The sequence below is a fragment of the Eucalyptus grandis genome, chromosome 5 (assembly GCF_016545825.1).
Source record: "Eucalyptus grandis isolate ANBG69807.140 chromosome 5, ASM1654582v1, whole genome shotgun sequence".
Lineage (NCBI taxonomy): Eukaryota > Viridiplantae > Streptophyta > Magnoliopsida > Myrtales > Myrtaceae > Eucalyptus > Eucalyptus grandis.
The window spans coordinates 4,245,248-4,369,643 of record NC_052616.1 but is presented as its reverse complement, the minus strand read 5'-3'; the positions used below and the strand labels follow the sequence as shown (position 1 = coordinate 4,369,643).

The window sequence follows — 124,396 nt, the reverse complement described above, 5'->3', positions numbered from 1 at the left end:
ACATTCTGACCCATTTTCGACCAATTTTCAAAACCTTAAAAACATAGAATTTCCTCAGCGACAGCTGTCGTCACCCACATCCTCCGCCGCCTCCGAGCCACTCCCTCCCTCTCGCCATCTCCGCCGTGGCTTGCCTTGAGCCGCCCGCCTCTAAGCTCGCCTCCGCCGCTCCCGCACCATAACCCACCTCCGCCGCCGCCTCCGCGGCCTCGCCTCTCGAGCCGCCTCCGCCACTCACCACTATTGCTCCCTCCGAGTCGCCTCCGCCACCCTCCAACGAGGCTCGCCTCCACCACTGTCACCTCCGAGCCGCCGCTGCAGCGGCTCACCTCCGAGTCACCTCCGCCGCCGCCTCTGAGGCTCACCTCCGCCATTCCTTGAAGGTCGACGAGCTTCAGCCTCACGCCGTGAAAGTCTAGCTTGCGGGTGTCGATTTTTGCCTCAATAGCACAACTTGAGCCATTTCAGGCTCTTCGATCCCTCCAACCCTTCCGTGAGTTCCCCGTCTTTCTCTTGGCCCGTCACCTTGTCCTTTTATATCTGTTGCGTGGAGCGTGCTTCGTTTAGTTTCCTCAATTTCTGCTGCTGCTATCAATGCGTGTGATTCTTTTTCTTATCTTTGTTTTTTCTGGTGGTGAAAGATGATGAAGAATTTGCATAGGAGAAATGACGTTTCCTCAGCTTCCGCGTCCGAACTGAGGGGTTTTTAGCAGTAGAGGTTGTTTGATTTGGGTTGGTTTTGCGGCTTAAATGGGGCACAATCACAACTTTGTTCCAGCTGAATGAGTTCTTGGCTTATATCTATATCATCATATTTGGGATTTGGTCATGTTCTGCACTTGGTTGATATGAAGTCGACTTAGTTTGGAAGGAGGGAAGGGTGATAACTGTACGTGAAGAAGTTTCACTACATTTTTTGTCTGTCTTTCCAGGATTTCCAAGAGAGTGGACAGTTTTGTTTGAATTACAAATGTAGCTATAAAATTATTTTGTTTGAACAAGCAAATGAGATTCTTATTAGAGAAGCGTTTACTTTCAATTCAGATTTGATGAAGCGCGTAAATCCGAATTGTGAAAGACCATTTTCTTTCTTGCATTCATGATGTTTCATTAGATAGTGTTTAGATAGTCAATACTTAGTTTCAATTTCAAGTTGTAGTTTTCAATTGCTCAATAGTATGCTCACTTTAAATAAGAGAAGCATGTTCATAGTCTAATTTTTCATAAATATTTCAATTTATAGGTTTTTTAACAATTTTATTTTGTTTATTATTTTTTTAATTTAATTTGAGGTTTTATCCAATTAAAATGAGCGGGTTTTTCTAGAATATTTGGATTTTAGCAAATAAAGGAATGGATATGGATCGGGTTGTATATGGGCCATTAGATTTACACTATAAGAATATGGATCAAACGGATTAAATAAATCAAATATGAGTCGACCCATTGATCGACCCATACCTAATCCAGTCCACTCATTTACCACCTCAATATGCAAGGAAAAGTAACCGGTCTTGATGGTGCTTAGACAAAACGCAAGGAATTTACCATTACGACTTCTCGCGAACATCAGAAAATATCCACACCACGTTTCAACCGCTTCGACTGGATTACGTTTTCCACTCGTGATTGAGAATACCATACCAGTTAGTGCGACGAAGATAATCCATCCACAATCAGGGAATACGACAAAGGGGAACGTGCCACGTACTTGTCTTCGAAATGAGCTTCGAGCGCTGAGTCGGCCGAGAGAAGACGAGGTCCGCGAGAGGAGGATCGCCAGTCCACGAGCTCTGCAAATCCGGAAGAGAGAGAGGGAATGAGAAGAGGAAAGATTCGAGAGTTCCTCAGCATCGACGATCGAAGCAAAAAGAGGAGGGAATTACTCGATGGAGAGAGAGAGAGCGACCGAGAGATGGAATGAAGATGATCCGAGGAGAAGCGCATGAAAGATGCCGCCGACGTCGCGGGAGGGCTAGGGTTCTGCTGCAACTGCACCGAACTCCATTGATGACTCCACGGAAAATACGAACACAGAGAGAGAGAGTGTCGAAGAGAATGAAGCGAAGCACCGGAGCTTCTACGCGGAAAATTGCGCAAGTACGACTTTGATCCGACCAACCCGATCCGACCTAACCTAACAACTCGAGTATTTTTATAATGAAAAGTGCCATGATAAATTATTTGATATTGTTATTAAATACGCCCCACTTATCAAAACACGCATCCACGTGTCATAATAATTAGTATGTTGATTTTAATTTTAGTTTATTCGGTATAGTTCAATTACTCAATCATTCTTTCGATGCATTTCAACTGTTAAAAGTAATACTTTTGCATTATAAAATTGTCTTTATTAGTACATCATAACATTAGTTGCATTTGTAATCAATAATTTATTGCTATGGACAATAATTTGTCCAAAGATTTCGTGATATGAGAATGCCAAACAATAGTTTAACTTCATATTATTGGAACTATCCTCAAACGTAATAATTTTGCTGTGAGTTCTTCTAAATAGCAACTAGTAGCCCCTACTGGAATTCTTTTTGCTCAAAATAGTAATTCCCTTTATATGAAGTAATTTACCTTCAAAGTATGTTTTGCTACATGGGTAATTAATTTACTTTGACTGGTCATAATATACCTGAATTTTCTATAATTTCAAGAAATCTTTAACATATTTGGCCATAAATTTTGGTAACCTAAAAAGCTATGACCTAGTAATTAATCGCAATTGTGTAATTATTATCAACAATTGCAATAGTGATTTGTCCCGCAGGTTCTTGAAAATGACAATTGGTAACATGTCTTTTGAGGCAAATAATTTTGCTAAAGTGTAGTTATTTACCTAATTTGAAAGTAGTATAGTTTGCTTATTGGATTGGTAAGCTTTCTTTGCGGGCCGTAATTTTCTTGAATTCATCCTAATTTGAGTGTACCTATAGCTGGTAATTGGATAAGGACAATTGTTCTGGTGAGGAATGCTGTCATATAATTAACCTGAAAAGTATAGTGGACTCCTTCTGGACAGCCTGAGTGCTGGATGGACCTTTTATAGCAGGCAAAAAGCGAGTTTATCCACCAAAGGAACACCAATCTCATTTATTATAGCCAGTCATACCAACAGAAAGATAAGATTACAATCCCACATCCCACTGATAAAATGGTACAGAGACCACCTATTTAGCCAAGGCAGGCAGAAAGCCTGCCCTTTTCTAGCTTATTAGCTAAGCCTGTTTCTATCAGCAACACTAATGCCCCATGGCATTGGCCATATCTGAGCTATTCCTATCTAGCTATAATGAAAAGGCAAGCACGCACTTTCCCAATCAACATAAAGAAAGGGACTGGTTTTGGCATTTCTAGTCCAGCTGCACTTGGGAATCATAAACAGCACCAGCTTTCCAGTCAGCAGGGAGGGCGTACTTTGGATGCACCCAAGACCCACCCACTTGGAACCTCAGGTACAACTCGCCTATTGGCGGAGTTTGCGTGTCGAACACTGCTCCGTACACTCGGCGCATCGGCTTCCACTCTGGCAGTCCTCCTGAATCGAAATTACGAGAAAGCAAAGGTCATTATTGTCTTGTCGACTAGTGGTCTCTAGAACGTGTTTATGTCGATTTATGGTTCAATTTGATTCTACTTGAAACCAAATTGTAGCAAACTCATGGGATAATGGATGACTGAATACCTGCCAATACTCCGCAGCTATGACGTCATCTTTGCCGGCGACGTATAAAAGCATGACAGCTAAGTAAGAAGGGTTTCTGCTGTGTTCACTGACGCTGACAAGGAGGTTTTGGCCGGGGTATCGGCACGGAACCCTTCTGAATTCGACCTCAACCACGCCGTAGGCGAACAGCTGCTTGGTTTGGTAGTCGTCCGGTTTTGCCATCTTCGCATAGGCTCTGGTGCTCAGGATGAAGTCCGTCCTGTCTCCCTCGCCATAGTCCGTCACCGCCACGTACGCTCCTTCGCCCGTGCACTGCGGTTTCGTGCACCTCACCTATACTTTAAAAGTAAAATTAGACTGATGAAAAAGTTAAAAGAGTCATCATCTATTTATGTGTAGTCTATATGAAGTTAAACCTGATAGCAAGCACCACATCCAGATCCATTTCTGTATAGCCTCGAAACTCCAGTCACATAGCCATCGTAGACGGTCCTGCCATACTCGCCGTACCCACAAGCTCCAGCTGCCATAAACATTGCACTCATTAGATCTTCTCTAGCAACAATTGTTCTGTTTCAAATGTTTGGTTTGGGCATAAAGAAATGGAGCGGTTCAAAGAGTGCATGTGAACAACCAAGCCTTCAAGTACCGAGCGAGACATGCTACTACATAGATCTTCTCATGTTATATTGCGCTCTGCTGAGTATCAAGGGAAAGAGCGCATACCCACGAAAAGTTATTCATGATGTAACAGAGCATGCCACATGACCATAGACGAAGTTAAAAAGTTACTTAAAAAGACAAGAAATGTTGTTTTGTGTACTTTTCATGACACGATACTATTTTAGCGGCTAGTGCTCTACTAGCTTCACACTAATGTGTGAACATAATTTATGTGCGTGTGTGGTGCGGTGGCTGATGCAAGCTTGGTTTCTATCACAGGAGACGGAGCGTGCACATACTTGGAGTCCCATAGCAGTCAGGGCTGCCATAGTAAGTGGCTCTCGAGGGCGTAAATGAATTTTCAGAGTGACAAAGTGCTGGCAAGAGCACCAGGATACAGAGAAGACAACTATAGCTCATTGCAGATTTCATGTCTCACTCAATGTACTGATCCTAATGCAAGACAAGTAAACTCAAGCCTAGAGGACTCGACTAGAGAGAAATGGACAAGAAGGTTTTGGGATGAGAAACATTCATAACCAAGATCCCATATTTATAGCTGAGATCCTGAGGGTCAGGTTCTTGAGGACCACTCACTATTTTTCCCTCCACTTGTGAGCAGATAGTACAGAACCCAAGGGAGACTTGAGCTTGTAGAATTAGAATACATTGGATAAGTACGTGTGGACCTTCCGTGGACCCTTTCACTAAGATATTTCATCATTACATAAACTACAATTGGAAGGCTTATTATATTAATAACCTTTTGCTTCTCTTTCTCATTTGGTCAGCTCACTGCATCTGCAATTAATCCGGCGTGCTATGACTCATAACACATTGTGCTTCGACATTCATAGAAAATTGACCTTCTAGTTAAACGAAGAAATCCCAAACTTATGCGTAGTACTAGCATTTCGCAATCTCTTCATCTCATGATAGATTTTGATATATATTCATTCGCTTCCCGTGTGAGTATGAAGCTATTCTCAGAATGCGACGTTCATTTATAATTATTCGATCTTGTAATATTACATATTGAGTAGTAAGTTTACAATTGTCTTTATGGTGACAAATGTTTATCAGGGCCAAATTCCTATTGGAAGTATCCAAGAAATTCAGTTGAGTTCACTGCAAACAGTAATACCATTGAGACATGAGGGTTTTGATCTTAGGAAAGATTTTCATCTCTTTTCATTAGCTTGAAATACTTCTCTTCGCTTCCCCTATAAATATGAAGCTATTATCAAAATGGGGCATTCATTTATAATTCTTTGATCACGTAATATTACATATTGAGTAGTAAGTTGTTTGCAATCGTCTTTGTAGTGACAAATGTATATTAGCGCCAAATTGCTATTGGAAGTATCCAAAAATTCAGTCGAGTTCATCGCAAATAGTAACACTATTGAGACATGAGGATCATGAGACTACAAAACAGCTTTCTAGATATAATTTAATGAAACCTAATAGCTAGAAGCACTCACAACAGTAAAAACCCACTTAGTTGCTGAGCAAGACTCTCTTGCTACTTAAATCTGAATTGAATTGATTTGCTGAAGTCAAAGCAAAACTATGAACTATCAACAACTGGACATTGCCGACAAGTCATCATTTGGTTGAGTCATCGTTTGGTCCCAGCGCACAAGAACTCTAGAATACTAGGTAACCTGCAGCTCCTTTTTCCCCTGTCGAAGTCAGTAAAAACAAATGGCAAATTAGGCTTAAAAGCACCCGAATGATTGTCACTACGGATAGTTAAAGCAAATTGGTTTTGACACCTCAAAGACCTTTCCCTATTCTGAGCAGCATTCCGAGTGACGCAATATGCAAGGAAAAAGGTAGAAATTTTAGCGGAGCATGATGTGGAGACACGATTGAGGTACAGAGTGGGGTAGGTGACTACGGATCCTTGCCGCCCATGTGGCAACATCACTTCAAATACGAGTACACCGGGCTCTAGGTTGAATCTGGTCGTGTGCGCGCGTGAGAGAAATTTCGAAGGCCAGGCACAGAAAAAGTGACATTAGCAGAACCGAGAAAATGCAGCACTATTTACGTGTTCAGCTCCCATGTTCAGGCATATATAAGATTAGATGCTTCTCCTCCTTCCACAAAGTTCGATCGAGAGACAGAGAGACAGAGAGAGTATTGAACATCTGTTCCGTTTCATTTTCGTCAGACATGCGGTGTTTATTATAGGAGGCATAAAAATTAATTCACGCTATAGATGTGGAACACACTGAGATTCAGTAGTTGATGATTTACGGTAGGAAAACCATGCCAAGAATCACGCTAGTGTAGGCTAACTTTTTTTACATTGGAACCGAGTCACCGTGCAACCTGTAAATTCGGATTTGCTAATTGGAAACGTGGCTTGGATTCCTATATAGTCATGAACGGAAGCATCAACCGATTAAAAACCACATCATTATTCAAATAGTACATTAACAAGCTCTTCCTACTTATTGTTTCAACTGTTGACAAATCAAATTAAAAAAGAGACAATGATGCTGCCTATGCAACTACACGAGATAGACCTTACAGATGTGAAAATACATGTATAATGGCATCTAGCAATAAATCCAATACTGTGAGCTTTGAAGTCTCATCCCTACTTCATAGCTGACACCTAGGCTTTCTGATGTTGATGGGAATTGCGCGTCAGAACCGTTATTGACAATGTCACCTGCATGTTTTCAAACCGGAACAGCTCAGCGGATTTTGTAGGTGACCTCTTGAGCTAAAAAGCCAATTCTTTTGAGTCATTTCATTTCAATCATATATTTACTTGCTAATGCAAATATCTACTGAAAAGCAATGGATGCATTATGCCGACTATCTGTAATATTCCAAAAGATACCACTCCTAGATGGGGCGGGTCTCCCAGCACTTCCAAAATGCAACAGGGGACACCCGGCTAATGTCCCATCAGCCTAGATGCAAGATCTACCAACCAGCAAAGGCCTTTCCCCAGCTCTCTAATTTCAGAAGAACAATCATGACAACAAAATCAGATGAGGGAAAGCAATGTCATCGTCGAACCAGAAGGTTGTGCCACCACTCTTTCCAGATGTCAAGTCACTAGAGTTTGCAAAAGCAAAAAGAGCAAAAATGCAGGGCAACACTAAGGTGATGTCCATAAAAAGGATTAGCATATCCTTCTCCCTTGCTAGAACCTCCTTGACACTGAACTAAGAGGAACGACCCATTGACAAAATTTGGATAACAGAAGAAGACTTAAGAGAAAATGTTCAATAGGAGCATATGATCCCAAAGTTGAAGCTTTGCTCATACCAATTCTCGTTAGCTGCTGTCTTCATTTTGTATTGCACATTTTCTCTTCATTCTTATTATAACAAGCATACTCTCTAACAACAAATTAGTTGTGCAATCTGCTGAATATACAAAGTGGGTATATGTAAAATTTTGACAGAAAATTTACACGTTGAAGAATATCTTACTCATTCTTTACCTGAATCCCCTGTATAAATAGCAATTTCATTTTACAGCATCTTTATCATATAAGTTGCGCTTTTTTCAGGTCAGATACAACTCCATGATCTTCACTGCTCCTCTCATTGTATAGCACCTGTGAGGTAACCATACTAAGCACACCATGAAATCAAGCAAAATCAAGTAGAGCAACACAGTGGGCATACCTTGTCTATGATACCATACTCAACCGCTTCACTAGGACTAAAATATTTAGGTCATCGGATGTCAGCTTCGATTTCCTCTGGTGTTTTTCCAATATGCTTCGTATAGAGTTTAACCTTCACAAATTGTCAGCAGGAAGTTGTTCCCACTTCAGTGTCTCGAAGAAGCATCACAAGACCCCAAAAGTAAATTCTTTCGTTTGCTCAATTCACTCCCTTTATATGTACATAGTTGCCAGTTTCTACAAGATAGGCCCCCACCCTCTAGATGGTAATTAAAACAGGCTCTTCTATCTGTATTGGAATTGGAACTTATTGAGAACATCATTCCAACACAACGATCTAATGAGAAAACACTAAACACGCATTCGTAGAACCCTGCAAAGAACCGACCCTCTACTAGTACCACATTTCAGTTTAACATGATGAAGCAAAGAGGCAAACCAAAAAGAGCCAGGATGACAAAGAAACGAGTAACAATATTCTCTTGATCTGTAAAGTTTTCAATTTTTAAACAAACACTGGAAGACTTTCTCTGAAGCTTTGCAGATCATTTTCAATTTAGTGGAGTAGCTTTGGACCTAACTTGGACTTTTAGAATGCGGCACGAAGTAGGTGGTCTATGATGTTCTATAAGTAGAAAGAAGCTCAGACAGATGTAATATGACCTCTACTTATCCACATAATAAAGCAAAAGATCATCACTTTCCGGTTATAAATAGGCCTTATTATTTAAAATGAGTAAGCTATCTGCTTCAGTTGTGGGCTAACATAGAGGGCAGAGCTTGTTAGCAAGCATTAATCAACTACAATTAAGCTGCAAAATAGTTCAACCAATTTAAGCATTCCTTTAATTTATTTGTAGTAGTAGTGTTGACTTTAAAGGACATCGCCCAAGGTAGAAAGGGTGAATCCAATCCGAAGGACCCCTTGCTTTGATTAACTTAAACTGATGGACATGAAAGCTTCAAAGAGCAAATGGCCATGATTTGCTAACGCGCTTATGCAAGCTCAGCTCACTCTGATTTTGAATTAAAGTGCATTGATTAGATCGTGTCATCCACCAGAATAGTAATCTCATGCCTGTAGAAGACAAATCTCACAGATATCTCAAACCAACAAAGTGATTTATCTTACCAACTCTGCCTTGACATTCTTCACTTCTTCCTGGCAAGATCGATATCTGTTGCTTGACCTGAAATCTTGCAATTGGCTAGCAATTCACAGACAGAAGATACACAAGAATTATTAGAATTCAAGCAGGCTGCCTAAGTTGATCCCTGACAGAATGTAGACTCTGAAAAGGCCACGAAATAAAAGGTTAAATAACTTAGGAACTTTCAAAGGTGCAGGAAAAAACCTGCTTCATCATGATTGTCGAAGATGGCAAAGCAGAACGGTTCCCCCTTGCACCAGCTGCTAAAGTAAGGCAGCCTCCCATGCATTAATGATACACAGAGAGTAAAAATTGGTGGCTTGACATACCTGCATTGGATAACCACTATGTCATGAAAGAAAAACACAACGATAACATTTGGAGAGCAGATTGTGGAACATAGAGAGCTGCAAGCTTAAGCTAATAAGATACATGCATAAATAAGATCAGATAGCCTAGGAAGTTTTGAAAATACTCATAGTTTGCAGTCATCATTGTTAACTGGAAAGATCAGATAGCCTAGGAAGTGCTCCATGCAGATTTTTCTACATGACATGTCAAACTGCTTTATGTCTTTAAACTTACAATAATCACCTTGCATCCGAACATATTTACACTCCATTCATGTTGGAAAGGTTATTTTGTCTATTTGCCGGTGTTGCTGGTCCCTCTGTTTTGCAATTTTCAATGACTAGAAGCTATCATGTCGTGACAATGTTTTGATTAATTTTTTTTTGTCCTTTTCATGAAAAATCATCTTTATGCTTCACTCAGTAGCTATTTGTGATGTGTCAGAGCCAAAAAAGGTTCATTGATTAGATATCCACGAAAATTCTAATACGTGTTTGTGGTATTGTTGCCATGGATTTAAATAATGCGTGCATTCATCATCTTGGTGCAAAGCCTTTGTTAAATTAGTTCTTCTCATCAGAATCATTTTTTGCTTAACTATGGAGCTAGTCGCGGCATGTCATTTGCAAAAAGTGCAGCTGAAAAATTTGATGCATATATATTGTGTTCCATTTAAAAGTGTGTAGATTAAGCTTCCTTCTTGGCATCCTTACCTTTATATTCTTGAAGTTTATAGAAAGGCAAATTCAAAACATAAAACACTATAGTTCTAGAAGTGAATCCACGTAGATGGTATTGTTATGATTATGATTAACTTGTATGATGATCTTCTCAGTTAGTTTAACCTCACCAGTCTCAAAATAGGTGTGAAGCAGCAAGGTCTGGAATTCTTCATCTGACAACGAGAAGTTTATTGTCTTTCAAGATTTTAGCACCGCATTATGGGAATATGAGTTATTATTGAGTATACACTACATTGTGCGACTTGCTCTTTGCTTATCTTTAGGCAGCTTGAGCACTTTGTTGTTGTTTACTGTAGAGAACTGAAAGAGGTAGTGTATGGAACCTGGCTTACAGTTAACTGCATATATCCATTTTTGGTTTTCTTTGTTTTTTCACATGGAGATGATCTTTTTCCAATGGGTAGCAAGAAAATTTTTGCTGAACCAAACGGGTTGCATGTTTGGTGAAATTGAGGTTTCTGCTGAAACTTTTAACTAATACATCAATGCAATGTGCGACTCCTGCTCACACTCCTGCAAATGTTCCATTTTCATTGCCTGCAGCAATAGATTAGCATGCAGTGAGGCAAGAGAATGTGATTGTTGTAAAATGCCATCTACGGCTTCTAATATTGGACCAGAATATGAAGGGGTCTTTAATCACATCTGCCAAAATTGTTATATAGATCCAGTTAGATTCCTTTGTTGGTGGATGTGATAAGTGCAAGTTGAAGAATGTCACAAGTTCAAACGAACACAACTGCTGACTTTGATATTGGAAGACTGAAAGAGGCTTCTAAATTCACAATGTTCGATTACCCATATGTTTGAGGTGCAGCACTTCAATACTTGCTAAAGGACGAGGTCTCATGGTGGCTGGTTTGCAAACTTCATGAAGCAGGCAGAGGGCCAAATAATTGGATACCCAAGGTCAAGGAGTTATTCATTTGGCTGCAGGCTTCAGTTGTGAGTGGGCGAGGGGCTCTATAATAACTGCAGGTGTTAATCCCAACTTTTGTGATGCCTGCAGAAGAACAGCTATGCATTGGGCATCAAATTTTGGAAGATAAGACCGTCAAGATCTCGAAATTATTTATATACACCAGCACATATTAAACCCTGTTATATTTTTGCCCTGGAAGCTAGCCAGATCATGGGGCTTGTTCTGGTCGGGACTGACTGAATGGTGACAGCTATCAGTGTTCGGTGAATCATGCGATTCTGTTTGTGCGATATCCACTCCATGACCAGTTGCATTTACAGTCTCTGCTTTTCACAACTCTCAGTCTTGTTCAACAACACTGCTGATAATCTGTTTGTTCATCAGTTTGAATATACATGGCTGACTTTGAGGAACATGCTTTGTCGAAATTGCCTTAAGCTTATAAAATACTAGAAATACAAGCTTTTTAGTAGTCTTGACTGCTAAATTAAAAGTAGGATAATTGCTGGATGAATTGATGGTGATGCCTTCAGTTTTCTCTCTCAGATTGAAAACTCTCTCTAATAATTTGTCCTTTTACAGGGAGGAGACTGATTGAATTCGTTGGACTTGGAGCAGCTCCAGAGCTGTTGATAATCCAAGGCCCCAGCATGTCTCGGAGGTCAAACAGCGCTCATTCGGCTTCAAGCACGGGGCATTATGGAATTGCTGCATATGTGGCTGAAGCAACTTTTATTGTATTTCTTAATATTGGACTCTTTTCTGGACCATACTCGTAATTTGAGCTTATTGACTCGAGATATTTCTGGCCCGTTATTTACTTTTTCATTGGATTTCTCGATATTCTGGAAGTTGGCTCGGGTGAGGCCTAAGGTGCCCTAGCCGACGGCCGTGCTCAAAAGAGGTCTATGGCGAGGCTCAATCTATTGGCCTATAGGACCAACAGCCGGGGCCCGCAGTTGGGTTCCATACAGCTGGCTAAATATTGGGTGTGAATTGAGGTTCTATCGGGCCCATATTAGGTCTGAGCTGGCTAGGGTCTTTAAAGATTAGTGAATATTGGGCCTATTGAGCTCCAAGAGGTCAGTAGTCGGGCCCAAATTAGGTCCAACATACCGGGCCTTGTGCCCCAAATAAATGGCCATTATTTTGAGTGCAGGCTCATTAGACATTGGGCCTAAAGGGCATAATGAGGCCCATCACACATTGGGACTTAGACCCACAGTCAGGCCCAATTATTTCAGCAGGCTGAGCCCAATGGGATTTGTGTAGGCCCATTGTACGCTTATTGGGCCAAGCCCCAATGGGCTTCAAGCAGTTAGGCATAATGAGGCCCATCACACATTGGGACTTAGACCCACAGTCAGGCCCAATTATTTCAACAGGCCGAGCCCAATGGGATTTGTGTAGGCCCATTGTACGCTTATTGGGCCAAGCCCCAATGGGCTTCGAGCAGTTAATTATTCTAGGCCCATTGGGCCAATGTGTTCGGCCTATATTAACTGGCCCAGTGGGCATACCTAAGGCCTCTTTTTGGGCCGGCGTGCACGTTGCATGAGTACTGGGCCGAGACTAAATGGGCCAGCTTTATCCGCAGTCTACCTATTGTCGGGCCAGGTCCGAATGGGCTTTGACACATGAGATCAGTATTGGGCCTTCAATGGGCAGACGAGGCCCATTAGTGGGCCCACTAGAGGGGCTCTTAAACCAAGTCTGGACCCAATTTGAGACCAATGCATTATGCTTTAAGGGCCCAGAATTAGGCCAATTACATTTCTTCCGTCCACCCTAGTTAGGCCTAACGTTCATCTCCTTTCGTGGCCCAACGGGCTCGTGGTTGGGCCATCAAGCCCAATATTGGGCCGTAAAGATTCCGTTACGTTATTCAATTTTGGGATATGTTTAACTAATCTATTTCATCATTTTCATAGTCTTTTCTTCCCAGAAGCAAGAGGAATTGTTACGGTGCCCACAAGCAGGTTAAAGACCAAGAAATGGGCTCGACGATTCTCATTAAAATAGTTCTCTACCCAGCCATAGCTTTTCATTGTCAAAATAATGAAGCAGCCCCTTTACCAGCTTTAGCAACCTCTTCTTACACGACAGCATAGTTACTAGACATGCAGCAGTTATACTAACCCAAACCTTAATAAGCAGTTAAGCGTCCATAATCTTATCAATTTGACATCTCGGCAAGTTCGGTCCCCGGTACACAATAGGAAAGAAAAAAAAGGAAGAGGATAGAGATCAGTGGAGGGTCCTATTTTCACGTGCCTACCATCCTGTGCATCTCGCGAAAGCTTTCTGAATACTACTGAAAGACACTCAGGTGATCCCTCTTTTCATGCTCCCCCTTCCAAGGAAAACATGGACTGGCTCTGTTGGGTGACCCATGGCGGTAAACTTATGAGAGGTTGGCCACGGACTAGCCGTTCTGTCAAAGAGGTCTTACCATTCTCAATGTCTAGGGCAGCTTGTCACTCAATACCGTTGCTGTGGTAGTCCATTGTTATGTCTACAAGTGCTCCAATATTTTGCATGAAAATAACTGGAGCTTCTAATAAAACTGATGCCGATTAAATATTACATCCATGTTGCGATGAAAAGTTCCAGAATAGAACCAACATTTGACAAAATAAATCAAATATATAAGCAAAAAAATAACATAGTTCTACCGGGGTCCTTCCACCGAAAATTGTGTCTTCAAATCATCTTGAACTAAAAGTGGGTAGCATAAGTGACTCTAATCTTGAATCAACAAATACAACTGGCAAATGATTATCGTTGTCTTGAAAGCTCATTCACAACTATGTTTTACAGAATTACCCAACTTAGATGCAAAACTCATCAAATATAGAAAAGCTATTAACTTTCTCGATCTTACCGCTGGTTAGTTCTTTTTGTGGGTAACGAAAGTTCTGCTAAGTCACAAATCTAGGAAAGCCAACACAAAAACATGGACACACGCTTGTAGTTAAAGGAGCTGACATATGCATAAAAATAAGTACAACGATTGAGTTTGTGCATGGATGAATGACAATAGGACTAGGAACAGACAAGGATTTCATGATCAACATTTTCACCAAAAATGGCGTGAAGAGCATTTCAAATGCTGTCCACAATGGCTAATGGATACAATTGGATCAAGATAGGTAACTTCATTTCTGAATATTAATCTTGCATGTGAAACTTCATTTCTGAACATTAATCTTGCATGTGATATAATCGGCCTTGGAACATTTTTTAGCGGCACAAAATAGTATATACTTTAAGAACATGGCCATATATTGATGGTATCATACTTTCAGCTAGGTGAATCAAACTTTCCAAAATGCGCACAGTTGTCCTTGCTGGATTGTCATGAAATGCACAACAATCAACGAACAAAAGAAAAGGTAGACCTAGACAAGTAGAAGAGATAAAAGAAAAAATTAAGCAAGGGAGTTTATATAATCTGCATTCTGAGTAGCAGAAGTACACTGAGGTTGACAATAGCTTGATGAATTTTTTCAGCCTCCTTATTAAGGACCATTCTAAGACATCCTTTACAAAGAGAATGTACCTACAGGAAATGCACAGATCAATGCATCAATATTTTCCAAGGAAAAGTTGTGTCGATGAGAATGAATTGCATGTAAAAACCACATGCGTTAATAGAATTATTGAGAATAGAAAGATCAATAGTCACATTCTAGCTGATTTCACAACGCACATAATAGATGGCTGAAGTATAAAGTAGAATCATCTCGAATTTCAGAAGCCTCTCCAGGACCTCAGACGTAAATTATATCTATGACAATACAAATCATGGTTTACTGATGATCTAGATAGACCTAGATGCCAGAACTCAGTCGGCTCACCTAGAGCAACTTGAAAAGCGGCTATTTGCCCTGATAACCTCGGGTGCCTCAATCCTGGAGTATGGTGACCGAGAATGTCTAAGTTAAGAAGTGGAACAGGGCATTTTGAATTTGAAGCCTCTCCAGACCTTGGATGTAAGTTATATCTATGACAATATGAGTCATGGTTTACCAATAATCAAAATAGACCCGGAAGCGGAACTCGGGCGGTTCCCTAGAGCAACTTGAAAGACTGGGATACTTGCCTCAGTATGAAATAGATGCCTACGAAGCTCATATAAAAATGCGTCCGATTTCAAGCTTTGTCATCAATGTTAGCCTTTCTACAGCACAAATAGGCAAATATCATGCTTCAACCAATTATTCCAGAAAGGATGTTGCTAATGTTCTTCTACTTTGAACTAACCATGAACCATTTAATGAGAAAATTAAATGCGCCATGCTACCCATTTTGGAATGGTAAGAGAAGAATGCTAAAGAAACCCATCAGAACACGGATATTGACCTCCGCCATTGTCCTTTTTTTTTTTTTTTTTTTTTTCGAAGCCACTTTGTCCCGAGTTAGCTCAACTATTTCTCGGTGACCTTAAATTACACTAGGCTACTTAAACTTCCTGGAACAAGATTGTTGACTAGGTTCGGAGTTGTATTGAAACAAACCTTCTTATTGTTAGCCATAATTTTGAGATTATTTTTGTGTTTGGCATGTGTTTTGAATGCCCATTTGCCCAATGCCAGCATCCCCAATGCTAAAAGCCTAATGCTGGGGTGGGGCTGCTTGAGCATTCCTATTCTCGGGAGATGCGATTCCGAGTCACTATTCATCGTCTTCTTCACCGCCCATCTTCTTCGCCGTTCGTCTTCTTCTTCGCGGTGGGCGACGCTTGGCCGCCAGAGGGCCAGATCTGGCCACCGGGCTCAGCCGAGGTGGCCTGAGGTCGGGCGACCTAGGGCGTCGCCTGAGTCGCGCGACCCAAGCGCTGCTGCCTGAGGTCGAGCGACCCAGGTGACGCCGCCTGAGGCCGCGCAACCTCGGGTGGTGTCGACGCCACCACCACCAGCGCCACCACCACCACCAATGCCGCCACCACCACCCACTCCCCACGATCACGCAGCGCATCTCCTCCATTTTCTTTTCTTTTTTTTTTTTCCTTTTTATTTTCACCTGAAAATTACTTTGCAAAATATACAATTCCAAACAGGTTTGCTTTCAGAGAATGCCCATCCACCCAAGGATACTTGGGGAAATGCAAAGTCATTTCCCCAAAATTGAACCAAACAAGCCCATGTATAGATCTACGTCCAATCCAAAATAATTTACTACCTCGACGTTTCATATGGCTAAATATTTGCTAGATTTTCATCACAACCAACTTTAGTTGACTCTCCCTATTTATTAGCTACACAAAAATTTTCCGTCAGTTCAATTACACTGAAAAAAAGAATAAATTAGTTAATTTGATGACTCATCTCACCAAGAATGCGACAAGAAACAACTATATTCCACTCAGGATAATTTGTATCAAAGCACTAGAACTACGTCAAATCTGTAATAAGGCACTGGCGAGTGTCGTACTGACAGATAGAGCTAAACTAATCATTACAACAGCAATAGCAATTCCAGCAATGGAATTACTGTCTCAGTTGGCAAACCTTTAAAAGTGCCGTTTATTGGTAAAGTCAGATCTAATTCTTTCTCTGATGTAGAGATTGTGTGATTAGCTTGTGCAATCTTATGTGAAACAGAATTTTGCATTTTTCATCTTGTGACCGCAACTTGCAGTCTAAGACCGTGATGCAGAGAAACGGAATATAGGGAAACACAATTCAAGTAAGGCTTCATCTAACCAAAAAAAAAAGGAAAAAAAAGTAAGGCCTCGGATTTGTTTCACCAAATATGATTGTTTTTATGCTAAGAGTAGTTACAAGGCTTCATCTAACCAAAAAAAAAAGTAAAAAAAAGTAAGGCCTCGGATTTGTTTCACCAAATATGATTGTTTTTATGCTAAGAGTAGTTACAAGACCAGCCTAAAAAAGAATGAAAGTTCATTTTAGTAGTGATTTCTTGCAGTGCACCATGATTTAGAAATTACAGAAAAAAGAATCGATTGCCCCGCTTTTACAATAAAATGAAAACACGGTGACATAAGCATACTAACATCCGTCAGTAAACTAGCTGGGAGAAGATTAAAATGGCTATTTCAGCATTTCAATGTGAGGACTCCGCAAACAAGCCTTTTAAACTTCTAATTCGATGTCATGGGAAATTTCCTTTTTTTTTTTTTTTTTTTACAATAAACATAACTCAATATATTCCCACATTGCTCCATTACAAAGGGTCATTAACATCTTCTGATAAATGAGCAGGATCAAGTTTCGATTATTTGTTAGTTCTTCGTGGTATGGCTAGTCCAATGTTCAATTCCAAGTATAGCTTTTGAAATAATATAAGAAAGCGATAACAAGGAGAAAATTCACCTTAACAACCCCATCATCTGCTAATCCCTGGCCTCTTGTTTGGTAGCGCTGTCATGTTTCCTCATGCTGTTTGCAAAAAAGTTTAGTTGTCAGCAAGAAAACCTCCTCACCAGCAAAAGCCTTATAAATGCAGCTAAAAGTTGATCAACTCATAAATAGCATATCCAAATGTACTGTAAAAAATTGAAGCTTATTACGTCATAGTATTAACAACCTGTTTCCTAAGAGCGACAGACTACACTATGCTTTGCATGTTCCAGAGGAAAGTTCCCATAACTATGACATTAAGCCCTTAGATAAGATACAAGAACACATTTAGTAGATCGCCTCCAAGCGAAAAAAACTGAAGAGCTTTGAACTAGTTATTGTTGCAGTGATGGCAGTGTCATGAAAGAACTGCAATTAAAGCTCCGTTAAGCCTCTATGCAGGTAGAGGTGGCAAAATGACCCATTTCTGAACTCATATTTTTCATTAATGGGTCGTATATGGGTTAGGAAGATGTAATGGCCCAGCTAAAATGGGTCAAAGTGTTTTAAGTTCAATTCTATATGAGTCAAAAATGGGTTGTTCTGACCCATTTTCAAAACCTTAAAAACATAGAATTTCCTCAGCGACAGCTGCCCTTCGTCACCCACCTCCGCCGCTCGCCTCCGAGCCACCTCCGCCACTCTCCGCCGTGGCTTGCCTTTGAGTCGCCTTCGCCGCCCGCCTCTAAGGCTTGCCTCCGCCGCTCCCTCGAATTCATAACCCACCTCCGCCGCTCGCCTCCGAGTTGCCTCCGCCACTCACCGCTATTGCTCCCCTCCGAGTCGCCTCCGCCACCCTCCTCTGAGGCTCGCCTCCACCACTCGCCTCCGCGGCTCGCCTCCGCGGCTTGCCTCCGAGTCGCCTCCGCCGCTCGCTGCAGCGGCTCACCTCCGAGTCGCCTCCGCCGCCGGCCTCTGAGGCTCACCTCCACCGCTCCCTCGAAGGTCGACGAGCTTCAGCCTCACGCCATGAAAGTCTAGCTTGCGGGTGTCGATTTTGCCTCAATAGCACAACTTGAGCCATTTCAGGCTCTTCGATCCCTCCAACCCTTCCGTGAGTTCCCCGTCTTTCTCTTGGCCCGTCACCTTGTCCTTTTTATATCTGTTGCGTGGAGCGTGCTTCGTTTAGTTTCCTCAATTTCTGCTGCTGCTATCAATGCGTGTGATTCTTTTTCTTATCTTTGTTCTTAGTCTATTTTCTGGCGGTGAAAGATGATGAAGAATTTGCATAGGAGAAATGACGTTTCCTCAGCTTCCGCGTCCGAACTGAGGGTTTTTAGCAGTAGAGGTTGTTTGATTTGGGTTGGGTTTTGCGGCTTAAATGGGGCACAATCACAACCTTGTTCCAGCTGAATGAGTTCTTGGCTTATATCTACCTCCAGATATCATCATATTTGGATTTGGTCATGTTCTGCACTTGGTTGACCTAAAGTCGACTTAGTTTGGAAGGAGGGAAGGGTGATAACTGTACGTGGAGAAGTTTCACTGCATCTTTTTTGTCTGTCTTTCCAGGATTTCCAAGAGAGTGGACAGTTTTGTTTGAATTACAAATGTAGCTATAAAATTATTTTCTTTGAACGAGCAAATGAGATTCTTATTGAGAGAAGCATTTACTTTCAATTCCAGATTTGATGAATCTCGCGTAAATCCGACTTGTGAAAGACCGTTTGCAAAGACTATTTTCATTCTTGCATTCGCAGATGTTTCATTAGATAGTGTTCAAATAGCTAATACTCAGTTTCAATTTCAAGTTGCAGTTTTCAATTGCTTAATAGTATGCTCACTTTAAATAAGAGAAGCATGTCCATAGTCTAATTCTTCATAAATATTTCAATTTATAGGTTTTTTTAACAATTATTATTTTGTTTACTATTTTTTTAAATTTAATTTGAGGTTCTTGTCCAATTAAAGTGAGCGTGGGTTTTTCTAGATATTAGTGGGTTTTAGCAATATAAGTCGGGTCGGATATGGATCGGGTTGAAGTATGGGAATAATTAGATTTACACTATAAGAATATGAGTCAAACGGGTTAAATGAATCAACTATGAATCGAACCATTTTCGACTCGACCCATACCTAACACGATCCACTCATTTGCCACCTCTATATGCAAGGAAAAGTAACCGGTCTAATATGTAATGATGGTGCTTAGACAAAACGCAAGGAATTTACCATTACGACTTCCTCGCGAACATCAGAAAATATCCACACCACGTTTCAACCGCTTCGACTCGATTACGTTTTCCACTCGTGATTGAGAATACCACACCAGTTAGTGCGACGAAGATAATCCATCCACAATCAGGGAATACGACAAAGGGGAACGCGCCACGTACTTGAGCCCTAGCGGCCGCGTCTTCGAAATGAGCTTCGAGCGCTGAGTCGGCCGAGAGAAGACGAGGTCCGCGAGAGGAGGATCGCCAGTCCACGAGCTCTGCAAATCCGGAAGAGAGAGAGGGGATGAGAAGAGGAAAGATTCGAGAGTTCCTCAGCATCGACGATCGAAGCAAAAAGAGGAGGGAATTACTCGATGGAGAGAGAGAGAGAGAGAGAGAGAGGGACCGAAATGGAATGAATATGATCCGAGGAGAAGCGCATGAAAGATGCCGCCGTCGACGTCGCGGGAGGGCTAGGGTTCTGCTGCAACTGCATCGAACTCCATTGATGACTCCACAGAAAATACGAACGCAGAGAGAGAGAGAGAGAGAGAGAGAGAGTCGGAGCGAAGAGAATGAAGCGAAGCACCGGAGCTTCTACGCGGGAAATTGTGCAAAGTAGGACTTTGACCCGACCCGACCGACCTAACCTAACAACTCGAGTTTTTTATAATGAAAAGTGCCATGATAAATTATTTGATTTCGTTATTAAATACGCCCCACTTATCAAAACATGCATCCACATGTCATAATAATTAGTATGTTGATTTTAATTTTAGCTTTTTCAGTATAGTTCAATTACTCAATTATTCTTTCGATGCATTTCAAACCTGTTAAAAGTAATACTTTTGCATTATAAAATTTTCTTTATTAGTACGTTGTAATATTAGTTGCATCTGTAATCAATAATTTATTGTTATGGACAATAATCTGTCCAAAGATTTGGTGATATGAGAATGCCAACCCGTAATTTAACTTCATATTATTGGAACTATCCTCAAACGTAATGATTTTGCTGTGAGTTCTTCTAAATAGCAACTAGTAGCCCTACTTGCAGAATTCTTTTTGCTCAAAATAGTAATTCCCTTTATATGAAGTAATTTACCTTCAAAGTATGTTTTGCTACATGGGTAATTAATTTACCTTGACTGGTCATAATATACCTGAATTTTCTATAATTTCAAGAAATCTTTGACATATTTGGCCATAAATTTTGGTAACCTAAAAATGCTAAAACCTAGTAATTAATCGAAAATGGTCGTAATTATTATCAACAATTGCAATAGTGATTTGCCTGCGGGTTCTGGAAAATGACAATTGGTAACATGTCCTTTGAGGCAAATAATTTTTCTGAAGTGTAGTTATTTACCTAATTTGAAAGTAGTATAGTTTGCTTATTTGGTTGGTAAGCTTCCTTTGCGGGCCGTAATTTTCTAGAATTCATCCTAATTTGAGTGTACCTATAGCTGGTAATTGGATAAAGACAATTGTTCTGGTGAGGAATGCTGTCATATAATTAACCTGAAAATATATAGGGGACTCCTTCTGGACAGCCTGAGTGCTGGATGGACCTTTTATAGCAGGCAAAAGTGCAACTTTATCCGCCTAAGGGAACACCAATCTCATTTATTATAGCCAGTCACACCAACAGAAAGAGAAGACTACAATCCCACATCCCATTGATAAAATGGTACAGAGACTACCTTTATTAGGCAAGGCAGGCAGAAAGCCTGCCCTTACCTAGCTTATTAGCTAAGCCTATTTCTATCAGCAACACTAATGCCGCCATGTCTTTGGCCATATCTGAGCTATTCCTACCTAGCTGTAATGAAAAAGGCAAGCAAGCACTTTCCCAATCAACAGAAAGAAAGGGACTGGTTTTTGGCTTTTCTAGTTCAGCTGCACTTGGGAGTCATAAACAGCACCAGCTTTCCAGTCAGCAGGGAGGGCGCGCTTTGGCTGCACCCAAGACCCACCCACTCGGAACCTCAGGTACAAATCGCCTCTTGGCGGAGTTTGCGTGTCGAACACTGCTCCGTACACTCGGCGCATCCGGTTCCACCCTTGATAGTCATCCTGAATCGAAATTACGAGAAAGCAAGGTCATTGTCTTGTTGAGTAGTGGTCTCTTGTTCGTGTTTATGTCGATTTATGGTTTAATTTGATTCTACTTGAAACCAAATTGTAGCAAACTCATGGGATAATGGATGACTGAATACCTGCCAATACTCCGCAGCTGTGACGTCATTTGTGCCGCCGACGTATAAAAGGATGATAGCTAAGTAAGAAGGGTTTCTGCTGTGTTCATTGACGCTGACAAGGAGGTTTTGGCCGGGGTATCGGCACGGAACCCTTCTGAATTCGACCTCAACCACGCCGTAGGCAAACAGCTGCTTGGTTTGGTAGTCGTCCGGTTTTGCCATCTTCGCATAAGATCTGGTGCTCAGGATGAAGTCCGTCCTGTCTCCTTCTCCATAGTCCGTCACCACCACGTACGCTCCTTCGCCCGTGCACTGCGGTTCCGTGCACCTCACCTATACTTAAAACAAACAAAATTAGACTAATGAAAAAGTTAAAAAGAGTCATCATCTATATATGTGCAGTCTATATGAAGTTAAAACCTGATAGCAGGCACCACATCCAGATCCATTTCTGTATAGCCTCGAAACTCCAGTCACATAGCCATCGATGGTCCTGCCATACTCACCGTACCCACAAGCTCCAGCTGCCATGAACATTGCACTCATTAGATCTTCTCTAGCAAAAATTGTTCTGTTTCAAGTGTTTGGTTTGGGCGTAATGAAATGGAGCGGTTCAAAGAGTGCATGTGAACAACCAAGCCTTCAAGTACCGAGTGAGATATGCTACTACACAGATCTTCTCATGTTATATTGCGCTCTACCGAGTATCAAGGGAAAGAGTGCATACCCGCAAAAAGTTATTCATGATGTAATGGAGCATGCCACATGACCATAAACATAGTTAAAGAAGTTAATTGAAAGACAAGAAACGTTGTTTTGTGTACTTTTCATGACACGATACTATTTTAGCGACTAGTGCTCTACTAGCTTCACACTAATGTGTGAACATAATTTATGTGCAGCGCTTGTGTGGTGCGGTGGCTGATGCAAGTTTTGTTTCTATCACAAGAGACGGAGCGTGCACATACTTGGAGTCCCATAGCAGTAAGGACTGCCATAGTAAGTAGCTCTCGATGGTGTAAATGGATCTTGACAGTGACAAAGTGCTGGCAAGAGCACCAGGATACAAAGAAGACAACTATAGTTCATTGCAGATTTCATGTCTCACTCAATGTACTGATCCTAATGCAAGACAAGTAAACTCAAGCCTAGAGGACTCGACTAGAGAGAGAGGGAAATGGACAAGGTGGTCTTGAGATGAGAAACATTCATAGCCAAGATCCCATATTTATAGCTGAGATCCTGAGGGTCAGGTTCTTGAGGAACCCCCACCATTTTCCCTCCACTTGTGAGCAGATAGTACAGAACCCAAGGAGACTTGAGCTTGTAGAATTAGAATACATTGGATAAGTACGTGCCGACCTTCCGTGGACCCATTCACTAAGATATTTCATCATCACATAAGCTATAATTGCAAGGCTTATTAATTTTTTTTTGGTAAAAGTAAAAAAAAAATTGGACCATTTCTCGATTTGTGCGTGTCATCCTTGCGCAGGGCCATGCTAATCTTCTCTGTATTGTTCCAATTTTATTGGAATTAGTCTAGCATGCTATGACTCACAACGCATTGCGCTTTGACATTCACAGAAAATTGACCTTCTAGTTAAACGAAGAAATCCTGAACTTATCCGTAATACTAGTATTTCGCAATCTCTTCATCTCAGGATAGATTTTGATCGCTTTTCATTCGCTTCTCATGTGAGTATGAAGCTATTCTCAGAATGGGGCACTCATTTATAGTTCTTCGATCTCGTAATATTACATATTGAGTAGTAAGTTTGTAATCGTCTTTATAATGAAAAATGTTTATTGGGGGCCAAATTCCTATTGGAAGTATCCAAGAAATTCAGTTGAGTTCATTGCAAACAGTAACTCCACTGAGACATGAGGGTTTTGATCTCAAGAAAGATTTTCATCTCTTTTCATTAGCTTGAAATACTTCTCTTTGTCATGCAGTGATTTCGCTTCCCCTGTAAGTATGAAGCTATTATCAAAACGGGGCATTCATTTATAATTCTTTGATCTCGTAATATTACATATTGAGTAGTAAGTTGTTTACAATCATCTTTATAGTGACAAATGTTTATCGGACGCCAAATTGCTATTGGAAGTATCCAAGAAATTCAGTCGGGTTCATCACAAATAGTAATGCTTTTGAGACATAAGGATCATGCAACTACAAAACAGCTTTCTAGATATCTAATTTAAATTAAAACCTAATAGCTAGAAGCACTCACAACATAAAAAAACCACTTAGTTGCTGAGCAAGACTCTCTTGCTACTTAAATCTGAATTGATTTGCTGAAGTGGAAGCAAAACTTTGAACTATCAACGACTGGGCATTGCCGACAAGTCATCACTTGGTTGAGTCATCGTTTGGTTGCAGCGCACTTAAAAAGTCTAGAATACTAGGTAACCTCCGGTTCCTTTTTCACTACGGATCAATAAAGCAAATTGGTTTTTTGACACGACGTTTCCCTATTTTGAGCAGCATTCCGAGTGACGCAATATGCACGGAAAACAGGTAGGACCATTTACGTGTTCAGCTCCCATGTTCAGGCGTATAAAAGATTAGATGCTTCTCCTCCTTCCACAAAGTTCGATCGATCGAGAGAGAGTATTGAACATCTGTTCCGTTTCATTTTCATCAGATTTGCGGTGTTTATTATAGGAGGCATAAAATTAATTCACGCTACAAATGTGGAACACGCTGAGATTCAGTAGTTGATGATTTATGGTAGAAAAACCATGCGAAGAATCACGCTAAGTGTAGGCTAACTTTTTACATTGGAACCAAGTCACCGTGCAACCTGTAAAATCGGATTTGCTATTTGGAAACATGGCTTGATTCCTATATAGTCATGAACGGAAGCATCAACCGACTAAAAAACCACATCATTATTCAAATAGTACATTAACAAGCTCTTCCTACTTATTGTTTCAACTGTTGACAAATCAAATTAAGAAAGAGACAATGATGCTGCCTATGCAACTACACGAGATAGACCTTACAGATGTGAAAATACATGTATAATGGCATTCCAGCAATAAATCCAATACTTTGAGCGCTAGAGTCTCATTCCCACTTCATAGCTGACACCTAGGCTTTCTGATGTTGATGGGAATTACACGTCAGAACCTTTATTGACAGTGTCACCTGCATTTTTTCAAACGAACAGCTCAGTGGATTTTGTAAGTGACCGACCTCTTGAGCTAAAAAGCCAATTCTTTTCAGTCATTTCATTTCAATCATATATTTACTTGCTAATGCAAATATCTACTGAAAAGCATTGGATGCATTATACCGACTATCTGTAATATCCCAAAAGATACCACTCTTAGATGGGTGGGTCCTCAGCACTTCAAAATGCAACAGGGAACACACTGCTAATGTCTCATCAGCCTAGATGCAAGACCTACCAACTAGCAAGGCCTTTCCCCAGCCTCTCTAATTTCAGGAAGAACAATCATGACAACAAATCAGATGAGGGAAAGGAATGTCATTGTCGAACCAGAAGGTGGTGCCACCACTCTTTCCAGATGTCAAGTCACTGGAGTTTTGCAAAAGCAAAAGAGCAAAAATGGGGCAACACTAAGCAAAAATGGGGCAACAATGGGGCAACACTAAGCAAAAATGGGGCGACACTAGGGTGGTATGTCCATGAAAAGGATTAGCATATCCTTCTCCCTTGCTAGAACCTCCTGGACACTGAACTAAGAGGAACAACCCATTGACAAAATTTGGATAACAGAAGAAGACTTAAGAGAAAATGTTCAATAGGAGCATATGATCCCAAAGTTGAAGCTTTGCTCACACCCAATTCTCGCCAGTTGCTGTCTTCATTTTGTATTGCACATTTTCCTTTCATTCTTATTATAACAAGCATACTCTCTAACAACAAATTAGTTGTGCACTCTGCTGAATATACAAAGTGGGTATATGTAAAAATTTTGACAGAAAAATTTACATGTTGAAGAATATCTTACTCATTCTTTACCTGAATCCCTGTATAAATAGCAATTTCATTCTCCAGCATCATTATCATATAAGTTGCGCTTTTTCAGGTCAGATACAACTCCATGATCTTCACTGCTCCTCTCATTGTATAGCACCTGTGAGGTAACCATACTAAGCACACCATGAAATCAAGCAAATTCAAGTAGACAACACAGTGGGCATACCTTGTCTATGATACCATACTCAACCGCTTCACTAGGACTAAAATATTTAGGTCGTCGGATGTCAGCTTCAATTTCCTCTGGTGTTTTCCCAATATGCTTCGCATAGAGTTTAACCTTCACAAATTGTTAGCAGGAAGTTGTTCCCACTTCAGTGTCTCGAAGAAGCATCACAAGACTCAAAAAAGTAAATTCTTTTGTTTGCTCAATTCACTTTGTTCATTCCTTTATATGTACATAGTTGCCAGTTTCTACAAGATAGGCCCCTACCCTGTGGATGGTAATTAAAACAGGCTCTTCTATCTGTATTGGAATTGGAACTCATTGAGAACATCATTCCAACACAATGATCTAATGAGAACAACACTAAACACACACTCGTAGAACCCTGCAAAGATCGACCCTCTACTAGTACCACATTTCAGGTAACATGATGAAGCAAAGAGGCAAACCAAAAAGAGCCAGGATGACAAAGAAATGAGTAACAATATTCTCTTGATCTGTAAAGTTTTCAATTTGTTAAACAAACACTGGAAGACTTTCTCTGAAGCTTTGCAGATCACTTTCAATTTAGGGTGAATCCAATCCGAAGGACCTCTTGCTTTGATTAACTTAAAAAGATGGACATGAAAACTTCAAAGAGCAAATGACCATGATTTGCTGAGCTTATGCGAGCTCAGCTTACTCTGATTTTGAATTCAAGTGCATAGATTAGATCATGTCATCCACCAGAATAGTAATCTCATGCCTATAGAAGACAAATCTCACAAATATCTCAAACCAACAAAGTGATTTATCTTACCAACTCTGCCTTGACATTCTTCACTTCTTTCCTGGCAAGATCGATATCTGTTGCTTGACCTTGAAATCTTGCAATTGGCTAGCAATTCACAGACAGAAGATACACAGAATTATTAGAATTCAAGCAAGCTGCCTAAGTTGATCCCTGACGGAATGTAGACTCAGAAAAGGCCACGAAATAAAAGGTATAAATAACTTAGGAACTTCAATGGTGCAGGAAAAACCTGCTTCATCATGATTGTCGAAGATGGCAAAGCAGAACGGTTCCCCCTTGCACCAGCTGCTAAAAGTAAGGCAGCTTCTCCCCATGCATTACCAACACACAGAGTAAAAATCGGTGGCTTGACATACCTGCATTGGATAACCACTATGTCATGAAAGAAACTCACAATAACAACATTTGGAGAGCAGATTGAGGAACATAGAGAGCTGCGAGCTTAAGCTAATAAGATACATGCACATATAAGAAGCAATTCCCATCAAATGCCTACATTCATGAGATTATAGAAATTTATTTTGCATCAAACAATTAAGATGATGAGAATAATTTATAACTATAAAAGTGTTTTTTGATCTAATAGGCTTCCACATAGATGAAAAGTTCAAAGCAGCGCCACTAAGATTTTTATAAATGACGGTGGTTGATTAAATTTACGTCGAGAAAACTAACAAAAGCCTAATAAGTAATCCTTGTTAACAATATGAGAAACTTAGAAATTCAAAAGAAAAGAAAAAAAGCCGAAATTGGACAGATTGAAACCTCATGACATCATAAATAGCAAAAGCCTCAGTCTCATAACCCAGCTTCTCACCGCCCTGGAAAAGGCAATAAGTTTCATTAGATGCAGAATAATCATAAAGAAAGGAAAAGAAGTATAGACATATATTTTCATTCTAAACAAAAAGGGATGGCACAAGATCGAAGACCTTCTAATAACTGGGGCATATAGAAAGAAATCCACAAAAAATGTGATTCCTTGAGAAGGGAGAAATCTAGTAGTCACAAAAGTCATGCATTGCTTATTTTTGTGATACCAGTACATTAATAACGGTGAGTACAAGCAGGGCGGACATATTCCCCTCTTGTTCACATGAAGAGCTATTGCTTGATATAAATATTTAGGTTAACTCCTTAAGACTCCGGGAGAAGATTTCAGGATTAAAATATATATACATCAAGCATCTAATCATTTGAGAGAAGATACAACCCGTACAAACTTAACAAGATAAAGTATATTTGACCTTTGTCGTGCCAGTGGAATTTATGTACAGGTAGATAGGCTTTTCGGCATCTTCATATTGTAGATAAAGAAATTCTGCAAGTATCAACTCTGTCACAGAGGGAACAAGAGACATGCCCAAGTAAACTATACGGTTCTTGTAAAGGTAAGATGCCAAGTCTGGAGGAGGCTGCTCCCATGCACTTCCCCGGGAGAAAGGAATAACCTGCATGCAAATGAGGAATTAACAACTGAAAAGTCCATCATGGAGTAAGAGATAGCAATGAAAGAACAAGTATCCAAAGTGAAACACCAACAACCCATCAGCAAGCCCCTATCACACTAAATGGGATATATAGAGATAAACACCGAAATCTGAAATTACAACAAACATGTGGAAAATGGTCAGCCTCTTTATATGAAATCTTTAATCCAATTGAATACTCCTTCCAAAGACAAAAAGCAAAAGATCTCGCATCCAATATCATATACGTGGGATGAATTTTTTAACATAACCTTGTGTACACTGATAACTCACGGAACACTTTCTTAACCTCAAAGACAACGGTTAATGCAAGCAACTTACCTCATCCCACCCAAAGATTAAATGGAGAAAACTTCACTATCAGAAGCCAGTGACTCTCAAGAGCGGAACTAAGACGTCTATGTACGAATATTCGGGAGTTCTTGAATCTAACCCTAGCCCATAATCAGAGCCTAAGAGGCGGCAATGATCGATTTCCAATGACGGCAGGAACTATTTTTCGAATCCGCAGGAGCTATTTTAACCAAAATTAACCTTAAAAATATCATCTTTCACTTCACCAAAGAAGTTCCCATAGCGCGTCGGAAGATGGTCTCATCAGCAAAACTCACACTTCACAACTACGCTCATCAACCAAGCTTTTCATCTCCTACATTATCTCAATCAGGCCGAAACAGAAACGTCAAACAAGCATCTAAACGAATCTCGCGCCACCGTCGAGCACAATCATCCAATTGAAGACGGCGAAGGCGGCGGGTCGGAGGAGTACCATGGTGACGACGCCCCGTTTGCCTCTGGACCTGGGATTGGAAGCCGGAGAGAGGGACTTGGGCCGGAGTTTGGCGCCGGAGAACTCGCCGGAGACGCTGCCGGCGGCGGCGGAGGAGGAGGGGAGGAAGCCGGTGGAGAGAGAAACTCTGGCGGCGGGAGAAACCGAGGTCTTGCGAGTCCTTGACGAAGTGGAAGAAGCCGCCGGCGATAACATGCGCCGGTGGAGCGCGAAGCTCGAAGACGCGGTGGCTACTTCCATTGCAGACAGCTCTTTCTCTCGAAGTGGCGGAGGGAGAGAAGGAGGGAGAGAGAGAGGATATCGGCGATTCGGAGCCCCGAAGTTCGCTATTCGGGTCATGATCCGACCCCGGAGAGGTTGTGTTTTGGGCCGGGTAAGGCCTTTTAGTGGGAGATGGCGAGACAAGAGGAGGCCCAACATTTTTCTTCTTCTGGAAAGTAAGACTTTGGTTGTACTGGCGATTGGAATCAAATAAGGATCACCATCTGTCACTCAATGGTAACCAAATTTTCTTAATACAATTCCGTCCATCGATCAAAATGGAATAGAGAGTATCTAACTGCAAATTTGGAAGTTAATGGGTATATAAGAAGACCAACGTGTCGACAAACAAGCAAGAGATAAGACGTAGAATCTAAAATTCTAAAATTTAAGCATATGTTGATCATACACTTGTTTTTCGAAAGCCAAACTTTTGTGATCATGAGAGAAATATAGAAAGAGTGATTTAGTAAGATAATATAATCCATTACCGAGTGTTTATAGTCAAAGTTATATAATTTCTTGTTTATAATTTAATGGAATCTAGCCAATAAGTTGACATCGCGAAAAGGTAAGACGTAAGCTTGACTTAAATCGAATAATTATAAATCTTGTGTGCAACTTCTTTTTGCCCTAATATCTCATTATCTATTGTTATAGTCTATTGCGCACTCATGTTTTCTCTTAAGATATGTTCTATTACTTAATAAAATATGATACCTAATCGGACTTTTACCTTGACATGTTCTATTCCGCATTAATTTATCAAGATTTTACATTATCACTCAATCACCTTCTCTAGGTGATTGGTGCTAACCGCATCAAGAAGCACACGAAATTGACAAACACAACACAAGAAGGTCATAGCTTAATCTGGCCAAGAATAACATTCAATACGCGACACCAAGCCATGTGATTTGCGAAAATTGAAAAGGACAAGTACATTGCACCGGAATTGAAAATTGAAAAAAGACCACAAAATCAGTTTACAAGAGCTTTTTGAGTAATAATATGATTACAGATCCTTTCACAACTTGAGCCCGCTACCTTCCAAGCTAGAGTACAAAAAACTGCAGAGAAGAAGCACTGTCCTATGAGAGGCTGAGGATTGCTGTCTGCTCAAAACTCATCGCAGTTTTCCATGCCATGTCCTCTCGCTCTTCCCTTTCCTCTCCTTCTTCTTCGTCTTCTCTGTCTATCTCCTTGTTCCTGAGACTGTAAGGAAAGCAGCAGAGCCACCAGAAGAAGAGCAGCGCCGCCCAAGATGTCCATTTCCATGGCCTTGTTCTCCCCTCCCGCGCCCAACCTCAGGACCCTCCTCTCCTCCCCTCGCTCCCTCCCCAAACCCCGCCTCACCCACAAGCCCTCTCTCTCCCTCATGCCCAAAGCGCCCGCCTTTTTCGCCGTCAACGCTTCCTCCGACAATGGGGCCGGGGCCGTCCCGTCGTCGGCCGTGGCCGTGGAGGAGCAGGGGGAGCCCAAGGTGGCGGTGGAGCCGGCGAAGGAGCCGGAGAGAGAAAATGGGTCCGTGGCCTCTGCTTCTGAGGAGGGAGCTGTGGCTGTCGCCAAGTTTAATGACTCGAGATGGGTTGGTGGGACTTGGAATTTGAAGCAGTTTCAGAAGGATGGCTCGACTGATTGGGATGCTGTCATCGATGCTGGTGGGTGGATCGGTCCTTTCCTTTTGGCTGTATTTCCTTAAATTTGTCTGATTTGATATGATTATGCCGAGTCTGTCGGGCTGATGTCTGGAGTATGTTGAGCGAGTGACCCACTAGTTCAAATGGCTCGAAAGGTTTGTGTTACTTGGAGGGAGTGAGGATGTGGTTAAGTTGAATTAGTGATTGAGCAAGTAGGTTGGTTTTTCAGGTTAATGCTTAGTCTCAAGAAGTGAGTAATAACTCAGACATGCATGGTGCATCTCTGTGAATTGGAATGTTTGCTTTGTTACTCTATTTCATGAGCTTGAGATTTCAGGGGAAAAAATAGCTTTGCCATATAGGTTGCAGCTGTAGGAAATAGCGCAGTCTTGAAATTCAGTGGTGCTAGACTTTATTCTTCAAATTTATGACTGTTAAATAACGGCTACCACATGTTATCTTGAAGTTTGTCAAATTGCAAAGCAGGCTAAAGTTGAAAGGCTTCAAATTTGCTAATCTCCTGATAAGTGGCAGAAAATGTGAACTTTGCACATTCTGAATCTCTGATGGGTGCTTTTTTTCCCCCACTCTTGTTAACGTGGCCCATGGAAACATCTGCTACATCATATTTCTTGCTAAAGCCCCTATTTTAACAGAGTAACAGCATGGACAATGCTCAGCATCTTTATCTTACTTTGAGATTGTAGAAACTTTCTTATTTGCTGATGGTGCACTTAGATATGGGTTGAGGAACTAATAAATACTCATATCAAAGAGCGAACAAACTTGTGCCTACTTCAGTTCACTATGAAAATCCAGCCAACATGTTTTATTCAGTATTATGAACGAAGATTACTGGCAAGGACACAAACCTCTGGGATCCACGAGGATTATCTTCCAAAAAATAGTCTTATACCACAAAACTTTGTTCCTCAGCAATTAATGCAGTAGCTCTTTTGTAATCCCTCAGGTTAAGATGTAGGCTAAAGGAGACCATCGTCTGCACTGTTTTTTGTGGTAACTGGTCATAGAGGCAAGCTAGAGTTTCCTGTCTATTAAACAAGCTTTGTTCTGTATGATTCCCCAGTAAGGTAGACTTGTTATTTTGACCTAACACTTCAGTACTCCATGGAGATGAAGCTGTATCATGCATCGTCCTTGTCATTTCTATTCGCTAGGACTCTGTGATGTTTGGTGACCATCTGAACAAGCTTTGTAGAATATATCACTTAATCCAGTTGTTCGTAGTTATTATATTGTATTGAATCTCTCATTTTTCTGAATGGTTGTTGTGTATACTTTCAGAGGTTAGGAGGAGAAAATGGCTTGAAGACAACCCCGAGTCATCCAGTAATGATGACCCTGTAGTTTTCGACACCTCTATCATTCCATGGTGGGCTTGGATGAAGAGGTTCCATCTCCCGAGGCTGAACTACTCAATGGCATGTTCCTGATCTTTTTAGAAATGCGCTATATGGACCCCATCTGCTTATGTTAAACAAGCTCATTCTTTCATTTCTAATCCTTTGTACAGGTCGGGCAGCAATGATAGGATTCTTCATGGCTTATTTGGTGGATAGCTTGACCGGAGTCGGCCTGGTTGACCAAATGGGAAACTTCTTTTGTAAGACTCTATTATTCATAGCTGTAGTAGGAGTTCTGGTAATAAGAAAGAACGAGGACGTCGAGACCATAAAGAAGCTTATTGAGGAAACGACCTTCTATGACAAGCAATGGCAAGCTACATGGCAGGATGATAATTCTGGCAGTTCAAAGAATGGCTAGTGAAAAATCCATGGTTGTTACCAGGAGAGCGTCTCAAGATGACTTGGCATTTTTGCGGTAGAATGTTTTTACCATCTATTGCGTGTTTGAATATGTTACAGTATAACATTCGGAACCGATGTATCTTTTTGGGGGAAGAAGGCGTTATAAGCAATTTAGTGGCAATTTCTAGTTCCTGTTTACAGCTGGTTTTAAATCATAAACACCGTGACTAAGTAGCACATCCTCTTTCTTGTGGTGAAAACTGTCTTTGGTGGAGATTACTCAGTCTTGCATCTCTTGATCAGCAACTTTATTTACAATTGGAAGAGTTTGATCCTATGCAGAAGGCATCAAACATCTAAGGCAGGTAGCACTACTATGAATCTGAGTGGAAGAATGACAACCCGTAAAGTGAAGTGAGGATTATTTGAAAGAAACGATGACCTTGGATAAGCCTATTAAAGACGTCTGAGCATGTGATTGTCTTGTGACCACAAAGGTACCCTACGCAATGCAGTTTCCGGGAATAGGGATACTGTGGTTGGTTGTGAAAATTACTTGGGTTGTGATGATCAGTTTGGTAGCGCAACATGGGGAAAAAGAGAACCAAAAAGGACAAAGTAGAATGCTGAAACAAACAGGAGATTAATACTATCAAAAGAACTAGTGCATAAACTTAAATAGTTATGTTAAACAAAAGATACCTGACAAGGAACGGAACTATTCCGAATCAAACACACAAGCCCTACCAAAAACAATCCAAGTGAATCTCTCTCTCTCTCTCTCTCTCTCTCTCTCTCTCTCTCTCCTGAATGAGCATGCACAGATGATTGAAGGGGAAGGAAATAGAAAATTTATTCCAATTAAAATCTGCATTACTGTCTTAAACACAGAAGAAAACGACCCGGCTTAAATAAATTGTTATTACATAAAAAAATGTTGGCCTTTTGGCCTTTTCTTCCATCCTTTACATTGCCAATGTTCCTGGAATGGTGTACATGACTCAACTCTCCTTCTCTTTTAACCCAAAGTACACGGGATATCAAATTGAATTACAACAAAATCTTAAAGCGAATTTGGGTTGTCTAATTTGCAAAACTCCATGCATTACATTGAATTAGAGCTGGCACCAGTCCAGAACCTTTGTGCACTTGTGGGACATATCACACATACAGAGAAGCTATTTGGATCTCTGCTGTCTAGTGTACTCCCAAAGGGCAATGGCGCCACTAACGTGAACATTAAGTGATCTAACAACTCCCAACTGGGGAATTTCAATGCAAGCGTCCAGAATATGAATAATATCCACTGGTATGCCCTCTTTTTCACGGCCGAGGACAAGGACCTGGAAATAATCAAATAAGCATTGTGAAACTGAAAATCTCTTTACAAAACATAAACTGGATTAATAGTGCAAAAGTAAAAAAAGAAAAGAAAAGATATCTTCATTTCGTTAAGAAAAAAAATACTTCGTCTATCTTCTACAAGTGACAATATCCAGCCTTTGTTCCCTTCATTTCATATTCTTTTTCCCTTCCTGAGAAGTTTCTTCAGTATTCAATGTGACAGGATCTAAAGAAAGATACAATTTCATGACTTCTAATAAAAAGATTCAATGGCTTTCTCCTTCCTTTGTACAGTGTCCTAGTTTTCTAGAAAATTTTAAGTGAATCCCTCAGTTTCAACTTACCGTGTTAGCAGGGAAAGCATACTGATCGAGAGGGACACTATTTGCTGTTTGTTCTAGTCCCAAGATGGAGAAGCCTTCTCGCTTTTTCTTGTTCAAGAAACCTTTCAAACTTCTTACGGGGACTTCTATGATAGGTACCCACTTCTCTGCAGTGACACTGAAAAGAAAAGACAATGGTCACATAGTGAAATGATTTACAGGAAACATTTTACAGATGCTCGATAAGCATGTACATCAAGCTTATATATAATTGTGTCATGCACCATGATCCAAATCACAAATCACGCCACAGCCACATGGGTCTCTTGGACTCTAATCTAAGGACTACCTTCCATGGATGGAAAAAAGGACAGGTTCATTTAATTCTTCATGGCATGGTGACATTCTAATTTTGATATGACTATTGAGGCTTCCTATGCATGGTGAACCCTTTTTCTTATGCTCTATAGGCACATAAAGGGAAGGTAGCACTGCACTAGGACTAGTGATGTACACAAGACTTAAGTCAGAACTAGATAAGTTGGGGAGCACATAGTATAGAGCATTATTTAATAGTATCATTTGGGAAAAATACAATCAGGAACCCATTTCCGAATGCAGAGCTTTTTTTTTTTTTTTTTTTTTTTCCTGCCAAAAGTTATCAATTTGACTAGCATAAGATGTGCTAAAAGATGAGAGGTGGAGGACAATAAGAAGATTGACACTGATCAAAAGCCACGTTGCAAACTAAGCTTATTAAAGGACCAGTAAAACGTGCTATAGCTTGGAGATTCTAGAGGTCTGACTATGTACAAGCACTTTGAGCAAATACTCTTGAGTGTAAATAAAGCTTAACAATGAAAATAAAACGAGACATTTGATTTTATTTAGTGGACATAAAGTTATAATGTTCTTTTATCCATGGGGCATGTGCAAACTTGGAATAGCAGTCTTCCATAATGCATTGTGAGTGTTTATCCAGGTGAAATGTCACTAGTTTTCTCTCTACTGTGATGTGCTCAGGCGACTCCATCACTGTGATGGAGAAAACAGAGGGCAAAGCTTAAAATCTGGCATCACCACTCTGATGTGCTCAGGTGACTCCATCATGGTGGTGGCAGGAGATGCCAACAGCAGTGGCGCTGTTAGTGCTGCCAAGGACATGCAGCTCCCGTTCCTTAATTTTTTCACAGGCAAGGTTAGAGATAGTGAGGGGGATAATTTTGCAAAATGCAAAAATATTAGAAAAGTACAAACGAGTCCACAAAAACCTGGTCAGCTTTTTTTTTTTCCCCAATAAAAAGTCTATGTTAGCAATTTTAAGGGCGTTAAGGCATATCAGCAAAATCTGCGATCGGAAAGGCACAAGGACAAACAGTAGAATTCTAGAATATACAGAGACCATTTTGGAACAAAAAAGTAGATGGATTGTTTTGAATTTTGGGCAAGAGTAGAGGGATGACTAATGCCATTTCACTTTTATCTGACAATCAAAAGATGTTAGTAAACAATCAAACGTAACTTATTTACTGTCCTACTTAAAATACAGCCCTCGCAGAATTGTGAAATAGATAGTAGCAAACTACAGTCAAAACCTGATGAGTTGGAACTGCTTATCACGTATGATATTAGTATCTGCAATGGCCAATCCAGAAGCCTTAAACACCTGAACAAAAAATTTATCAGTTAAGGAAACATGGACTTCTGGAAAACAGCCCTCTGTATTCAACATTATGAAGATATTATATCACTGACATGTATAACTAACCTCACATGTCCGTGCCAACCCAGCAAGATTTGGTATGCGATCAAGCAAAGATGCTACAAGTATGATATTTTGTCTGCTAGCTCTGATTTTGTCCATGGTCTCAATGCGTGTGCGGAACATATGATTGACAAGGTGATCCTCTTGCTCCATTTCTGCCAGATACAGAACAAGTTACTGAAGTTCCAATAATCAATAGATGAAATGGAATTATACAATCCAAAGCAAAAGTTGACATGTTTTGTCAGCAGGGCAACAAAGGAACTCGCATTATAATGATGCCGGTTAGAAGAAAAGTACCGAATAAGTGTCACCTTCAAGTGGAAGTACTTGAAGGCACCACAATTTTCCAATCCGTACTTTTCATCACATTCTTTTTGGGATGGTCCATTGGGAAGAGGAATTATAGAATGGAAACTCAGGTTCAAAGGAACAGGCAAACCAAGAAGACAGTGTGGGACAATAACAAAAGATTTGAAGTTCTTGGCTCGTTTAGAAGACTAGATACATATTAAATGTAATAATTTTGTCTGAAAATCCAATCCAAAAGTTTAACCTATATGGTGAAGGGCAATGATATGAATATAAGACGCAGAAAATTATGTTAGTAAGTGACATGGGATACTTTGGGTGTGCATAATAACCATTCTATTTTTCTATTTTTCTGTTCCAGGAGTAGGTTTAGAATAGAAATCCGTTTGCTAACACAATTTCCTTTTTCTATTTCTAGAACAAGTTTTTACTCCAAAAATAAGTTTGGAACAGAAATTAGAAGTTAAAATTTTTAACTTTTCTATTTTTGGAACAATAAAAACTTTTCTTATCGTTCACTTTCATCACCACCCACCCGCCATCCGACGATCGCCCACTACCACTCGCTTATCGCCACTCGCGGGCCATCGGTGGCTAGAAGCCAGCCACCGGCTACCGGAAGCTTGTCTCCGGACACCGGCTGCCTGATCCTCATCGCCACAAGCCCGTCGGTCCCTTTCCACTTGCTGTTGGCTCCCTCCCACCGCCACTCGGGAGGGAGAAATTTTGTCGTTATTAAACGAATTTCGGTTTGAGGAACAGAAATTTTATATCATGATCAAACGCGTATTTTTGCTCAGAAATTCATCCAAGGAATAGAATTAGAAAAGTCAATTTCTAACTAGAAATTGATTTTTGGAATAGAATGGTTATCATTCGCGCCCTTTTAACACCTTTTCTCATGTGCAAATGAGCTAAGAAACTTTAGGACTCCATGTTCAAAATGTAGGAGAACCTGCCAAAGAGTAATATCTTAAATAATACCGACATTTTGATATCGTTGCATTATGACAAGAGTTTAAGTATCAGCCTTTTATATTTGGACTTTACCTGAAAGAAGTTTGTTCGTCTCATCAAGGCCCAAGAACAAGCTCAACAAAGAGTCTTGTTTCTCATGTTTGGCAAGTGTAAATTTTTTCTGGAAGTTCGTTAAAGCATCCCCAGGTGGCTGGCCAAGAAAAGGTTCATTGTTGGTGCTAGATGATACTTCCTGACGGTTGCTATCTTCATCAATACGTAAGCTCTCGTTTTTTATGGCAACCAAATCTTTTGCCATGGAACATCTCAGATCTCCCCGGACATCCTGCATATTTTCATGACTATAGTTGCCGGACGGGACACAAGTATAGCAATATCCTGATTTTCCTTTTAGAAAAGCTAAAATAGGCACGTACATTCAAAAAGCCAAGCACTTGCTCCATGACGGACGTAGGAACACATTCAAATTCAAGTTCCTGAAACAATCACAACTATATCAACAAACAAAGCAAGATACCTTAACTTTTAGTAAAATCACTTATGACTTACGATTAAACACGTGAATGAAGTTTTACTCATTTATCATACATTTGAATCAGTTAATTATGCAAGAAACCCTGTGAAAGATTCTATCAATGAACTTCAAGAAAGAGAGACTCACCTCAACCCGATTGACGAAAATTCCAGAAGGAGTGGCTGAAACTTTGGGATCATAGGCATCAAGATATCCTTCCATTGATGATCGTAAACTGAAGAAGCAACAAAACAATATTACATTGAGCAGCTTTTCACAACATATATTACACATTTGAAGATAAATTATCCTTCTGAACATATTATATGACTGAGTTCATCCTAGCATGAAATCCATGTAATCATAATGACAGATTTTTGTGTCAACTTCGGAAACATCACAAATAGAAATCCATAGCTGAATTTTCAAAAGAAAAAAATACACTAGTACAAAGCAATGTCATACCGTGCACAATCTTGATTCTTGATCAGGTACTCTTGCAAATCCATAAAGCATTTTCTCTCTAGAGGGACGTACTCAGAGACTCCATGACCAGCAGGAGGAAACAACTTTTGTAGAACTTTATACACCAACAACTGTGCGAGATTTCCAACAAGTCAATCATGCACTTTATGTAAATAGTGGTAAGGTTAACATAAAAGAAAACTTCATCTGCTTCACCTGAGTAAATCCGCGTAAACTGTGATGATGTGAGGTCAACAATGGAATTATAGGAGGAAGTAAATCTTCCAAATGCCTGAGTCGAACATCATTAGATGTGTGTAGAAGGATATTAGCTGCTATAAAAACATACGAAGAAAGTGCCTGCAATAGATGAGATGGCATTAATTGACTAATGTATGCTTGGACTTATTCATATCCAAAGAGAATTGCAGCAAGGAATACCCAAAAACACATCCCATCTGATATATAGAGCTGTTAAAAAGGTTCATAAACTTAATGCGCTTGTTTCGCGCAAAATCACTGCTTTGTAAAACATTTTCCTAAAAACGATCGCTTGTATTACTTACAAAAATGAATGAATGCAAAAAATATTTCATCATCAATGTAAATGTTTAGGCATAGATTGTGTTGATAATGAAAACATTTTCCTTGACTAATTTTTCTAAGCATTGGCAGATGCTTTTCAAATTATTCATTTTCCACGAAACAAATGAACCCAAGCCTTTTTCCAGGAAAAAGAAAAGAATTATTTCATGTTGTTATGGTGATTAGAGTATTAAAACCTACTTTTGACTACTAAAATCAAACAAGTGCCATCTTTCACCCTATGCATCTACTGCCCCATGGAAAGCCTACACAGAGTCATCCTAGCATTCTACCGTCTTCTTCCCTTTTTGTTATCCTTGGGGAGATATCCGCAAAGATTTTCTGTTTAATGGGACAATTGTCCTTAGAAGTCGAGGTTCTAGTTGATAATATGGTTCTATTTGATAGTTTCAGACAAAAGGAGGTTATGGTAAAGAATTTGATTTCACATATAAGATTTTTACTAACAAAGAAAATAACAGCTCCAATGCATCCTTTGATATGCATATGAAAGAGGGACACATTGGTCAAATATGAGTGATTTGACAAAAGGAAATCCTGATCCAGATAATGAATGGATGTTTTGCTCATTGTGCTGACAAATAAGCCAGTTGGTGTTTGAAGAAAAGAATCTGTTTTCTTATCTCTCATAGAGTGATTACAATGAGTATAAATACATGAACAGAGAATCTAAATTAGGTAAGAAACCTATATAGATAAAGATCCTAAGTTGCCTCTAATATCTATCAATATCTAATTTACAGCAATCAGAATAAAAACAAATCACATAATATCACGTAATATAATCACGTAATATAATCGGGGAGAAATTCTAGAAGATTTCCTAATACATTCCAACACTCCCCCTCAAGCTGGCTTGAAGATGTCTTCCATAGACAGCTTGTTCACTAGACGAATGAATTGCCTTCTATGTAATCCCTTGGTCAGAATGTCAGAGTCGATCATCACTTGAAATATACGGCATACAAATTAGTCTACTATCAAGTTTTTCTTTGATGAAGTGTTTATCAACTTCCACATGCTTTGTCCGTTCATGTAACACGGGATTATGAGCAATTGTGATTGCTGCCTTATTGTCGCAATACACTTTCATTGGTATGGAACTTGGAATCTGTAGTTCATCCAAGATACCTTTCATCCACATAACTTCGCATACACCATGTGCTATTGACCAAAATAGAGCTTCAGCACTACTTCTTGCTACCACACTATGCTTTTTACTCTTCCAAGTGACTAAATTATCACCAACAAACATGCAGTAGCCTGAAGTAGATCTCCTATCCATATTGCTTCCAGCCCAATCTGCATCGGTGAACACTTCAATTTCCAGATGTCCATATTTTTCAAACATTAGACCCTTACCAGGACTTCCCTTCAAGTAGCGTAAAATTCTATATACCGCTTCAAAATGCCTTGGCCCCGGTGAGTGCATGAACCGACTCACCATACTTACAGCAAACGATATATCAGGTCGAGTATGAGATAAGTAAATAAGTCGACCAACAAGCCTTTGATACCTTTCTCGGTCTATTACTTCTTCAGCCTTGGCAAGTTCAAGCTTCATATTTGGTTCCACGGGGTCTCGCTGCTTTACATCCTAATAGACCTGTCTCTTTAAGCAGATCAAGAACATATTTGCGTTGGTTTATAAAAATGCCCTTTTTGGATCTCGCAAATTCTATTCCAAGAAAATATTTCAAGGCACCCAAATCCTTAACTTCAAACTCCTCACCCAACTTCCCTTGTAAGCTTTTCAACTCAACTTTGTCATCACCAGTTAATATTATATCATCAACATAGACGATTAGAATTGCACGCTTACCTTCCTTTGAGTGTTTATAGAATAGAGTGTGGTCTCCTTGACTTTGGTGATAGCCAAATCTTTTAACCACCTTCCCGAATCGTTCAAACCACGCTCTTGGAGATTGTTTAAGTCCATACAACGACTTTTTTAATCTGCAAACTTTGCCTTCAGTTTCTGCAAAACCTGGTGGTACACTCATAAACACTTCTTCCTCCAAGTCACCATTCAAGAATGCATTCTTCACGTCTAAGCGATGTAAGGGCCAATCAAATGTAGCAGCCAAAGATAGTAAAATTCGAACAGAATTTATCTTGGCAATCGGGGCAAAAGTCTCCGATAGTCTACTCCATAAGTCCGAGTGAACCCCTTTGCCACTAACCTTGCTTTATACCGCTCAACACTCCCATCGGGTTTACATTTTACAAGTAAATACCCATTTACAGCCAACGATCTTTTTTTCTTCTGGTGTATCAACCAACTCCCATGTGCCATTCTTCTTAAGTGCAAGCATTTCATCCTCAACAGCCATCTTCCACTTTGGATCCTTCAAAGCTTCATGGATATTTCTAGGAATAGATATGTGAGACAGATTTGACACAAATGCTCTATGATGATGAGATAACTTTTGGAATGACACATGTTTTGATATAGGATGCTTAGTACATGATCTAACTCCTTTTCTAAGAGCTATAGGCATATCAAGATTAGAAGCATTAGTATCAGAATTTAAGATAGGAATGGAGGGAAAAAGAGTACTACTAGGATCACCTGATGACGAAGGCAAGAGATCATCTCTCGGGGTTGTAGACGGATGAGGCTCCAGGACAAAGTTCTGATCTGCAATATTTTGAAGAGTTTTCCTTCTAGTATAAACCTGAAGCTCGGGCTTATTGATCACATTGTGATCTTGAACTTTTTCTCCCCCTATCTTTGACACATCAAGATTTGGCAGAGGTGTTTTCGAAGATTCAAACAAAGGATTAGGAAGGACAGGAGAGTTAATCTCTTCACTAACTTCGCCATTCTCCCCCTGAAGAGATTTGTTAGAAAAAACGGTTGTGACTCGATAAATGTTACATCCATAGTGATATGAGTTTTACCAAGATGTGGATTGTAACACTTGTAACCTCTTTGATTAGGTGCATACCCTATAAACACACACTTTTCAGCCCGAGGATCTAATTTAGATCGACACTGAATTGGGAGATGGACAAATGTAGTGCAACCAAACACCCTTAGAGGAATATCAGAAAAAATACGAGCTGTGGGGTACACTTTTTTGAAACAATTTAAGGGAGTAGTGTAATTTAATACCCGAGTAGGCAACCTATTAATTAGATAAGATGCTGTTAGCACAGCTTCCCCCCATAAGTATTTAGGTACATGCATTGAAAAACAGAGGGCACGCGATACTTCAAGGAGATGGCGATTTTGCGTTCAGCAATGCCATTCCGTTGGGGTGTAGTTCGGCAAGTTGACTGGTGAATGATGCCTTTTTCTGTCAAAAAACTCCCCAAAATTGGTTATAATATTCAGTACCATTATCAGACGAAGAATACTAATAGTAGTACGGAATTGAGTCATAACCATTTGATAAAATTTTTTGAACAATGACTCAACTTCAGATTTGGCGCTCATTAAGTATGTCCAACATAAACGGGTATGATCATCTATAAAAGTAACAAACCATCGTTTTCCGGTTTTTGTTGACATGGGTGAAGGACCCCAAACATCACTATGGATTAAGTAAAAAGGAGATGATGCACGATACTGTTTTGGATTATAATGAGTACGATGACTTTTAGAAAAAGACAATTGTCACAATGTAGTGAAGAAACATCCACATCTTTGAACAAATGAGAAAACAAATGTTTCAAATATCTAAAGCTAGGATGGCCTAATCTACGATGCCAAACCATTATTTGTTCTTGAACGGGGAAGAACTGAAAGTTCCATACGCCCGAGCTTTTTTATTAGAGACAAACTCTTCAAAATAGTAAAGACCATCCCTCATCCTAGCATTGCCAATCGTCTTCCCGAGATCTGATCCCGAAACTCACAATGGGAAGCAAAAAAGACAACACGGCAATTAGACTCTTTAGAAAGTTTACTAACAGACAAGAGGCTGCAAAGGCTAACTTAGGAACATGCAGTACATTATGAAGTTTAATAGACTCGGAAAGTGGAACTAATCCTTTGCCTGCAATAGATGAAAAACTCCCATCGGCAATCCGAATTTTTGGTTGCCGAGGACAAGGAATATAGGATTTGAACAAATATGGAAGATTAGTCATATGATCGGATGCCCCGAATCAATGATCCAAGGTACAGATTGTGAACAACAAGAGAGGGCATTTAGATTTCTACCTTGGTGGGCAATCGAAGCGTAGGATTACCCGATACTGACCCAGCCTGAAGTAGTTGCAGAAGATGGTTTAGTTGTTCTTTGCTGAAAGAGAATGCAGTGGCCTCATTAGCTGTAGGAGGCATACGCTGAGAAGACTTATTATCACGGCTAAATGAAGTTGGTCTCCTTGCTTCACTAGTTGTAGAAGCTGGACGGCCATGAATCCTCCAACAGGTCTCCCGTGTATGACGGGGTTTGTTGCAAAAATCACACCAAATACGAGGTTTCCCATCTGATCTTCGCAAGTTAATGGGGATCTTGCTTATATTTGCCTCGGAAACTATTGTTGTAGGAACATGGCCCTTCTTGTCTTCAAATATAGTTAATGCTGAACCTTCCAATGATCCATCCTTTCCGCCGGTAGCCGACTTGCCCAGCATTATTCCCCGTCTACTTTCTTCTCTCCGAACCTCTGAGAAGACCTCTCCAATAGGTGGAAGAGGCTGCTTCCCAAGTATTCTGCCCCGTACTTCATCAAACTCATCTCTAAGCCCTGCTAGGAAAGCATAAATACGTTCTGCTTCTACAATTTTCTTGTATCGATTACCATCTTCAATACACATCCACTCATGATCATTGAATACATCCAATTCCTGCCACAAACGTTTCAAGGAGTGAAAGTATTTTGTGACAGTTTCCTCTCCTTGTCGCATCTTCCCTAGCTTCAAGGTTAACTCGTAGATTTGAGATTGATTACCCAAATCTGAATACATCTCACACACCGCATCCCGCAGTTCCTTTGCGGTATAATAGCCCAGATAATTTGCACCAATATCTTCTTCCATGGAGTTGGTCAGCCACGTCATAATCGCTGAATTCTCTGCATCCCAGACAGCCCAAGTGGGGTCATCTGTCGCTGGTTCTGCATTATCTCCAGTCAGATAGCCACTTTTTCCTCTACCCCGTATATACATTCGAACGGATTGAGACCACCGAAAAAAATTATCACCATTCAGCTTTATGGAAGTGATCTGAATGGGATGAGCTTCGGTGGATTTTGTAAGAAGTGATGGAGGGTTAGATTGGGTGGTTGATGATTCGTCCGACATAGTGATCGAACGAAAGAAAAAAAAAAATTACTCGAGGTGAATAGATGAAAGACCTTTAAGCTCTGATACCATGAAGAAAAGAATCTGTTTTCTTATCTCTCATAGAGTGATTACAATGAGTATAAATACATGAACAGAGAATCTAAATTAGGTAAGAAACCTATATAGATAAAGATCCTAAGTTGCCTCTAATATCTATCAATATCTAATTTACAGCAATCAGAATAAAAAACAAATCACATAATATCACGTAATATAATCACGTAATATAATCAGGGAGAAATTCTAGAAGATTTCCTAATACATTCCAACAGTGTTGTATCAAAGCACTAATGCCTTGCTGCTTGGACTTAATTTGATCTTCCACTCCAAGATTGAATAATCTAATTCCATGGGCAAAAGCTAATTTCCTCAAAAGAACTGTATCAGCATTTGCTTTGCCCGCTGTAGAATAATCTTCTATCAAGTGCTCAACTTCTGCATATGTTTAAAAGTAATCTTCATCCTTTGCTAGCTTTATGGAAATCAACAAGCAATTTCCTCAACCTTCTGTCAGTAATATTATCTAAATATCCCATCTCATTAAAATTTTCACTGCAAGTGGCAGTGATTTCTTCAGATTATGAAATTAACATAAAAGGGATATTATTAGATGAAAGATGCACCACAGAACATGCATTGCTCTTTGCTCTTTTTATACAAACAATGAAGGGAGCAAAAGGAAATACAAAAATGCAGCATTTCTAAGAAGGGTGGATCACTTTCAGACATATAGATGAGCAAATATAATACAAACTACTAGAATGCAAACTTAATAAAACCACAATACACTAAGAGAAGAAAGTTCTAAAGAAACTATTTCAGCTAACTTTATTTAATATGATGCCACCAAAGGTTAAAGATAAGTGAGTCGCTTCTGTGACATTGAAGGTGTATTGTCAATCAGTGTTACCATATTCTCACTATAAAACATCATATCACATAATTTACCTGAGGCCTTGCATTGTGGTCTCGTAAAATAGGAACCAATTGCTCCCTCACCTGTAATTAGGTACAAGTACCAATTTTAAGATAGCTGTGTACATAGAACTGACTTGTATGTGCAAAAGCAAAGAAGATTGTAGCCACCAGAGGCTCTTAAACTAAAATGCAAGAGAAAAGTTGCGACAATACAAAGTGTTGCAAAATAGACTTTGTACTAGGTTTCGATGATAAATTTAAAGTAATGCTCCCAGTCAACTTATCAATAGCCACATCAATCTTTCACTTCTGACATAAAATTTAAACTCAGTCTCCAATGCACCTCCAGAACACAAAGTAATGGTTCATTTAATTGACTTCCAGTGCCACTATCAATAGAGGGTTCTTTAATCTTTGGCCTAAAAGCAAGCCCACAGAAAGAAAAGAACCACTAGAGGATCAAATGTACATAGACTTTCCAAGATATTTATCTTCAACCCATGCATATCTCTTATTTCTCAACAGAATGCAGTTGAATGTTCACGGAGCATGTAATTTTTCTATTACTTATTTTATGCGCAAGTTGGTATACACAAGGCCAGTACCACAAAACCACATCTTCGGAAATTTGATATAAATGTGTAATCCTATTAACAAGTGGCCATTGGTTCACTTTTTGGTAATAAATTGGAAAGACACATGGAGCTAGAAAGAGTAAGAGGCCAACAAGCAACATCAAAATAGCATTACAAGGTGGTCATGTTAGTAGAAGATATTTCTCCTAACAATAAAGTCGAGGTCGTCTTCAAATTCAAACACCCCCCTCCTTTCCTCTGGTGAAATTATATTATTAAAGACATTCGATCAGGAAGAAAATTTCAGTATCTGAGCTGAAGTATATAGCAAACAATATCCAATATCACTATCATGAAAAAAAAATGATTTTCACTCAGCCAAAAACAAACAAAAAAAACCTTACATGTGAAATTCGTAAAAAAATTTAATTAAGACCAGTAAAAGGTCCTCACCAGGGATGGGAACTTCAGGTAAACATTAATAGCAAATGTCTCTAGGTACTGGCGAACCGCAGGTAGATTGTTACACTGCAAGAAATAAGAACAGATCACTCTTGAACTCTGGAACAACAACAAGAATAAGTGTAAGAGACACAATACAGATGCAGATGCAAGAGGACTTGATTTCTGACGTACAGGTTGAAGAAGTGGGAAACCAAAATTCTCCGATCATTGGTTGCTGCTTATTTCTCCTCCCAGGAGTTAAGAAATCTATTTCTAATGGGTAAATGATTGCTCAAGAATAAGGAGACAAGCCGCAGTACTTGGCTCAGGTAGTAGGCAGGCAGGTTGACCTATTCATGGTCTAGCCAACAGATAATATGCAGAGAGTTCAGCAAAGAGTATTCATTAAAATTTAGAGACTTTTGTACTAAAACATATTCTTTTTAATGAATATTATCTTAGGTGAGAAAATAGAACAAAGCGAACTCTTTAAGGATAGTTTCCAATTGTACAGAAGAAAATGAAGCAGTTTTGCATGTTCAATTGGCACTTGAACAGAGAAGCATGCGTTTTACTTTAAAAAAAAAAAAAAAAAGAAACACCTAAACAATATATTTAGTGGAAGAAGACTTGGTTGCCATAGTTCAGGAGTTGTCAAGTGATTCATCAACTAGTACCCGAGTACCGATATATTTCATACACCAAACTTGTGTGGACGAGTTGAACAGGGAAATGAGCATAAAAAATGTATTGTTGTAAAGCACAGACTTGAATCAAACCAAAGAAGAGTTTGAGTATAGTAGTATGGGTTGCTTCTATTTAGCTGGCCACTACTAGCTGGCAACAACACATAGGATGGGAATAATGATAAAAGGGCTTTAAGTCAACACAATTGGCCAAGTGCTATGAGACATGCATATCAGACTTTCTAACATTACCACTACACGGACATGTACTTACATATAGGCATATGTGCAAACTTCCTGTAACTTGCCCCACTATATCTTGACTGACAAATCTAGTCAAGGCACATATCATCTGCCAAGCACGTATTTTGCGTCTATGAATCTGCTCAGAAAAACCAAGGGTCAAAATAAGAGGAAAAATCCAAATTAATCAACATGATCCAGATCACATGGAATGCAAGTCTTTCGTTCGCCACTAGATGCAAAAGGAGAATAACTAATCAACAGTACTTCTTGACAACTATGAAAAGGTTGCTGAGCACGATTATAAAGAAACCTTTTAAATATGTTTCTGACTTGCAACATAAGTACCTCCTCGAATGAAAGCAGCAATAGTAATGCCAGTAGTAAAACTCCAATTTTCTTATCAAAATTTTTAGATGGCTATTAGCTTAAGATTCTTAAATCAGCAGATTTCCACAGCTAATGTTTTTCTGAAACAAGAGAAAGGGATGGCAAAGCACACCGCACTATACTTCTTATACAGCTCCTTTGCAAGATCCTTGTCGTTCACCTATACAGAAAGCAGCAAAATGAATGCGAGGTTTTGGAAAGTATAATATAAGCAAAAGAATGTCTGAATTGAATGAGGAAAAAAAGACTATTGTCAATAGTCACTAATAGAAGACACAATAATACATAAGTTATACTTAGTTAATACTACTTCCCAAAGCAGGCATTCTTGAACGGTATGAAGTTTGAAGTCTACAAATACTTGTGGAGAAAAAACCAAAGAGAATTTCCCACAATTACTATGATTCCATAGTTGCAGCTACCGTATAAATCCTGAATGGGAAGAACAGTATACTGATCTGAGAATTCAATTGCTATGGGATTGGAAAGTGGTCTCTGCATTAATAAGCACCAAACCAAGGCACTAGCCGAATTCTCGCATGTACATGGACGTGTTTTATTTTATGTGTTTGTATCTCCATCTATCCATCTAACAAATTGTCTATCTCTATAGAGACTCTGCACATTAGTGATATCTACATCTCAATCTATCTAAATTTAAATTTATCAATCTAGAGCAAATGTCTACACCACACGAGCATAATAGTAGAGAACTGTATATATAGACCTGTGGGGATCTATATCTAGATGCTCATGAACACACATCTACAAGTTTGTGCACTAGGTGTGCACTCACCCATGTGGACACGCACACCAAGTACCAGGAGGCACTAGATGTACACACCACTGTGACAAGTTTAAAGAGAAAGGGAACACCAGTATTACCGTCTGATAAAGATAAGAAGTATCATAACTTGGTAAAGAAAAAAACTACTAAAAAAGTTTACATGAGCTAGACATTTTCTACCAATGGAACCAAAGTAAATGAACAGAGATCCATGAGCTGTAACCTACTGGCAGGTATATAGCAGAATTAAGAAAGAACAATTGATTGCTTGAATGAAGTCTGATATATGGCGTTGTCAAGTTGAACAGTCATTGTGAAATTATGCCAGTGGAATTAAAAACTGATGGGGAAAAAATGGTTGAAAAAGTCACAGTTCCAACTTTATTGAGAACAATCAGGACAAATGCTGTCCATTAAGAAGTAGCGAAGGCAAAGCAACAACTTAGGAGGCTTAAAAAGTAATTAATACCACTGCATCAAGGAGCTCTAGCAGAAATAATTTGCCAGCATCGAGAGCAGCATGACAATTGGTATTGTCCTCAGTAGATCCAATCTTTTCGGCCATGTCAGCGAGTTTGCAGAAGAGGACAGCAACAGAAACACGAGCATACAATTCTGTATTTATAAAAGCCTAAAAGGACAACGAAATTTTCCAGATAAGTGTTCATACCTGGCATTGCAAGGCAAACAAATGACGCCTTCACCATCCATTCCATCATAATTTTCAGAGTTTAGATTGCTGATTTTATGCAATTCAACCACTTAAAGCACAACCAGATATGAAGTAAAAAGTAATTTCTTTTGATAAATCTTCATGTTAGCAGCCAGCTAGCCAGTCAAATCCTAGTTTCTTTCAAAATATATATATATATATATATATATATATATATATATGCCAGCCACTTCAGCGTATTAACAGCATCGGTGTAAGGACTTTATTGTAAAAACCCTGCAAATTAAGGGCGTTATTGCAAAAGGAGAGGTTGTAGGACCAAAAAAAAAAAAAAACACCATAAGTTAGAGGACCAAAAGTCGGCTCGTCCCTTTCATAGATTTTTTAATGAAATGAAAGAAACAGTGGTCTAACTCCTCTCTTCATCCGCACCAAAAAGTGTACAACTTACTTCAGTCAACTCAGCATCAGGACTCTTTGCCAATAAGGAAACTTCAAGCTTGGCATCGTTATTCTCAGTCATTTCAGATTCAAAATCCTCGTCAAATGCAACTGGGGAAAAAGAAAACAAACCATATGTCAAAAAGGATATCTGGCCCCACATACAAATAAACAAAGGGCTATTTTGAACAGATTCACGATTCATGAATGTGTCCCAAGAAAAAAAAGACTTAGACTTCATGAGAGAGTGACAAACCAGAACCATGGAGCGTTAGAAGTTTCAGTTCCTTAATGTAATACTTTAAGGTTGTAGGATTTGAAAGCCAAACTCCTGTTAAATGCAATGCTGCCAGACGAATTGTCCGTGGACTTTTCGTGCCTTCCTCGAGAACCATTTCCACAAACTGGTAAAATGCAAGGGCCATAGCAAAACCATTAATCAGCAGCAAGAAGCACACCATGCAGGGGAGGGAAGGGAGAAGGGGGGAGAGAGAGAGAGAGAACAGACCCATTTGAGAGGCCCACATCCACTCTCTGTCACATGCATTCTCTCGTCCTTGAACAAAGAAGGATGCAGAACAGATGATAAAAGTGCAGAAATAGCTGCAACCCTCCTCTTGTTGCAGTTGACATGCAACACCCATGAAGATCGAACCAACTGCCACATCATCTGCACAATAAGAGAAAATCATGAAAGAATGAATAAATCAAGGAAATTCATCTGATGCTTGATCCCCCCCCTTTTTTTGTTCTTTCCTTCTCTTCTTTCCCTTCCTCTCTCCAACACATGCACCCGCCATGGCAGAAGAAAAGGAAAAGGGAGGATGGGGGCGGGAGACCGCACTCAGGCAAACCTAAAGTTTGGTGGCCCCCCCTTTTTTTTTTTTCTTTCCTTCTCTTCTTTCCCTTCCTCTCTCCAACACACATGCACCCGCCGTGGCAGAAGAAAAGGAAAAGGGAGGGTGGGGGCGGGGAGACCGCACTCAGGCAAACCTAAAGTATGGTGGTAGGCTAGGAGCTGCGCAGCTTAATCTACCCATCAGCATGAACAGTAAACCCCTAGCAAACGAAAAGGTCTCTGGATAGAATAGATTTCAGATTAATCTTCTCTTATTCTTTCTAGAGCTCACAAGGCATTACTATCTGTTGCGATTTGACCATTAACTTCAATTACTTACACTCGGCAATCATCAAAATAAATCAATAGTAATACCAGAAAAGTTGCTCATAAGAGTTTGTGTTTTTCCAGTATTGATCTAACAGAAAGGCTTTACAGCAGGTAATGTCTTTTTCGGTGGAAAAAAAAAGGCCAAAAGTACTTATATTTCAGCAAACACAATAGGACCTAGAAAAAGCTTTCGAATTAAACAGCAAACTAACTCTAAATCACTGAACACGATAATTCAAACCAAAATTATAACAACTATAGCTAACTTGCTGCAAAAGTTCAAGAACTGGAACCTGGGTATCCACACCAACAGATGGGGAAACAGCTGAATCCAATCTACTGGAAGCAAACAACCCCAAAACCAGTCTGAGTGACCTTAGCATTGGTAGAACAGAATCTTCAGCAGCATTTTCAAGACTGCAAGATCATTTAGAGGGTTCAATAAATGAAAAGGAAAAATAAAGTTCAGAAAAGATTCATCATATAAACTTCTATCCCGGGAGTTACGAACAACGTAAAAGGGACATAACCATCTCATTTTGAGTTCGCAATTGCCATAACCACAGATTCATGTCAATTAATTTAAAAGGTCTAACCGGTGAGAAGCTGTGGATGACACTCCACTATAAAGAAATTATCAATCAACAACTAGCTTTGGAATTAACATGTGTGTATATTATTTGTTAATAGTGGGATAATAGAAAGAAAAACATGAAATTTTAGGTTAAGAAAATGTCAGTCATATAAGACTTTCCAAGCCTGCTTAGTCCAAGACCAGGATGTCTGGAAAAACATAGGAAGAGAACGAGAAGAAGCGATTAAACCAACTGAAAACTTTTGTTTCCTTTTCCCTTTCTCAATTTACCATATTAGAATTAGCTTCAGATATGCCTAGTCTACTTCAATTTTCCTATGACATGTGTGTTCAAAGAATCAAAGCAACACATATACCTATGCTTAAAGCTCATTATGGCAATAGCCAAGAAACTCTAGATAATTACCTTTCAACAAGGTCAACAAGTATCTGTCTGAGTGCATCATCTGAGAAGAAACATTCCTGTCCTTTTACTTGAACTCCATCCTTACAAGCATTACAAGGCATTGACAACAGAGATTCTAGGCACCGCCACTAAATCAATAAGAAATCCATCAGTATTAAACTTTTTTTCGATAGACTTATTAAACTTTCACTTTGAAATTGTCAGCAATTATAGAACATCAAATGTTAAACCCTTGGCAGCATGTAAAATCCTAAAAATGTAGCAGTAGAACCAAACTTAAGGAATGCACCAGCGAAGAGCTATCTGACTACATAGACATATAAGGCGAGAAATAAATATTAAAATGTTTCACTGCTTATCACTACTTTCACTTGGATGTAATATTATGTCCAAATCTGCAAAAAAAAAAAAAAAAAAAAAAAGGCATGGTGTGGCCATTTTAAGCTACTCTTATGTGTGATCTACATCCTTTTGTCCACCTTTATTAATAAACTCTAAGTACTAATAAGAAAATGTCACTTCATTGATGAAAAAACTTCACCTTCCAATTTATCAAAACTGCCCGTCGTGTTCGTGTCAGAAATCCCACAGCAAGAATTGTATTTATCTTGTGTAGAAAAGTAATAACCAAGGAATCTAAAAGCTGTTCCTCTTCAGAAAGCTGTACATGAGTCAAATCCTTTCTCCAGATTATATTTAGTATATGGGGAGAGAAAGCCGACACCAATGTTCTGAGGGCAGAAGCTAAGGCTTCATAAGCTGCAATAGAGAGTTCTGCCCCAGTCTATACTGGGGAAATTGTATCAGTAATGTTGAAGCAGGTACAGACAGATACAGAGGTAGAATATTGTGGATATACGCTTTAAAAGCAGAAAAAACCAAGTAATTTAATTTATACCATTGAATTACAAGCTGAAGCTGATAAAGTTCTCCGCAAAAAATCCCACAGAAAGTCAAGACAAATATTTAGTGAAGCCTCAGTCCTCATCTGTGCACACCACAAAGAGATAGAAGCAACAGCCTTGACAGATGTTATCTGTTAAACAAGAAAAGATACAAAACAGAAAATGTGAGAAAGGTACCTCCATGAAAACTCTCACAACTATTAGGACAGAGAGTGCTTCTTTAGTAAAAGGCACACCAGTTTTTAAGTTAAAACTTCGAAAATATTCTCATGTACTCTAGCACAGTCATAGTTAGATTGCATTGAAGAGTTAAATCTCCACATATATTAGTAATAGTGCATGGATTACTAGAGTTAGTTACACTGTAAAACAAATGTTACTCAAGAGAGCAAAGGATTATACAGCCTGCAGCACTGCAGTAGTGATGGAAGACGACAAGCGGCGTTGACTAGGACCTCCAAGCTTTCCCCGCACAGAACCAGGCAGGTCCTTGTCCGCTACCTCACAGCTAGACCAGAATATTGAACAAGACACCTTAGCATATGCAACCAAATCCTCCTGCATGACAAGAAGAAAATGTCTCAGTTGTAGCACCATCATTTATGAATCTATCACAAAGGCGAAGAAACTAAAACAGTATTGTGCCATTGCTTCATAATACAAGATCAGAGCAGGAGGATACGTGTTACAACACGTTTATGAATCAGAACAGAAATCTCAAGAAATGACTGATCAATTCACTCTATCAATAAGTAAGCCAAATCTGGTGTATCATAAGGGATTTTCCATTTCTATGGATTCTGATGTATTGGGTCAAAAACAGTTCTTGAATAAGATATTTAACTCCAGGAGTGAATCGAAAAAGAAATCTTTATTGGTTCTACCTCCTCTTTTTTTATTAAAAGAATGAATCTTTTTATCGATGGATCACACCAAAATGGCCAAATCTCCGATAAGAATGATTTGAAAGATCCAAAACCCAACATAGTGGTATTTGCCAGCAACAACATAATGCACGCAGTTAATCAATTTAGATGAATCCAAAATCTTATTCCAATCCAATATGGCAACTATGCACACATAAGATACGTATGGAATCAATTCTTTTTAATAAATAAATCCCATCACAACTTCAAATATGGAATTCAAAGGGATTGAGTAGAAAATGATACTTTGAATCATAGAACCATAATGACTTATTTAATCAAAAAATATCTATCGAATTTTAATCAGAAATAGTACCAGAATAGAAAGGAAAAAGCAGAGAAACTTTTTATATTCCTCCAAAGTCTGTCTATTATTCAATGGACCCGCTGTATCAAGAGGGACAGGAGTAGATTTTACTCCAAAATTGCTGCTGAATTCAGCAGTTTTTCCCTGCAACTCCTGAAGCTCCAGAACCAAGCTTAATAGAAGGATGAGATACTTCAGAGCTAGCCAATTGGAATTATTGCTTTGGTTACATATGTCAATACCATGAGTTTTGATGAACTGCAAAACCCAAAAAAAGTAAATATTAGGAACTGGTTATGCAAAATGATCAAAAACAGTAACTGACTGGCAGTAGAATAGTCTATGATATATATCGAAACTACAATATCATTACGTATAAATGCAAAACCTCGTCAGAATATTGCCTGTGAGTATATCATCAAAATAAGTAAAACAATCAGCGCAAAAGCTGAGCAACATGACAATGCAAAAGCACATCTATTCTGCAGAAGATAATGTATGGCATAAATCATTCAACCAGGAAGTAAGTCGATAAGAAAGTGATAGCAGCTAGCAAAAGTAACATATGGCAATTACACGAGTACTGATAAAAATTACCAAAAAGAACATTAGAATCCAATAGCAGCAGCAATATATGGCATACCATTAATACTGACTCCAACTGATTTTCATTGTTTGCAAGAAAAAGCACCATAGCCCACCGTCTTGCTTCATATTCCCAGGCAGCAAGTTCCTCATCATCACAAGTAAATGCAGTACCAAGAGAATGACAAGAATTTATGAATCTTCTAGGGAAGTCTAGAAGACTATCTAAAATCTTTGTCTTAGGAGAACCCAATAGCCATTCTTTTATTTTCATGTGCAATGGACCTGTGTGTGAGAGAGAGAGAGAGAGAGAGAGAGAGTTTTATGTACATCTATGGTTAGCATTAAAAATTGAATTTTAAGGAAAAAACTACTTAAGAGTACTCCCCGCATAATTTGAATGGGTATTTAGACAATATATGCATCTACATGTATGCATCACACACAAATAACTTGTATCTCTACTTCTTTTTCTTAGACAATTAACTTACAGAAAATAAAATAACTGTTAATTCCACATGGATCATCAACTAACTACTTAATATTTCTTTCTTAGAAGGCCGTGTCTTATTGTCTCAATATGGTCTCTAAAGCTACTAGATTATCCACACTAAAAATAATTACTATTTTTTCAATGTTCACCACCCCGGAGCCATTTACTGTTTATTTATATCCCAGTTATTGTCTGGAGAGGCATTTGCTATTGATTTATATCCAACTCATTGGATAAGGCAACTTGATGACGACCAAGTAACTAACACCACCTGTATATGTATATGCTATTTTCAGATCCAACCGAACATGGATGTGTTCAGCCATTAGTGGAAACCCCAGACTAAAGCAACATGTAGCAAGGGAAAGAACACAGCCTGTGCAATACAACTTACCACCAATATCAATGAACTCCCGAGGAAACGTAGAAATAAAGTGTAGAAGCATCTCGAGAGGCACAGCACCGGAACACACCACTGAGGCAGCAGCTTCGAGTATCTTCCCACAAACTGAGTTAACAGAACTTACTTCGTTAGATTCCTAGAGTCGAAAAAACTGTTCAACATACTATACTAATTTGAACAATTGAGGACCTTGAAGACGATAATTCGGATTAAAATGTTGTTTGCAGCTTTCAGCAACATATCTCAGAACATCCAGAATGTCTGCTCCATCAGAGTGAGGCAAATCCTCTTCAGAGTGTTCCACTCGATCCTTGTCAAGGAAACCATTTTCACCCACTACAATTCTACGAGCGGCTGAAGCAATGCATTCAGATAGGGCCATCAATCCAGCTCTACCAAAAGATTGTTGCTTAGCGAGAGAAGATATATTCCTCAGAAATTCCATCCGTGTCCTGCAACCGCCTTATGAATGAGTTAAGCATTTGAACTATTTCTAGTTCCCGAATATAAACTCAAGTAACGGAAAAATAACAACTAAGTTCAGAAGCTTTCTTGAAAATAGAGGTAGAAGTCAAACCATGCTTTTCTTTTTCCTTTCTTGTGGAAGTTTGAAAGGAAGAAATAGCAAACTCACTATCATCTGGCAGTGCAGTTTCAAATGCTATTTTTTGTTTGTGTAAGTGAGTACATAAATGCATGAGCACATGAAAAACAATCATTTAGCAAAACTGCTAAAATTTATAGAGCTGTTTTTAGGGTTAACAGCAAAATACAACATGCTCAATTCAAATGTCCTATCCCTACAAGGAAAACGCCTCGAACTTACATCACACTAACCCAAAATACAATGTATGCCAAAAAGCTACAGAAAAAACCTTAGACATCATTCTGTCCAAATTCATTTGTTAGTATCCTGTGTGGTGTCCTACCAAAAGGTGTGCTGTTAGGAAATGTTACACATAACAAGGCAAACATGGTGAAAGTTATGTTCAAATGTCCCACAACGCTTGTTTACAAGTTTATATAAGTCTTCTAGGCATATCATCTTCCACCAAATGTCTCAAGCTTTTGGATCAGAGTTATGTTCCACCCCAAATTTATTCAGGAGTGAGACACCTATTCCACATGCCATATCCAGTTCAATTTGCACATGAGAGAGTGTCTTTAAGTATCCCACATTGCTTGCTTACAAAGTTCACATTGGCCTGATATTCATTCCCTCTAGCTAACTATTTAAGCTTTTGGGCTGGACCTTCTAACAAGTTGCAAGGTTGGGGTTGCACATTAACTAGATACTATATATGTTATGAACTTTTGAGGAAACCCTATGCTTCATTATTCCCAATTTTTTTTACCTAGTATAGAGTCAGTGTCCTGCCATATGTACATCATCAGAACCTTATCATGCCTAAGTTAAAACGTGGTTAAAGTTGCGAGGTTTAAATAACTCCCAAACAACTGCTGTTACTCATTTCCAGATAAAGTAACTTCTAGCTGGCCAAAATAAAATAAAATATCTTCCGGAAAAAGCACTTTCCCCATAAAACATACCTTGCATTCAGGTGACCAGTATATTGGTATAGAAACTTTGTAGCACCTTCAATTGCAGCTGAAGAATAAGCTCCTTTTAAGCCTATAATTAGGGAGAAGGAAAAATGTTTCACTTAGCTTGAACAATGTACTGTCACATGTAAGGTTGCCCACAAAAATGAGCAAATATGCATGCATAAACACATGGGAACCAACTCACATGTGACAACAGGCGTATGCCACGCACACAAACAATGGTGCCCCAAAGCACATGCACACACATGCACAATCCCTCCCCCCCTTTTTCTCTTTTTCCCTTCTCTTCCCAATGAATAAATAAGTGATAGAAATGTGTTTTCCCAAAGGGAAATCCCTCAAGTGCACTAAAAATAAAAAAACGCTAACCAAAATTCTTGTGGTGCACAGGGTCATTCAACCCTTGTATGAATGGACCAAGAACAAAAGATTCAGGTAGAGCTTTAGCACAGCTTCTGTAGTTCTCCCATTCGATGCCCAGAAATGACTCCATTATCAGGCATCTAACTGTCAAATCATCAAAGATGAGGGGAATAGAGATAAGCCACTGCACACTAATTATTAATAAGCTGTACACTAACTGGAAATGAAAACAATCTACTTCGTTAGCTGAATCATCACTATACATGATATTCTGACAGATAATTAACAAACAACTTTATCTATTACATTAACAAAGCTTGCATATCACATGACCATAAAAACAAGCTAGTACCTTGAGGATTATCATGAGAGAAACCCCTTTCCCACAAGACTGACAGCCAGTTAGGGAATTCACCGGTGACGACGTTACATCCAGAAGCTTCGTCATCAGAGTTTCCAGAATTATTATGTGAGCCACAAAAATGAAGCAACAAGGATACCTGCAAAAAACCTAAAAATCAGCACTGATTATCAAACAGTGAACTAGTCTGACGAAAACCACAAGTGATAGAAAACAGTTTCCAAGTACCAACAAAGGTATAAAATTAGCATAGACACAGTCAAGCTAAATGCAGCCATGAAAGAGAAACTTCACTGGAAATTCAATCACCAGATCACCAGAAGAAAACAAATTTACTGGGATAGATATATTAAGGAAACCAGGAGAGGAGGTAACAGCATAAAGGATGATGAATGTCAACGGCTTCGCTTGTTAGGTCAATTATGTGCAAAATTCTTGAGAATTACTAATTCAAAGTGGTGTCACCCAATAAATGCAGGTTACACCAGAGGCAGACAGATTCTTGATAGAAGGTGCGGAGAAATAAAACACCGATTATAGAACTGTATCGAAGTTGAAAGCATTAAGAACCAACTGACCTGGTGATTCCAAGCCGCTTCAACCAAGTGAGTACCATATTCTTCGAGCATCTCATAAAGCAGCAAGAATGCTTCCCATTTCCACCTACTGTCAGGCAGGGATTCAGATAGATTGCACTCTTTCCCTACGCCTAGTGACCTAGCTTCCTCAACAGCCCATTGCTCCCGCTTTGTCAGCGATCGTGTATCGGACTGCTTCTCACATGATTTTTTATCTAAACCACCAAAAATTTTCTGGTCTTCCTTATTTGTGCCTAGAGCGATCTTCAATATATGTAATGACTGTTTCCTCAGAAAACCTTCCTTATCAACCTAACAAGAACCAAAGTAAATGAGAATGATAGGGAAAAGACTGATGCTACTGTACCATAAATACATTCAGATATGGAACAAATGTATAGCTCTAGTACCAAGCCTCTTTTCATTTCATCCCAAAATTCTTTTTCACCCCTGATATCAAATTCTTTGTCTCCACCATTGGTGTCACCATGACCACTTTTCTCTGTACAGGCAGAAAAAGACAAATAAAGAGAGAGAACACGGTAGGCATCTCTTCTCTCTAAATTTCCAAGAAAAAACAGCGTTCTGCAACACTTCCAAATTTTTTCAGAGAAAAGCCTCCTGGATGACGAACAACCAAAATGTTAAAACTGGAAATGAAAAACGAGTGAAGAAAAATCATTCTGCAAACATCACGCAATAAGATAAAGCAGTAAGACATCAGCACCTGGAAAGTACATTTGTCTCCCCATGAACTGAGATCTTCAAGCAGCTGTAAGTCAAAAATGCTTTGAAAATGATGGGAAGCAAGAGTAGAATCACACAAGACCGATGTTCTGAGCTTAGCAGAAGCAATTGCTCAGCCACATTGCATAGATTGTAAAGCAAAGCACTGGTGAACTTCTCTTCATGACACTCGTTTTCCAACTTCATTTCTGACTTTTTAGATGCTTGTGCATTTTGTAGAGCAGCATTCAATAGTTGAGCAAGAATGTGACATGATAAGGGTAACGTAAGAGACCCAGAGCATGAAAGCTTCTTTTCATCCTCAATTACTGAGTTTGTTACATTGTAATCATCAGGGATTGAGCAGGTTCTCCATTCAACACCATGTGACCCGGGTTTCTGAGACATCCCTATGGAGAGGCTGATGGATCTTAGCAGAAAAGGTACCAACGTGACCTCAACAACTCTCCAGGCGTTGGCCTCAGTCACAACCTCAAAGAATGAATCCCCAATCTTTATAACAGTATGCAAAGGAAACAAATAGAACCGCTCAGTCAAATGAAGAAATACGCTAAAGAAAAGAGTAAAATCAAGACTAGTATGTTCTGTTCCTACCTGATTCTGAATTTCACAGTCGAAAGCATGCACCATCTTCATTAGAGGAATGAAAAATCTCCATACATAAGACCGCAGTACATCATGAGTAACCCCTGTAGAACATATAAAGTCAGCAAGCCGATCTCACACTTTCTTCCTATATATTACTTTCACCTGACTTTTATAAAGGAGGAAGAACAAGTGGCATTCTCAGCCATCCATTCTTTTCCTTCACTCAGTGCAAAGTTTTAAATTAATTTAATGCCTTCCATTCTTTGCTCAAAATGTATTTTTTCAATCAATTGACATCGCTTCAATGTTAACCCAAAGTTAAAGGCCAAACCATGTTGTAACATTGTTTTCAAAGGATACAAACCAAAAATATTAAGATTTTGGATTTGAAATTGTTGACATTACATCAAAGGTAACATTCAATTTGATAGACTCAATTTATTTTTAATTCTATGTGCAGATTCTTGTTTATGTTACCCAGTTCTTCAAATCTACATGCCTTTCATCATCAAAATTGCATGGGACAGAGAGTTAAAGTTATCCCCTATATTTTGCTTATGAGATTGTCTTGACCTTATATTTTACTTATACAGATTGTAACCGCACCTTGCCAACATTATAAGAGTGCATATCCAGGTTACTTTGCAAATTCATCAGAATTTCAAGAATCCATCATAATTATGGAGCACGAAACCCAGAAGACTCACAGGAAAGCAAGTCTAGCCCCACTACATTTCCAACTGAATGAATATGACTAAGGTTACCAGTAGTGGCTCCATCAATAAGATATATGCAAATACAGATGCTAATAGGTAGTGAATATCATTTGCCTTGCGCTGACAGCTGTTATGATAAATTCAAGAACACTTGACAAAGTAAAAATGACTCACATGGTGTCGAAGGATCAAAAGAGCCAACAACAAAGTTAGAGCATCGCGCAATGTTCCTTTCATCCGAAAAATGTATAGAACATCCAAAAATTCAAGTCAGGACCAAACTCACCGTGCTTCTTCAGGAGATGACACAGCGCGCACACCAGGGAAGCGACATAATTGCGGCCCTCCGAGTCCAGATTTTCTCCATCTTTGATAACATCCTAACGAAAGCAATCACAGAAAACAAAATCAACCAGCTACTCCGATGGCATTTCGCCAAGACACAAGCTAGACGGACTGACACGAAGCTCTCGCGAGACGGCTACCGACCACCTCAACGCTCAAGCCTTTAAGCAAATGCGTACACAGAAGACAGTTAAAAATCAGCAACCAAACAGCTCCCAGCTACTCCGCCGCCGGATGAAGCGGAAATTTCCAACTCCATTAACAAAGACACATTCAAAGTTCACACCCTGGTCCCCCGAAATCTCGCAAACCTCGCTAACAGCTCGATTTCTATATAGAGGAATTTGATGATACCTTGGTGAAATCATCGAACGAATCGAAGAGCGAGTTGAGCAGCGCCGAGGGGGGCGTCCCGGTCGACGCCAGGATGCAATCGAGCAGCGGCGGGATGGCCGCCGGAGGCACTCGCCTGAAGCTGTCGGACAGCGAGTTGACGACGGCCGCCGCTGCCGCCGCAGGGCCGGCGCTCTCCGCCGCGTCCATTTCTCGGCTGAGCTGAGCGCGCGCGGTCGAGAACGGGTTCCGGGTTCAAGGCGGTGGAGGTTTTTACGGCGTGCCGCCAAAGGCTTTTGCTTAAACCCTTCAAACGTCCGGCAAAAAAAAATGCCTGAGCCCCTACGTAGCGGTGACGTGATGACCTTAAATTGGTAAACTTGACATGAATTTACTCCAAATTAATATGTTAATTTTTGTTAAATTTTGTTATTAAATTGCTGAGTTAGATGATGCGATAATCGACTGATATACTAATTAAATTTTACTCCCCGTTTGTCATGTATATAGCAATTTATGGTTTTTCAAGATATTAATTCAATTTAATAAAAACTATAGAGAGATAAATTTATAACAAATGTATCGGTTTGTAGTTTTTGATAATTAAAAAATGGTTTTGGATAAATTTTTACTCGTATACTAGTTTAAAGTTTTTTTCATAATAAAAACAATAGTTTGAATAAATTTGTCATAAATATATAAATTAAAGTTTTTGTGATATTAATCTATAAAATAAAAGGTGAATTCTGTAATGTGAGACTAATGAAGCCATCATCTAATCTTTTTCCTGTAAATAATTAGTAACAATATAGCATCGTCATCAATTCACAACAAAGTGAGATTTAGGTCATATTGCATAAATTGCAAATAAATAAAAGATTCAAGGATTATATGTGAAAATTACATTATAACTACTCTATAGGTATAAACCAAGTACAAATATTAAATTATTTTATTATCTCATCGTAATATCCCAATCTTCATGTGGGGGACGCAACACTAATAAATCACAATTCAACGTAGCAATTCAACGTAGCAACCAACGTTGAACATTTTATTTCATGCATGCATTATTCTATCCATTACAAAAAGCTCCATCCATCCTTCAGCTTTGCCAACCCATTTCCATGTCGAGCAACTTGTGATCGACGCGCCGATTCACTTTGTGCCTCGCCGAGCCGCCGCCGCCGCCGACGTTGCTCCTGCAACCCACGCTTCGAGGGTTTGGACGGGCAAGGCGGCGGTCGTGGGATTGCGCCCTCGATTTCCTGGAATCGTCACCGCCTCCTTTCTTGTCGACGAGGCCCGGGCCTCCTCCCGATCGAAGAGATCTCGCCCAGTCGAACTTCTTGCCTCTCGGAACACTCGTTCCGTTCTTGCTGTTAGGGATACGACAGTTTGAATTCGGCGTTGCCGAGGCCGGGCGAGGCCGAGGTTTATCTCTTGCAGCCTCCCTCTTCGTTTCTGTAATCTCGACCTTAGTCCCTCCTTCCATTTTGATGCTTATATTCACCTCCGAGATCGGTTTCTCCTCGACCCCCCGTCGCTCTGTCCCCGCGCAATGCGCGGACTGCGACGCTCTCGAAAGTCTCTCCTTCTTGTGCCGGTAAAGCCGGTGGAGTTGCAGAGCGAGGCGATATATCGCATCCTTGATTTCCTCCTCCAAATCTCGCTCCACGTCGAGCTCAAGTTCGCCGCGGATCCTGGATTCCTTGTCTGATAACAGTAATCCTGCTCCTGGAGAGGCTTTCTTCGGGCCTCCGTCAAGATCGACCTGAAGAAAAACAAACCGCAGCTCAATGTGCAAACGTATACTTAATAAACACACATGCTCGGAGACCCTTCACATGCTTCTGTGCATCGTTTTGCAAGATTATGAAGTTCTCATAAAAATGCGATGTCGTATCATGCGAATGCCGGTTTTCCTAGCGAAAACCCACGGGCGAGTTTGATGTCTGCACGGCATTTGCAAACAATGAAAGGGAAAGATGGGTCCATATTCACCATCGAGCCGCACAGCACATCGGCTCGCGGAGACTGATTTGCAAGCTCCATCGGGATGCTGCCGAATAGAGAAGAAGAATCTGAAAACGCGCAGAAAACTCGACACAGTAATCAACGGACAGGTACAACATATGACTAAACAATTCAGCCCAAATCGAAGAACTGCAGATACATTAAACTCGCGGAGGAGCACTCCTGGTCGAAGCCTGTCTGCGACTTCTTGCACCGCCGCTCTTGCATGTTTATATACAGTGACGAGAAGTGAAACGGACTGCTCGGGGATGGGGCATACAGTCCAGTTGTACTGAAGAGGACGTGAGAATGACATGACGAAAGAAAACCGTTAAGAGGCGTTATTTCGGTTGGCTGAGCCAAATTAGGGGGACAAATGTTTCCAAGTGCTGATGCGAAATTAGAGGGTCATACTGCACCATAACTCTACAAAGTGAGAAGCTGGTGCTTTCCGTGGAAGGCCATCAAGAGCTTTGGTTGGCCTTCAAGCACAATCAAAATAGGGGGACAATCCTCACGTGTTTGATGTTGCTCCAGGTTCTTGCAATCGATAGCAACGTTTCTGCTGATGTCCCTAATGGTGTCTGCTTTACAACCCAATTTGCAGCATTCTTCCAGAAGCAGTATGGGCTAATGACGACGCGTGGGGTTGGATCGGAATCGCGGTCCGAAGGGGAACTTGGGTCGCTTGTGTCGGTTCCCGGTACCAATACCCTTTTCCGCAGGGGATCCTAACTGTGATGCAGCTCCGATATGATTATGATCCATGTTCTTGCCCAAGCTGAGGTGAGGAAAGAAGATGGAGAGCATCTCAGTCTAGTTCCTTCTTGCCCTCGTCGGATCCTGTTCAATATCTCATTTTAGATCAACGCATGAAGTGAAACACTTTATAAACGTATTCTCATACAGTATTTACAATGTTTGAAAATTTCACGTGATAATTTACTTAAAATAAGTTGCTCGAGAAATAGGCGATTCAGAGACCCTCCTGCCATTAGTCTAATTCTTCTAATTTTCTGTAGTTGATTGCATTTGCAAGACCTAGCCAACGCTGTTATTTATTTTTGTGTGTTCTTATATTTTGGGGAGGAGGACTAGCTAACTCTGTTGCGTAAGGGGAAAAGATTAATAGAACGTGTCCACGGCACTTGAGAAAAGGAAAGACTACCCACAACTTGACCCGCGCCGAACATGTTGGGCCGAGAAAAAGAAGACAGCTTCTACTGGGCCGATTCGAAAAGCCCATGTTTAGCATTTTCCACCTCAGCACGAAAATTTGGAAAAGAAAATTGCTAAAATGAAAAAAAAAAAAAATGATCCGCTGCTTGGGTAGCAGAATTTTCGGGGGATTTGAACCCGACGTGAATCGAACACGCAACCTTCTGATCTGGAGTCAGACGCGCTACCATTGCGCCACGGATCCACTTTGTTGACATCGCTTCCCTCACATAATATATAAAGAAATTTTCATGCACTTGGTCGTTCCCTTCCACACGGCAAAATAGTGACATCTGTATGGTCTTGATGATTGCTATTTTCGCATATGGTTCATCTAAATTATTGGAAAAAAGTGGAGAGAGGCTGTTCGATTTAGACGAACTACATGGATTTTAATTATTGTTCTATGCTTTTGAGTTGCTGCATGGACGATGCTGATTAGTCTATAGCATGCCCTAATATAATATGATGTTTAACCTTATCAAGGTGATTGGCTTAGTGATCAAATGCATCGTTTGTCTCTTCATGCATTCCGTTCTCTGTCGCAACAGATCCTCTAAAAGGCTAGAGTCGCATTGCCTAGATGCGGCATACCTTGAGTGGAGAGATTTTGGACCTTGCCCAGAGGGACTCGCCAGTCCTGATTGCCCTTCCTCGTCATTCTACCGATATAAGAAGGAATATCAAGTGGTGTATATCATGTTCCTCTAGCTGATGTTGTTGCTGGTCTTTTTAATGGTTCTTTTGTGTGCTTATTCGGATGTACTAAGGTATACAAAACAGAAAAACCGATAGCTGTCCAAATGTAGCACCAGAACCGCTCCCATAGCTACTCATACTGCCGTCGGAATACCATCATTGATGAATATCTTATTAGTTGGACTTACTTCATTGCTTATGTGATCGATCCAATTGTATAAGAACAAACCGTTTCCAGGTATTTTGACAATGCCATCCACTTCGACAAGAGCAACTGACCCTTTTCAAAACATACGTTGAAACTCCATGTAAGATCAACCACGGTTCGATTCTTTGCCCAGCCAGTTATTTCTGATATTTTGTTCATTAGCCAAGTGAAAGGGCTATTCTACCAGCAGCAACCTCCATCTTCATTGATGAACACCGACAACAGGCTTTTGAGATGATAAGACTATAAAAAGAAGGCAAGAATGACTGAGCACCTAACTTCCAAACTTCCAGCTCGGATATGCTCTGCAGAAGCATTCTCATCCCAAATTTGGTTTCTACACAGCCAGCTAATGAGAACCCATTAACATTTTTCTTTGGTTTTAACTTATACTTGTCTGTTGAGATTAGAACGTACTGCACTGATCCTAGCGGTTGCACTTAAAAGGCTTGAGGCTAATCGACATCGCCTTTAAACTGAAAAACCCTTATTCATGTCACATCCTGCACTTAGGATTTGCCTGATATTTGAGCCGTTTTCAGTAGAAATGATAAACCATTTTCTTCATTCTCCATTCATCAAAGTAATTATACAACTTTAAGCTTTGTACAAGAATGCCGCCTTAATGAATATTTAAATAATGTGTCAGCTGAAAGTCGTGGAAGTTGCCATATCTCAATGGAAATCAGAAGGCTAAACACTTTGAGATTGCTGTTCTGGTCTATGCCATCTCTCGCAGTTGCAGACGTCAACATCGACATTGCTGGCATAGGATGCATCAGCCCCTTGAGCTTAGCTAGGGACGCTTTAAGAGGACAGGATTTGAGAATTTTGAGGTTGAGAGCCTCTCGTCCAAAAGAATAGGACAATAAAACTTCCTGAGCACGTTTTGCAGGCAGAAGCATACATAGTGCAGCTATTGAATCAAGATGAGGAGAAGTTCAGTCTTTTAAGATTTACCCAATCATACTATTTGCCCTTTTTTCAGCAATAAACCGACCATTAAAATCCAGTCAGTTCTCATCAGGAACATCGCTCAACAATGAGCAAATATAATGAGCATTAGATCTTAACAATGCGACTACAGACCGCTCTTCAACCCTATAAAAGCAGCAAGAACCAAAATTCACAACACATGCACACACACTCACTCACTCACTCACTCACCCAGTACTTAACATGGAGAAATTGTCTAGCCTAATAGCATGTGCCTTGATCTTGGCTATTGCGAGGAACCCAATCTTCACGAATGCAGGAGATCCCGACATTCTGAAGGATTTCCTGGTCCCTCCAGGCCTCAACGAGAGCACAATCACTAGGCAATACTTCACATTCACCAATTTCAGGTATTTCGAGACAAAGGCCAATCTGACGGGACGAACCACAGCCTTTATAGCCAAAGCAACGGAGAAAGAATTCCCGGCCCCCGAGGGGCAGAGCGTCTCTCATCTACCCGCCTTCAGGGATCAACCCGCCACACACGCACCCACGGTCAGCCGAGCTCCTGATCGTCCTGGAAGGCATCCTGGAGGTTGGGTTCATTGACACGGAAAACCGGCTCTTCCTGCAGACCCTCCAAGCCAACGACCCGTTCATCTTCCCAAAAGGGCTGGTCCACTTCCAGGTCAACACGCAGCCAGACTGCAAGGCGGTGGCACTCGGGGTGTTTGGGAGTGCAAGCGCAGGGACGGTCTCGATTCCGGCTAGCGTGTTTGGGAGTGGGATCGACGTGGAAATCCTGGCAAAGGCTTTCCACACAGATAATCAGACCATATCCGAGCTAGTGCAGGCCAACAAGTAACGCATTGTAGATGAGGTTCGTAAACTGCAGTCTGTTCCTTTATGAAGATCTCATTCCTACCCGAAACGCAGGTGTTCAATAAGTTCAATAACATGCCGATTGGAATAAAAAGAAGATGTGTAATTGTGTTGGTCTAATGATTTTTATATTCGATAAGTAAATGTCCTTGTATTCTCATGACACAATCAACAGTGAATGGGCAAAATCCACGACAAGTCCTCATCAATACCCCCAGATGTTCCTTAAAAAATGTCCCAAGTGGCATGTATAATGTCCCCAGTGCCCAACAAAAGGTCCCAAGAATCCCAGGACTGCCTACCAAAAATCATGATCGTAAACTGCCAATTATCCAGCAACAACAAAATCCAAAGGAGCAGCACAGCAACGTCACAACAGACTTCAACCTCTCGAAAGACAGCGACACCTATTGCTATCGACATATTCGAACAACCTGCATTTACGTTCCCAGCAATATACTTGTGGCATCTTCTGGAACTGTTTCTCGCAACCCATCACCGAAGATCCAAATGCCACTTGAGCTGGAAACCAACAAATCTCTTTCGAATTCCTTGCGCAATGATAGATAATGGCATTCCATGCAACTTTTAGAAAGGTTATTTTCAAGCTCCTGCTTGTGCAGCCCTAGAAAGAATAGACATGGCATTGGAACTTTAAGGTCCTCATCTTGCATGTAAGCATCTTTTAATCTGCAAAAGCAAAGCAAGGAAGGATAGACCTATCGGGCAACGAAGTCGTCGGTCCTTCAACTTCAAATTGACTACTAAATCACTCATCTTGATTATACAGAAGCACGAATGATGAATCCAGCAAGCAGCAGAATATAATGTAAAGAAATGGGAAAAAGTGTGGTTACAATTTGGAAAAAAGAAAATATAAAAAGAAATGATCCGGTAGCAGGATTTCGGGGGATTTGAACCCGACGTGAATCGAACACGCAACCTTCTGATCTGGAGTCAGACGCGCTACCATTGCGCCACGGATCCGGTTGGTGAGTTTTGATGCCTTCCAAAAATATATAGTGTTTCTACTTGCTACGTGGACTTAGTGGAATCTGTTTGGACACTTTCTATAAAGGCTGACTGCTATTTGAGTATGTGATTCGTCAAATATAGGAAATTTTTTTTTTGAGCTGTGGAATGACCTATATTATTGGTCTAAAGCATGTCAAGGTATACTATATTTAGTTTAACACCACTAAGATGATTGCTTAGCGATAGGCTTTACTTATTTTTCACGAGTTTGATTCACGTCTTGAGAGAGTTTCTGAACAACTCGTATTGCTTGATCTAATTGCTCCATATGTCGTATAAAGAGATTTCAAGGTTGTCCACGTCATATTGAAACTGGGAGACGAGCTCGTTGACTTCGGACCTTGCAGAGAGGGGTTGCTAATGCTAGCCATCTTTCCTCACCATTTTACCAATAATAAAATAATGCGATGGATATTCTGTCCCTCTAATTGATGTTGTTGCTGGTCTTTCTGCTGTTTCTTTTGTGTGCTTATTGGGATGTACCACGTTATGTAAGGTACTGATGAATACAAACCGGAAACTAATAGCTGTACATATGTAGCAGCTTTATCCGGGATCGATCAAAATGCTGTGTTCGATCCGATCAGATCGATCCAACTCTATAAGACCAACATTTTGACAATGCCATCCACTTTGGTAATTCAGTGAATGCGACTGACCCTTTTGGTGTCATAGCTTGATCTCCATATAAGATCAACTGTGGCCCTATTCTTTTGCCCAGCAAATTGTTCCGGACATTTTGTTCAGTAGCCAAGTCAAACGACTATTCTACAAGCATAACCTCCATTTTCATTGATGAACCCTGAGAATAGGCTTTTGAGATGATAAGATTGTAAAGGAAGAGCATCAGGCAAAGTCGAGTGAGCACATCACTTCCAAATTCCAGCTAATATTTGCTCTGCAGAAGCATTCTCATTGCAACTTCGGATTCTACACAAGCCAGCAACTGAGAACCCATGGAGATTTTTCTTAGATTTTAACTATCTTTAGCCTTTTGAGATCAGAACAAACTGCACAATTTTACTGATTGCGCTTAACGTCTTAGATTGATCAACATCACCGTTTGAACCGAGGAACTCTTATTCGTGTCGCATCCCTGCACTTGGGATTTTCTTGATATTTGAACCATCATAAGTCGAAAAAATAAACCATTTTCTTCACTCTCCATTCATCAAAATAATCATACAAGTTTAAGCTTTGTACCAGTTTGTCACCTAAGTGATTATCGAAATAATATGTCAGCTGAAATTTGTTGAAGTAATTATTTATTCATTGAAAATCAGAAGTCTAAACACTCTGTGATTGCTGCTGTTCTGGTCTGTGCCGTCTCTCGCAGAATCCAACCAGTTCTCGTCAGGAAAATTGCTTGACAATGAGCTAATATAACATTGACTTGTAATGTTCTCAACATCTCAAAGCAAAACTAAATGATGAAGAGCGTTGGATCTTGAACACTGTAAAGACTTCACCGCTTTTTAACCCTATAAAAACTGCAAGAACTGAATTCACCACATACACCACTTCAAACATGGAGAAATTGTCTAGCCTAATAGCATGTGCCTTGATCTTGGCTATCGCAAAGAACCCAATCTTCATGAATGCGGGAGATCCCGACATTCTGAAGGATTTCCCAGTCCCTCCAAGCCTCAACGAGAGCACAATCACTAGGCAATACTTCACATTTACCAATTTCAGGTATTTCAAGGCAAGAGCCAATCTGACGGGATGAACCACGGCCCTCATAGCCTAAGTGACACAGCAAGAATTCCTGGCTCTCGAGGGCAGAGCATCTCTGTGGCCAAGATCATCTAACCGCCTTCAGGGGTCAACCCGCTGCACACGCACCTGCGGTCAGCCGAGCTCCTGATCGTCCTGGAAGGCATACTCGAGGTCGGTTTCGTCAACACAGAAAATTGGCTCTTCCTGCAGACCTCCAGGCCCACGACCTGTTCATCTTCCCGAAAGGGCTGGTCCACTTCCAGGTCAACACAAAGCCTGACTGCAAGGCTGTGGCACTCGGAGCGTTAAGGGCAGTCTCGATCCCAGCTACCATGTTTGGGAGTGGGATCGATGTGGAAATCCTGGCAAAGGCTTTCCATACGGATGATCAGATCATATTCAAGCTAGTGCAGGCCAACAAGTAACATATTGTAGATGAGATTCATAATCTGCAATCTGCTCCTTTATGAAGATCTCATTCCTACTTCAAACGCAGGTGTTCAATAAGTTAAATGACATGCTGATTGGAATAAAAAGAAGTCTAATTGTGTTGATTAAATAATTTTTATATCTGACAAGTAAATGTCTAGTATTCTCATGACTCAATAAACTCTGAATGGACAAAATCCACGACAAGTCCTCATTCTGCAGAGAAACCAATTGTACAAAACCCCCCAGATGTTCCTTAAAAATGTCCCAAGCACGTACATAATGTCGCAAATGCCTAACAAAAAGTCCTAAGAATCCCAGCACTAACTACCACAAGTCATGATCTTAAACTACCAATTATCTTAGCAACAACAACTAAGTCGTAAGTGGCAGCACAGCAACATCACAACAGAGTTCAAACTCTCCAAATACAGCGACACCTATCGCTATTGGCATGCTTGAAAGAAGCTGCATCTCCTTTTCCCGCAATTTACTTTTAGCCTCCGTTTGAACCCGTCTCTTGTAATCCAGCACCGAAGATCCAAATGCCAACTCGAGCTGAAAACTCGATGGCTGACAAATCCCTTCCGAATTCCTAATCTCCACATGATGGTAGATAGCAGCATTCCACGCAAGTTTTGGAAAGGTTCTTCCCAAGCTCCCACTTGTGGAGTCCAAGAAAGAACAGACATGGCATGGACACTTTAAGGCCCTCATCTTGCATGTAAGCACGCATGATGGCTTCTTTCAATCCGCAAAAGCAAAAGCAAGAAACGATTGACGTATCGGGCAAAAAAGTTTTATCCTCCAACTTCGATTTGACCACTAAATCACCCATCATGATCATACAGAAGGATGACTCCAGCAAGCAGCAAAATATAATGTAAAGAAATGGGAAAAAGCGTTATTGGAGAAAGAAAGAAAAAGGAAAAATGATCCGCTGCTAGGGTAGCAGTATTTTCGGGGGATTTGAACCCGACGTGAATCGAACACGCAACCTTCTGATCTGGAGTCAGACGCGCTACCATTGCGCCACGGATCCACTGGATATTTGTTATCCGCTCTCTTTATTCTAAATATAGTAGCGGTCTAATTGGACCATCACCCATGCCAAGGTCCAAAGACCATGTTGAATGATGGACTGATTCGGAAGGCTTATGGAACGAGCAAAGCCAGGCCCAGGCCCAGGCCCATGTTGTGAATGGTCCCTTGCCCACCGCGCTGGACGAGAGCATGTTCGGTGAGGTTTTTGAACTCGTGACAAGACTTCTCCCTTTCCCATGTGGATGATCACAAGGGATTTTTTTTTTTTTTTTTTCAGTTTGAAAACAAAGTCTTTCATTCATTCACGAGTACAGGGAGCAAAACATAAGGCATTGTTACCAAACAGTGCCTAATTCTGATTTTTTGTTCTCAGAATCAGTTTGGGACAAGAATCACATTTGTTAAAATTTTTGTTCCCGGGAACAGATTGAGAAGAGAATTGAAAATAAATAAAAAAAATGTGATTCTCCATCTAAGAATTAAAAAAAGAATCAAAACAATTAAAGTCTCATTCTTCCCTTCCGTTATCTTGCAATTGCCATCCACCACCGCCCGCCGCTGTCCATCGCCGCCGCCGCCCACCGTCACCGTCCGCCTGTCCGACGAGCTCACCGGAGGCTCGCCAGGCCAGGGTGAGGTCTGGCGAGCTTGCCAAAGGCAAGCCCAACCACCAATGAGGTCGAGCCTCGCCAGTGGCCAAGCTGGCCTTGCCCGGCCCGCCGAGGTTGGCATGGCTACCGGCAAGCCGGGTGAGGCTTGCTAGTGACCAAGCAAGCTTTATCGGCGGTTGGGCGAGGCTCGGCCGACGAGGGACGACCCTCGTCCGGCCGATCACCGGTCCCGGACCGGGCACATGAAGAAGAAGAAAAATATGAGAAAAGGAAATAAAAAAAAAAAGTAAAAAAATATTTAAAAATTAAAAGAAATTGATTTGGAACAGAATCAATGAGCACGTTATTAAACACAATTCTATTATAGAATAAAAAAATTTGGACATATAGGTCCTATTTGGTAACCATCAAAACATGGCCAAATTTTGATCTTTTGTTCCTAGAACCAGTTCGGGTCGAAAATCACATTTGGTAAAATTTTTGTCCCGGGAACAGATTGAGAGTGGAATCAAGACTAACAAAAAAGTTGATTCTTGTTCTAAGAACAAATTTGAAAATAAAAAACCAACTCTTCTTCTTCCCTTCGGCCATCTCACGACCACCGTCCATCGCCACCTACCGTCGTCCGTCATTGTCGATCTGGCGAGCTCGCGGAGGCTCGCCAAGCTAGGGCGAGGTTCGGCGAGCTCGCCGAAGGCAAGCCTAACCACCGGCGAGGTTCGGCCTCCCAAGATCTGGTAAGGTCGAGCCTCGTCGGTGGCTAGGTGGGCCTCCCCAGATCGAGCGAGGCTGGCCTGGCCACTGGCAAGGCTCGGCCTTACCCAACTGCCAGCGAGGCTCGGCCAACAAGGGCCGACCTCACCGCGGGCTAGAAACACTCCAGTGAGGTCGTCGGCCCTCGTCTAGCCGGTCACCGATTTGGCGATCAGCCATAAGAAGAAGAAGAAGAATAGGAGAAAAAAAGGAAAAAAATAAAAGAAAATAAATAAAAATATTTAAAAATTAAAAGAAATTGATTTGGGAAAGTAATCAATGAGCACGGTATTAAACACAATTTTATTACAAAATAAAAAAATTGGATAGTTACCAAACACGTTCTTTTACTCGAATCGGTTCAGGAAACATAATAAAAAATAATCATTTATGATTAGAATGCATTCCCCGAGAACGAGAATCGTTATCAAACACATATTTACCAAACGCGTTTTTTACTCAAAATCAGTTCTTGGGAATAGAATAAAAAATAATAATTTCTAGTTAGAATCGGTTTTAGAAACAAAATCGTTACCAAACGCAACCTAAGTGTTTCTAAAAAGATTCTTCATAAAGAGTTGGAGATGTGAGATTTTCATATTTATAACAATAAACTCCATATAAACGATGTTGAGCATGTCCAATAAACTTTACATAATCTCATTTGTATTTTGGAACTTTTAGCACTTGATTTTCTTTTTGGCGTTCAAAAACACACGAAATCCCCCGACCATTATCGGAGGAGAGGTGGGCTTCTCTTCCCAAATTCCCCCCTCCTCCGCGTCCTTTCATTCGATCATTTCCGTGGACGTACTGTGGAAACGAGTTATAATTTTAAATTAATTGTTAAGTGGAAAATGGCAAAACGGGTTTCATGGTGTAGTGGTTAGCACTCTGGACTTTGAATCCAGCGACCTGGGTTCGAATCCCGGTGAGACCTTTTGCTCCTTTTTATTGCAAATGTTTCATTGTTTTTCTCCTCCACCGCTTTTGCATATGTCAATTGAATTTTTCAGCTCTAGCTAGTGGCTCTAAGGCTTTGGGTCTTTGATCATATTGTCAAAGCATCTGTGGAGCCCACTTAATTTTTCCAAGTATGCTTTTCTTATGATAGGAGATCACCATATGGATCACATCACAATTTTCCTTTTACAACTCATGGCAATTAATCATTATGGAGATCACTAACTATTGATAGATCTTGTGGCTGAATCTTCTACATCATGTTAGGACTTTTGGTATATCTATTTGTATTAAAATAACTGGTATCATATGAGACAAATAAATAACACGGCTAGATCTAAGGATATAGTTTAAATACAAACTGCTTTATGTGAAATTATCTATCACAATTTAAAGCAAGTTAGGAATGTCTGGAATGCTTCTTCTTTGAGGACTTTTGAGGTTACTGGTGCCTTGAGAGTAAGATGAGGTGGAATGCTTGGCAGAAGTTGGTTATGGTTCATCCTAACATTTCAAAACATAGAGTTTTATTTGTGGGCTTGCCATCAAAACATCTCGACCAGGTTGCTTACTAAACTAGGGATGGGATTAAGAAGTGGAATCCTTCTTGAAAAGATATAAGCTCACCGTGGGGTTCTTTCCCTGAGTCTAGGAATCACTTTTTTGCTGAAGTTTCTTGAGCCATGCAAGGTTGGGATTCTGATCTGCAATGGGCTTAGCTCATCTTGGAAAGGGAAAGCTACCGCAATTTTGACCTAGCTTTGCAACCAAACCATGTATGACATTCAGTAGCCAAGAAATAGTAAACTTCACGAGGCTGATTTCATAATTTCCAGTACTATTTTCTCTGGCATTAAAGGTAAGGTTTTGTACAGAGTTGGTAATATGCAGGCTGGTAATAGGGTAATCCAAATTCAGTGGTGGGAGATGGGTAGAAGCTGGAGAATGCACTAGATTAACCATCTTTTGATCTCTAGTAGTCTTGCTTGTAGTACTCGTCACAACTATTATTGTTTCTACTAAATGAATTCACATTCTTACCGTGCAAAAGACAAAGGGAATGTTTTGCCAATAAAATCAATGTTCAAAATCCGTCTTCCATTTAACAAATTTTGAAGGAAAGCATTATTCTCGCAAACGTTCTAATTACAAAGATATACAATGGCTCCCCCAAAAATATTGCCTGAATGGAACGCCAGAAGAAAAATTAAATATACAATCAAGAATACAATTCATCAATCGTTAATCGTACAACAACAGAACGCAAATCTAATGGTACAAAGACAATTAAATCACGGAGCGCGCATTTTTATCGTCGCTTGAGTAGATAGCTCGATGTCATTAAAGCCTCTACAATAAGGTTGGATACTTGGCATCTAGGAATTCTCTAAGAGTCCGAGCAACTTTCTGCCCACCCATCAGTTCAGCTAAGCGATCTACTGGAAGAAGGGCGAGTTCTGCCAAGCTTTTACACCCATCCATTATCGCTCTATAATTTGAATCTGTCACACCTGGTAGACGTCTCAAGAATTCCACAGCAGATGTATTGTAGTTTTCAGCTCTGCATACAAGAGGAGGACGGTAGTTTCACCAGCTGATCCAGCTTTATTTTAAAAAAAGTGGACAGAGAAACACAAATCTCATGGTCGGAAACCTAATACTTCTTGGAGCTTAGCAATTAGAAATGCATACCTCACATCATTTTCCACAATACCCTCTTCCGAGGGGACACCAACTCTAATTGCCTTGGTCTCATCAGGTTCATCTTGATTTGCTTTAAAAGAGAAGAAAATTTCGGCAGTAGCATAAAGACTACGGGACCAGATTATTCGCAAGCGTGGGAAATGCAAAGCAAGCAAGGATAGCTTGGATATTATGCTATTGGGAGTTACGTCATCACCAATGTCACTTGCAGACTGCAAAACAATCAGAATGAGTCAAAACAGCCAAATATCAAAAACCACTCTTCCAATAGTTTTCGTAAAGTTACCTGAAAAGAGAAGCTCTTGTCTTGTGAAAATTCAATGAGAAGAACAGGTATTCTATAATAGCGCACCATTGTTTCCACCTGGTGGAAGAGGCGACCCGACTGGAAGCTTGAAAAGAGATCTTGGATACTCTTTCTTTCTACACAAATCAAAGGTGAGAGTATATAATCTCCAACCTCCAAAGTAACAGGTATTATACGCATGCCTTTCTGGTGAAGGACATTTGGCAGGCTGCTCATGAACTCCCTCATATCCACGATAACCTGAAATATCCCCAGTTCAATTTCAATCAACCATCAGGGAGTAACGACTAGTGATGCTAGAAGAGGAAGAATAGAACCTGCATCTCTCTCTCAGCATCTTTTCTCCCACCAGCCTTTCTCGTTATAGAATTTTGGGAAGATGAAGCGTGTTGCTCCATGGAAGCATTCAGTACAAGGCAGTGACCATCCTGAGGGAACCCACAATTAAAACAAAAAACAGAATGTCCTTATACTAAGAAAACATGGATACATCAGGTTCAAAACAGCATAGAATTAGTGTCAATAAAATCATTTTTGGGATATCACGAAAATGCAAATCAACTACTAAACTTAAAAATTCATAAATATTGAGGATCAGAGAGAACATTTAATATGGATCAATCAAGTGAGAAATGAAAATTATGGAACCTGATCAACTGGTATCATCATCATTGATTTCTGCCTGATCAAAGATTCAAATGCTCCATTTTCTCTACGGATACTAGCCTCAAATTTCTGAACTTCCGTAGACTCCTCATAGAAAAGAAAGTATATTTTTAAACTTCTGGAGGGATTCTCAGCTTTGTAGACTTCAATCTCCCTGACAAAAGTCATGTCTGGGTGGTACGCAATTATCACAGACGGCTTCAAGATATCCAATATTGGCTGACCACTTTCTAAAGCGTGAAAATGCAGAGGAGGCAGTGGCTTCACACTTCGGGATTCTGACTGGTCAGACTCCTCTTGGAGAACCGCTCTGTCTACAGAATGACCAGAAATGTTACCTTCACAATCACCAGCAGATACTAATCCATCCGTTAAATGTTCATCTTCAGAAGCAGGGACTGCTTGATTACCATCTGTCACAACTCTCTTCCTACCACTGCTGTTTCTATGCTGAGCGCTCTTAGCATGTGCTCTTCCTTTCTTATTTTTATCTTTTGTTCCATTGCTAAATCCTTCATCACCAACATGAGGCTGGATAGAGTCCCCAGGCTTTTCCAGCTTAGCTCTATTTTTGATTTCTGATACTGCGGCCAAAAGTGCATCGTGTTCCTGCTTGCTTGTACTGCTAGCTTCTGTAGTAGGTGTAGTTGTTACATGAAGAGTTCCATCAAGAATGCCAAAACCTTTAGGATCTTTAGGTTTCTTCTTGTAACGTGTTCGTGCATCACGCAGTTCAACTTTGCTAAGCAAGTACTTCTCCCACTCTTCTCGCATCACCTTCGTATGTGATAAAAAATATCAGTTACGAACATACAAGTGATGAATGCTTATTCACAATGAATGTGAGATAATAACAAGTTCAAAAATGAGTTCCCTCCAGTCACACGAATGCAGCAATCTCTTCCAAGCATTTCTACAATTAACTATCTTCTTCCACCTTCCAAAATTCCATCCGCCATTTGCATGAACAAGAATATATATACCATCATGAATTTGGTCAACTAAAAGTTTTTTTTTTTTTTTAATCACAATTGCATGAACATGTGTCCATAAAATGTGCCCTTCGGTGCCAGTATGATGCTTTCCAACTGTGGTAGAAGAATACGCAGTTTCAATTTCTTCAAGGTCAATTGCAACTACTCAGTGGGTTCCAGAGGATAAAGCAGTCACACAGATAGCACCAACCAGAAGTGCTACTTAGATGCATCTGGAAAAATGTGAACATAGGTGCTATATAACTAATAACAACTTTTTGGCTCATTGTGGGATGCAACTAGTCAGACAAAAAACCTTCAAAAATCGAATGGGGAAAGAGCTGAGGTGGGCACTAAAAATCACTAAACCTTCTGTGGGTTGTTCGTGATGATATCTTCTAGCTGCATACATGAACGTTCATCTTTGCAGGTGATCAACACAATGCCGTTATCGCTTTCCTCACCCTCGACAAGACATTCCTCACCAGTCAAAGTTGCCTTTTGTCTTTCCTGTTCTATCTCCTCAAGAACCTCCTGCACAAAAACCACACCTCAGTTTTAACTCCATATTAGCATAAATTCATCTAGTTGTTTTCTTATTAAAATAATTCAAAAACTGAAGAAGAAGAGAAAGAAGATGAAGCCATGAAAGCAACATATTAACCATATGTAATATTGGCATACCAGTATTTAAAATATATATGTACGTACGTACGTACGTGTGTGTGTGTGAGTGTGCACGTATGTAGAAGAACTGCACAGAAAGTGGAACTTCCTCACTCACACGTAAAACCTTCCATTTTGGTGCCTCCTCCAACACTTCCTCCAAAACTATAACACCTGTTGATGAAGAACCACCAGAGGCTACACATATGAAGGGGACAAAGGAACTTCAGAAATAGCACCCAATCATCTGAACTTGCTAATGCTTTCAAAAGCTTGCTACTATTTTGTGGTTAGAGTCTTATGTATTAATGCAGTATTCCTTACCCTAAAGGGATGGCCAATGAAACAGACAAAAAAAAGAAAGCTCTGTAAGAACAATACATCTCCTTCTTAAGCAGGATCAAAAGGCAGCAATAGAGTTGGCCTGGGTAAAGCTGTACCTGTTTCTTCACGATTGTCTTCCTCTCTAAGTTTCCTTTTTTTGCTGGTTGTGCTCTTACCAGGCCCATCAAATTTAGTTCCATCTGACCTCACAAATCGATAGACACGCTTCTTTGCAAGCTCAAATATCTTATAGCTGGACTCTGCAAATATCCAAACAGACCGAAAACTCTCTGACACTCGCAGTGTATCCAAATACTTCAAATAACTGACTGCATCATACCTATGCAGATTAATTACTAGATCTAATCAATAACCAATCTTGGAATAATAAGGCTGTATATATAAAATTTCCTCTATTATTTGAGTCCTGCTTCTCAATGCCGACAAATGAAAGATCACAATCACAGTAATCCATCAACTCGCGTAACATTGAGTCCATGTGTATCAACACTTATCAGGGAAATCCTTCCAACAACAAGTAATGGAAAACAGTTACTGCATGCACATGCTACAACTACAAGCAGAAAAAGTCAAAACTGCACATTTCTTCATATCCGGGAGATCAACTAATTATGAACACAGAAAATCCAACTGAAGCTGCAGAATTTCAATACCTAACGAGATAATCCAGCAACTTCCTTAAAGTCTTCAAATCTGAAACTAGCTGCTTTGTCTTCTTCCCCAACGTATGCCAAATAGGATCCAATTGTCTCCGCACAATCTCATCAAAAGACTTGAACAACCCATTCTCCACAGTCAAATCCTCGACATCCACCTTGTTCGTCTTCCTCATCTCCTTCAAACACGCGTCCATTACCTCAATGATCGCTTTCTGAATCCCCACCATGTTCTTCGACATTGCAACCCTTATATCCACGACCACAGGCGGATCCTTCTCCAATTCTTGTGATACATACACCTTCAAATAAGACACACACATACACTTTCAAATAAGTGAAATTGTGCAGATTCAAAAGTAATGTCCAGTATTTCTTTTCTCAAAACTAGTAAAAATCCGCAAAATAGGGCATATCGAAGTGACTGCTGATTTCTCTTCCACTCCAGAGTACCTGAAACCTCGGCCAGAGGTGCAACTTCCTAATGAACAAGCACTTCATGATCCGCTCCGCCTTGGCGAACCCCGCGACCATCGCCTGCGGCTTATCCGAGAACGCCCGCACGTATACATTCTTATTCAGCGACTTCAAAATCCTCACGATGAACGCCTCCGTGGAGGTCTCCGCGATGGCGTGGGCGTTGGGGATCACGATCCCAGCCACGACCGAGGCCGGGACCCGGCTCGAGAGCAGGTCGACGATGAGGATCCTGGGGGTGATGAAGAAGGCGCCGCCGGAGGCGTAGAGGAGTGGCGGTGGGGGGCGGGGAGGTCGGCGGTGATCTCGGCGGGGGTCTGGAGGGGGCGGCGGAGCGGGAGCGGAGGCGGCGGAGGAGGCGCTGCTTGAGGGGAGGAGGAGGGGGAGGAGGAGGAGGGAGCCCTGGGGAGGGGAGTGGAGGAGGAGGAGGGAGGCGAGGAGGGAGGAGAGGGAGAGGCCGGAGGAGAGGATCACGAGGCCGCCGTTGGGGTCGTCGAGGAGGTCGCCGAGGACGTGCTCGTGGAACTGAACCATGTTGTCATGTGCATGAAGGCGGCGGTGGCGGCGGCGGCGGCGGAGCTAGGTTTTTCCTGGGGGCAGAATGGCGGGAAGATAGAGAGGGAGAGGGAGGGAGATCGGCGGTCGACGGAGGAGGGAATGGGTTTTCATCGGGAGCGAGTCGGAAGTGCAAAGTCAAACCGGCGGCGGCCTTCAGTGGGTCCCACGAGTCGTTATTTTTTTAAATAATAATGTAAAATTACGTGAGAACTTTAATTCAACTTGTAATTTGATCGCTAAACTTCTTAATTTCATCGATATGACATCTAAATTTTAACTTATTTTTAAACTTCTAATTTATTCAATTTGGTTCATCAATTTTTTCTTTTATAAATGTTTAATTTTTTTGGATAATTCGGGAACCGCCGTACAGCTCGACGGCGAAACGGGACGACCGAGGAGACCTACTTCCCCTGGACCGCGGGTGAGTCGCAAAAGCAACCGTGGAGATTTCAACTTGCTTTCTTTCGACGGAGGAATTGAGCGTAAATCACGCGACTACCAATGAAGTGGGTATAAATATTTAATTTGATTTCTAAACTATATGAAAATATCCAATATTGAATATTTTCATATAAATAGTGGCTAGTTTGAATGTGTATCAAAAATTTAAGAATCACATTTTACTTATTAAGTTAAAATTTAAAGATTATATTAAATAAATTAAAAGTGTATGTATGACATTGCAAGAACTTTTTTGTCTTTTCCCTTTATTTTCTGGATCCATTATTTGGCTTTCCATACGCCAATCATCCTTATCAATAGATTGTTCATATTGGGTACCGTCAAATCAGGTAAGGCAAGCAAAGTAAAACCCAGATTTTGCCTCTGTAAATTTCTACTTTGTGATGATTATAGTCACTTTTTACAAGACATCTGCCAATGTAATGGTAAGTTCTTTGGCCAAACATGATAGATGATCGATGATTAGAATAAAGCCGATTTGGTGACTACAAGCAAGATTGGTAAAAATTTCATGATGTATATACATCGTAAAACTTTACGGAGAATAAGCGGAATAGATACTGGCAAAACTGCCGTGGCGTTCTAAGAGAGAGAGAGCATAAGGCTTCGTTATTTCTCCAACCAGGACATCAAAAATTGAGTACAATTCCACACTGTAAGAAGGAACTTGTCGACCCCCAAAGGCGGCAACCACCGGAGATACACGGTCGTTTCTACCGTGTCCGACTTCAACTCGATTCAACTTTCCCCCTTGGCGTCGCCGTTGCTCGTCTTGATCCTTTGCAGGACCAGAGGGACCGGTTTCTCCAGCACGGACACATTGACGTTGTTCCAAACCTCCGATTTAGTCGGAAGCTGAGCGATTCTCTCCGCGATGCTCATGTCTTCAGGTAGGACAGAGCCGAAAGCTGTGTAATCCCTTCGCCACTCTTCGTGATTCGCCAAGCTTATAAAGAACTCGGGCCCCGACCCAACCCATGCGATGGTTCCCCTCTTTATGGTCGGACATGCTTCTTTCGGGGCCTTCCGAAATAGAGTTCCCTGAGCTTCTAGGGTTCCTTGAATCAGTGCAAATGGAGGGCCAAACGGGGCCTGCAGAGAAATGCTTCATATCAGAAAACCGTGTCCCCTAAGGTAAAGTGTCCAGATCGGTGTTAAAAGCTGCTCAGAACAAGCTGTTTCTAAGGTAACCTTTCCATCCACGGAATTTATTTACTGATAAACCACCAATGCCCCCAAGGTAGAAACTACAAAATTCCGAAAACTGGAGAAGAATGATGGACCATAGACACTGAACTAACACTGCGAGTTTCGATCATGAAACTAGTCATTGCCGATGTCGCCAATCTAAAATCAACAGTTCATAATCAAACTTGCAATATGACACAGATAGCAGAGGGAACGACAACAATTTAGAACCTGCAACCACCATCGTGAATATCAAGAAGGGAAGATGGGGATCCTAATTCAGGATGATAGACAAGGAATCTCAACTCTAAGGACTGAAAAAAAAAATATATATATATAAAATAGACATGCACAGACCTAATAGAATTCACAGAAGTATTCTGCTTTAGCCTACTGCATTAAAGTTTACAAGGACTGACGAGGAGAAAGTAAACGAGCCTTACATTTGGGACGTGACTGCCTTGTGAATCCCAGAACTGCCCTCTACCTTCCGCGCGATGGAATTGGCAACCGGCACAGTGCCGCAATGCCATCAACTCAAGGATATAAGAAACTGAGTATGGGGCACAATCAGGATAAAGCTGCAGGAATTCTAAAATTGTTAGAAAGCTCAGCTCGGTGTTATACATAAAGCTTCATCCGAAGGAACAATCCTCATCATCTATACCATGTTAAGAAGAAATAGCAAGTAGAGGAGTGGCCAAAAAGAAAATATATTAAGGCTTACCTTAATATGCATGGTACCGTATTCTGTTTCCAAGCCAATTATACCCTGAGAAAGGAGAAAAGGAGATATAGAAATCAATGCGAAGAAAATTCTCAATCTGAATAATCTCAAGACAATAACATCTAAGACAGTGAAAGACGCTCCAGGGTTGACAAATCTCAAGCAAATCGACCAATTATAGATGCCAAATTCAAGGGTCGTTGTAAGGGCCATACTCTTCATCTTAAAGCGCATTGAAAAATCATATGCTGCGGGGCAATTGTCACACAATTTTTTAATTTATTTTTATTTATTTATTTATTATTTTTGAGAATGGATGGGACAATTACAGATGGGTGCCAGGGAAGAGCCCTAACTTGCTAATCTAAGCCAAGTTCAGAACAACTTAAATCTTATGCAGATGAATGACAAAGAGTATTCCAAGACTAGAGCATCCTGTAGATGGGCCATTCACCTCTCCTTTCCCGTATACAAGGCCAGAGGTCCAGATAACTGTTTGACCCGCCTCCTGACGATCAGGAGCCAAGGAATCCTTCTGTTTCTTCAACCAGCACTGCAGAGCAAAAAAAGCATGTTCAAGTAAAACCTGACATATAATTTGCACTGGAAACGAGGAAAATAAAATGCCTATAGTGGAACTTAAGTAAGCGATGATAACTGCAATACAGAGATGAATTGGGAATGGCATCTAATTATAGAGCTTGAGAATGACAGCAAAGTGAGACAGCCAGACATTAAACTCTGCCATGTAACTGGGTATTAAATATGCGAAGGTACTCGCAGGAACTGCTTTAGTCCTACAAGTGCATCATCTAGAGAAAGTCCAAGATCTAATAGTAGCCTCAGCAGAACCAACTAATCAAAATAAACGTTTGGCTATCTAGACACGTCTCATGCATCATATACAGCACATGGGCTCTGCTTCACAGAATTAACCACCATCTGGTTCATCCATCTAACACCATATTCCAGACTTTACAAACATGCGACAGGTTGCTTTTCTGCTTTTCGAGCATCAGTCTACAGGCCAGACCACCAACATTATGTAACACGCAAAACCATACATTGATGGATGAGGTTTTACTAGTCGTCAGCAGAAATGAACACTCCTCTGCCTTTCAACCACTTTCAGACTTCAATCAACCATTCCTGGTCTTTTCAGAAATCTGATATTTTCATCATACATGTTGGATTGTAATGCGCATAACACGGCATCGATCCAATTGACATGCCATTTTGCGTCACCTAGCGCAGGCACCCGATGGATTCGACTACTCGGCCTCTCAATTACAAACCCCCACCATAATGCATTCCTCAAATAAAGCATAGCTTCTGAACGAGCACCAAAATCCAGTAAATTACCAGCACAAGCTAGAACACAAGATTCAAGAACACAAACATGAATGAAACCAGCTAACCTCACCGAATTTCGACCCGCACGCTTCCTTGTTACCGCAATACACCCACGTATCGCACAAGCACGGCCCGTCGTTCCCGCTGCACATCGCCTTGCAAGCCCTGCAACACCCCACCGAAGAATTGAACTTGAAATCGGTGCCCCACTTCACCGCCGGCCCCCAGAGCTCCAAATTATCGACCCCCTGCAACACTCTCCGCTCTCGACCCCGAATTCCCCCTCCGCATTGTCGCCCGACCCGACCCCGTCGATCAGCTTCAGAGAACCGAACCCCAAATTGCCCCCGCCGGACCCAAACGCGACGGTCGCCAGAGTGTAGACCAGGGTGCAGGAGATGACCCCGATCAGGAGCAGGATCAGGGTGGCGTATCGGCCGGGCTCCGCGTCGTTCTGCTTGCGACCCATTTGAAGTTAGGAGCTGCGGAGCGGAACCCTGATCCCAAGATTCAGACTTGAGCGGGCGTTGACCGGATGAGATGGGATCTTGAGGAAGTGGAGGTGGCGGGTCGTTTCTTTATTGCGGGAATGGTGAAATTGAGGAGGATAAGTCATCGATGGTAAAGTCAACGGCCGACGTCATGGAGGAACAGAGTCTGTATGATGCTACGAGAAGAAGACGACGAATTAGGCTTTGGTAGGGTCCAGATCGCATGTCTATCATCAGCCATCAGGCAAAGCTGGGGGCTTTAAAGAAGTACGGAGCTTCATTTAGGATCTTTCTTTTTTGTCAGTATTGCTTTAAGGCTTCCTTGCGCAGGAGACAAGGAAGAATGCTTTTTGTCACAGGATATGAGGGATTTGCGAGCTTTTCGACAGCGAAATCTAACTGCTTTCGTATGGAATATGGAAAAGATAGATCATGGTCCGACAGATTACAACGTAAATGAACCAGCTTTATTTATATGCTCCAAATGGAGTATAGAAACTAAGGTTGTTCCACAGATATTTCTGCTTTTCTTTTATGGCTGCTATACTCTCTCTCTCTCTATGCTCCACTGTAGCCTTTATGCCAAACCAAGCTGATGCAGAGTGGAGGGTATTCACTCATCTTTCATGGAATAGTAATGCCTGCAAGGGAGCAATCAGATAATGCACCAGGAAAATACAAAGGGAGGTACAATCAACAAGAGAAGAGGACACTGATTTTACACAGTTGAAATTGGATTATTTGTAAAGTGACTCCTTGTATTCTAACTTTCTTCTTCTTCTTCTTTTTTGTTTGGGTTCAATCAAAGTCCTTGTGTTCGTACATGTTCATAAAATTAGCTGGTCCATCCAATTTTCTTACGGCTCCTATTGGGGCCTACCTATGCAGCATCCTTAATTCTCGGACCTAATTTCGTTGGGAATCCTAAGAAAAGTTGGGGCGAATTAGGAATGACTTTGTCGTAATGAGAGTTTTGGGGACTTCAGTTGATAAAAAACGGTTTAGAAGATAATATTTTGGAAATGATTAGGACGTACTTTACTAGATATATAACTTCCATGGAGAATATAAAGAAGTTACGGTTAGATTGGGGGTTCAAGATAGAACTCATTACTTCCACATTTGAAGTGGGGAGGAATATTCCTCCCGCAGCCCTCGGCAAGCTTCTTGACCCGATCGACGTCAATCATCGCAGCAACCTCCGGTGTGACCAACGGGCAAACACACTCAGCGTGGGTGGCCCGGACGCGGGCACAGCATGCGGCCGAGGGAGGCTGGCCCATCACGACGGCCATGCACACGCCGATCCCTTGTCGTATCTCATCTTGGCACTGGCTTGGACTCACCTCCTGACCCCAAGCCCCACCGATTGAAACCAACCAAAGCAAGAGCACCTAGGCCCATGAGGCATTACTAGTACCCTTCATGTTTCAGCACACACCTCTCTCTGTCTTTACCTTCTGTTTGAGGCCCTATGTCCTTACGGAACAACTCTATACATCTGGCCCCATGTATTTATAATGCTCCAAGGAGAATGTGCTCAAGCGAAAGGGAAGTGAGGTTTCATTAGTGGAATGGCCACTAAGCATTTTGTATTTTAAAGTCGGGAAGAAGATAAAAAAAGAGGCTTCACCAACTTTCCAGGACTCGTGTAAACTGGCAATTGAAACTACCCCATAAAGAGGCTCAAGTGGAGTGACCAAACTTGTATAAGGAAGCCAGATTCTTCATTCTTGGGAGCTGCATGTGTCAACCTCTGAATCCTCTATGTTGGTGACTCTATCCAGTGTTGAAATGAATTGGAACTTTTGCACAATGGCTATGAAGTGCCCGGCACTCGACGACGCACTTGCTTAAGTTGCTAATGTCTAGCATGCAATCTAAAATTTCACCTAACGCGGAACCTCTGCGAGATTACTGTACTATGACTGTTCAAGACACCCTTTTGACCTTTCGAATGATGGTGCCGAACCGACGTTCTTGGAGAGCTTTCTGTGTATCTCCCTGATTGAATTTTCCCCCGTTAAATCTCACGTATTCCTGTCTTGCATTGCCTGATTTATTATAGTGCTTTTCGAGTCCATCTAATTACACTAAGAGGCGAAAGTACATCTAATTACACCACGGTCTTTAACCAACAGTTTTCGCAGTACGCTAAAAATAGCCCCACAACAAAGTAATTTAAGAAGGCAGGCACGGCAACAACTCCACATTTAGTACTGTGTTTTATCATAATCTGGGAATGCACAAGCCATGAACGATCACCGGAAGCAACTGCTCCAGAATTCAGAGGAAGCGATGACCTATTTACTTATTATTCAAATCGATGTGCGAAATTAGCAACTGCAGTGTGGACAATCAGACAAACCGATCAAGGTATTGATCCACAGTGGTGTATTTGACATCTGGGTACAGTTCAGAAGCCTCGACCCCAAATGACGGCTCGATCTCGTGGTTGGTCTGATCTCCTCTCACCATAGCAGAGTGATGCAACGACAATGAAAAATTGCACCGCCGTGTTGCCTCTGAAATGAGAAGAGATAATTAGACCAATTATATTTGAAGCTCCAAATCAGAAAGAAAAGGCCACGCCTCGACTAACAACGACTTCCTATGAAAGTTTCATCATACATGTGTTTGGAGATATCCTAGAGCTATCTGACCTTGCAGAACCTGGTCCCCAGGAATGTAAGTCCTCTCCAGGGTCTTGCCGATCTTTCTCTCCCACAAAGACACAAGATCATTCATCGAGTAGGTATTTGCAGGAGGCCTGACGTACAGAATTTTGTTTAAGGTTCTCGGATCATCTACAGCTTTGATAGTGTAGGTGCCGATGTCCTCCTCCATATTAAATACCACTGCATGGGAAGCATTTTCGAATCAGGCCAACAAATTTGTCGAGGAATCTGGAATTGATAGTGTAGTTGCCTCTAATTGTAGTTCAAGCCTATTCTGGAATTGATCCTCCATATCCCACGGATGCAAATGAATTGAAGGTAACACATAGAAAAATCTCAACCAATTGAAATCCGCATTCCGAAGAACTGCTCTTACTTTTTGCATTTCCATCCCCTAAGATGACAACTTTATTTCGAGGGGGAGCTGCGGCGCCTGACTGACACAAATCTGTGAGGTAGTAACCTGCAAAATAGTTATTGCACACATAGGTATAGGGGATTCCCTCAGCCTCAACAATTCGGCGGATTTTGGCCTTTATAGCGTATGCACTCTTTGCTGGCTCCACAACAACTGCGCGATCCACATCATTCCCGAACTCAGACGGAAAGAATCTCTGCAAGGTACAAATTCAGAAGAAGCCCTTAAGAGCACATTGAAGAGCCAGAGCAAATTCTAGCTGAAGAATTTAATCCACTGGACTCCTAAGAGACTAAACTCGGTAGAATCCTCAATATGCCCTCACAACCGATTAAAGAATATCTGTAAGTGAATCAGTAGATTGAGCAGCATGGCAAAAATCAGGTCGATGCGTCGTTGAAGTAGAAGAAAAATTCACAAATTTTCCATTCGACAGGGTGCAGGTAATGCCAGCTCAAGAGGATGAGAACCACCTTAATATTCCCAGCTTCTTTAATGGCAGCAATGATCCTGGTCTGGGCCTCAATCGATGCCGTGCCGACGACTGAGATCACAACATCAACCTGCTTTATCGCCTTCAATAGACTCTCCTGATTAGACAGGTCTCCCTATGGAACAAAACCATCAAGCGCACAGGTCGAAACACGATCATTAACATTCCCCACGAACATCAAGAGACTCTATTTCGCCAACCTGAGGATTTATGGAGAAGGATAAACAGACATCTCGCAGATTCTGAAACTCCAATTCCTTGACACACGGGCTATGAAGTGAAATACACACAACCAGATTGTGATTGTGAAGTATGAAAACAAATCGCACGGCAAAACGGGTCACTCACGTGGACTAGATTGACGCCGGAGCTCTTGAACCCGTCGAGGATCCTGGCTTTGCGAGGGTCGGAGGAGGAGGACTCTCTCACGAGAGCAAAGGTAAGGTGACCAGACTTGGCGCTCGCCTCCACGACGAACTTCCCGAGGTATCCAGTGCCTCCTATGATCAGTATCCTGGTCTTTCCGGCCATCGGAGAGGTTCTCCCGGCGACTGTCAATTCCGGTGAAGGTTAGAGCGAGCGAGAGAGAGAGAGAGAGAGAGAGAGAGAGAGAGAGAGGGAGCGCGAGGCGGACGGGAGATTTCCACTTTCTGTTATAGTAAGTGCAAGCAACGTTAAAATCGAAGGTCAGACTCCGAGTGTTCAGGCTGACCGAGTGTTGTTATAAAGCTTTCCACGTCAGCATGCCACGTAGGCAGCCGCGGCAAACCGACTTTAACTGTCTGAGAAACAAAGCAATCGATGAGGATGTTATGGTAATTTGAACATGGATTTAGGATGTACGAACGATTTGTAACAGGAGGATTCTCGACCAAAGTAGACTTTCACAGGCTTCAGCGTCGAACCCAGATTCTTTATTTTCTCTGTCAAGGTTTTGAAGCAATTCCATCCGAAACTCAACGCACTTTGCTTCAGCTAGTAATGTCCAGCGTGCCCGACGCGAACTAGCACTCCGATGCATGACGTGATTCATCGCTGCTGGAGACATTCTTCTTACCTCTCGACCGATGAGCACCGAACCCATTCCTAAGAGAGATTCGGGAGATTGTAAAGGGATAACGCGCTATTGCTGATACGATGCAAAGATCGAGAAAAGCAAGTCAAATTGGATACGAGTTCTTGCCGGTACAATCAGCAGAGGATTGGAGATTCACTCCTTTTTTTCACACCGTCTTAAGTTTCTTCATTCTTGAGGAACAGTTTACCTTACGTCTCTCTCTCTTTTCCTTCGTTTTTTTTTTTTCTCTGGCTACTACACATGGCTTGGCTTTTTACATGCTTGAAGTTCCACCGTCAACTCGATACCATCGTTCATCCAGGGGCCTAAAAATCACAGCTGACGTCAATTTCGGATTCCAGATCAGCTTCTTCGTCAGGGTCGGGCTCTGAGGCCACACCTGGCCCGCCGGCTTTTTGTCCGTGGCCCGGCATCCGCGCCTCTTGTATGATCTTCATCGTTTCTTCCTCGCTCTGCATGGGTTGGTCCTTTTCTGATTTGTAGTTCGATTTGTCACCTTCGATCAACTCCTTTGGCAAGTTCTTCAGGAACCAAGGCTGCTTCTTTACCTCCGGGAGAGTGATCCTCTTCAATGAAGAAATAGAAGAGAGTGTCAATATCAATTACTAATTATGACAGCTATTCTTCAACTCTCATGAACATTTCCTTTTCATATCGAACTTGATCTCTCCTTAAAGAGTGGCACGCTAGAGAAACTAAATATTAGTTTTAGCCAAAAAGTTCCCTAGCAGACCATAATCAATGTACTTATCAGATGGAATGTCTAGTAAGGCTTGTATCTTGTCTACCGTGCGACGACAATGCATGCAGCATCATTCAATTGGTTATGTTTCCGACATGAGACCCGCAAATGATGAAGTTGGGTGTAGTAAAACGCCCTGCTCGTTCGCTCTTCTAGGCAAGTTCCAAGATAGCACTCATGCTCTGGCACACGTGAAGAAATGAACAATAGTTCACAGGGGGGTTACCTCAGCAGGATTGGCGACAAATATGCGAGAAAGCAGGTGCCTGCAATCCACAGAAACGCGCACATAGTCTGGTATGGAGTACTGGACATTCAATATTCTCTGTAAAGAACAGTGGAGAGTCAATACCGGTGAAAATCGATATGTTTTATTTCTTCAATGGGATAACAGAACGCCTTCTGCTTCACTTAAGGTGCAGAGCGAACTCACATCGATGGTCTTCCGGAAATTCCTAGGATCGTCAGGATCCTCGAATGGGTATGCTCCAACCAGCATCACATATAGTGTCACACCACAAGACCAAACATCTGCAATCTGTTGAAAAAGGCAGCCCCAGCGGCTAGTGTTATCTCGCTTAAAGAGGACTCGATTATTTTACGCACTCAGCAGGACCCATTTTCAGGTATGGTTATACGTGTCTCTCTCATGTTGCAGCTACGGTCAAGTAAGAAAGATTGTCCTTTAGTATGATTGTGATAAACTATGTAGAAAATGACGAAGCCACAGAAGTGCAAAGAAAAGGAAACGACACGAGAGAAACAACAACAAGAACATTCCTGACGGAACAACTAACTGACATGAGATTATTAGACATAATCAATGGCAGTTATGGATAGGAATTTGATGATATCGCGATTAATTCCTGGATAAGACTGAGCTTAACTATTTACAATTAGTTATGCATGAACTTGGGACCATTCGGCTCTGGGTCGGACCTGACTGATTCAATGCCTATCGAACGGGGGAGTTCCCATTACTGTCAAAATGAGAGCTTCATTTCACAGTCAATAACAAGCTACCTGACTGACACACCTTCTTAACCTTTGTAAAATCAAAACTCTAGTGTTCATAGCTTCATTTAATTTTACATATCCCTGGGAAATCCGACAGGATGGATGATGCCTTAGTACATGTTATGTGCAAAACAGGATTATAAGAGAAGCACTTCCCTCCGAAACAATTGGAAACTGGGAAAATAGTAATGTACGAACCTTGCCATCATATTTCTTTCTTGACAGAACTTCTGGAGCAATGTATGCCGGCGTTCCAACCGTTGATTTGGGTTGTGAATGCAACAGACCGGACTGTGGTTCACATACACAAGCCATCACAGGTGATTATGAGGAGAAGAATCAAATATTAGCAAGAAGTTGGCAAAACGATGACCGGACCTTTGAGTAACCAAAGTCGCATATCTTGAGACGAGGCATTGGACTTCCATCGAGTAGTGTGTTTTCCAGTTTAAGGTCTCGGTGGCAAATTTCCTGCAATGAACAGAAGAAACTACATGAGAAAAATCCATTGACTTTGGAGGAGAGAAGCATCTATGGTCTGATTAGACAGTCCAACCCAAAAATGAGGGAAAAAGAAAAGAGTGACGATGCAGAATCAAACCATGGTATGACAATAGCTGACGCCGGATATGAGCTGCTGAAAGAAAAATCTTGCCTGCCATATGAAAGCATCAAGATGCAAACATAAGTGATGGAATCCTCTTTTGTACCAAATTGATTCAGATGAAGCTCATTTTTTGCTCAAAGTACCAGGCAAAACAAACCTCATCTTCGCTAAAACGACCAGCGGCGCATATCCTCTCAAAAAGCTCTCCACCAGCCGCATATTCCATGACAATAGCCAAATGAGTAGGGGTCAACAGGACCTGTATTGAACAACCAAAGTACCTACACATTTTAGCCTCTTTTTACAAGCAGAAGCTCATTAGATTTGGCTCCTAAAGTTAGTTCAGCCAAGCCTGTTCCGCTGGGAACAGATGCACAAACAGTTGGCTGCTCAGGAAGAACTCGGATTATTGCCCTTGCCTTTTCCAAGACCCAAATTATTGCATGAATAAACTTAGACACAGCAATGTGATCAGAATGGGAGCTTAAATCACCACCTCCTTAAATCTGACAATGTTTGGATGCCTCAGGGATCTGTGGTTGATGATTTCCCTCTGGACTTTCTCATCAATCTGATAACAAAAATATGAGTCAGGGCATGTATCTGGTAAAATCAGACTGAAAACTCAAGCAATAAGCTAGTATCTTGGATGAAATCGATGAGAAGGATATAGCAGTAACTAAAACCGAGGTCTTAAGGATCAATCACTCCCTAATCAAATAAAAAAACCAACTTGCGATTCTCCTTGTTAAGTCTAAGATGCAGACGTCACAATTGCCTTGAAAGCTAGAGAAATATGAAGTAATCTGTTCACCAGCCACAATACAAAGATAAGAGGACTGCTGATTAAAGTTGCCAAGCCTACTCATAGAAGCAAAAAAAATGTAGTTCTATTCATAATGCCCAAGAAAGATGGGAAATGTTTTGAATCGCCACACACATCTATGGGCAAGCAGCTCTTGATTCCCCCACAGCCTAATGAGAAAGCATCATACCCTTTGCTGAGCGCACAATGTTTCACTAAAGGTGCCTTAGATTCACTGTCAATACAACCATTATCAGCAGTTCATCAATAGAAAGAGATCTCCTGGAACTGGGGCCACGGAATTAGCACGCGACAAAATAAACTGCTGTCTACAAGAAGAAGAGAGAAATTCAACCGTGGTTCCCCTCTCTATGTACTTGACAGCAAGAAGCTCATTTGTCTTCCTATCTCTGACCAACCTCGCCACTCCAAAATTCCCAGAGCCGAGCTCCTTCAATGGCTCATAACGCTCTTCCATTCTCCGCACCCCTCACTCGCCAATCAAGCACGCCACCTCAGCCGGAACTTCACTGATCATCAATCACAAACAATAACAATCACGTCCAACATCCCCAAAAAAAAAGACGAAACGCTAAAACGACAGAACCCAAGAAAGACGAGATCATACGAGACCAAACAACAAAAGTTATGAAGCTCAGCTTTCTCTACGAGACGAGCTGAAGGAAAAAGAGAGATTCTTACAAGCTGAACCCAAGGAAAAGGTGAAAGAACGGGTCTTCAGGAGGTCTTCAGGACTCGAACTGTGCACACACGCGCAAACAGACTTCCAAGAATCTTCACGGCTCAAGACACTTTCTAAGGGGAACAAAGGGGTCGGGAAGAAACGTGACAAGGAAGAGAAAAGAAAGCAAAAAACCGAAGCTGAAGAGGTCGTCTTCTACGCACGAAGCTGGTCTTCTCTAACATCAAGAAGACTTCAGGGGACAGAGCATGCCATTACAATACTGGACCGACGCTGACAACAGACCGACGTTTTCTGATATGAATATCGCGCAAGAAGAGCCGCAAAAACAATGGCAAACCGTTCGAATCGCTGTCAGTGACTCTATACAGTCCAGTCAACCATATAGTAAAATAACTAAATTTTAATGGCAGAAAAAGGAATAGACCAATCATTGGGTGCTACGTAACTTTCGATGCCCTGCCGACGCCAGTTCGTGGAACTATTCAAAGCACGCGGATGACGCTCTTCCTGCATAGAATATTTCATCCTGTGGACTCATCTCATTACTTAAGTAATCTAGAGTCTTGTTCAAACCCTCCTATTTTTCATACCTATCAAATAGGTGGATTAGATTGGATCGGATTCAAGTTTAATCACAAATAATCCGATCCAAATTGACTCGTTTAATCCATTTATCATAATATAAATTTCTCGACCCATAATAAACTTGATCCATATACAACTTATAGTCAAATTTAAGAAAGCTTGTTTCTTATGATTTTTTTAATGCTATTGCTAAAACACTTTCGTGCAATATAAATTTAATGACAATTTTTATAATTTAAAAAAAAAAATTAGGCTCTGTAAAATCATTTTGTAGAAAAACAAAAATATTTTTTGGTATTACCATGAAATCTGAAATCAAATTAAAAAATATATTCCGCTGTTTGATATGGAAGATCGATTTAATTTTCCTCTATGCACTTTTTTTTTTTTTTTTAGTTTTAAAAAGTCAAAATTTTAATTTCTTTTTTCTTTTTCTTTCTTCTTTAGCGACCTACCGTCGGCGACTAGTTACAGGCGAGCGCGAGCTTCGCCACATATCATAACATTTATTTTAGCCTTTAGATTTAAAATCCATTCAAGATAGGCTCTATGATTTATTTGTCTTTTTAATGGGTCATATATGGATTTAAGATTAATTTTGACGGGTCTAGCGTTTTTCGAGTTTTATTTTGCCAAAGTAATCTCTTTAACAAATTTATGTCGGGACATCTTTTTTTGCTAGCCGGAATTTACATAAACACATATTGAGTTATGATGGTTTCTCTAAAGTAATTTATTTGCCGTAATAATCTGCACCAGCACGCCGTTTGGAAAAGAAGACCACGATGTTTGCACGTCGACGGAACCGAACCGTCGGACGAGCTTGTCAATTTCCAGGCTCTTTAGAGATCCGTCGTGGATATTGCTGGAACCAGACATTTCCACAAGGAAACACAACTGAATGGTAATGACTAATTGCGATTATTTTCCAAACCTTTCATTAGCGCGTCATCAAACAGCCAAAACCATATGAAAGATCTACATGTTAAAATGACAAAGGTTGATGACAATCACAAAATCGGACAAACAGCAATACTACAGAAAAAGTTTCCGAGTCACCTCTTGACAATTGATACTGGTATACATGGTAGGAGAAAGCAATATAGATTGGGAAAGGGATTATAGGGGAAATGATCGCTTGATATCTCTAGCTCTTTCCTTTTTTGAACCAAAATTGAAATCCGCATACTTATCTTTCGTCTAAAACTAGGAGATCCCGAATGTTGTCGGGCATCGCGAGCACTTCAATTCAATACCTGCACCAAGGACGTAGAACGTATAATATACAAAAATGGAGAAAGACAAACATAGCTCTCCAAGCGCAGGATATTCATGGTATGTCCTCAAATTTGGAAGCTGTACATGCCATAGGTACGACATTTCACACTCGGATCCTGAGAAGCAAAATCCTTGATAGTTCATGTTATAAGCTGGTGTGAGAAATTACCATGCACAGTCAGCTTCGACAATTAGACGATCTGATCAAGATATTGATCCATGGTTATGTATTTGACATCGGGGTAGAGCTCCGAAGCTTCCACTCCAAATGATGGCTCAATCTCGACGTCAGTTTGGTCTCCTTTCACGAAAGTAGAAAGGGATATGGCCAACATTAGATTGAGCGGAAATGCCGTCTCTGCAACGAGTGGACAAGTAGACCGATCAACGTCAGAAGCTTTAAATGTCAGAGAGAAATCTAATAGCAACGCATCCTTGACCTTGAATGTCCTTCAGAACTTGCTCCTCTGGAACATAAACCCTCTCCAGGGTCTTCCCAATCTTTCTCTCCCACAAAGACACAAGATCATTTATCGAGTAAATGTTGGCAGGAGGTTTGATATACATAATTTTGTTCAAGGTCCTTGGATCATCCACAGCTTTGATGGTATAGGTGCCGATGTCATCTTCCTTGTTAAACACCGCTGGATATTGACAGAAAAATTTCAGAATTTGGCTTAAAAAAAATATATCAGAGACATTGATCTTCCTAGAGCGAGTTTCGGCTCCCATTCAAAGAAGAATTCTCTTGGTAAATAGATTCATCAGACACTGGCACACAAATGCTTCCATATGTTCTTTTCTCAATTAAATACACTAAGATAACCTTCGTAACGTCTTAAACAGGTGGTATTGCGCCAAGATAACCCGCATCACTTTCATATCATCTATTAGTCTCCAAAAGTGAAGACTACTGGACGTCAAAAGACCCAACATCTCCAGAATTGCTTCTTACCTTTTGCATTTCCATCCCCTAAGATGACAACTTTATCTCTAGGGGCAGCTGTAGCCCCAGGCTGCGCCAATGTTGGAATGAAGTAACCTGCAAAAGAGTTAGAAGACACAAAGGTATAAGGGATTCCCTCCGCCTCAACAAGGCGGCGGATCTTGGCCTTGATAGCAAACATAGCTTTTGCTGGCTCCACAGCATGGACACGATCCACATCACTTCCAAACTCTGAAGGCAAGAATCTCTAAAAGGAGAAGTAACCAAATCAGAAGAAACATCTTTATCAGAAAGCATACATGATGAGTCTATAACAGAAGCCCACACTGTGCTATACTTGGATTTGAAATAGCTATCCTCGAATTTCACTGGTGACTTCTACACAAAGTCATAGCCATTTAAGATGGGAAAAAGAAGTGAAGTCTACAGAAAATTAAGTCAATCCCATCTCATTTCATCAAAGTGAAGCTCACAAGGAAAACGCTGTGCACTTGCTGTCAGAAATAACAAAACTGATTTCCCTTCAATCTCCAGGAAAAATCCTAGTTTGGAATTTGGTTCCTATTCCAACTAAGGGCAGCGTATATGGTGGTTGTGCACGGAAGCTCCATCTTCCTTGCTGCAGGTGCACTTGGTCAGAAAATAAAACTTAGAAAGGGAAAGCCAATTGTGGACTTGTTGCAGATTAGGTTGTACGAAGAAGAGAAATCGAATTCTACTTTGTGTTGGACAAGTTTGCACGACGCTTATCTGAATCTTTTTTCCTTCCTGTATATAGTCTAAAGTTTCTATTTTCCGTTTAGTTCCAGGGCTTACACGAGAAGACATGAATTAAGCTAACACAACTTTTTTTTTATCAGTCAAATGCTAAATGAATGATAGTAACAATGACAAATTATAAGAAACAGCACCACCTTGATATTGCCGGCTGCTTTAATGGCAGCAACAATCTTGTCTCGGTCCTCTAGTTGTCCTGTTCCGACAGTAGAGATTACCACATCAACCTGCTTAATCGCATTCAGTAGAGTCTCTCGGTCGTACATGTCTCCCTGAGAATTGGATCACCAAGAGCATGGACAAACAATCAATGAAGTCAGCAATCATCAACAAGATTCGACTACACAGCATCTGCAGCAATAGCCGTTCATAAACAGCTAAGGCATATCACATATGGCAGTTTCTAAAAAGATTTGTCTGAAAATGTTGCTTGCTCGGATCCACATGCCGAGCTGAGATAATTCGTCAGGCAGTGTGAAAAATTGCAACATGACTCCGTCAACTCGATCAAGTGAAAGATTGAGATAACCATCAACTCCGATTCTACTGCTAAAAACATTTCTCAGAACAATGAACAAGATTAACGGCACGCAACAGCTTCGATTCCTTGAAGCAGCTACTACTCACCCAAACTAAATTGACGCCTAAGCTCTTGAAACCTTCGACGATGTTGGCCCTGGCGGGGTTGGAGAGAGCGGACTCCCTCAGGAGAGCGAAGGTAGGGTGACCAGACTTAGCACTCGCTTCCACAATAAACTTTCCAATGTATCCGGTGCCTCCGATCACCAGGACTCTGCTCTTCTCGGCCATCTCGGAGGCTTTTCACGGCGGAAGCGTGGTGTTTCCTGGCGAACTTGATTGGTCTCGCGCTGAAACTGTTGGCAGGCTTCGAGGTGAATCGTCGTCATTTTATTTTGATTCCAGGAGGGGGCATGATTGTCATTTCGGCGAACTGACTTTTCTTCGTATAAACAGAGGAAAATCACATACGAAGTACCTTTCAATCTATTCTGTCCAATTTGATCGATGGTGTAGTTTGACATATTTGGCTTCTACTTATCTAGATGTTACCTATGGAGTAAGAATTATTATATGTTCATGGAGAAACCATACCAATCACATTTGATGGTAGAAATTTCTTTTTTTACAATATGTTGATGAAACTTGTGATCATGAAATTTCATATTTTCACATTGACAATTTTAACTTAGTGGGGTACACAAACAACAATTAGGCAAGTGATACCGAGAATCGAAAAAGTACTTTCAAATATGCTTTCTTTCTTGAATCAAGATAATTTCTTGGTCTTCGAAAAAACACCTTATTGTTGCACTCTTTGCAACCGTAGTAGAATACATGGCATTAACTTCAGCAGCATGTCAAGTGATATGACTTCATAGGGTACTTTGTGAGTTGATGCATGAACAAAGAGGTCATACCAAAACAGTTTACAACAATAAGTCAGCCATTACATTAGCCAAGAATCCTGTTTTTCATGGTAAACGCAAGCACATTGACATCAAGTATTACTATATTCGTGAGCAAGTTAGAGAGATGGTGAGATGGAGCTTAATTTTTGCAAATTAAAAGATCATATTGAAATATTTTGATGAAACCATGAAAGGTGGATTCTTTCGAAAAATTAAAGACCTTGAATGCTTAGTGTTGTTGAGGAAACCATTGAAGACGGATTCATTTGAAAAATTAAAGGTGATGCTTAGTGTTGTTGATTTCCAGAATCAATTTTAAGGAAGGTCGTTGAAATACAATAAAATTGATTTGGGCTGTTGAATTGTCAACACCTCTTGAAAGCAATACCAAACCTATGGCTAGCTAGGGGTACAAGCATTAAAATACTTCGCAAGACAAATTGAAGTGTAGTTCTTCGTCAATCTCAAGTGAAGCTTGGTTTTTGTCTTCAGGTTATTCGGCTGCAATATTTTCCTAGTGGAGCTGCTTTTGTAACCATGCCTGCCGCCCATTGCGCTATAACTAAAGTTTTATCCTAAGTTTAGGAGCAAGCAGCGTGAGCTTCAGAATAGTGAGGTTGCTTGAATGTGAGGGAGAGAAAAATAAAAGCTAAGAGTTTGCCTTTATATAAGCAAGTTTTGCTTTGAATGTCTTGGCTGTGGTGTGAGAAAGTATATTACAGTAGTTGTGTGGGACAATATTTATTTTAGTATTATACATGTACTGCAGTTTGGTATAACAAGTGTGTCGTAAGTCATCTATTACAAATTCTCATTTTACTACCACCAAAATGTTTCCCCAACCCAACACATATAATACACAGAAATAGAGAAACCGTGTCTTTCTTTTAGGTTGGCCCATAAACCAATATCAACTCAAATCCAGAAGTAACTTCTACAAGCACAGCATAGATGCACACATTCAATATTCGTAGTATGTCCCCATATTTGGAGGTTGTACATGGCGTGAGATGATCTGGAACGACGTTTCACGCAAGGATCCTGACAAACAGAATCCTATATAATTCATGAATCAAGCTGATGTGAGAAAGTACCAAGCACAGTCGGTTTTGATAATCAGACAATCTTATCAAGGTATTGATCCACAGTCGTGTAGTTGACGTCTGGGTAGAGCTCCGAAGCTTCCACTCCGAAGGATGGCTCAATCCTGAAGTTGGTCTGGTCTCCTTTCACGAAATTAGAATGGCAGATGGCCAATATCACATTGAGCGGGAATACCGCCTCTGCAATATGACAGGACAAGTAGAGCAATCGACGTCACAAGCTTTAAATCTCGGAGGAAGAGAAAGTCTCGAGTGCTCAAATCTGACAGAAATGCATCCCTAACCTTGAATGTTCTTCAGAATTTGCTCCTCTGGAACATACACCCTCTCCAGAGCCTTGCCGATCTTTCTCTCCCACAAAGACACGAGCTCATTCATTGAGTAGGTGTTGGCAGGAGGCCTGATGTACAGAATTTTGTTCAAGGTCCTTGGATCATCCACAGCTTTGATGGTATAGGTGCCGATGTCATCCTCCTTGTTAAACACCACTGTATATTGACAGCAAGAGTTTTAGAATTTGGCTAATAAATGAATCACAACGCCATCAATCTCCCTAGAGTTACTTTCGACTCGCATTGAAGAAGAATTCTCTCGGTAAACAGATTCATCAGACAACTGGCAGACAGATGCATCCATATGTTCTTTTCTCAACCAAATACATGAAGATAACCTTCCCGATCTGCCGACTAGGTGGTATTGTACCAAGATAAACCACATCACATTCATATCATCAATTAGTATCTGAAAGTGAAGACTAATAAATCCCAACATCTCCAGACAGGGAAGTTGCCTGGAATTCTCAAGCTTCAAGAACTACCCCTCATTCTGATCACTACTGCAATTAAATCGTGAAATATGTACAGAAAAATATTAACAAATTAAAATGCGCATTTCAACAAATTGCTTCTTACCTTTGGCATTTCCATCCCCTAAGATAACAACGTTATCTCTAGGGGGAGCTGTAGCCCCGGGCTGTGACAATGTTTGAAGGTAGTAACCTGCAAAAGAGTTAGAAGACACATAGGTATAAGGGATTCCCTCGGCCTCAACGAGGCGGCGGATCTTGGCCTTGAGAGCAAATCCAGTTTTTACTGGCTCCACAGCATGGACACGATCCACATCATTTCCAAACTCTGAAGGCAAGAATCTCTAAAAAGAAAATTAATTAAATAAGAAAAAACATTTTTATTAGAAAGCAACAATACTAGAGTATATTCCCCTCATCCAATAAACCCACATGAGTTCTGACAAAAAAAAACAAACTTACATGGGACTGAATTTCGCTTTTTTTTCCTTTTTTTCAAGATGTGACTATAACAGGGTAAAAATGATCGTAAGTGAATCAACACAAGCAATTAAGAGATCTTGGAAAAGTAGAAGAAAAACAAAAGTGATGATTTACTTGTCAGGGCAATAGCCAGAAAACTCTGTCAAGTATGCAAAGATACAGCTTGCTTAGACACTTCCACAAGAAATAAAATATCAGATAAGTCCATTGCCTTATGTGAGCATGTTGAGCTCCACTCATTACCAACCGTCAACCTGCCAAAGCAACAACTGCTAAACTATCCACTAACTGGGTTTTGGTAACTTATTTGCTACAATAATAATACTACTGAAAAAGACGATTTAAAGGATTAAGTAGTTGCTGTTTTCCATTCATGATCAAAGAGCTGGGTAGATGACCATAATCCAAATTGAGTGCTAGAAACCTTCTACTTTTTTTGCTGACCTAGAGGAAACCTAACCACACAGGTTCTGGATAAATAAAGCCATCAGCCACTGGAGTATGTGGGTAGCCCAATATCAGGCATGAGTTTGGTGTCAAAGTACCTTTTTGGTTGTGTAAAGATGTAAATCTCCGAGTAAATACATACGAATATGCACAAATTCATGTAGATGGTGCACTGTGCATCCACAATGACAGAATTTCCTACCCAATTGAATCCATTAAAAAGCAATAATGTGGATTTAGAGTAGCCCACTTAGCAGCTCACGCTGTCCTATACAAAGTCATGACCATTTAGAGAAAGAAAGAAGTGAATTCGGCAGATAAATGAGTCAATCCGTCCCATTTCATCAAAGCGAAGCTCGCAAGGAGATCGCAATGCACCTAAACCAGTAAGAAAAGAATCATGCTAACGCCAACCTATATCATCAGTCAAGCAGTAAACGGACTCAGTAGCTTGAAATGGAAATGACTAGGCACAGCACGACCTTGATATTCCCGGCTGCTTTGATGGCAGCAACAATCCGGTCTTGGTCCTCCGTTTGTGCTTGCCCCACAGCAGAGATTACCACATCAACCTGCTTAATTGCATTCAGCAAACTCTCTTGATCGTATATGTCTCCCTGAGAATCAAATCACCAAGAGCCTCAACAAGCAATCAATAAAGTCAGCAATTAAAAAAAAAAAAATCCTATTTTGGCCAGTAGGAAGACTAAGAAAAGGAGAAATACATATTCCGATGCAGATAAATCCTTCAATACCTTCATCAGACGAAAGGAAGTATTGCAAGAAATAAAACAACAAGAAGTTACTATGCTCGACCATACGTTGCCTAACGATCTTGGGAGAGATTGAGATAAAAATCGACTCCGATTCTACTGCTAAAGACATTTTCTCCGAACGGCGAACCAGATTAGCGACAAGTGACGCTTCGATTCGTCGAAGCAGAACCACAAAGGTGGGGCAATGAACACAGATCGCACGCTAATAACTACTCACCCGGACTAAATTCACGCCTAAGCTCTTGAAACCCTCGACGATGTCGGCCTTGGCGGGGTCGGAGAGGGTGGACTCCCTCACGAGAGCGAAGGTAGGGCGACCGGACTTAGCGCTCGCCTCCACGATGAACTTTCCGATGGACCCAGTGCCTCCGATGACCAGGACCCTGCTCTTCTCGGCCATCGGAGAGTTTTCCCGGCGGAGGCGTGGTTGTTTTTTCCGGCGAACTCGATCGGCCTCTGAACTGACTGTGCAGTAACTGTCGATCGAGAGAGAGAGAAAGCGGGAATCTTGTCTTCAAGTGACGGAGCGTTATTTGGCTTTTGTTTCAAGAAGGGCATAATGGTCCTTTAATTGAAATAATTCTTAATGACATAAGTAATTCCATAACCTCATCCTGACTTGCAATGTGGTCCATAAATTTTTAATTTATTTGATATAACCCCTAAATTTTAATCTAATGAGCAATGTGATACCCGAATTTTTAATTTGTTGATATGATTTATGAACTTTTGACACGTGTTTAACTTAATTTTTAAATTATATAAAAATATTCAATATTGTCATTAAACTTAACTCAATAGAAGGATATTGTTAAATATTTTCATATGATTAATGGATTAAGTTGAATATATATTAAGAATTCATGAATCATATGACACATTTTGTTGAAATTTAGAAATTACATCGAACAAATTAAAAATTAAAAGATTATATTGTAAAGTTTATGGATCATTTCTAATGTCGCTTTTCACCCAAAAAAAAGGTACATAGATAGTGGGAAAATAAATTGAAGATGACGATTTTATGTAGTTTCAATGATGATTTATTTCTTGTAAAATAAGATAGGCTTAACTTACCAAAAAAATGGAAATTTTAATTTTGATGGTGCTATAAATTTAAGTAATGATAATTGCCGAGTATTAGAGAAGGTATGGGCTTCTTTTGTCCCCTTCATTAACTCTCTGATGACTTCTTTTGCTTCAGCCGCAGAAAGCACTAAATTAAAAGGACTCTCTGTCCTCTTTGTCCACTTGTAATATATACACATTTAATGCATTCGTGTCTTACATACCGTTTAAGCCAAATGGAGCACTTGATTTCTGAGAATATATTAGGAAAAGCCAGGGGGTGGGGTGGGTAAACCCCTGTTAGTCCCCCCTGCGGTTTATCATTACCGGGTTTATGGTTTATGGTTGACTCCGACAGACCCCCAGTATTTCACGCCCCCTCCTGAGACTTGTCCCTGGGGGAGGTTCTCTCACATGGGCTTGAGGGGAGCAGTTCAAAGACTTGCTCAAGTCTCCACTTGTAATATATACACATTTAATGCAATCGTGTCTTACATGCCGTTTAAGCCAAATGGAGCACTTGATTTCTGAGAAGATATTAGGAAAGTTGGACATGTCACATAAGGTTTACGATAAACCATTCAAAAATCGACATGTAGCAATCCCATTAGTCAGAAATTTCAAAATTTCTACTCCTTCCTCTCGTCTTCGTTGCTTCTCCGTTTATTCTCTCTTCAAGTTCACGACTCCTCTTTGCTCTACTCTTACTCTCTCTCTCTCTCTCTCTCTCTCTACCACCCTGTCACCTCCTCAAAGGGAATTAGAGGTTTGGATACCTTTTAGGTTCAGTTTATCATATGAAAAAACGAGTAGAAATGGCATGAGAGGGCAATGAGCTACTCACCACGCATGTGCTTGCATGATTTCATGGAGTTTCATGGTGACTACAGCATCAGTTTGACTTTGGAGGTGCACTGAATTCTTTTTCCGGGGAGGGTTGATCACGAGATTAATTATATTTTTAATTCCAACGTTCTTGAAAGAAACAGAGCAACCTTATTAGATTGATTCATTAATGAAAGTTTGAGCCTATTAGATAATACTATCACTAAATTAAAAACATATTATGTTCATATCATCCAATTGAATTTGAAATTGTCTTGTATCTATATTGCGTATGTTTTTTTTTTTTTGAAAATTTTGTGATAAAAGAAGATAATTTAATCAAAATTATTTTCAAAAAAATAATTGATTTTAATTTGCCTGGAGAAAAGCTAAGAGCAATTAGGGTTCTTCCCAATTTTGTGGTTTGTGATTGTGGCCAAATTGGGACGGTGGTTGATGAAGGGAAGCAACGGTGTTTCTCAGGTAAAGTGGAGTTTTTACCTTTAAAGAAATGACACCGCTTTATTTTTAAAATTTCATGTAAGCCACACACACGTTAGATTTTTCCAGACAAAATGATTGAATTGAAAAATATGAAAAATGTTTAGAAATGAATTGGTCACCTCAAAAGACTTAGATTTAAACTTGCCCGGATACAATAATTTTTGAATTTTTTGGTTATTTTCCCAACTTTCTCGTTAAGGAAAGGATACAAGAGTTCGCTCGCACTGTCGTGGTAAGAGTACGAATTGATTCACACCACTACCCACAAACGGTCAGGCTTGGAGGTAGGAATTTGGTTCCAGAGGAGTTTGTCCAGATTCATCGTGCAATTGCCATTTTGCCTTCTTATTCGTTCGACGCCTTAAATAGTCCTTGAAACGTTAGCAAATTCAGTTTACCCTTAATTATCTGGCAACAGAAATTTCACCTTTGCTGTCATCAAAAGATGGTAGGCTAAGTGGACCTCAAGTTTCAAATCCAACCTAAAAAGAAAAACCTCGAGTGTCAATTATGAGGAGATTTTCGAGGACATATAAAGTAATTGATTTCACCATAACCTTACAGCATGTACGAATTACGACCTTGCACGTTGCAAATGGCAGGAATATTTTCAAATGCTCAACAATTGTGGCCTGGTTTTATACGCTCCGCTGCGTTAATAAAATAGGAAAATTATATCTTTCACCCCTCTATTTAAACTGCTTCTCTAATTTAGTCCCTGTATTTTTAATTTGTCTAATCAATTTTTTATGGGCTGAGAAGTCAGTTGGGTTAGGAATTTGGCACGACACCATAAACCCCCGTCTCTTTTTTCTATTAGCTGGCCCAGAAACCCATTGCAACTCCAACACAGAAGTAACCTACCCAAGCACACAGCATAGACGAGCACATATTCCGTATTCATAGTATGTCCTAATATTTGGAGGTTGTACAGTGCCATGAAATGGTTCATGTAGTCACACCACTATAAATAAATGGTTAGGCTTGGAGATGGGAATTTGGTTAGAGAGGAATTTGCCCAAATTCAACATAGGGGTGAGCATGGTTGAGGTGGACATTTCTCACTTTAGAATTGGAAACCGTCCATTAAAGACTGATTCTGAAAAATTGGAATCAAGACCCGCCCATTGGCTCCATGGATCCAACCAGAAACTAGATCGCTAGACCAGTCCGGTTCTATAGTGGGTCAATGGAATCTATCATCAATCTCTACAAAGCTTGTTTGACCTTATATTCGAGTTGAATTGCAAGTCTTTAATTTTGATTAAGAATTGAAAACTATAAAGCAAAACAAATAGACGATATTCATCAGCTAAAAACTTAATTTCTTCGAAATTCATGATTTACTCCTCTTAAGATTTTCGAACACCGGAAACAAGTGGAGAATTATACTTCATGTTAAAAATCCTAACATTCACAGAAGTTAAAACATTAGTCTCTTGATTCGTCGTTTTTTCAACATCAACCTAATTAAATCATGGGATGCTAAAGAGAGACCTAATTATACTCTTAAAACGAGCGGTTGGCTCTTATGGACATCTCTAATCGATTCTCTCATTCCTCTATACTTATTTATTTTGTTTTGGTTGAAAAAACAAGTAAATAAATGAAAAAAAAAAGATGGGGTTAATCCTATAAATTAGTCAATAATATCCAATAACCAAAGATATATATATATGTGGTCGAAAAACTACAAAATAATTAAGTAATTAAAATTGATTTTATATATATATATATATACCGGTTCAGTCCGAGTGAGTGGGCGAGCGATTCCATGCTTAGAACTCATCGATTCCACTAAATTTTTGAAAGTGAAGATTCAAATGTTAGGATATTTGAAGAAATGGAAAGTGAAGATTCAAATGTTAGGGTAGCAACCAGATCACTTTGTCAAGGATAAAAATGCAGACATGCTGCTTGCTTGGGCACTCTGTCAAAGTATAACATATGCAAGTATAAAAATATCGATCGATGGTCAACATCCCACTAGAGGGATTGGGTAACGTACTAACATATATGCGACAATAATACACCTGAAAAAGACCATTTCAAGAATAAACTAGTTCGTGTTTCCCGCGAATTCATGATCGAAGAGCTGGGCTACATGTCCATAGTACATACTGAGCGCTCAGAACTTCTTATTCTGTAGGCTGACCTTATAGGAAATCCAAACACAGAGGTTCTGGATAAATAAAGCCTCCTGGATGCGGACCACGAAATCCAAACTCTAATGAACGTCCAAGCTTTGTCTCTTGACTTCTTTTGTTCGTGCATTAATTTCTCTGCGCGCGCCTCTCGACGATGAATAAATCAGCAAGCGGACATGTTTGTTTTTCCTCTTGTGGCCGCTGCACGTGGAAGAAATGAATGGCGCCCGACACTTTGGGATTCTTACACGCCTCATTAAATGAAGGGGTGCAGGAGGAAGACTTTCGTGTTGTCACGCATGGAAGATCTGACAGGTTAGGTGCTGGAGCATTTGAAGAAGATAATGGAACGTGGCCTTTGTTCGTCTCTTTTTACTTACCCTTTTGTCTTCTTAGTCTAAGGCTATGTGAACGTAAAAATGAAAGAAAGGAAAGAAAAGTAAGTCAGAGGTAATCATTTCCTCAGTACATGTCCAGAAGACTTTCTCATGCTAAATTAAATGATGAGAAACTTCTCTTGGCTATAGAAGAGGAGCTAATTCGGGTTGAGGTACGAAAAGTCCTTGATGGCTAGGGAGGGGAGAGGTCGACAGCTTTTTGGTGGCCGAGGGTGGAGTATTATTCTATTACATCCCCATTTCTTCCCCGCAAATAAGATTTGAAGAGACCCGGAGTGTTGAAGCCGAGTTAAATCGTTATTAGCAGAATTTATTTGATTCTTTAAGTGAAATTTCATCAGTAATTATGAAGAGCTAAATATTATATGAGTTATTAAGTCTAATTAAGAGTTTTAAAAAATATTGAGAGAGAATATTTGAGTACTTGAGTAATTGAAATATTTGTTATTTTACTTATTTTTATAGTGAAATTTTGTACTACTTTTCACATAAACGTAAGTTTTGATATTCAAATTGAACCACAAAAATTTGGTATCCGATTTATTCTTTTTCTTTTTGACTATTTTCTTTTTTGATTTGCTTGTCCATACGAGTATTTATGCATATAGTACATTGTGCATCCTTGATGACAGAATTTCCTACCCAATTGAACATGTCAAAAAGCAATGGTGTGGATTTGAAATGGTTATCCACATTGTGCTATACTTAGATGTGCAATAGTCATCCTCTGATTTCATTGATAATTTCTACACAAAGTCATGATAGAAAAAAAGAGGTTTAGTCTACAGATAAATAAGTCAAAGCGTCCTAGAAGTAAATAATTAAGCTAATGCAACTTGTATCATCAGTTGAATGCTAAACAAGCGATGATTATGATTATGAGGACAAAATTATTGAAAACAACACCACCTTTATATTTCCAGCTACTTTAATGGCAGTAACAATCTTGTATTGGATTTATAGAGCTATGCCGACACTAGAGATTACTATATCAACTTGCTTAATCACAATCAATAGTCTCTGAATCATTTTCGTTTACATGAGAATCAAATGAGCAAGAGCATGGATAAACATTCAATAAAATCGGCAGTCATCTGAACAACAGGTCAGTGCAGCTACATAGCTATGGCTGTCTCGGAAACAGCTAAGGCATACGGGAGTTTCTATAATGATTGTCTGAAAATGTGCTTGTTCGAATCAACATGCGAAGCTGAAATGATTCATCAGGCAGCGTATAATTTCACCAATATACAAAAAAAAAACATCAGAAAAGAGAAGGAGCGACGCCGAATTGCTACAGGACTCCAATCAGCTCGATTGAGCGAGAGATCAAGACGAAAATCAACTCCATTTCCACTGCTTAAGACATTTCTCGGAACGACAAGCAAGATTTAACGGCATGCGACCCTTCGGTTCCTCGAAGCAGAGCCAGATGTAGGAAACAAAGGTTGACCCCTTTTTAATACATACACTTTTTTTTGCGAGTATTAATTCATATTTATTTGAATTAATACTTTGAAAAATCCTAAATTAATAAATATATAATAAATTTATTTCAAATTAATTTTTTAGCCACAAAAAATCTCAAATAATATACTTATAATAAATTTAACCAGAATTAATTTATTCAACCGTCAAAAACCCTAAACCATACAATCCATTAAATTATATTAATATCACAAAAAATCATGAAAATTATATAATTATAAAAAATGGAGAGTAAAATCCAAAGCTGTCAATTATCATATATCACTCAATTAAGTAATTTGATATTAAGATAAATTTATCACAAATATATTAATTTGGAGTAAATTTATTTAATGTGTATCAATTTAGATTTTTTATAATGTTAATTTTATTTATTTTGGTTCTGGAATGGCACAATTGTCTTTTCAATGGATTGTCTCTTTAATGCATTGTCTTTTCAGCCACTTGATTTTTCTTGACCTTATCATTAGGTGGGACAGAAGGACATGCAAAGTGGACGAATAGAAACAGAAGGAACTTTACTAGAAGTTTTGTCTTGTTCGAGGGGAGACGATTTGAATTATTGTGAATTAAGAAAACTCAACTCGCTAAAAATAAGAAAATCTACATTTAAGTTTGGATTGTGCTAGATTTAAGTAATCCTAATTTTGAACGTTGGAGATTCTAATTAATTTTAATATTGTGATTGTGTTTCTCGATCAATGTTAGACTATTGTAACGTACAATGATTTGTCATGCAAATATTAAGGAAGAAGTTGGAACCGTTTTTTTATCATACGAAAGAGAAGTGAGTAGGGTTGGAAAGCAACGAGGTACTCGACGTGCATGTGCTTGCATGGTATCTTGACGTATTACATTGATTATGAGATTACTTTTTTAATTATTTTGGGTAACATAAGATTTCTATGTTTTCAAATTCACGAATTTTTGAAAAAAGGAAACTTACCTTGTTAGATTAATTCTTCATAAAAGAGTGAGCTCGATATAAATAAATTAAGCAAATTATAAGATGGTCTCTTTATCATTAAAGGGCAACGAGGTACTTGACGTGCATGTGCTTGCATGGTATCTTGACGTATTGCATTGATTATGAGATTACTCTTTTTATTATTTTGGGTAACATAAGAATTCTATGTTTTCAAATTCACGAATTTTTGAAAAAAGGAAACTTACCTTGTTAGATTAATTCCTTCATAAAAGAGTGAGCTCGATATAAATAAATTAAGCAAATTATAAGATGGTCTCTTTATCATTAAATGGAAAAGACTTTATGCTTAGATCATCCATTCAAAATTTAAAATTGCATTTTACCTAATTTGTGAAGTTAACATGGTACTATGTAGACACCGCCTTTTCAGGCTTTCTTGTTTAGAAAAGGACACGAGTCCGCGCCGACTCTGGTAAAGAATTTGGTTCGCGAGGTGTCCAGATTCATCGTGCACGCCTCTCTTCTTCTTGCTCATTCCACGCCCATAACATTATTAAGTCTATAACAGTCCTTATAGCATCAAGGATAATCCTACATCGTGAGATTTGTTCATCGATCGGTTTTAACTTGCTATTCTCTCACCCTTCATCAACTGGTAACAGAAATATCATCTTTGCTGACTTTAACAAGTAATCTGCCAAGTAAACCTCATCTCAATTCCGAGGAAATCTTCGAAGACATATAAAATATTTGATTTCAGAAAAATGAGCATCAACTTTGGTTTGGCTTTATATACTCCGTTGCAAGAATAGAAAAGGAAAATTATACTTTTTCATCATTCACTTTTGCCAATTCTCTAATTTAGTCCCTGTAGTTTCGACTTGTCTAACCAAGTCTCCTATGGATTGAGAAGTCAGGTTTGACCCAAATTTGGGTTAGGCTTTTGGCACGACAGCCCCTTAGCCCCAGTCTTTTTCTTTTTTTTATATATAAGCTAGCCCTAAACCCACGGCAACTCCAAAACAGAAGTAACTTCTCAAAGCACACGGCACAGATGAAACACATAATCAGTATTCATAGTACGTCCTAATATTAGGAGGTTGTACAGTGCCACGAGATGATCAATGGGAGCGACGTTTCCCACTAGGTTCGTAAGAAGCGGTATACAATTATCATTTCTGTATCCAAGCTGATGTGAGAAATCAAGTCCCCAAGCACAGTAAGTTTCGACAATCAGACAAACTGATCTAGGTACTCATCCACAGTGGTGTATTTGACATCGGGGTAGAGCTCTGAAGCTTCCACTCCAAATGATGGCTCAATCTCGAAGTTGGTTTGGTCTCCTTTCACGAAAATTGAATGGGATATGGCCCACCTCAGATCGTCCGGAGATTTCGCATCTGCAATATGAGCAGACAAATAGACCAATCGATGTCAAGTAGAGAATAGAGACAATTTCCACGTGCTTAAATCTAATAGTAACGCATCTGTGACCTCGAATTTGCTTCAGAAGTTGCTCCTCTGGAATATAGAATCTCTCCAGGGTCTTGCCGATCTTTCTCTCCCACAAAGACACAAGATCATTCATCGAGTAGGTGTTGGCAAGAGGTCTGATGTACAGAATTTTGTTCAAGGTCCTTGGATCATCCATGGCTTTGATGGTATAGGTGCCGATGTCATCCTCCCTGTTAAACACCACTGTATATTGACAGGGAGAATTTTAGTATTTGGCTAATAAATATATCACAAAAACTTTGATTTTCCTAGAGTTACTTTCGGTTCACATTTAAAGAACTCTCTTGAAATAAAGATTCATCTGATGAATGCATTCATATGTTCTTTTCTCAACCTGATACATAGAGATAACCTTCTTAATAGGTATTGTGCCAAGATAACCAGCATCACTTTCGTATCATTTATTAGTCTCCAGAAGTCAAGACTAATGGATGTAAAAAGCCCGACATCTCTAGATAGGGAGTTGCCTCAAAATTCTCAAGCTTGAGGAACTGCTCTCAATCTCAACACTCCCGTAATTAAATCATAAAAATTGTACAGCAAAATCCTGAGCAGTCAGAATATGTATTTCAACGAATTGCTTCTTACCTTTTGCATTACCATCCCCTAAGATGACAACTTTATCTCTAGAGGGAGCTGTAGCCCCGGGCTGTGCCAACGTCGAACTGTGCCAACCAGCTAGAAAGTTACAAGACACATAGGTATACGGGATTCCCTGTTCCTCAAGAAGGCGGAGGATGTCGGTATAGTAAGCAGCATAAAAAGTTCTTGCTGGCTCCACAGCATGGGCACGATCCACATGACTTCCAAACACTGAAGGCAAGAATCTCTATAAAGAAAAATCGCCAAATCAGAAGAAACATTTCTATTGGAAAGCAACGCAAATTTAGAGCACATTCCCCTTATACAACAAAATTATACGAGTTCTGGCAAAATAAAACAAAACAAACTTATACGAGACTGAAGTACTTTTTTTTTTTTTTGGGTCAATATGTTGCTATAACAGAGTAAAATGTGACCATAAGTGAGAAAACAAATCCAGCAATTAAGCAAATTCTACCCCAAGTGCTATTAGAAAAATAGAAGAAATGGAAAGTGAAGATTCCAATGTTAGGCAGCAGCCAGATAACTCTGTCGAGTATAAAATATGCAACTATGCTGCTTGCTTGGATGGACACTTTCACAAGTGATAAGATATCAGGCAAGTGTATTGCCTTTTGGGAGCATGCTGAGTTCCACTCATCGTTGACCGTTTACCACCCGAAGCAACAACAATTACTACTAAGTACTATCCCAGTAAGTAGGGCTGGGGAACATATATGCAAAAATAATACTCCTGAAAAAGACCATTTCAAGGTTAAACTAGTTCATGTTCCCTGCGAATTCATGATCGAACAGCTCGGATACACGTCCATAGTCCATATCGAGTGCTCGAAACATGTGTTTTTTTCACTGACCTACAGGAAACCCAAACACAGGTTCTGGATATATATACATATGAAGCCTCCTGGAGTATGTGGGCAGCGCAATATGCACACTGGGCTACACTTGGATGTGAAATAGTTATTCTCAAATTTCATCGAAGACTTCTACACAAAGTCATGACCAAAAGATGTGAAGTCTACAGATATGTAAGTCAATGCATCCTATTTCATCAAAACGAAGCTCGCAAGGAGAAGGTGATCCACTTATACCGGAAGGAAAGAATTAAGCTAACACAACCTGTATCATCAGTCGATTGCTAAACAAACAATGATGACAAGGACAAAATCATTCGAAACAGCGCCACCTTTATATTTCCGACCATCGTAATGGCAGCAACAATCTTGTATTGGTCCTCTGGTGATGTCTCAACGGTAGATATTACCACATCGACCTTCCTGATCGCAGTCAACAGAGTATCCGGATCATTTATATCTCCCTGAGAATCAAAGGACCAAGAGCATGAACCAACAATCGATGAAGTCAGCAATCATCAACAAATCCTGGTTTGGCAGTGGGATTCATAACCGATGAAGATAATACTTCAATACCTTTATCAGACAAGAAAAAATACGAAGACAAATAAATAACAAGCTACTATCCACAGAATTCTCGTCCATGGGATCTGAACAACAGGTCAGAGCAGCTACTACGTAGCTGTAGCTGTCTCATAAACAGCTAAGGCATAAGGAAGTTTCTGTAAGATTTGCCTGAAAATGCGCTCGTTCGAATCAACATGGAAAGCTGAGATGATTCGTCACAAAAGATTTCACCTTTTTCACGAACAAAGACAAAATATCAGAAAAGATAATGAACAACGCCAAAGCCCAACGCGACTCCAATCAACTCGATCGAGTAAGAGATCGAGACGAAAATCAGCTCCGATTCTACTGCTGAAGACATTTCTCAGGACGACGAGCAAAGATTCAACGGCAGGCGAGGCTTCGATTCCTCGAAGCAGGACCAGATGTCGGAAACGAACGCGATCGCACGGGCATAGCTTCTCACCTGAACCACACGGACGCCTAAGCTCTTGAAACCTTCGACGAGGTCGGCCTCGGCAGGGTCGGACGGAGTGGACGGCGGTGCCAGGAGAGCGAAGGTGGGGTGACCGGACTTAGCACTCGCTTCCACGACGAACTTTCCGATGAGTCCGGTCACTCCGATCACCAGGACTTTGCTCTTCTCCGCCATCTCGGAGTGGCTTTTCACGGCGGAGTCGGTGGGTTTTCTCCGGCGAGCTCGCTCGGTCTCCTGAGCGACTCTGCTCCAGCTGCTTGTAAGAAAGGGAGAGAGCGCGCTAAAATGAGGAGGTACTTCGCACGGAAGCCCATCTATATTTTGATTCCAGAAGGGCATAAGCGTCTTTTTCCAGCGAATTGACTTCCCTCGATCTGATCCTTCACCGGAAAAAAGTGCATGAAATTAATTGTCTGTTACATTTATCTTAAATTAATTATTTTTATCTATATAAAATTCTCAAACGGATATATTAGTGCTATATTTATCACAAATTAATTTTTAATATCATAAATTAGGAAAAAAATGCGATAAATGTGACTTGAGTGTAACAATGTAAGATTTTTTGCAATCTAAAATTAATTTTCAGTACATATGACACGCATGTAGATGTTAGAGTTTTTGTATTGCTAGTCTTGAAAAAAAAAGGAAAAAAATCATATTTAAATTACCTTAATCACGATATTGTCTAGCTTGAGAGATGGTTTATATTTTTGTAATTTTAAAAAGCTTATGTAACAATCTGACGAGGGATTATTAATACAACGTCCTAGGTGTGAGCATTAGGGGTGTGCAACTGGACCGAGTATACCCGATTCCCGGACCGGCCCACTCGGAAAACAGAGTCGGGAACTGGTTTCCGTTGAAACCGGTTCATTCTGAAACTGGTCCGGGAACCGGCTTAAACCGGTCCAGGAACAGGTTCCGAGTGATTACTCACTCGGAAACCGGTTCTTGGACCAGTTCCCAAACCAGTTTTGTAAGTAGAGGTCAAAAACCCTTTTTTTTTCCCCTCAATTTCTATTCTCACTCCCGCAATCACACGACGTATTTCCTCTTGGCTCTCTCAAACATGCACGATACTCCTCCTTTGTCATTCTTCTTCCTCACTTGCTTCTCTCCCTCATTGGCTCCCTCTCGCACCGTCCGATGACGGACGGTATTCGTCGCCGCCAAATTCTTGTGTATCACATGGATTGTCTTGCCTAATTTATTTTTTGTAGGAGGAGTTATGCTTGCATAAATGAGTAACTTCATGTAGTAGTTGTGGGAATAAGACTATTATTAGACCCATGTTTGTTGCTAATTCTTTGCCTTATGATTTTATTTATTATAATTAGCCTTGTGGATCCTTAATTTTTCATTTAGTCAAAAAGTTCATGTATTTATTTATTACAAGTGCTTAATGTTTTAATAAAAATTAGGAGGATTACATTATTTTCTCGCGTATTAATATAAAATTTGAAATCGTATAAGATATCGAGAGGTTGCAAAACAGGTTCTAGTGGAAACCGGGCTGACCTTGGAACCAGATCGGAAAAACATGATAGATTGGGTATAGGGTCCAATACAAACAGGGTCGGGTATAGAGTCCAGAAAAGAGGAATTAGTTATAATATGGTTGGGTACATGGTCTAGGTCTAGACCCTACCCACCCTGGACCCTTAGTGAGCATGCGAAAGCGTGTCCATCAACGATCTCTAAGACAACACAATAAACAACAGCCAGGAAAAGACACCACAAATGTACTACTTTTAAATTACATTAGTATATTACAAGCCATTTCTCTATGAAACATATCTTTTTCCACGATGCTATATCTATTTGCATAAGCTTGAGGTATCCCTATCTCCTCTATGGAAGTTGAAGCTCCAAAATTGGTATCCATACCTACAAGTCTGAAAGATAAAAGAGTGAGTCAATGACTCAACAAGTGAAGTCACTAATCCTCATATAGGAGGACAGCTTGTCATCGAATCTAGCATGCAAACATTACTTGCACTACAACATCGATGGCAAATCAATAACAATTCCTTTGCTAAACCTTGATTATATGCATGCGATCAATTTTGGCTTATCATCAATGTATGATCTACCTCAAACTTATCAAACAACACACAACAACATGCACAAAGGTTCATTGACCGTCTCAAACGATTCTTCCCATACTTTCAGGGGCTTCCAACATCAAGCGAGGCAGTCGACCATCAAGCTAAGCATCCCATACATTCAAGGACTTCTTGACTCAATCAAGGTATCACGTTCTCATGAATGAGGCATCCTCTTGGCATAGAGGCATCTCATTCTCATTAAAGAGACATCTTGTTGGCGTGGGGACATCTCATTCTCATGAATGAGGTATCGTCGCCATCTCAATGGGCGACAACATCCCATTGGCATGGGGTCATCGTCGTTACCTCAAGTGGCAACAGATCTTATATTTCATTAGGTGATCACATGTTCCACATTGCACAAATCAATTTATTATCTTTCGTTTTAGTTGGTGTAAATAAGGTCTGAAAGCGTGCTCATACAAGTGCGTGTGTGCGTCATGACTTATAACATTGTTACTTTACTACTATGCTGAGCATGACATGTGACTTGTGGCTCGAATTGACACGCTTAAGCGTCAACCCAAAGCCAAGCGAGGCTCAAATTGACATGCCTCAATGCTGATCTAAGGCCAAGTAAGGTTTAGTCTGTCACGCCTCAACATCGATTCCAAAACTGAGTAAGACTCATCTGTAACTCGTGGCGTGATTGTACTTATGAATGCAAGACATGAGCAAACCTTATTAAATCAATCCTTATCATGCACACAACTACACATGGGTGGGCTCATAACTAAATCCATCAATGTAACACATTGCTCTAATTAAGGGTTAGAAATTCTACTTGTAACTGCAAGGACATGAGCAAACCATACAAACAACCATCAGCATGTACACAACTAAGCATGGATGAGAACACAACCAAGCCAACAACGCAGCACATTGCCTTAGTCGAAGGTTAGAGATTTCACTTACGACTTGTCCAGGTGGTGGCCAATGGCCAAGTGATGGCAAATTGATGAGGGGTGAATGGCGAGAGAGCGAATGGTTGAGAGAGAGGGGGAAAGGGCGTGCAAGAGAGGAGAGGTGGGAGAAATGAGCCAATGTGGGGGAAATGAAGGGTTGGTGCTTTTATTTATAGGCAAAACCTTAATGATTGCCTTTTCCAAATGGTCTAATAACTTCTTTAGGTGGCAAGGCTAATTAGGAGAGATGGTGCCCTAATAGCCTAGAGAAATGATCAAAGTCCTAAAAGTGTCTCTTATTGGTCACTTAGCCATAAGCCATTGCCTTAATGAAGAAACTATCTTGAAGAGGTGGCACGCCTACCCTGATGAAATGACGTTCTAAGGCCCTAGAAGAGCACTTGCCATTCTTCTCATTAGGCCACCTATGTCATGAGTCATCTTTCAATAATAACTTGGCTAAACTTGATCTCCAAGACAATATCTTAATGTAATGATAACCTCATTTCTATAAGGACACCCAAGCTTATGAGTCATTCTCTTCATTAATTGCTTAGATTTGGTGTCATCATAAGGCTTGGATTTTTGTCACATGTTAGACTATTTGTTCTCCAAGTTGAACTCCTTCTTGCCACTTGGCCATGTGAGTCATCCCTTTTATTCAGTTACTAACTTCCAAAAAACCATAATTAGATTACTTGTTCTTCAAGTTAAACCCCTATCTTGCCACTTGAATGACAACTCATTCCTATATGAGTTAGCTAAGATTTAGTTATAATCGGCTTTAGATTTAGTCACATGTTTCTTGTTTCTCAAGTAACTTGCTACTTAAGTTGTCATATGTAATTATGACCAAATCCTCTTCCTTGCCACCCAAGTTCCTTACCACTTAAGTTGATGAGTCATTCTCTTCATTTATGGACTAACTTCCAAAGAACATTTTGTAAACATGAGAAGGAAGCTGATGGAAGTGCCAAGATTATTGTGTGAGAGCTTTTCATGTTCATCTACAATTAATTGCACCATTCGAGTTGAGATTTGTGGCTAATTCACAATTGGTCGAGGTGGGATGTAACCAAGCCTGACCGACATGGCTAGTTCAATGGCCTATCCTGGCCAATGCATGGCCAGAGTTGGCCGAACATAGGGTCAAGCTAATCGGGCTTAAGGCCAACTCATGGCCTAGCATAAGGCCGGGCTTATGGCCTGGCGCATGGCTGGGTGGCAAGGTCGCTAAGCTAATCCATGACCGATCCATGACTAGTCCGTGATCCATCGCAAGTGATTCTTGGAGTGGTCCTTGGGGCACACTAATTTCATAGCCATTTCTCACAGGCTAAAACTGTAGACGTTATAGCTTAACTTGCCAACAATATGAAAATCTAAATTAAAGTTTGGATGGTGTTTGAAATTTAAGTAATCTTAATTTTGAAGTGCTAGAAATATTATTTAATTTAAACTGTAGCTTGCTTTTTTAATTGAAATTATACTATTATAATTTACTGTAATATTCAATGTAATTGATATCGAAGAAATTGAGACTGCCTTTTAGGTGTACTTTATCATATGAAATAATAAGAAAAAATGGTATGAGAGGGCAATGAGCTGCTTGACATGCATTTGCATGCATACATATATATATGGAGTTTCATAGTCCATATATGATTGTTTTCAGGTGCAAATTCTTTTTTCTTGTAGAGTCAATCACATAAATTAATTTTGTAACTTTTTGGCCAACAAAAGATTATCTTATAAATAATTCAAAACTTCTTGAAGAAAGGAGAGGTAAATTATTAGATTGGTTCATTGATTGAATAGGGAGCACGATGCAGACATATATAAATGATAATCTCTTTATCATTAAATGAGAAAGGTTTAATGTTTAGATCACTTTTCGAAATTGAAATGGCTTATCTTTTGAGGTTATGTTTGACGGTCAGGATAAAATTTAGGATAAAATATGATTTATTATATCTTACGTTTGATGCTCGCTTAGGATAGGATAAAATCGGATATAAGAGGAATATAGGCCGAATAAAATTATCCCGTGGGGGAGGTGAGATAAATGTGGATATGATTTCTAATGTCCATAATAGGAAAGTTATTTTTCTCGAATAATAAACTTATTAAATTAACAAAATTAAAATTATATTTCAATATAAATAATATTTGAATTCTATTTTAAGAAATTAAAAATTATTTTTAATTCAATCTTATTTTAATTTATATAATTAACTTTAATTCTATCTTGTAATAAACATTCAATCTATAAATTATATATTTATATTTATTATATATTTTAGGTATTTTTGTATTTAAGGTATGTAAGTACAGTTTACTATTTAATAAAATTTTATTAAAGAATGATGAAAAGGGAAAAAAGAAATAATGAAGAAAATAATTTTAAAAAGAGGATTAATAAAATAAAAGAAAATAAAAATAAATTAAGGAATAGTGTCATGAGAGATTTTTACCATCTCCATTTATAAATTTTTAGGTTTATTTATAATGATATGCTATTTATGTTAAATAAATGTACATGACATGATGTAAACATATCCGACTTTAATATTGTGATTCACCAAACAGTGGATATGATATAGAAAAATCCCAGGATTTCATATCATATCTTATCCAGTCCTATCCTGATTAGAAATCCGGACGACCAAACATAGCTTGAGTGTTTGTTTAGCCAAAAAGGGTTTTGTACAATTTGTTTTTGATATTTTTACCTGCTTAGTTACCGAAAATGGATTGATTATCGAAAAATCATTTACAATGAAGGAAAACATCCATGCTAAAAAACAAGGAAAATTTTCTCTATTCTCAAAGAGAGGAAATCATTTTAAAGTTAATGACCAAACGAGAACTAAAAATGATTTCCGCATAAAACGTCTCTAAATTGGTTTACCTTTGATAATTTTACCTAAAACTAATTTTTCAACCATCAAAAATTCAAAATTGATACATACATGACAAATTTATCATAAACTAATTTTTTGATCACAAAAAACCTTAATATAATATATTTATAATAAATTTATCATTTGTTAATTTTCGTTAAATTGAGTTAATGCCAAAAAAACACAAATTGATACATCTGTGAAAAACGGAAAGTAAAACTCAAAATTAGTATATCTGTCAACTATTTATATTATCTAACTTAGCAATTTGACAGTAAAATTTAATAAAAACTAATAGAAGATAAATTAATCACAAATGTACTAGTTTGGAAATTTCAGTATTATTAATTCTATAAAAAAATCTATGGTAAACAATGAGGAAATTTTTCTCTACCCTTAAGAGAGGGAATCATTTTCAAGTTAATGACCAAACGATAGCTAAAAGTGATTTCAGTACAAAACATCTTTCTTAGACATGTCGAAGTTTTCACTAAACAAAGCAAGTCTTCGTTTGCAGAGTCAACACGACATTGCACCGCACGCACCGCACTGCGGATTTCTCGAAAAGTTAAGGACCCAAGAGTCCACGCTGGCGGCGGGCGGCATGCAGAGTACGGAAGGATTCATCTAGTTAAGACCGATATCCACGAATGATCGGGCGTGGAGACAGGATTCTCGTTCGAGATTTGTTCCAGCTTCATCAAGCATTTGCCCTTTTCTTTTCTTTTCTTTGTATTGCCTTGTTCGCCGCCCATGAGAGTCCTTGAACTTGTTAATCTTTTAAGTTTATCCATAATCAACTCGCAACAGTAGATTTCTTCGGCTAAGGAAACCCAAAGTTTCAATTACCTTGAGATTTTCGTGGACATACAAATAGTATTTGATTTCATCACAATAGTTGCCTACGGACCATTTAGGCATGGAAAATTATTCAATTTTGTTTATTTCGCGAAAAAATGAATAATTTTATAAATATTTTTCTAAAAAATAATTGCTTGTATAGTTTAAAATAATCAGTCGATGAAAAATATTTTTATTATAAATAAAAAATTATATCTAAATTTTTTTGTGAATTTTTTTTTATCAATTTATTTTATAAGCGAAACGAGCGATTATTTTTAGAAATTTTCTTTCCAAATAATTTAATTTTGCGAAAGAAACGGAGCTTAAAGCATAATGATCTTTTAGTATAAGACAAGGATTAGTAGCTCCAATTCAATACCCACACCAGCGACATAGAACATATAAAATATAGAAGGGTTTTGCTCGCATGACATTTTTTGGGTCATTATGAGAGTAACGGTATATTGTGAGTTGCAATTTTTAGAGTGAACCCCACAATGATTGTTATTTATTTATTAATTATTTTTTTATGATCCATAACAAGTTATTAATACCATAATAGATTAAAAACAACCACGTAAACATTTCTCTCTACATGAATTTATAAATCCAGTGTCTTTCTTTAAGCTTGGCCCATAAAACCCATTATCAACTCAAAAACAGAAGAATCACTGGGATTCGCCCCAGTGGCCACATAAAAGGGGGAGGTGAGGGGTTCAAATCCCCACCTTCTCAAGGGGGATGGGGTGGGGACGAGTAAGTTTCAGGAGTGGGCTTCGACTCCCACGCCTTGCAAGAGGCATGTCAAAAGTCTGAGAGTGAGTATAGAGTAGGCATAGAGTATGACTGACAAAAAAAAAAAAAAACTCAAAAACAGAAGTAACTTCTTCAACCACCGCATAGATGCTACACATATTGAATGATCCTAGTATGTTCTATTTGGAAGCTGCACGTGCTAGGAGATGATCAACGAAAGCAACGTTTCAGACTAGGATCCTGGGAAGTAGAATCCTAAACAACTTAGGATTCATGTAGATGTGGAAAACAAACGTAATTGCACAGTAATACCTACTCACACAATCGCCTCGATGCTCACATGAAAAAAAAAAAAAATTATGCCTAAGCTCTTGAATCATCATCTGATTTTGATTTTAGAAGGGCGTAAATGTCTTTTTAAGTGAACTGGTTTTTCTTGATATCGCCATCAGCTGGAAAAGAAGTACAAGCAAAGTGGACTAATAGAAACAGAAGAAAATCTAATATAAAGTACTTCAATAAAGATTTTGTCGAGTTTGATAGATAATACAAATTATTGTGAAAAAAAGAAAATCTTACCAAAAATAAGAAATTCCACATTTAAGTTTGGATGGTGCTAAAGATTTGAGGAATCTTAATTTTGAAGGACCGGAGATTCTAATTAATTTTATTATTATAGTTTAGTTTCTCAATTGATACTAGACTATTCTAACTTACAATGATTTTTCATATCAATATTAAGGAAGAAGTTGAAATAGTTCTTTTATATCATACGAAAAGTGAAAATGGTATGAACGGACAATAAGTTATTCCACACGCATGTGCTTGCCTGGAATCATGACGACCGTTAAATGATTGTTTTGAGGAAAGGGAAAGTGAAATTGGTATGAAAGGGCAATGAGCTATTTGACGTGGATGTGCTTGCATGGTATCAAGACGTTTCATATCGCTAAATGATTACTTTGAGGTGCACTAAAATTCTTTCCAAAGGCAGCGTCGATCAAGGCCATCTATGGTAACGTTTCGGTTTCTCCCAATTTCCGTTCTTTTATTTCTAGGAACAAAAGAAGAACATAGATCCATTTGGTAATGTTAATTAGTTTTTCTATTCCTTGGAATAAAAAAATGGTCGATAAATAGATTTGGAACAGAAATAAGAAGCATAAAAAAGTAACTTCTTGTTCTCAAGAACAATTTTTAGAAATAAGTTATTTTCTCTTTTCTTTTCTTCTTATTTGCTAGCTGCCACCCTCCTTTGTTGCTTGTTGTCAGTTGACCGCTGCGACTGGTCGACCGTCACTATCGCCACCAACCACTGACCTTCATCACCAATGATTGCCAACAATGCCGCCCATCGCCTGTTGCCACTGATCATTGGCGGTAGGGGTTGGAAGTGGGCAGTGATGATCGACGGCTGGCGGTAATAATGATGGCTGGCGGCAACAATGGTCGGTAGCGATAAAGAAGAATAAAAAAATTAAAAGAAATTATATATTACTGTGAATCGTACTAAACATATTTATATTCTTTTTCCATTCCGAGAATAGAAATTTTGTATAGTTACTAAACACATTCTTTTATTGAGAAATTGTCCCGAGGAATAGAAATATAAAAATATTATTTCTAAAAAGAAATTGTTTTCCGAAACAGAAGTGTTATCAAACAGACCCAAGAATACTTTTTATGATTTTTCAGGGAATATTAGATTTCTAAGTTTTCAAATTCATGAATTCTTAAAAAAAATGAGACCGAGGTTTTTAGATTGATTCCGCTGCTAAAGAGTGAGTTCAATGCACATATATTAAGCAAGTAGTAAGATAGTCTCTTTATCATTAAATGGAAAAGATTTAATGTTTAAATTGTCCATATGAAATTTGAAATTGCAATTTACCTAATCTATGAAGTTAACACGGTACTATGTAGACACCGCCTTATTGGACTCTCTTGCTTAGGAAAGGATATGAGTACTCACTCTTGGTGTTTAGTAAAAAATTTGGTTTGCAAGGTGTCCAAATTTATTGTGCATGTATTATAGGCCGACAGTTCCCTTGGCCGCGGAACAACCTGTGCGGCACCTGGCAAGTGGAATTTGCTAGGCCAGCCTTCCTTCTATAGTTATTTCAGCGAACAATATGGTGAATAGCTTTTCTGTACGAGATCCTACCACGCCTACTTTTGCTCAGGCGTCTAGTCCATTAAGTAAGATAGCAAATCTCTTTAAGCTTAATAATTGGTTTCTGTCTATCATGGCCTCGTCAGGAGAGCGGCATCAGCTCATAACCAGTTTGTGCACGGGAGATCAACCCCGCCTTTAGAGCTCTTAAATGATATAATCCTTCTATCCTAGAACTCCTAGTACCAACCGTCCTGACATCACTCCCACGGACCAGTTGTGTTCATCCCCTCAGCCTCCTCACTTTTCACTCAATAATCTAAGCATCACTCACAAGTGTCATGAGTACGAGAGAATTCATGGACCATGACATTCTCTCCCACTCAATTTCGCAGCGCCCTCATTGCGATCTATTTTGTCGCTTCCTCGCGTATCTTAACCATTGATGCGCCACTTTTGGGATTTCACATCTAATGGTCACGCTTGCCCAACAAAATAGGTTTTGCTCCATTGGTAGCCTTTTTTTATCTCAGTTGTTTGGGCCCATCTCGGTCACTTGCACTTTCTTTGGCAAGTGTGGCATTTTTTGCCGACTGCATCTTTGGTAGCACCATTTTTGCCTACTAAGTATCTTGACCCCAACAAATCGAATGGAGATTCTTTTCTTGTTGAAAACGTGGTAGTAGACCTTTTCTTTGAATTCACTGATCGATCTAGGAATGTTATCCCTATTAGCGAGGATTTGGTTCTTCTCAGACCCATTATCCGCTTGGCGAGGAACTGACTCTTCCTAGTGCCCCCATTGTCATCCTAGGGGCTTTAGAGAGTTGCACTTTGTTCGAGTACCTTTTGCCTCGGTGATTCACTCTCTGCCTTGTAGGACCGGGTAGATAGCTAGTACTTCTCAGTTCAACTCACACTAGAGCGTGGAGTCCAATTCTCCGACTCACTTACTTACTAGAGGGATTCCTGCTCTGATACCATGTGTCACTAATCGATAGTTCCCTTGGCCGCGGAACGACTTGTGCAGCACTTGGCAAGCGGAATTCGCCAAGCCAGCCTTCCTTTTATAGTTGTTCTAGCGAACAATATGGTGAATAGCTTCTTTGTATGAGATAGTGCCATGCCCAGTTTTGCTTGGACGTCTAGTCCATTGAGTGAAATAGCAGATCTCTTTAGGCTCAACAATTGATTTCGGCCTATCATGATTTTGTCAGGAGAGGGGCATCAGCTCCCAACCAGTTTGTGCATGAGAGGCAAATCTCGCTTTTAGAGCTCCTAAGTGATATAATTATTCAATCTTAGAACTCCTATCACCAATCGTCTTGACGCCATTCCCACGGACCAGTTGTGTTCGTCCCCTCTGCCTTCTCACTCTTTACTCGATAACTCCAAGCACCACTCACAAGTGTTCCTCACTCTTCACTCGATAACTCCAAGTACCACTCACAAGTGTTACAAGTATGAGAGTATTCACGAACCGTGACACATGCCTCTCTTTTTTCTTGCTTGTTCCATGCCCATGACAGTCCTCAAATCATTAAGGATAATCCAACACCGCGAGGTATTCATCAATGGATTTTAATTTGCTATTCTTTAAGCTTACCCTTCACCAAGTGGCAACAAAAACATCATCCTTGCTTTTTTTGGTCGGTAAAACATCATCCTTGCTGACTTCTATATATATATATATATATAATCTGCTAAGTAAACCTCGAGTTTAGATTCCGAGGAGATCTTCGAGGACATGTAAATTATTTGACTTCAAAATCGTGCATCGACAATGCTCCACTACGAGAATAAAAGCGGAAGATTTATACTTTTCACCCCTCTACTTTTTCCGATTCTCCAATTAAGTCCGTGTACTTTCAATTTGTCTAATTAAGTCAATTAGGTTTTACCCAAACTCGGGATAGGCTTTTGGCACGACACCATAAACCCTCGTCCTTTTTTTATTTGTTAGCTAGCCCCTGAACACATAACACCTCCAAAACAGAAGTAACTTCTCCAAGCATACAGCACAGATGAGCACTTATTCAGTATTCATAGTATGTCTTATTATCTGGAGGTTGTACAGTGCCATGAGATGATCAATGGGAGCGACGTTTCCCACTAGGTTCGTGAGAAGCAATATACTATTACCATTTGTGTATCCAAG

General features: G+C 40.0%; 14 protein-coding genes, 1 long non-coding RNA gene, 5 other non-coding genes and 1 pseudogene across 22 annotated transcripts; 4 read left to right on the top strand and 17 right to left on the bottom strand.

Annotated features, from left to right (window-relative positions):
* Positions 1–3,090: 3,090 nt before the first annotated feature.
* On the bottom strand, positions 3,091–4,843 carry LOC120293324 (annotated as a pseudogene).
* A 3,038-nt stretch (positions 4,844–7,881) lies between these two features.
* On the bottom strand, positions 7,882–8,092 carry LOC120294147. The gene is made up of 2 exons (XR_005551630.1): positions 8,002–8,092; positions 7,882–7,931 (listed from the first exon to the last, which is right to left on the bottom strand). It is a non-coding gene; the product is annotated as an uncharacterized LOC120294147 (long non-coding RNA).
* Positions 8,093–21,295: 13,203 nt separating this feature from the next.
* On the bottom strand, positions 21,296–23,072 carry LOC104443621 (expansin-like B1). The gene is made up of 4 exons (XM_010057113.3): positions 22,861–23,072; positions 22,313–22,416; positions 21,911–22,225; positions 21,296–21,767 (listed from the first exon to the last, which is right to left on the bottom strand). The coding sequence occupies exons 1-4, from the start codon at positions 22,991–22,993 to the stop codon at positions 21,582–21,584; spliced, it is 738 nt and encodes a 245-aa protein (XP_010055415.1). The 5' UTR covers positions 22,994–23,072; the 3' UTR covers positions 21,296–21,581.
* Positions 23,073–23,341: 269 nt separating this feature from the next.
* On the bottom strand, positions 23,342–23,446 carry LOC120294182. Its single transcript, XR_005551673.1, has one exon. It is a non-coding gene; the product is annotated as a U6 spliceosomal RNA (small nuclear RNA).
* A 2,454-nt stretch (positions 23,447–25,900) lies between these two features.
* Positions 25,901–29,433, bottom strand: LOC120294146 (ATP-dependent Clp protease proteolytic subunit-related protein 4, chloroplastic-like). The gene is made up of 7 exons (XM_039314141.1): positions 29,127–29,433; positions 28,115–28,318; positions 27,633–27,688; positions 27,097–27,223; positions 26,874–26,951; positions 26,075–26,188; positions 25,901–26,005 (listed from the first exon to the last, which is right to left on the bottom strand). The coding sequence occupies exons 1-7, from the start codon at positions 29,385–29,387 to the stop codon at positions 25,916–25,918; spliced, it is 930 nt and encodes a 309-aa protein (XP_039170075.1). The 5' UTR covers positions 29,388–29,433; the 3' UTR covers positions 25,901–25,915.
* Positions 29,434–30,444: 1,011 nt separating this feature from the next.
* On the top strand, positions 30,445–33,091 carry LOC104443618 (light-harvesting complex-like protein 3 isotype 2, chloroplastic). Its single transcript, XM_010057111.3, is given in 4 exon segments — positions 30,445–31,069; positions 32,354–32,464; positions 32,467–32,490; positions 32,583–33,091. Coding segments are annotated over 4 exon segments (783 nt in total). The 5' UTR covers positions 30,445–30,672; the 3' UTR covers positions 32,834–33,091.
* A 570-nt stretch (positions 33,092–33,661) lies between these two features.
* On the bottom strand, positions 33,662–61,259 carry LOC104445953. The gene is made up of 35 exons (XM_039312707.1): positions 60,990–61,259; positions 60,577–60,670; positions 59,581–59,675; positions 58,967–59,478; positions 58,650–58,860; positions 58,240–58,551; positions 57,653–57,800; positions 57,307–57,444; positions 56,923–57,004; positions 55,561–55,823; positions 55,363–55,476; positions 54,534–54,760; positions 53,900–54,148; positions 53,060–53,215; positions 52,651–52,788; positions 52,294–52,536; positions 51,753–51,880; positions 51,045–51,168; positions 50,092–50,253; positions 49,840–49,987; positions 49,594–49,694; positions 48,939–49,100; positions 47,795–47,842; positions 47,324–47,431; positions 46,373–46,447; positions 45,375–45,425; positions 38,735–38,878; positions 38,519–38,649; positions 38,201–38,288; positions 37,956–38,015; positions 37,612–37,864; positions 36,253–36,404; positions 36,080–36,150; positions 34,506–34,662; positions 33,662–34,160 (listed from the first exon to the last, which is right to left on the bottom strand). The coding sequence occupies exons 1-35, from the start codon at positions 61,176–61,178 to the stop codon at positions 33,996–33,998; spliced, it is 5,499 nt and encodes a 1,832-aa protein (XP_039168641.1). The 5' UTR covers positions 61,179–61,259; the 3' UTR covers positions 33,662–33,995.
* An 814-nt stretch (positions 61,260–62,073) lies between these two features.
* Positions 62,074–64,863, bottom strand: LOC104445952. The gene is made up of 3 exons (XM_039312842.1): positions 64,797–64,863; positions 62,973–63,052; positions 62,074–62,742 (listed from the first exon to the last, which is right to left on the bottom strand). The coding sequence occupies exons 1-3, from the start codon at positions 64,861–64,863 to the stop codon at positions 62,074–62,076; spliced, it is 816 nt and encodes a 271-aa protein (XP_039168776.1).
* TRNAW-CCA lies at positions 64,336–64,407 on the bottom strand. The gene has a single exon. It is a non-coding gene; the product is annotated as a tRNA-Trp (tRNA).
* Positions 64,864–66,288: 1,425 nt separating the features above from the next.
* Positions 66,289–66,910, top strand: LOC104445951 (germin-like protein 9-3). Its single transcript, XM_010059877.3, is given in 2 exon segments — positions 66,289–66,545; positions 66,547–66,910. Coding segments are annotated over 2 exon segments (621 nt in total).
* Positions 66,911–67,842: 932 nt separating this feature from the next.
* Positions 67,843–67,914, bottom strand: TRNAW-CCA. Its single transcript has one exon. It is a non-coding gene; the product is annotated as a tRNA-Trp (tRNA).
* Positions 67,915–69,490: 1,576 nt separating this feature from the next.
* Positions 69,491–70,106, top strand: LOC104445950 (germin-like protein 9-3). The gene is made up of 2 exons (XM_010059876.2): positions 69,491–69,657; positions 69,785–70,106. The coding sequence occupies exons 1-2, from the start codon at positions 69,491–69,493 to the stop codon at positions 70,104–70,106; spliced, it is 489 nt and encodes a 162-aa protein (XP_010058178.2).
* A 974-nt stretch (positions 70,107–71,080) lies between these two features.
* On the bottom strand, positions 71,081–71,152 carry TRNAW-CCA. The gene has a single exon. It is a non-coding gene; the product is annotated as a tRNA-Trp (tRNA).
* Positions 71,153–73,386: 2,234 nt separating this feature from the next.
* Positions 73,387–73,458, top strand: TRNAQ-UUG. Its single transcript has one exon. It is a non-coding gene; the product is annotated as a tRNA-Gln (tRNA).
* Positions 73,459–74,643: 1,185 nt separating this feature from the next.
* On the bottom strand, positions 74,644–79,810 carry LOC104443617 (DNA repair endonuclease UVH1). Its single transcript, XM_010057110.3, is given in 12 exon segments — positions 74,644–75,042; positions 75,174–75,397; positions 75,472–75,732; positions 75,810–75,920; positions 76,141–76,935; positions 77,502–77,666; positions 77,917–77,996; positions 78,239–78,462; positions 78,797–79,101; positions 79,253–79,548; positions 79,551–79,618; positions 79,620–79,810. Coding segments are annotated over 12 exon segments (2,931 nt in total). The 3' UTR covers positions 74,644–74,831.
* Positions 79,811–80,732: 922 nt separating this feature from the next.
* Positions 80,733–84,408, bottom strand: LOC104443615. Its single transcript, XM_010057108.3, is given in 6 exon segments — positions 80,733–81,391; positions 81,931–82,068; positions 82,215–82,259; positions 82,669–82,767; positions 83,633–83,811; positions 83,814–84,408. Coding segments are annotated over 6 exon segments (1,038 nt in total). The 5' UTR covers positions 84,037–84,408; the 3' UTR covers positions 80,733–81,037.
* Positions 84,409–86,191: 1,783 nt separating this feature from the next.
* Positions 86,192–88,264, bottom strand: LOC104443614 (phenylcoumaran benzylic ether reductase Pyrc5). Of its 2 annotated transcripts, none has more exons than XM_039312531.1 (5): positions 87,996–88,264; positions 87,628–87,762; positions 87,113–87,350; positions 86,690–86,916; positions 86,192–86,583 (listed from the first exon to the last, which is right to left on the bottom strand). In XM_039312531.1, exons 1-5 carry the CDS (start codon positions 88,176–88,178, stop codon positions 86,530–86,532), a joined length of 837 nt encoding a protein of 278 aa, XP_039168465.1. In that variant the 5' UTR covers positions 88,179–88,264; the 3' UTR covers positions 86,192–86,529. The 2 variants fall into 2 exon arrangements, with proteins under 2 accessions (XP_039168465.1, XP_039168464.1); XM_039312530.1 differs by having other exon boundaries at positions 86,200–86,583; positions 86,722–86,916; positions 87,996–88,263.
* Positions 88,265–88,787: 523 nt separating this feature from the next.
* LOC104443613 (serine/threonine-protein kinase SAPK3) lies at positions 88,788–92,890 on the bottom strand. Of its 2 annotated transcripts, none has more exons than XM_010057106.3 (10): positions 92,599–92,890; positions 92,252–92,426; positions 91,588–91,662; positions 91,249–91,350; positions 91,086–91,139; positions 90,863–90,955; positions 90,683–90,775; positions 89,901–90,005; positions 89,694–89,792; positions 88,788–89,291 (listed from the first exon to the last, which is right to left on the bottom strand). In XM_010057106.3, the coding sequence occupies exons 2-10, from the start codon at positions 92,372–92,374 to the stop codon at positions 89,031–89,033; spliced, it is 1,005 nt and encodes a 334-aa protein (XP_010055408.2). In that variant the 5' UTR covers positions 92,375–92,426; positions 92,599–92,890; the 3' UTR covers positions 88,788–89,030. The 2 variants fall into 2 exon arrangements, with proteins under 2 accessions (XP_010055408.2, XP_039168209.1); XM_039312275.1 differs by lacking the exon at positions 92,599–92,890 and adding an exon at positions 92,525–92,583.
* A 1,280-nt stretch (positions 92,891–94,170) lies between these two features.
* LOC104445949 (phenylcoumaran benzylic ether reductase Pyrc5) lies at positions 94,171–97,046 on the bottom strand. Its single transcript, XM_010059875.3, has 6 exons — positions 96,816–97,046; positions 96,326–96,460; positions 95,421–95,658; positions 94,906–95,109; positions 94,635–94,823; positions 94,171–94,443 (listed from the first exon to the last, which is right to left on the bottom strand). Exons 1-5 carry the CDS (start codon positions 96,996–96,998, stop codon positions 94,657–94,659), a joined length of 927 nt encoding a protein of 308 aa, XP_010058177.2. The 5' UTR covers positions 96,999–97,046; the 3' UTR covers positions 94,171–94,443; positions 94,635–94,656.
* A 1,362-nt stretch (positions 97,047–98,408) lies between these two features.
* LOC104443612 (phenylcoumaran benzylic ether reductase Pyrc5) lies at positions 98,409–101,759 on the bottom strand. The gene is made up of 5 exons (XM_010057104.3): positions 101,450–101,759; positions 100,939–101,073; positions 99,633–99,870; positions 99,006–99,209; positions 98,409–98,901 (listed from the first exon to the last, which is right to left on the bottom strand). The coding sequence occupies exons 1-5, from the start codon at positions 101,630–101,632 to the stop codon at positions 98,735–98,737; spliced, it is 927 nt and encodes a 308-aa protein (XP_010055406.1). The 5' UTR covers positions 101,633–101,759; the 3' UTR covers positions 98,409–98,734.
* A 7,961-nt stretch (positions 101,760–109,720) lies between these two features.
* On the bottom strand, positions 109,721–112,837 carry LOC104443611 (phenylcoumaran benzylic ether reductase Betv6). The gene is made up of 5 exons (XM_010057103.3): positions 112,596–112,837; positions 111,895–112,026; positions 110,694–110,934; positions 110,085–110,288; positions 109,721–109,990 (listed from the first exon to the last, which is right to left on the bottom strand). The coding sequence occupies exons 1-5, from the start codon at positions 112,779–112,781 to the stop codon at positions 109,824–109,826; spliced, it is 930 nt and encodes a 309-aa protein (XP_010055405.2). The 5' UTR covers positions 112,782–112,837; the 3' UTR covers positions 109,721–109,823.
* Between the last annotated feature and the right edge of the window lie 11,559 nt (positions 112,838–124,396).

Coding starts and splice junctions, on each gene's coding strand:
- LOC104445949 (XM_010059875.3), bottom strand. CDS start 96,998: ATGGCCGAGAAGAGCAGAGTCCTGGTGATCGGAGGCACCGGATACATT. Junction 96,461..96,815: donor TAGGCGTCAATTTAGTTTGG/GTGAGTAGTAGC, acceptor TCCAATTCTCAG/GGAGACATGTACGACCGAGA. Junction 95,659..96,325: donor AAGCAGCCGGCAATATCAAG/GTGGTGCTGTTT, acceptor TTCTCCTTTTAG/AGATTCTTGCCTTCAGAGTT.
- LOC104443621 (XM_010057113.3), bottom strand. CDS start 22,993: ATGAAATCTGCAATGAACTATAGTTGTCTTCTTTGTATCCTGGTGCTC. Junction 22,226..22,312: donor GATGTGGTGCCTGCTATCAG/GTTTTAACTTCA, acceptor TTTTAAGTATAG/GTGAGGTGCACGGAACCGCA. Junction 21,768..21,910: donor CAGCTGCGGAGTATTGGCAG/GTATTCAGTCAT, acceptor ATTTCGATTCAG/GATGACTATCAAGGGTGGAA.
- LOC120294146 (XM_039314141.1), bottom strand. CDS start 29,387: ATGGAAGTAGCCACCGCGTCTTCGAGCTTCGCGCTCCACCGGCGCATG. Junction 27,689..28,114: donor ATTCCACTGGCACGACAAAG/GTCAAATATACT, acceptor TGCCTTTTCCAG/GGCGGTGAGAAGCTGGGTTA. Junction 26,189..26,873: donor AGAATGTCAAGGCAGAGTTG/GTAAGATAAATC, acceptor CAATTTGTGAAG/GTTAAACTCTATGCGAAGCA.
- LOC104445953 (XM_039312707.1), bottom strand. CDS start 61,178: ATGGACGCGGCGGAGAGCGCCGGCCCTGCGGCGGCAGCGGCGGCCGTC. Junction 57,801..58,239: donor AAGCGGCTTGGAATCACCAG/GTCAGTTGGTTC, acceptor GGTTTTTTGCAG/GTATCCTTGTTGCTTCATTT. Junction 55,824..56,922: donor ACTGGTCACCTGAATGCAAG/GTATGTTTTATG, acceptor AGGCGGTTGCAG/GACACGGATGGAATTTCTGA.
- LOC104443614 (XM_039312530.1), bottom strand. CDS start 88,178: ATGGCCGGAAAGACCAGGATACTGATCATAGGAGGCACTGGATACCTC. Junction 87,763..87,995: donor CCGGCGTCAATCTAGTCCAC/GTGAGTGACCCG, acceptor TTTGTTCCATAG/GGAGACCTGTCTAATCAGGA. Junction 87,351..87,627: donor AAGAAGCTGGGAATATTAAG/GTGGTTCTCATC, acceptor TGTACCTTGCAG/AGATTCTTTCCGTCTGAGTT.
- LOC104445950 (XM_010059876.2), top strand. CDS start 69,491: ATGGAGAAATTGTCTAGCCTAATAGCATGTGCCTTGATCTTGGCTATC. Junction 69,658..69,784: donor TTCACATTTACCAATTTCAG/GTATTTCAAGGC, acceptor AACCGCCTTCAG/GGGTCAACCCGCTGCACACG.
- LOC104443612 (XM_010057104.3), bottom strand. CDS start 101,632: ATGGCCGAGAAGAGCAGGGTCCTGGTCATCGGAGGCACTGGGTCCATC. Junction 101,074..101,449: donor TAGGCGTGAATTTAGTCCGG/GTGAGTAGTTAT, acceptor TTTGATTCTCAG/GGAGACATATACGATCAAGA. Junction 99,210..99,632: donor AGGGGATGGAAATGCCAAAG/GTAAGAAGCAAT, acceptor GTCAATATACAG/TGGTGTTTAACAAGGAGGAT.
- LOC104443613 (XM_010057106.3), bottom strand. CDS start 92,374: ATGGAAGAGCGTTATGAGCCATTGAAGGAGCTCGGCTCTGGGAATTTT. Junction 91,351..91,587: donor ACATTGTCAGATTTAAGGAG/GTGGTGATTTAA, acceptor TGTTCAATACAG/GTCCTGTTGACCCCTACTCA. Junction 89,292..89,693: donor TTGTCGCCAATCCTGCTGAG/GTAACCCCCCTG, acceptor TCTTCATTGAAG/AGGATCACTCTCCCGGAGGT.
- LOC104445952 (XM_039312842.1), bottom strand. CDS start 64,863: ATGACGAGGAAGGGCAATCAGGACTGGCGAGTCCCTCTGGGCAAGGTC. Junction 63,053..64,796: donor CCAAAATCTCTCCACTCAAG/GTATGCCGCATC, acceptor GCGCGTTTTCAG/ATTCTTCTTCTCTATTCGGC. Junction 62,743..62,972: donor ATGTGCTGTGCGGCTCGATG/GTGAATATGGAC, acceptor GTTTTTCTTCAG/GTCGATCTTGACGGAGGCCC.
- LOC104443611 (XM_010057103.3), bottom strand. CDS start 112,781: ATGGCGGAGAAGAGCAAAGTCCTGGTGATCGGAGTGACCGGACTCATC. Junction 112,027..112,595: donor TAGGCGTCCGTGTGGTTCAG/GTGAGAAGCTAT, acceptor TTTGATTCTCAG/GGAGATATAAATGATCCGGA. Junction 109,991..110,084: donor ACTTCTGAAGCAAATTCGAG/GTCACAGATGCG, acceptor CTCATATTGCAG/ATGCGAAATCTCCGGACGAT.